The 121896-nt window shown below is 50.0% G+C and overlaps 1 protein-coding gene across 2 annotated transcripts; it reads right to left on the bottom strand.

Annotated features, from left to right (window-relative positions):
• Window positions 1-277: 277 nt before the first annotated feature.
• LOC310918999 (opioid-binding protein/cell adhesion molecule homolog) lies at window positions 278-104959 on the bottom strand (the record flags this gene model as incomplete). Of its 2 annotated transcripts, none has more annotated exons than XM_083878095.1 (7): window positions 103768-104959; window positions 20314-20546; window positions 11030-11155; window positions 10608-10754; window positions 10388-10508; window positions 9847-9998; window positions 278-378 (listed from the first exon to the last, which is right to left on the bottom strand). In XM_083878095.1, exons 1-7 carry the CDS (start codon window positions 103932-103934, stop codon window positions 278-280), a joined length of 1047 nt encoding a protein of 348 aa, XP_083734221.1. In that variant the 5' UTR covers window positions 103935-104959. The 2 variants fall into 2 exon arrangements, with proteins under 2 accessions (XP_083734221.1, XP_083734222.1); XM_083878096.1 differs by having other exon boundaries at window positions 10608-10742.
• Window positions 104960-121896: the final 16937 nt, after the last annotated feature.

Genomic DNA, 121896 nt, shown 5'->3' with positions numbered 1-121896 from the left:
CTCCGTGCCCCCAGCGCTGGCCATGGGGCAGCCACACCCCCGGGGCCATGGTGGCGGGTGACAGTCTGGTGGCACGTGGTGGGGTCTGTACAGCGGAACCGGCGGCGAGAACGATCCCGGCACGTGGGAGACGGGGCCATCCTCGGACGCTCGGCGCCGCCGCCCGTCCTCCGGTGCATCGCCCGTCCCGTGGAGAGGAGTCCCCGGGCGGCGCGGCGGCCGAGCCCACGGCAGGGGAGAGGTGCGGCGAGGCCTCCCGGGACCCTCCGCTCCCTTATCAAAAGTCGAGGAGGAGGCGAGCCAGGAGGGTGGCCCAGAGGCAGAGGCCGGCAGCCACCCGGGACGCGGCGTTGCCACCGTCGTGCACCGCTCCAGGCCCTGTGTGGAGGAGAGAAGAGAAAAAGACAAAGGACAGCATTAGGGCCAGCGCTGCAATGATGAAATAGAGTGAAAGGAACCCACCTCCCCTACAGTTCTCCTTCACATCCCACCCCTAAGATGACCGAGGTGTTGTGTTCCCCCTTGGAGGGGTGGTGGATTTGTCCATCATTTGGAGAGGAGGAGGTGAGGAGAGCTTGAGGAACACTTAAGGGAGGCACAGTCCTTGTCTGAGGAGGAGGATGCCCTGGGCAGGTGTCAGTCCAGCCCCACCATGCTGGGAGGTTGCCTTCCTTGGAGAGTCCTGATGCAAACAACCATAGTGCTCCAGGGTGGCACAGCTCGTGGCTGGTAACGAAGGATTGTCCACTCAGGAAATGGAATTGTCCAGGTGAGGATTCTCAGGTATGAAGGAGCATTCTGGAGTTGCTGAGGGGTTCTTGGAAGGCATGTCAAGCAGGGAGGAGGCTGGTCATCTAAGCACACCGCTGGAGTGGAGATTGTTGCTTTTTTGTGTGTTAGGGCTGTTATTTGGGCCACAGGGCACACAGTGGGCCAGTCAGGATGGGATGAGACAGCTGGACAGAGTGAGGGAAACAGAGGAAGCCACCACACACTCTACCACAGGGCTATGGGTCAGTCTGCATTCCCTCTGGCCATGCAAAGGCATTGGGGAAGTCACAGGTCTGAGTCCCAGTACTGGCATTCTGAAAGGGAAAAAATACAGAAATAAGTGCTCAGCTGTCTTAGCATCAAAACTCAGGGCATGGATGAAGTGTGAAGTTAATGGGATTCTTATGCATTTGTGAATATGCTCTCAGGCCTCCAGTCACCTGGAATGGGTCCATCACAGGATCCCAGAATGGTTTAGTTGGGAAGGGATCTTAAAAACCATCTTGTTCCACCCCCTGCCATGGGCCAGGAACTCTTCCATTATCTCTGTTTGCTCCAAGCCCCATCCAGCCTGGCCTTGGACACTTCCAGGGATGGAGCAGCCCCAGCTTCTCTGGGCAGCCTGTGCCGGGGCCTCACCACTCTAAAAGTGAAGAATATTTTTCCCAGTATCTGATCTAAACTCATCCTCTTTCAGTTTAAATCCATTCCCCCTTGTCGAGGCCCTTATCAAAAGTGCTTCCCCAGCTCCCCTGTAGCCCCTTCCAACCCAAATCATTCTGTGATTCTATGAAATCATATCCAGTTACAATAATTTCCTCAGGATGGTGTTATTCCTTGTCTTTTTATCTACTGATTTTTTGTGAACATTCATCTTAATTCAGGAAGAGGCAGAGGAGAGTCTGAGATGTTAAATCCAAGCACTTGCCAGAAGGTGAAGGAAATGATGGGAAGATTGAGTGATGAGCAAGAAGCTGTGTCATGCCCATGCTCAAACAAAATTGATTATAAGAGCACATGATCATCTAAGGGGGAGTAGAACTGCTATGTCATAATCAGACATTTCCTTGCTGAATAGACCTTGTGATATGAAAGGTGGAAACCCACATTTGTTAGGGGCAGGTAGAGCCTTTGCAGGCAGAATGGAAAGGGCTTCTTAGCTTGGTTTCTCTCACACCTGTTTCTGCTCCTTCTTCTTTTGTTCTGACCCCTCAAACCAATGGCAGCAGCTCAGCACATCAGCCAAAACCATAACAATAGTGAAAATGTCTGCAGATTTAATACTGAATGCTGATTAGCCTTAAACTTTTATGTATTTACACCTGCCCAAACACTGCTAAATCAGTGCCTTTCTCTAGTACCTCTATAGATGTGGATTTTAATGTGTGACTAATTCTTATCACTATTTTCTAGTTCACAGTTCTGCACTGGTTATTGGCTTTGATTTAATGACACTTTTAGAAATTTCATAATCTATCCTAAAGCAATTGCATTGTGGTTGAGTTGGAGAGCTCCCAAATAGATAAGTCACCTAATGCAGAGAGGAAATAAAACTAAAAATGCTGGGTCATTACTAGAACAAAACAAATATTTTCTCTTAAATTTGTTCTTTTCTGTGGAAGAATGCATTCTGGTATCAGACAGCTTGGGCTTGTAAAGATTGTAAAGATACTCTACAGAGGAGACAAGAATAAAGATACAGGGACAGAATAAAGTAGTAATTAGATACGATCATGAAATCAGGGCAGATGGCTCATTTCATCACAGGCTGCCTGTGACTCCTGGGTGTTCTCTGAACTGTCACTCCCTATGGGAAAAAGACAGCTCCCGTCAGGGCAGGGAGAGAACTCCACGAGGCTCCCCAGCCCTCCCAGCAAATATTTTTGCTTTGCTCAAATCCCAGTGCCTGGCATTGAGGTGTGAGTGCACCTGGACTTTGGCTGCCCCTACTCAGCTTATTTATTACTGCAGTTATTTATTATTGCTTGCTTTTGGTTTTCTTCCTCTTGATTTATTTTGTGTCCACTTTTCTGGCAATTTTCTTCCTTTCCTGGCTGTTTCTTTCCTTCTCCGTGAGGCAACCTTAGATTTTTTGAGACCTTGATTTGAGTACAGATGGCAAGGTTGGGATTTTGTTTCTCTCCTAAGATCTTGAATACAAAGGTCAGAAGGAATCAGTGTGTCTGCAGTGAATGGGTTTTCTTAGCCTGTGTTGGAGTTACTCTCAACTCCAGTGTGAGCCATGGGAATAGCACAAATGCTTACAGAGCTAAGCAGTCTCTTCACATGTACCAAAAAATAGCTTTTCCTTTCTTTTCCTGCCAGGAGGAAAGTCCCATGCCTTCCACTTCCCTCCTCCCAATTTGTTGCACAATTGACCTTTCTCCAGGTGAGATACAGACAAGTGGAGATGAAGAATTTAGAATGTGTCTCTTGCTGCTGTCCATTTCCAGGACTCAGGAGAAATGGGAAGGGAATGTGCCCATGCTCAGGGTGCTGCTGGAGCCTCTCTTTCCAAGGGGGCTCAGGAAAAGGCAACAGTTCCTCTCTGCTTCTCATGGTCTGCAACAGCAGCTAATGAGGGAAAGTCTGTCCAATTCTTCATGTCTGAGGAAGTCTTGGGGACCTGCTGGGGGGAAGTCTGTCCAGTGACTCATGTCTGAGAGCAGAGGCATCTAGAGTAATTCTTGGCAACCTCTCCAGGATGAGATTTTTCTTGATATTTTCCCTTAGGTAACTGCACGGTCCTTCAAGGCCTGTCCCTGCTCATTGAAGGGAGGTTGGACTAAATGACCTTTAAAAAATCCCTTCCAACTCAAATTGTGATTCTAAGAAGGCTCCAACAGGGATGTTCACCCCAGTGACTGAACAGCAGCCCAGCACAGAGCAAGGAAGAAAAAGTGGTGGGTTTTTGCAGACTAAAAGGAGACACAAGTTGAGCAAGATTTAAGGCCTGCCACAAACACAGACCCTGGAACACCATGGTGATTTGAGCAGTGACTGTAGGTAAGCATTTTATAGCATAGTATAATATATAGTTTATTTATAGCATCTAATGGCAAAGTCAGCAATTGGCATTTCAGGAAATAGTTAAGGGAAAACACAGAGTAAGTACCAAACACAGGAAGACAACTGCACATGTGAAATATAGGGACCAAGTGGAAATAAAAGTGTCAAAGAGCAAAAATCCCACATATATAGGAGGTAGAGAAGATAATAGGTGAAGGCAAAGTAATCCCACAGGATAAGAAGGAAGTTGTCCCTCATCCCTTCACTGGAAGATGGAGAAGAAGAGAACACTGATAAATACTGAGGAAAAAGAAGATATCCCATTTCAGCTCTGGCTTCATTCACCAAAATATGAAGGAAGCTGTTCCCCCTCACCTCCAAAGCTGCCCAAACCACAGTGCCATGGCACAACCTCTGCCCCCCATAAAAGTGCTCCTGTTTGAGACTCACAACTAATTTAGCCAAGTTTATTAAAGCCTAATTATTTATCTGTGTGCTGCTGATGATTAAAGCCTTACCCTGAGTGATGTGTCATGTTAATGATTGTCTAATAAAGCCTGGTCTAAGGTTTCAACCTGTGTTGGTGTCTTTGAAACATTTCACCAGATCTGCAGCTGCAGAAGGTAAAGGTCAGGATGGACAGAGGGACACAGAGATCCAGGGGTCCCAGCCAGAAGACATGGAGCTGGAGAGTTTTACTCAATCTTCTCCTGTTAAAACTGTGTGCAGGAGGAGCTGACGTGCAGACAGGCCAAGAGGGGCAGGTGTCACAGGACATGGGTGGGATGGAATTTGGAGGCACAGCCGGGACAGGGGACAGAGGGAAAGGCCATGGAACCAGTCATGAACAACTCATGGTGACAAGGAAACTTGGAAGTCACCAGGCCAGCTGGGGTGAGGGTGGGACTGACACAACACTGGCACCATGGCAGGCAGGTGTGGCACAGCGATGGCACACGGGGGTTCCTTGGTGTGAAATGGAACTGAAGGAGCCATGATGGGGACACAAACTCAGGGTCAAGCTCTGATGTCACTGCCTGGAGTTGGTGACTTCAAATACTGGAACAAGAGAGATGGTTGAACTCACTGGAGCCCAGCGTGGTACCCAGAGATGGAACGTGACATCAAATCATCCCATGTTAATTGGCTGATCCCAAATAATCCCAGTGACCTAAAGTAACCCCAAAGTGCTCCGTAGAGTGAGTTTGACCTCTAGTAACCCCAGTGACCTATAGTAACCCCAGAATCAACTGGTTGATCTCAAGTAACCCCCAATGACCTATAGTAGCCCCAAATATGAACTGGTTGACCTCAAATAATGACCTCAAGTAACCTCAAAGTGCTCTGCACAGAACAAGTATGACCTATAGTAACCCCAATGACCTATAGTAACCCCAAAATAAACTGGTTGACCTCAGGTAACCCCCAATGACCTCTAGTAACCCCAAATAATAACTACTTGACCTCAAGTAACCTCAAAGTCCTCTGCAAATTTGACCCCTAAGTAATCCCAATGATCTTCAGTAGTCCCAAATGATTGAGCCAAAGTAACCCAATGTTCTAAAACAATCATAAAGTACTCTATGGAAAGTGAGCTTGTCCCAGGTAACCCCAAATGCTAATTAGTTGACCAAATAATCCAAATTAACCCCAAGAGTTTGTCCTTTCCAGCTCTCTTGGAGCCCCTTTAGGCACTGCAAGGGACTCTAAAGTCTCCCCAGGGCTTTCTCTCCTCCAGGTGAACACTCCCAGCTCTCCCAGCCTGGCTCCAGAGGAAAGCTGTCATTTCCTGAGGGGTGTTTGGAGCAGAAGATGCTGGGGGGATGGATGGCTCAGCCCAGAGTCATGAAGCCCCCAGCACCAGCCACCTGCCCAGCTCCCACCCAGAACATCTACACAGCATAATCCACTCAATTACAGCAAAAAAATAATTTTATTGTTGCCTAGAGAGAATGGATATCTTTGTAATTCCCCACCCCAGAGTGTTCTGCCCCCTGCACTGCTCCCAGCCAGGCTGGCTGTGGCACCATGGCACAGCAGTGTGTGACCACCAACTAGTTCCTGAGCTGTCCACCAGCAGATTCCTGAAGCAAAATAAAGCTGAGAATTGCAATTCTCCAGACTCTTTGGCAGCAACTTCAGAGCTTACAAATCTCAGACTTTTTGTGGGGTATTAATAATGGCAGGTGGCAACTTGAAGAATGATGAAATGAGGTGTGAGCTGCTCCCTTGACCTGAAAAATCAGTGCTGGTGGCAGACACAAAAGAGCATTTAGACAGACTGACCTGCCCTTCGAAGTTCCTGTAATGCACAAAAATAGATGTGGGGTAATTACTTTTTCTCCTGTGCAAAAGACCTGGCTCAGATTTATACTCCCTGAATACCACACTGCCTCCTTCTCCTCTCCTTACTAATTTCCATTCCTAATATCGCCTAGGTTTGTCAGATTACTGGTTTGTGTGCACAAATAAACACAGAAAATCACTGCAATCACAGACACTCCACAGCAATAGGTAAACAGGGCAAAGATGCTATTTCTTACCTTTTTTTTTGCATATGTTTTGCATTGATTCTCTTTTCTGCAAAATTCAAATATTTGTAGTGAGGCCCTGGGAACTCAGGTTGCCCAGAGAAGCTGTGACTGCCCCTGGATCTCTGGAAATGTCCAAGAGCAGGTTGGACATTTGGGCTTGGAGCACCCTGGGGGTGGAACTGGATGAGCTTTAAGGTCCCTTCCAGCCCAAACCATTCTGTGATTCTATGAGTTGTGTTTTAAGTGTTTTAAGTCAAGCAGTCTTTAAATATTGAATCAGAGCTCTTATTCTTAAAGACATAATTGCTTTCCCTTGCTTTTATGTATTTAGTCTGAAGCTGCTGATTCTTAAGAGAGTGCACAATAAAGCATGAAAAGATTTTTATCTCTCCATAGAATAATTGGTTTAAATCACATCTAACACTTGGTGTTTTAACTTATATTCAGTTAACTCACCCAATCATCAATCACAAAGATTATATATTAGAAATGAGACCCTGAACGTTGGAAAAATGCAGATGGCATCTTTTGTAAAACATCTACATCTCTCTTTATTCCAACAGCTCTTCAATGGAAAGGGCCAATAAAAGGTCCCAGAGCTCCCAGTTTGGAATGGGGGCTTGGGGGAATTTCCCTTGGTGACTGAGGGGCATGCTGCACTAGAAAGAGATGTAAAAATCCAGGTTTGGGTGAGTTTGCCCCCCTATCTCCATATAAAAATGTGTGTATATAAATAGCAAGTACAAAATGCAACATGCTCATCAAAAAGTGAACTCAGACATTACATTTTTAAATAAAAGAATTAGCAGATTTCCAACCACTTGTGCTCCTCTCCCCTTTGGCAAGGGCTGATAGAGACTGTCCAAGAAACACCACGCACATACCCAAATAGAAGCTCTCCACAGAGCCCATCTTTTCCACCCTCCCCTGTGTTTCCAAGAAGCTGCAGTTTTGACTGACAAGCTGTTGAATTTCACAACATGTTCACAAAATGAAAAAAGCGCAATCCTCGAGGAGGGATGGAATCCCACCTGCTTATATTCCTTTTTGAGCTCACTCCATGGCCTGCTCCTCACTGCTCCAGAGTGTTTCACTCAATGCACACTTGAAAGATGGGAGAGGTGGAAACAGAATATGAATGTTTGCCTTTTTTCTCCATTAAAAGTTATGAAATTAAAATAGCTTTAGGTATCCCTGAGTGTTCACATAGCAATATCCAAAGGATGTGCCAATATCCTTTCAAAGACAAATTTAAGCTTCAGTGTTGGTGCAGGTAAATAACCCCACAAAAACAAACGAAACATTTTAAGTTTCAACTTTTCCTTCCTAAGGCTTTTTCTTGCTGTCTCATGAGTAAATATTTTCCTAGTCTTTTTTATATAAAACAAAGATTAGAGGAATATTAGTATTCCACTGAACAGACCATTACTAGCAGGAGTTGCTACAAGAGAGTTTGTTAAACTCAGCCACAGGATTGGGCTCCTACATCTCACTTTTTATGGATGATTTTTAATATCCCAGTCTTGTCATCAATAGAATCACCTCTAATGTACTTCACTTCAGCCTGCTGGATGTGTGTGGAGGATTAATTTATTAAAACAAGGTGAAATTTTGTTTTCTCTGCATGTTGGCATCAATTAATAACCGGTGTGAGAGGATTGCTGTGCTGCCACGGGAGGAGTGTGTAAAGAGCAACACTAACTGCTGAGAGAAGGAAAAATACCTGAAAACAGATGCTGTCAAATGAAAGATAACCACGAGATAGTTTGGAACAAACCCAAAAATCCCTAATCCAGTCTCCTTCTGAGGAGAGGGAGTTACCTGCACTGCAACTTATTCTTTAGTTTGGTTTCAAGTCATGGAAAAAAAGAGACTTAGGTGATATCATTTTGTCTCACATCAGAGAAAGAGCAAGTGCAAGAGTGCCAGCAGGACAAGAAAACAGAAACAAAAATGGATATTGGGAAAACTAGATTGGAAATTTAATGTACTTATTTATGTGCTAAATATCATAAATACAGTATTTACTAGAGAGACTCATAGAATCATCAAGGTTGGAAGAGACCTTTAAAAGCATCAAATCCAACCATCAATTCAGCACTGCCACTGTAACTCCTAAACCCCTAAACCTTATATATATATATAAAATATTTCATATATCTTGTAAGTTCTATATTGCATATAAAAACTAATAATGTATACTATATATTCTATAACTTACATACCATGAGTATAATACATAATATATAATAAAGAATAATATGCTTATATAATAATAATATATATGTCAACAAGACACTATTATTAAATAGAATGTATTAATATTTGTTTTCATATCTATATATTTGTGTTATTGATATTATTAATAATCTATACTACCTTATATTTGTATTATATTACATTATATATAGTCTGTTGTACTGTACTGCATTATACTGGATATTGGGGAAAATTTCTTCACCAAAAATGTAAAAACACAAGAGAATAGACCAGAACAGTGGAGAGGGGACAGAACCCAGAGCTTTGACTCAAAGAGAAGAAATCAGGCCAGGACAGAGGAGAACTGGTTAGAATAGAAAGGTCTGGACCAGCCCCTACCCAAACACCACAGACTGGCACTCACCACTACAAAACACAACCCTACAAAACACAACAGGACACAGTGGAGCAGAAAACACCCGAATGGGCCAGCCAGCCCCACAACCAAAGCCAAAGATGTGCCCTTCCCACCATCAAAAATCACCCCCAGACCCCACCACAGTGCAAAGCTTGGCTCCCACTGTCCCCCCTGATGCTGCCAAAGCCCAAGCTGGTGTGGAAACTTCTCCCTCTCAACATCTCCTTGAGCCTGCTACCTGACTTCCATCCTGTCCCTGCTGCTGGAGCCCTGCTGGGGGAAGGCAGGTTCCTGCTGTCCCCCCTTGGATTGTGACAACCCTCTTGGCTTGTCAGGATGCCAAAGGGACATGCCACAGGTGCACACAGCCTTCCTCAGTGACAGCTGTCCCCGATGACACCATTCCTCAAATACCTTCCTGCCCTTGGCCACCTGAATCACCCAGGCTGACATCACCCATCCTGCTACTTCCAGCACAACGTGATCCCTGCTGACAATCCTGGAAAGGAAAAATCCCCACTCTGCACCCGGAGCGCGTTCTCACCTGTGCCAGGCTCCCTCCTCACCCCTGTACTCCACAACACCAGGGCTCAGCTGAGTGCTGGCCAGTGTCAGGCTGATACAGATCTCCTCCTCTCAGCATCCTCTGGCAGCACCTCACTGCTTGGGGTTTGTGCTGTTTGGCACCTCGATGGACCAGGAACACCAAATACAGCCAGCTCCGCTCCATCCCTGCATAAATCCAGCCTCCTTCTCTTCATCCTCCTTCTCTTCATTGTGCTCTTCAAACTCCTCTTCATCCTCCTCCTCCTCCTCCTCTTCTTCATCCTCCTCCTCTCCAAATGCCTCCTCGTCACTCTCCTTCTCTTATTCCTCCACGTCACCTCACCTTACCGTGAAAAACCCAGCACCTACCATAGAGGATGATGCTGGCATTGGTGTTGCCCAGCTTGTTGGTGGCCACGCACGTGTAGTTGCCGTAGTCCTTCTCTGAGACGTTGAAGAAGGTCAGTGTGGACAGGCGGCCCTTGCTCTCGATCCTCACACCCTCCAGCCCGTTTGCTAACCTGCACAGAAAAGAGGATAGCAGTGCTGGGAGAATGGGGATGGGGCTCTGGGATGGATCTTGCCCCTCCCTGGGCAGCCCTTTGCTTCCCACCAGCCAAAATCACTATACACTCACACATTCCCTGACTGCACTTGTGCAACCCTGGTTTTTAAGATAAACCCTCCATCCCACTGTCCATCCCATAACCCAGCCTGACCCATATGTACCATAGCCACCATGCTGGGAGAAACAATTCTGTGATTTCCTCAGTGGAGCACCCACCAAAATGAGTTGATTCCAGCCTTTTTCCACACGATGCCCTCGGGCACTGTCACCCCTCTCTACCTCCTCACCTTGTCACCTCAAGACTGTGACTGTCCCCCCATCCTCCACTGCCTCTGCCCTCACCTGGTGTCCTCCTTGAACCACTGAAACTCCGCCACGGGGACGGCCGAAGCCTCGCACTGCAGGATGCCCTTCTGGCCCACCGAGGCACCCGTGTTCTTGGCGTTGGAGATGTACGGAGGGTCTGCAGAGAAAAGGAGACATGCCAGTGTGACATGGTGCTGTGTCACACTGTGTCACACCTATACCCATCTCTCACCATTCCCCTGTGCCCTGCACTCACAGTTGACAGTAACTTTGACTTTCCGCACGTCCGGGACGGCCACGTCGTTGACGGCGCTGCATTCGTACTCCCCGGACTGGTCCCGTGTGATGCCGGTGATCTCCAGGTACTCGTCCTCACTCACAAAGGTCTGCCCTGGGGGATGTACTGAACGTGTGGCACCGTCATCCATGGACACCAACACCATGAAATTCCCTGTGCCCCTGCCCCAACACCCCCCGCCTGAGCATCTCCTTCATCCAGGAAGCGTTTGACAAACATCCTCAGCCCCATCCCAGGCCACACCAAAATGTCAGCACCTCTGGTTGCGAGTCACCTTAATGCCACCCTGACTGCCTCTATGGGGACAACCATGCATCCCATAGAGGCCAAGATGAGCCCTCCTCAGACCCAGGAAGTCCATCCACCAAGCAAGGGCTCACCTTTCCCGGAGAGGTGCCGCCACGTGACGGTGGGCTCCGGTCTCCCAAAGGCCAGGCACATGAGGGTCACGCTGCTGCCCTCGTTCACGGTGATGTCCGATGAGATGTTGACAATCTGAGGGGGCACTGCAAGACATAGAGGCCACCAAAGACACCATCAACACACCAGCTTGCCAGGCACAGCTGGGAGGCGCCAGCCATGAGGCCTGTCCTGGTGGCCACTCCATTGTCCAGTCAGCAATTCCATGGCTCCAAACCAGTATCTTGGACTGGAGCCAAGCATGGATCTGGGGTGTGGAGGGGTCCACTCACTGTGCCAGCCCCCCCACTCCATGGCTGAGACCCCGATAACCAGCTCTCGTTATGGCCTGTGACAAGACTCATATTTTAGCATATTTATTAAAGCTGTTTAAATTACTGAGCGTCTGCTCCTTCAATACTGGCCAGGGTGATTTATATTACTCTATCCCCAGATACTCTATCTAATAAATAACTTGGCAATCTCCGTACCCATAAATATCCCTGGCCATGGCAAAAAGCAATTAAAGCTCGCTCGCCGATGCTGCTTCCTGGTGCTCTGGGCTGTCGGACACAACCCCCTAAAGGGTCTGTTCCCCCGGGACTAAATGAGGCCATATTTAACAATCCACTCCAAATGAAACAGCATACCTAAATGCCAGAAAGGATGCCCTGTGCCCCATCCTAAGCACACAACATGCTGAGAGCCCAGGGCAAGTGGCATCAGGTGCCCAACCCTTGCACCCAGGGCTTTTCTGCAGTGCTGGGATTCCAGGATAATCACCTGAAAACCAAAGTGGCCAACGCCAGCACTGCCTGCAAGGGAAATTGGTGTTGCCTGGCTCTCCTCACACCCCCAGGGAAGCTCTCCTCACACTCCCAGGGAGGTTCTCCTCTCTCCTGGCGCAGCAGAGGCGGCACAGCAGGATGAGCCATGGCAAAGACGTGGCGTGGGCTCTGCAGCCCTATGGGTTCTGCAAAGCAGTAAATTTCCCAGCAACTTGACACATTAATATAGAAGTACAGTCTGTTATAGCAGAGGGAGATTGTCTGAGTCCTTCAGGGGAAAGCAGCAATCCAAAAATGAAAAGTGTGTGCCGGCAACTGCTGGAAAATGTAGTTAACGCTCGGAGCAGAACCGGCCAACTCCGACAGCGCAGCCACAATGAGCTCTGGGAAGGCTGCAAATGGCCCTTCCTCACTCAGACAAGATGACACTAATCCATATTACCAGCATCCTTGCACCTCTCCCCTCCAGTAACAGCACCTTAAACTGGTACCAGGAACATCTGAAAACTACAAGAACATCCAGGGTAAGGCTTCCCACAACTGAGCATTTTTCATCTGCTCCTGAGCCTGCAAACCAGACCTCCTTGTGAGCAGTTTTGGTCCAAGATGACATCATCATCATTAGGGGACCATGCTGAGACCTTGGGATGTCACTCCTGCTCCAGACAGCACTTGTCTCTTCCTTGTGTGCTTTTGCCTGCAGATGCTGGACTAGAGCGATGGTGTGTGATGCAGAGCATCAGCAAAATCATGGTCATTGTTCTATCTTTGCCCTCCCAGCCACCTCCAGTTCAAGGCTGGCATCCCTTTCCTGCCCCCTGAGTCCCAAACCACAAGTACAAAATGAGATGCAGAAACTGCTGCTCTGGGCACAGATGTGAGCCTGTCCCCCTCCTGGGCACAGAAATACTTTCATTCCTGTGGAAAAAATTACCACTACCCATAACCACTACAGTCCCAGTGCTGCCATTCAGAAAACCCCAAGCCACACAAACCCACACGTCAGCCTGAGTGCCCTTCCCCTAGCAAAGGATGCTGACACAGACATGCCAGCAGGTCTCACAGTGGGGAACTGCATTTCCTGAACATCCAGAGGCCAGGGAAGCACAGCTGTGCTTCCACTGCCTGCCCTAATCCAATCAGGAATGTCCCTGTGAGCCAGCAGGGACATACAGTGGAGGGACACCCAGGGACAGCACAGGGACCTCACTGGGCAGCTCAATACTCATGACTGAGATCATTGTCTATGAGGTTACCAGGACTTGGAGAAGGACATTGAAGGACCTTGATTACATTTTTATAGATCTCACTGACTGGGCTGTCAAGGATGGTGTCTCAAGGACGCCCTGGTTTGCCATGGGAGGATTTAATCCTGTGGAAGGAGTGGGTGAAAATTTGGGCCACTTGGGGATGCAGGCAGGGTGAGTTTGGTGTCAAATGTGACTGTGTGGATAAAATCAGCCTGCAGCCACACCTTGCCAATGCCATGAGACATGGATGGCCAAGGTATGGCTGCCCTGACAAGCACATCCCACTGAAGCTGCCTGGTTTCAAGGTGGTTACAGCTCGGGATCAGTGCTGGGCATGGAGTCCAAAGGCTCTCTCATGCCCTATAGATCCCTCCTAGTCTCCTCCCAGGTCAGGCAGCCCTACCAATTCCTTGCAGTCCTCCAGCATGACTATGGGTGCTGTTCCTAGTCCTTTACCTGCTCACAGCATCCTTTCCCTGAATTACCTTTTCTTCCCTATATTTCCCTCCCTCTGCCTTACGCAGCTGAAGTGAGAAAAATAGCACAGAACACCATCTCTATCCCCTTTTATGCACAGTCCTCCCTCACAGAAGTTTACAACTACAAGCAAATTGAATAAAGAATAAATCCCGAGGAGGCGATGAGCGGCACGGTCTCACCGGAGCGACGAGCGGCACACAGAGGGTTTCGTCAGCCCCGCGTAATATTAATCACAGGGAAGTTAATGCATAAGGTTTGGTAAGCCAAAAAATACATTTACACTGTAATTTCTTGTTTGTTGGGAAAGCCGGTGAGAGAAATTGAATGTGAAAGCGATGCCACTAAATTCAATAACAATAAGCCCGTGATTTATCCCCTTCCTTTACCACTCGAGACCTGCGCCGCCTGATGTGCTGATCCACACTCTCTGTGGGGCCCAGGTGTGTGCCAGTGTCTGCCACCATCCGTGGGGACTGTGAAGTACCATCACCTCCAAGACTGGGCCCTGTGGGTCTGGCCACGGGATCACACCTTGGTGACACTGCCATGTCCTGTGATGCTACAAACAATACTCAGGATATCTGTGAGACTTTCCCCAGTGTGTCCCATCCCACCATCCTCTCCGGACACCAGTGATGGCTTTGCACTTGCTGTCCCATCTGGGGGTCAAAAGCAATGGGAAAGCTCAGACCAAGCATGAGGAGGGATGGTCAGGGACAGCAGGAACGCCTTGTCCCTGCTAAACCGTGCGGGGAAGGGCTGCGTGATCAGCGGCTGCACATGACGGTGACGCACAGGACCGTGTGCAGGCTGACTCATCCCCGGCCGCTCCGGAGCGCTGATCCCTACCGGAGCCACTCGCCACCGCCGCCGTGGCCCTGGATTATTTTTAGCAGCCAGATCATTACTGCTGCACGCCTCGGAGCGGAGAGCCTGCATGAGCACAGTGGCTGACACATGCAACTGATGTCCCTCCTCCACATCATTAGCTCCTAATCCATTAAAAGAGGTCTCTTCCTACACTGATGATAAGGGGAGATGGCAGATGGATAACTATGGGCTCTTCAAACCGCCAGGCAACAGCCACTTGTCCACCTCTACTTGGGGTTCAGGTCCCCACACGGGCAGCAGAGAAGGACATCTCATCCTCGGAGCTCTGCAGCCCCCGTGGATACTGTCACACCTACAGCACACTGTGCTTCTGCCCTGGCACCTCACTTTCAATGCCCTCTCACACACCTCATATTTTGGGGAGATGCAGCATTCATGCAGCTCTCTCACCTCTCCAGCTGCAGTGTCCAGCTGTGTCCTGTGACAGGCAATGCTGTCACCAGCAGGGAGAGTGACTGTCACCCTAGCAGGGGAGAGATGCCTGCAGGAGATGATGCTGCCTCCCTTCCCAGCACCTCAGCTGCCTATAGCCCCAGGCATCTCCAGCTCTGCACAAACCTCCCCAGCACAGGCAGGATGGGGCTGTCAGAGGTGTCACTGTGCAAGGTCTCATTAGCGTACAGAAAGTCAGTACAAAGGAGGCAAATATGCTGAAAGCTCACATTTTGCCTGTGCTTTCCATCTCCTCCACTGATGAGAAGCACAGTGGGGTGGCACCAGGGCCTCCTCCAGTCCCTGTGAGTCTGCTGAAGGCATCAGCAAGATGAGACCTTTCCTAGAAAAAGCTCCTGCTTGGGGCTGATGCCCTTAAATGGGGCACCTGAGAGCCAGCTCCTGGCTGGCAGATGGAAATGGATGCTTTCCCTCTCTCCAACTCATCATTTTTGGGGTGCAGGAGATACCTGTGAGGACACATAGAGTAACCCTGTGCAAATGCACCTCAGTGTTCCCACGGGGAAGTGACTGGGGCAAGGAGGGGGCACAGAGGATTTTAATAACATGTTGCTTCTCGGCAGCGATGATGATCATCTCTGATCGAACCATTCTGGTGACAGCCCAGTCTGAGAGGCTCATCAGAGCTGATTTTATTGAGATAATGGATTAAGCACTTCTAACAGCTACAGTTTGGTCAACAAAATTATTTTCTCAAATTTCCCTGACAGGCAAGCTGCGTGTCATGCCCTCACTTTTTCTACAGGCGCTCCACTTTGGTAATATCTTCCTTTTCCCTTCGCTTGAGGTCTTGAACACCCTCTTTTCAAAGCCTTCCCCCTGTAAAACACTCTCTGTGGGATCATTTTACAGGAAGGAACGTGGCAATAATGAAATGCAGGCACTGAGCACCCTTTGCCGGGTGGAGTCGCCCGGCTGCTCACAGTGCATCCTTTTTCTCCAAGTTTTCACGTTGAGACAGGGAAAGCAATAAAACCGAAACTCACAGTGTTATACCTACTGTGTAACCACCTGTCAGTAAATTTATGAACAATTAGGCAGTGAGAGTGCTTCCCAGGGAGCTATTTGTGCGCGAGCTAAAACGTTCTTTCTGTTCGGAAATATAATGGGGAAACAACTTCACCAGCTCTCCCTCCTCTTCCCCAGTTTTGTTTTTTTGCAGTAATTAATCCTCTGTTGCTGCCGGTCCCTGTGGCACATCTGATGGCTCCTTTTCACCTGTTCCAGGCAGCTTTGAGATTGGGAGCCCAAGGATGCTGCAGGGTGCACCCCATCCTGTCACTTTCCTGTTCTCCCCTCCGGATTTTGGGTTAGCACATCGTGGCAGGGATAGTGGCTGTTCCTGTCTGGGAAGTGTGTGCTGTTTTGTGCCTGCCAGTCTGACTCTTCCTCCTTCCAGACCTTCCCCCTCTCCCTGCCTTCACTCCTTCATTACTCTTTCATTTCTCCCCTTTGCTGCCTCCTGCCCTTTTGATGTTCCTGTGCTTTTCTGTGTGTGCACATTTCCTTCTCTTTTCCCTTTGTTCTAGGGTCTCTGGGCTTTTCTTCTCATCCTTTATTTTTGTTCCCCCCCCTACTGCCCCCTCATAGTTGCTTTCTTCTCCAAACTTTGCTATTCCTTCCGTATTTTCTCTGGGCCGCTTTGTTGAATTCACTGCCACACTGCTCCTGCATCACCATCATTTGGCCATTTTCACTCTCTTGCCCATCCTCTGCTTCCTCAGGGAGGAAAGATGGCTGAGATATGGCCTAACTGCAACTTTTCATTCCACCTTTCCCCTATGGAGAAAAAATATCTCAATGGGGGTGGCTTGGTCAGGGAGGTGGCCCTTTGAATGCCTTAATGAGCCAGCTGTTATCACGAGGGAAAAATAGAAGACTCAGTTTGGTTTTTAAACACCCATGGAGAAGGTACATCTGCATTGCTGCTGCTTTGAGAGGTGGAAAATGAGACACAGGAGCTCCAGGAGAGCATCCCTAAGTGCATTTGGATAACACACCACACAACCACACCCTGTAAACGGAGGCCATGGCCCTTCCAAACCTGTCCTGGTTCCCAAGGAGAGGAAAGCAGCAAACACCAAGATGGGAAATGGATTGTGCCACCCAGAAACAAGAGAAACAGTGCTGGGAGAGGCTTCAGTATGGTCAGAAGGATTAAGACAGTACAGGGAAGAATTCTCTAAATGAATTGGAAACAGAGGACACCTGAGAAATACCAAAGACCATGGTTAGGAAGGGATGGCCAGTACCAACATTCACCACCAAAATCTCCACCAAGAGGGATCCCAAGCTCACAGCCTCCATCAAAACACTGACCCTGAGCTCCACGTTTGGGACTGAAGTACACCCTGAAGCAGCCCAAGCCATGAAGGCAGAGCTGTGTCGTGCCTGTGGTCTGCCACACTCCTCACACCAAAACCATCCTGCAGCACGATGCCATAAAGGTGTGCCAGCTCCTCCTTTCAAGCCCGCACCTCCCTGGAGCTCTCCCTCTCCCCCTTTTTGAGAGGTGGCCTTTGTAGTGCTCACCCCAGAGGCAGGAGGGCTCACCAAGGTCCTCCCCACCTCAACTCCACTCCAGCCTTTATGACAAAAGGAGGATGGGGTGGCTCATCTTCCACTGTGAGCTTAAATGCCTGTTCTCTCTGCATCCCAAACTCTCCCCAGAACACGCAGTGTGCCATAAGCACCACGTATGTCTCTGAAAGCATCCATCCCTTCGTCACTAGGCAGCTCCTGACAAAAAGAGGAAAAAGGGAGATGAAAAAAACCCTCTGGCTTCCTGCCATCTATGCTCTTATAAACCCTGTTAACGGCTGTTGCAATGAACCAATGCAAGAGACATATTAATAGTGCTACTAAGAGACACATTTACTGTTGACGGCGATTCCCTGGCAGATTTATTGCTGGGTTGCTGGGAGGGAAGGCTGGGCCCCTCAGTAGCACAATTAAAACCCAATTGAACACAGGCACAAAGAATCAATACTCTCTCCGGCCAACTTTTAGTTTTTCAAAATACAAATAGAAATTAATTGACCTGAATATAGTTGCTAACTGGTCATTACTGCTTGTTTGCCATCCTGCTGGCACAGTGAGGGCAACAAACAGAGGACAGACCTAAACCTCAATTTTGAGGCCAAAAACAGGGCTTTGCTCCCATCCCTGTAAAGTGTGTGCTCTGCTTGCAGTAACAGCCAGGAGCAAATCCATCTTTGGAAAATCACTCCTTTCCTCTCAGCACTGAGCAAAGGACTGTGTGCTGTTCACCCTCACAGAAAGCACAATTTACCCACCAAGGAACTGCAGTGGAGCTGAATGATAGAATGGCTTGGATTAGAAGTGACCTTAAAGATCATCTCATTCCATCCCCCTACCATGGGCAGGGACAACTTCCACTATCCCAGGTTGCTCCAACCTGTGTCTGACCCGACCTTGAACACTTCCAGGGATCCAGGGGCAGCCACAGATTCTCTGGGAAACCTGTGCCAGGACCTCACCACCCTCACAGGAAGGAATTTCTTCTTTACATCAAGCCTAAATTTCCTCTCTTTCAGTTTGAACCTATTATTCCTTTTAACTACAATTCCTGATGAGGAGTGCCTATTGACTTCCTTCAGATACTGGATGGCTGCTATGGCATATCCACACAAACTTCTCATCCTCAGGCTGAGCTGGGAACAGAGCACAGGAGGATTTGCCTCTCTCATCACCACCGTCAAAGGCACCTACAGATGGCTTTTCTCAGCTGGGCAAACCATGTGGTTTGAGCTTAACATATTGAAAGGGAAGTACAGACACTGCTCAGCATGGACCACTTGACCTGCGCCTGCACCCCCAGTTCCTCACACGCTTCCCTCCAGCTGTGCAGAAGTGACACTGCTGAGAACCACAGTCATCGCTGCGGTGGGAGCAATTCAACAGGACTTGCTCACACCAGGAAAAAAAAACTTTCCTCGGCACAGTTAGGAATGCATCACCACCTGACTGTCACTCTGGACACAAATTCTCTCTCACCTTCACCTGCCCATGCCTGGAAAGTGCCTGCATCACCCTGAAAAAGGGGTGAGGGCAGCGGGGGCTGAGCATCGCCGCCAGTTCACCTGATTTCATTAGGTGCAAAGCACTCGGATACTTCACCGGTGTTGACTGGATGGATTAGCACGATTAGAGAGCAGACAGGATAAACAGATTAAACCTCACAGATGGACAGCTTGCACACAACTCAAAAAGGAAGGGAGAGACAGCTCTGAACAAGGGGATGGAGGGATGCTTCCAGTGGATCTCCACTCCTCTCTGCCCGAGGTGAGCATCCCCCCTTCTTCACCACAGCCTGGTGCACACAGTCTGGGGTTTCCCAACACACTCCCACAACCACCAGGCAGGAAAAGCTGTTGGATAGGTGGCCATAATCAACCCCTGCCTCTAGCCAATGAGAAGGGTACATAAATACATACATAACTCTGTTGGGGGCTTCTCAGAGACCTGTCGAGCCTGAGAAAGTTTTCAGATTTGCTCATTGCAAAATCAATACCCATCAGCTGTTTGAAATTAAAGGAAAGATTAGGTCCTGGTTTTATACACGCTTTATTGTATTCTGAGAGCTTTCTACTCAGCCAAATAAATCTTCTTTAAGAGGATTAGGAAACTTTCATTATCTTTATCTAACCTGAACTAACACTAACTCTGAAAAATTAATCTAGAGACCGGACAAAAGCCAGTAGCTGGTGCAAAGCCGCAAGAATCCAGAGGCAGCATCCATCAGAGTGGTAGTGGTCCCTCTGATCTGCCAGCACTTGGATCCCCCCATCAGAACAGCCTCAGGACTCTGCTTTGCACCCCAACAGCATCTGCTATATTGATACGCTTGCCTATGAATCCTTATACCAAGAGCTCTTCATGGCCCCACAGTGACTTCAACCTCCCTCCCAAAACCACGGAGGCTTGGGCTGTTGGGATCTGCTTCTCCTCTGTGCCTGGTAACATGTTGCTTTTGGTTCTCCTGAAGCATCTTCAAACGTGTGCTTGAGCACCTTGCTAATAAATCTCTGATGGAGAAAGCTCAGCAACATGGTTCCAAGAGTGGAGACAGGTGAAATTCACAGCAAGGCACAGGCAAAGGTGGAATAAAGAAGAGCTCAGCAGCCCCACTGCCAGTTCTCAGGTGTCCTCTGCCCCACATGATGAATGTACAACACAGCAAGGCTGAGACAGTGCACGTTCATCTCCTCCTTGGCATGGCATGCACTTGTCCACACCACTACTCCCATGCCATGCAATCTCTGAAACAACTAATGCTCCCTCCAACCCCACCAACCAAGAGGGCCTCCAAACCCTTCCCCAATCCAGGCAGCCTTCCAGATCAAACCATGCTGCAACAGCATGAGGCATGTTCAGACCTACCTTGCACGATGAGATGGACGCGTGAGGTCTTGGGGTGATTGTCTGTCTGCACGGAGCAGGTGTAGGGGCCCTCATCGTATATGTCCACGTTGTGTATCTTGATGCTGTACTGGGTCTTGGTGTTGGACAGGATGACCACACGGTTGTCTATAGACCACTTGTCATTGCCGGCATAGAGGATGGTGCTGCGGTTCAGCCACGCTACCCGCGTCACCCGGTCATCCACAGTACACCTGCAGGGGACACACAGAGAGAGGGTCACACACCCGGAATGGGACAAACAGAGCATCCCAGGTCCCAGAAAGGGGTGGGGGCAGGATGGGAATGTGGCTCCCACAGCAGGAGATGCTGCATTGCTGTGGCTGTGCTCCCTGTTTCCACATCCCCCCATCGTGTGGGTTCGGCAGAAATAAAACATCCCTTTTTCTTTTACAGGCAACTGGGGAACCACAGACAAAATTCCCATTGTTTGACCTCTGCAAACCAGGCAGACCATCTCTATCCCCCTTCTCGCCCAGCTCCACAGCCCCCCTTGCCTTCGCTGTGCACTGAGAATTCCAGATGAAGCTGTAAAATGTGTTGACAGTTCAGCTTGTCGGCACAGCCCTCGAGCCATCCCCGGGGTGATAAACACCCCTACTGCTGGGGACAGGGGCCACGGCACATGCACAGGGAGAGGGGAAGAACAGAAACAGCTGGAGATGGCCATGCTAGCGCACAGGGAAGGGAAGGGAACATTTGGATAAGCAGCTGTAAATCCTACAAGTGCCTTGAAAACACAGCGCGGTCATTTCCATTATTTATTTCCTGCCTGGCTCCCACCCTCCCTGCTCTGAGACGTGCAGGAGCTCAGCAGCTCCAGTCCACGGCAGTGAGTTACACTTGGCAAAGAATGGGATGGGGGGGGAAGGGAATTAAAATGTTCCTGGAAAACATGGCTTTTTCATGTTCTTTGATAGATTCTTCTCCGTCTATTTACTTATGGCCTTCTCTGCTGCCGCTGTGGTATCTGCAGCAAAAGCACTGAGCGTTTGGTTAAATTAAGAGCCCAGCATCTCTTGGGAGCTTCCCCTTTGTCACCTGAGGACCAGGCAAGGGACACTTTCTCTCGGCATAAAAAAACCCCCAGGAAAATCAAGCTAGATGTGAGCTAATGCTGGCAGTGGCAGACCTGCCACAGCTTTGTGCAGCCAGGATCGTAGGAAAAGGCACCTACAGTCAATCACGAAACTCATGCAAGTCCCTCTCCACAAGTCTGTAAATTCAGAGAGGGGCTGGGAGGCTGTTCCTGTCCTCGTCCCCATTGCATCTCCTCTCCTTCCCAAGCTCTGGGGGTGTTATATGCCTCCCCTGCTGAGATTGCGGAGCGTCACCTCGATCGAGATTATTAATCGGGCGCAGGGACGGGGCGATACTTGGCATGTTTGAGGGTCCCCCCGGGTGCTCAGTTCAGAGGAACGAGCCATATATTCTCCTGCAAACAAGTAATTTTCCCCTTGCAGGAGCTGTACGTCTCTGCCAGCCACATCACGTAGGGACGGCGGGGAAGACGGATGGCCCTCCACTCCTGCCGTGGCACCGCCAGCACAAGGGGAGCCTGCCTGGTGTCAGACATGCCCCGGCGCCAGCCTGGCTCTGCCGGACCACGGCAGCCTTGTGCCGGCACACGGCATTGTCCTTGTCGGGAAGCCGAGCCTTTTCTTCCTTCAAATTAACTGGGGGAGAGCTAAGCACAGCCGAGTTAAGTTCGGCCCTGGGGGATTCCAGTCTAGTGGACTATTACTGCTGTCTCACTTCATTATAATGAATAATAAAGAGATACTTACACACGGCTTCTGTAAATTATTCATTGCGTGCACTGAAAAATCAGGGCAGCAATATGTAAAACAGACAACTCGCATGTCTGCGCTCATATAAATATCCAGACTACAGCCCTGCGAGGTACTCTCGGGTCCCCTCATTAGGGGTGAAGCACAAGGACTCGGGTTTGAAGTGACAGGGATGAGACGCTCGTGCCGGCGCTGAGTGCGTTCGACTGTCGCTGCCCAGCTTCGGCTGGCGCATATGGGATGTGCTTCCCGAGGAGATCTGGGGCTGCTCCAGGACACCTGAGATCGGGGGTGGTTCATTCTGCATTCACAGCTCATGTTTACATCTCAGAGCTGTACCCATGCAGCACCCAGGGATGACCCAGGTGGACACTCTCACAGGAGGGAGGGCGAGGACAGCATCACCCTCCCTTGTCTGTGGTACTTGTGACTGGTACTGCCCTCAAAACCACTTGGAATGAGCAGGCAGCAGCAACTCAGAGACCTCTGTAACAAACCCATGCCAAGAGCAAGGAGGCAAAGGCTCCTGCTTCCCATCCCTCCATCCCACTCTTCAGTCATTGCCACTCAACAGCTAATTTAGGACCAAGTCCCTCTGGCTTTGTACAGCATCATGCTCCTCTCCACCAGAGCTCAGACTGTCCCCTGCAGCTACAGATGACCAGGCAAACCACCCTCCTTCAAAACAACAGCCCTCCTGCGCCTCCTGGGAATATGTCAGAACAACCACCAGCAGAAATTCCACATCCATCAGCTGGCACAGAGCACATGGCATTCTCAGCTGACCTCACCTTCCCACCACCAGTTTCTCTGTGCCCTGGCAACTGGCACTACAAAGAATGCTGACGGATACCCTGGCACAAGGAGCACCTCATCAGCTTCTTTGCCTGTCTGGGAAAGTGATCTCCATTAGCTGCTAAGCTGATGGCACTCGCTTGTCTGCTGAGCAGTCTTTGCTCCCCATTTCCAATTGACCAGGATTATGATAATGTCTCCAGTAAGCAAACAGGTAAAGAGACTTCTGCAAAGTGTTTAGATAAAGCAGACAAGCTCTGACAAAGCTGGATAATAAAGCAGGCCAGGAGGTTTTCCCTTGAAGGGATCTAATTAAAACCAAATACAAACCCCCATTAACAGTTTCCTGAAGGCACCGTATCCCTCTCCAGAAACTGCCTTACGAGTCCAGAAGGGACAAAAGACAATAAGGAGCCTGTCACATGAGAGGGAAATAAACTTATCCTGGCTCTGCAGTTCACCTGGAGAAAGCCCATCAGCAAGGCAGGGGTAATATCCCAGGAATGATATTGACAGCCCCCAGAATACATCCCAGCTCCCCCATGCATCCCTTCTTTGTGCAACGTGACCCATCCCATCAGCTCCTCCATCTCTGCATCCCACTTACACCCTCATTGCCCTCGAGCAGAGACTTTACACCATCTGCAACCCTTCAGCTGCCTCCAACCACTGCTGCTCTCCTCCAGAGTGGCTGGGGAGCTTTGGACGCCGGGCTTTGCTGGAGCTCCGGCCCCCACAGCGCTCACAATGATACATGTGGGCTCTCGAAGGCTTTACCTCCTGAGACCCACATTGATCCCCTCACTCTGCGGGAGGACAGGAGCTGCTGCAGGGATCCCAGTGCTCCACCAGAGACGAGGGCGATGAACCTGAATGCGGCAGCGTGAGAAGATGCATGAGGGTGGGAGCTGGGGGCACCGGCGCTGTGCTGCTTCCCCTCTAATTGCCCCCATTCCTCATTCTTAAATGCTAATTTTGAAGTTTGCCGTGGAATTATTTCACTTAGTGTCAACAATACAGATAGCTCCGCTGACGTGCTCTTTGTGTTTGGTGGCACACAGCACCCGTCTCCCTCCTCCTGCACCTATTAGGAGAGACCCCACATCGCTCCCACAGCAGGCTCCTTCCCAGCCCCATCAATGACACTGACAGTGCCTCTCCTATGTGTGGGTTGAGCCATAACACCCTCCACCATCATTCCCTGCCTTCCCCAGCCACATCACGGACCTTTCCTGCACTGCTGACTTGGCTGAGCACGAGGGAGAAGCCTGGGGCTGTCCTCAATGCCTCCCCCACGGTGAGGGAAATACTGTGCCCAGGGTCACCACAAGTTTTCTGGCAGTAGTTCGGAGGAAGAAACAGCGCACAAAGAGTTGAAAGCATACAGGAATTCCTGCAAAACCCTCTGCATGGGTGCAAAATATTCTGAGGAATGGGATGCATGGGACCCCAAAATGCTGATGCATATCCTAAGAAATGTTTGTTATTGAAGAGACAAGACCACGGTCCCTGTCTGTGCCAAGAGGCTGGGAGGATGGATCAACCCAAATTTCTTGTCCAAACCTGTCTAGACATGTGGTGGGATTTTTGGGGTTGTCCAGTGCAGAGCGAGGACATGGACTTAATGATCCTTGCACATCCCTTCCAGCCAAGGATATTTGATGATTCCAGGATTCAAACATCTCCTGTTTCCTTGTTCAAACCAACAGTGCTCTACTTTTAAACTCCTCTATGGCCCTTCAACCCCAAACTGCTTCTCTCTCCTGTAGGTAACGTGTCTCGTCAGGATGACAAATGGAGATGCCAAAACCAGTTGCAAACTTGCCGGCTGACCCAGTTTTCAGCGGCTAAAATAGCTCACCCAGATCGGGAGTGAAGCCCCTCGACAGTGACCAGGTGACGCTTCACCCTGGGAAGCCTCCAACCAAAAATACCTGTTGGGGCTGAACAAACACCCTTGTCTTTGAGGAAAAATTGTTAATTACATTTGCCAAGGGCTCCTAATGGGATTTCTCCTGCACTTCCAATATTCGCCCCAGCTACACAGTTAAGGGGCACCGGATGTTTTTTATTCTAGGTGGCTGGAGCAAAGGCAGAGGAGATTTATTTGTAATCATCGGAAATAAACACATTTCCTCAGAAGTAAACACAAAAGAACAGAACCTGGCTGTGCTCCCACTTCGTTCAAGATGCAAATGAGAAGCAGGCCATCCAAACACAGCGGCTCCTCTAATCCTCTCCCAACAATGCAACCCGCCCGCATTATCTGCAGGGACAATGGCATCTGCGCCGCTCACACGGCAGCTCCCGAGGGCAGGGCTGCACCATCCAACCCTCCGTCACTGCCATCCATGCTGTTTATTCTGGGGGTGGAGGGCACTAGGCATTTTGGTTTTAATCATGGTCCTGTCCACTGGTACTCTGTCTCCTATGCAAGGCACCCTCTCTCCCATCCACCCTGGGGGCTGGATGTGAAGTGCACAGCTCTGCACCATCCCAGCACCCTGAGAACAGAGGGCACAGCTCCACACCATCCCAGCACCCTGAGAACAGAGAGCACAGCTCCACACCATCCCCACACCACCCCATCACCCCAATAACAGAGAACTCAGCTCCACATCACCCCAGCACCCCGCAGACAGAGGGCACTAGGGATGCACCATCTGGCATCACCCAGCACTACCACCTCCCATCCAGCCTTCACCAACCCCTCAGCATGTCCCAATCCATCACCACACCCATACCTTCTGTGGGAAAACAAGGAGCATGGGATGTACAAGAGCTTGGCCAGCCCAAACAGTTCTCCTTTTCTCCATAACATTCCTCCCTCCCCACCGTACACCACTCAGCCACTGCCTCCCGCAAAGCCACACACTAACTGGCTCTCACTCTGCAAGTTTAATTAATTGCCTGGCCCCACTGCTACTGCTCTGATTCCCCAAGTGCTCCCAGTGCTGTTCAAACACACTCCAGGCCACTGGAAAACCTGTTCCCTGCCAACATCCCCCTGCCTGGAGCCCTCCAAGGGCTATGGGACCCTTCTGTCCTCTCCAGAGGCTCGGGGTTTGCCAGGGAGGTTTTGTCCCTGGTGGTTCCCCTGTGGTGGCAGTTTGCCCACCAGCAGGCACCAGAATAGAAGCTGCTCCCCGTGAAAAATCAAAGCCCAAATTGATACATTAGCGACTGCTAAATATAAAATATCCATCTGCAAAGATAATAAGCCTGTGAGGGCAGAGGCTGTCGAGTTGCTCCATTTCAGATAGTTTAATGGTGTTTTGGTCCATGACTGCAGCTCCCAGACATTAGAATGATAACAAGATGATGAGGAGGGCGGGAGCCGTCTGTGAGAGGCATCAGAAGTCAAGACAATGCTCACTATGCAGTCCCTGAGGGGTCCATGTAACACAAAACACTGGCTGCTCTGCATCCAGCATTCACAGGGCTTTGGGTGGCCTCTGTGACAACCCAGAGCATGCAAAGGCTGGTGCTGGGTCACTGACAAGCTTGTGCTGACATTATTCAGGGAGGGGGTCTGAGCCCCCTGGGGTCAGGGGTGGACCTGTGTACCATTGCAGGTGGCACAGAGTGATGCTGAAGCTGATACAGGCAGAGTTGTGCTGCAGGTGGCTTAAAAAGCAATCGTAGCTTGAAGAAGGGATGCCCAGTGAGGTGAGCTGCTGCATGGTGCCCCCACTGGCAGATCACATCTTCTCCCCAAAGCCATTCACGGGATTTTCTGAATTAATGCTCCACATCGAGCAAATACAGAAACAGCCAGCTCTGTTAAAGCGAGCCAGGCTTTCCCTCCAGTTTGTAAAGCCCTTCTTTCACTCCTCATTGCTTTTACTCCCAGCTTGCGGGGACACACCTCACCCTGACAACATCATTGGCAAGGGGAAGGGGGGCTGGATGAAGTCAGGTGCTCAGGTACAATTCTCCCAGCTCCCACCTGGCTTTTCCTTGTTTCTGACACAACAATGCATCAATATCCGTGTCCATATGCCGGGATGCTCCCCCCGCGTGGTAGGGAAGGTCGGAAGGCATTAGCCTAAGCCCCAACAGCCAACAGCTGTTATTAGCTCAGGAGAAATCTTCATAAGGAAATATGAGGTGGCAGCAAAAGAAATAAAACGGAAGGCCTTTGGATAGAGCAGATCAATGGGAATGTTTATAGAGCAGGTGGCACGTAAATGCTTCCATCAGAGTCAGTCGATGCTGGTGGCCACACCTCATCTCCCAAAGACAGAGATGAAAATGAAGGCACTGAGCAGGGGCAGCCAGGCCAGGAAAACCACAGAAATTGGAAGAAGTACAGAGAAGCATCTTTCCTTGCCCAAAATGGTAGCTGAATGATTGCACTTTCTCCCTAACACAGCCAAGCATTGATTTTAAACTTCTCCATGGTCACTCGGCCATCCTGTGGTTTGAAGAAGGCTGGGACATCTTCCCAGCTCCTCTCCAAAAAGACAGTCACCATCCAGCAACATTTACCACCAAGGCATTGCTACCTGTACCAGGAAACCCAAATTCCCCTGTCCTTACACCAAGCCCCACCCTGCATCCCCACAGGGAAAATCCCAATGAGAGATACCTGCCAATGCTATCAGCACCCTTCAAGGGTGCTGATTAAGGGACACAATCTGGAGAGTTCCCTGCTCTGTGCCGGCATGGCAGAGCCCCCTGCTCAATCAGCGCCTGCACCCTGCCTAAATCAGTGCTAATCTCACACAATACAGCACCTGCAAATGGCTGATTTCCAGTGTTCTTCAATCAAAAGCAGCGAAGAAAACACGAGTTCATTGCTAGCAGAGCTGAGCAGTTGAGAACCTCAAGTCCTCCATGCCTGCACTGGGGTTGTAGGGTTGGACTTTTTCCTTGCTATTGTGCTTTTTTTTTTTTTTTTTTTTTTTTTTTGCCAGGCTTTTTCATTCATCTGCCCAGGTAGGGGGAGAGAAGAATAACTTTGGCTGTCACAGCTGGACATGCAGTTAAGTGACGGTAATTAGCACGTGGTAGCACGAGACTCTGACCACTCTGACTCAGCCATCCTGATGGGACTGGTGGCCATCTCCATGTCAGCTGGATAAGGGGGACACTTTCAACCCAGGAGGATGTGGCTGTGGCACCAGCAGCATGCCACAGCTGCAAAAGAAGAAAGAATGCTGATAAATCCTGGACCAAGGCACATCCACGAAAGGAGCTGGAGCAAAACCATTGGACACTTGTCCCTCCATTGCAAGGAGGGGAAATTGGTATGAAGACACCCCAGTGCAGGACAGGGTGGCCATGCAGTGAGGGGGTGGCATTGTCACCCCAAAAGGGATTCCTGGGGGAAACAGAAGCATGTAAGGACCTTTAATAGGAAAAGCATCCATGTCCCCATAACGTGTGGGCCTCAGGCTCTCAGTTGGTCTATCTGGCCACACCACCCTCCCCAAGAGTCAGGCAGAAAGAAAACCTCTTCTCACATCCTGCCGTTGATTACCAGCAAAAATATATTTGTCATGAGATGCCCACCGCTATCTCTGTGACTCTTAAGGGTAATGGAGAGGTTTCAGTCTTTGGAGGATAAGTCTCAAGCTCTTGGCTGCTTGCCCGGGAGGATTATTTTACATCAGGTTGAGTTCTGTAGTAATTATCTTCAAAACAGCTGGACTGCTGGATAAACTCACTGTATCTTAATGCACAATACGGGAGCAAATGCAGGGAATTAAACTGCAATTCCAGACAGATCGACGGAAAAACCTCTCACAGGTGTTTCAGAGGCCGAGGCTCAGGGCTCCTCACACGAAAGGGGTGGAGAGGCATTTGCTCATTTGAAATCAATTCCAACTTCCCCAGAGACAGAACGGAGGGGGGAGGAGATGCCAGATGAAGATGTTTTACTCTCAAGCTTTCAGCAAAGGAAAAAAGCACTGTTTACCTGACCCTCATGGCTGGAAAATGAAGTAGTATTTGATCCAGGCTGGACAGCTTGATGTTCTACGCAACCCCGAGACTTCCATAAAAGCTCCAGCACTCCAAGGTCTTGGCTCCACACTGCGCCATTCACTGTAGTGCCAGTGGGCAGGGAAAGCCAAGGGGCAAATCAGCTCACTCCATCCACACCCCTCACACCTGGAAGTCACTCCCAGTGCCCACTGTATCCCATCCCAAGAGGATGAAGGGGCTGAAAGATGGACAAACCAACTCCCAGACTGGCCCACTATGACTTAAAAGGAAAAAAAGCAGGTACCTTCATGACTGTGCTGCCACAAGACTTAGGTGCAAAATCCTTCAGACGGAGTTAATAACCCCTAAAAAGAGGGAAATCCTGCTGCTGGAGAGTGAAACTGTATTTCATGGCGAACACCATAAAGCGCTCCTGCCAAACGCAAGATCTGTAAATGACCTGGGTGAGCCATCAGCTCAGGAATATAATTGCCAATTTGCAGGAATTTCACCAGCAATTAGGCAAAATACAATAACCCACCAGAGGAAATCCTTTGCTCGCTGCTCCCGTGCCTCTCTGACCCATCTGATTTCCACCCGCCGCTGCTCTGCCGGGATGAGGGTTGGATGCTGCAGGCACTAAGGAGCCAGGTGACAGCTCTGTGAAGATGAAGAAGTCATCTCCAGTGCCAGATAAAGAAGTCGTCATCAGTGTGAGATGACAACAGACGCTCCTGGGCACCAGCCAGATGAAGACCTCTCCTGCTGGAACCCTCTCTCTGAGCTTCCCTGAGAACCAGGAGCCTGATCTCGGTAACCCCAGGGGCCGAACAACTGCATGCAATTAGGGGGTTTATTTGTTTGAGTTGCACGTGAATATCCCAAATTACATTATCAGATCATAGTCCTGCTTCTGATTTATTCCTTCTTTGTTCTTCAAGTCTTCGTACATCTAAGCAATTAACCTCTCAAAGAGCTGGAGAACACATAATTATCCTCATTTGTCTAAACGTCACCAAGATGGCTGCCTTTCAATTAACCTTCTGGGAATGGAGGGAAGTTGGAGTGATACAGTGATCATTTCCAACTTCAGCCCAGGCTACTGCTTTTTTTTTCCCCTTAAAGTAATTTAATTGAAATATTCAGATGATAAAATATAGTCAGATAACTGTTACTGCAGGTAACGGGATCAAGAGGGGGCTTGCAATCGAAAAAGAAGTCAAACGTGGTACAGTAATATTATATCAATACGTGGCACTTCCATCTAAAAATATCAAAGCACTTTGTGCTTATTAATGAAGGGAGAATTTCACACTCCCCTGCCAGGCTGAGACTTACGTCACTTCAATATGTCACTGCTATCAATAGGGAAACTGAGGCAGGGGATGTGCTGTGGCACCCGGAGTTTACAGAGTCAATCCCTGTGGAGCCATGAGCTTCCCAAGAGCATCTCTCATGAACCCCTCTCCTAGTCTACAAGTTGGCTCCTTCATGAAGTCATCACGGGAGATGTGGTGGTGGCTGAGCTGCTTTTGCTTTTATTTATTTTAATAATAATAACCCCCTGTTCTGCTGAGCCAGTGTCTGCCACGCCAGCGAGCAAGAGAGCCGTTCCCGCCCATCGCCTCACTAATAAATATGCATTGTTCCCGCCGGGAAGTGCCAGGTCAAGCTTTGCACCAGCACGAAGCACGACACCAGCACCGTCTGGCACGGGAGAGCAATATTTATACACACCCCCGCTCATAAATACACAGGCAAAATAAACAAGCCAGCTCTGAAGTTCAGCGCATCTCCTCCCTGACAAGCGTGGCTCCTCAATTCCCCACGGTGCCACGGCTCTGCTCCCGGTGTGAAATTGAGCTCTCCAAAAAGCAATTTGGGCTCCGGCACCGCTCCAAGTCCTTTTTAGTGCCTCCTGCCCCAGCAGCACCGAGGTGGCTGGGAGAGGACCAGCTCTCACCCTCCCTGCTCATGCAGAGTGTTGGGAGAGGCTGGACAGAGCTCCCACAAGAAGGGAAACCAAGGCACGGTGATGCACAAGACTCATCCCCTTCATCCTTCCCTCCCAACCTCACATGTGGATCGGTGTTTCAGCACCAGGCAGCCACTCTGCTGACCCGTGCAGGCAAACGGGGAGGAAAGAACATGAGAACACAAGAGGGTCCCCACTGGGGACACCACAAACCCGCGTCTCTCCCGGTGCATTCATCCGGAGAGGCGAGGCGAGGGTAACACAATAGCCACCGAGTTTATTCTCAGCACAGGCTGGCGGCGACATAATTAAAATGCAGGTCGGAGTCAAGGAACCCTCCGATAAATCTTTGCTTTTGGCTCTTGGGCTTGACAGGAAGCCTATACCTGGTGCGGAGAGTACAGACTGAGGGGGAGGCACGGATAAAGGCTCTGCTTTATGGACGGCCATTTTAATGTTTCGTTTGAGTAATGGGCCTTGCAAATTAGCACCCCAGCGGCCTGAAATACATATTTTTCCAAGGACATGCAGGCTCCTGATCCGACAGGTGATGTGGGCAAACAAGCCCCGAGGGCAGCCGCGATCTCAGCTCTTTGTGGCTGCAGTCATATTCTATCCCAGCCGGGATGATGAAGAAGAAAACAGAGAGCTTGGAGGGGGAATCCGGAGGCTGGGGGAGGAAATGGAGCAGAAAATGACCCTGTGCGAGACCAGCGAGGGGCTGATGAGCGGTGGCAGTGGCAGGGAGTGCCTGGCAGCCTCTGGAGGGAACTGATGCTGCACTGGCACAGCGTGGTTCCTCTCTCCCTCGAGGAAAACTGACGAGACACTCCAGGGCACGTCTGTGGCACACGCCTCTCCTTGCACAATCAAAACTATGGATCTCCAGCTCTTGATGCAGCTTGTGTGAACATCTGGTTCTGGGCTGAATATTCAGGAAGGCTGGAGGTGCTGCAATCACACTGGGGAGAAGGGAGTTGTGGGGAAATCAAGCTGACAGCCACTGGACTGCCCAGTGGGGCTCCAGCTTCCCCAATGCAAACATGGCCGGAAAGATGGAACATCCCTGCAATAACTGGGAGAGGAGAGTCAGGAGAGCAATGGAGAAATATGTGCAGCTGAACACGAGGGGGAGCTCAGGCCAGAGCGTGCAGGGCAGCACAGAGCAGGAAGCAGAGCCTACAGCTCATTCTCTCTCTCCATCCCTCCTTTTCTCCTCTCCTTCATCTATCCATCCCACCCTACCATGTACATAATCTGCTGACTGTCACCTTCCCACACCAGCATGGGATGTTCTGCAGTTCTATCAAACTTCCAGAGGAAGAAGCTGGTCGAGCACCCAGGGGATGTGCCTGAGCTGCCCCAGACTGGTGTAACTCTGCACAGCAAGGGGGGAACCCCTCACACGGAGCTGGACATGTGGATGGGCACGCATCCAAATCAGAGCTGAAAATGGGCCTCCAAATTGTTCTGAACCTCAAAAGAGGAGATGGATGTCTGGAATTCTCCTCCCTGTCCACACAGTCTCCTGCAAGAGGCACGGGCTGACCTCCCTGCCAACACACATCTGTCTGCCTCTGGATTTCACTGCACAGACCATAGAGGATGGGTGGACAGGATGAAAGCAAGCTCAGAGCCCGGAGCAGCAGTTTTCATTTTACTTGCAGGATCATCAGCTTAGATCAAAAGTGTCCAAAAAGGGCTTGGGAGCAAGATGAGCTGGTGACCAAGACATGAACTTTGCCAAAGACCTCTGCATAGCATCACAGTGTGTCACAGAACTGGAGATGGACTCCTTCCTGACCGACTCCATGCCCAGGGCACAACTTGCCGCGTCTCCTGGACGACTCCAGCACAGGGAAGTTGTACTCTGCGAGCACGCAGCTCTGCCTGCCGCTGCCACTCGCCCTGCCAAGTTTCAGTCATCCAGGATGTAATTTGGAGAGACAGCTCTGAACTCCACGGGAGAGGCAGGAGTTTCAGTACAGTGTATCCAGCACTCCCGAGGCGCTCTGGAGCCGCGGCACGGAGCCTGCGTGCCAGCCACTGCTGCGTGCTTCCCCAACCAGGGAGATGCTCCGGGGCAAAGGGGAAGGAGAGGCCTTTCAGAGGAACCACACATTCCAAGATGCTGCTGTTTCATGCACCAGCATCTCCTCCAGGAGGTTTGACTCACTGAGGGAAGCGTGAATTTCCACCTTCCTCCAAAGGTGCAGGGCTGAGCTCTCAGGAATTCCAACCACCCAGAGCCAGTGCATTTCATTTATAGCCACAAGGAATGGCCAGAGCCACCATCAGTAAATCCATGGTCTTGTTGCTACTCTAAGGACGTGCTGAGAGCTGTTCCAAGAAATCCCTGCATCTTTAATACCCGGAATGCCAAAAAAAAAGGGACATGGTGATGCCAGCTATTTCTGCCACCCACTCGTGTGCACCTACAGAGCTGGGAGACAGAGGACTGGGCCAAGGCACACGGAAATCATTTTCTGCTGGCAAAGCTGCCGACTCAAGGAGAAACATAAAACCCTCGATGAAGGGCTTGTCTAGTTTATTATAACATCGGCTTTAATTTATGCGCCTGCCTTTTATGATTGTTCTCTATCGCTGTTCCTGGGGCTTATTTATAGAGGGCCATTAGCACAGAGAGCAGGCCCTGATGAGGGAGCATTTGCAGTCTGCCGGGGGACCAGGATATAAACTGAGCTGAGGAGGAGGCAGTGAGCTCTCGCATGGGGCTGCCGGAGTCCTCTCTCTGAAAGCTGAGAAGGATAATTTGATCTCAGAGAGTGATACAACTTCATTTCACGTGGCTCTCTCTGGGCAGGCTGCAGCCTCCTTCACATGCACTTCGCTGAATTCCCTAGTCCCAAACAAACTCGGCAGTGAGAGGAGGGGAAGAAGAGAGCTTTGGATCCAACTGTCCACACCAAGCACAAAGACAGGGAAAAGCCTCTCAAGGGTGTGAAGGATGCTGAGGTGAGGAGAGGGAATCATAGAATGGTTTGCGTTGGAAGGGATTTAAAGATCATCTCATTCCAACTCCATGCCATGAGCAGGGACACCTTCCACTATTCCAGGTTGCTCCAAGCCCTGTCAAATCTTGCTTTGGACACTTCCAAAGATCCAGGGGCAGCCAAAGCTTTTCTGGGCACCCTGTGCCAGGCCCTCCCCATCCTCACGGGAGGAATTCCTTCCTAACATCCCATCTAACCCTGTCCTCTGTCGGCTTATAGTCATTCCCTCTTGTTCCATCACTACAACACCCTTATAAAAAGCCCCTCTCCAACAAGGGACCCCTCCCCAACTGCACAGTGTCCACGCAGCTCATCCCAGGATGCTGACACTGGCACTTATCCCTGCCCAGGCATCCCAGCCCTGCGCCCATCTCATCTCCTTCCACCTAAAAGCAAAACACTTTGAAAGCTGCGCAAACACCCCGCGGTGCACAAACGAACTTCGCAAATTATTCCTATTTACAAACATCGCTCTCCAATCTCCAACACAACTCAGACAGGCAATCTTATGCTGGCAATTAAAACCGCAGGCACCGAAATGATGGGTTAATTAAAGGTCCAACCCACCCCCCAAAACACAGCAATGTGCAGGGGAAAATGCATCGGTTCAAACCCCAGCGAAGCGGGTAGGTGGGTCTGTTGGCAGAGCGAGGCGATGTAAAATGAATTTGTATGATCAAAACCTTCCCGTACAGTTCGCAGGTAATTTGCGACGAGAACAAAAGCTTTAAATTCATCTACTAAATTATTCACTACAAATCGTCCTCTCGGCTCCCGCGCTTGTGTCCTTCAAGCTGTTCTAGGTGGTGATTACGTCCCCTCGGTGCACGGGGAGGCCTCGGGGAAGCGGCTGCAGGAAAGACGGAGCCGCCGATCCGACACTGGCAGTTTGATTTACAGAGAGAACTGGGGAGAGGAGACAGCAGCCCTCAGGAAAAAAGAAACTTCAAGCTCTAACCATCCCATCAAGGGGCTTTCTGCCTTCTTTATGTGGCGGATTTTTTTTTTTTTTTTTTGCTCTCTTTCGTTTTCCGCAACAAGCTCCCGCTGCAGGCACAATAGATGATGCTAAATTATTTTGGAATATGCTGAGAATGCCCTGCTTGGCCAAGCGAAGCCTCATAAATCATTCCTCTTCTTCCACTCCCTTTCCTATTCCTGATCTCTCTTTCAGGCAGTACAATGCCAGCTTGCTGGGGAGCCCATTGCCCTGGCACCGTGGGCACTGCTGAGAGCGACCAGAGCCATTCCTGCTGTCGAGGGGATGAGACCACGAGACTGGGACAGACTGAAGCCACTCAAGCTGCTCAGGTCTCTACACACCAGAAATTGGTTCTGGATTCTACCTGGGTGCAAGGCAGCCCCACAGCAGCCCGTAGTGGTCACAATTCCATGTACTGCTGGAAAGGGATGGGAAAAGCTGTTGCATTTATGTGTCAGATGTTTAAACATCACTCCTGATTGAGGTGGTGATTAGGACTGAGTTCCTCTCTTGGCACTAGCACAGGTCCCCCCCAAAGCAGGGGAGATGGTGGTGAAGGACCTGGCAGGGCAGTGTGCCACCAGAGGTCTGGAGAAGAGGGATAAAAGGAAAGCTGGGGAAAGGAAAGTCCTGCAGGGAAGAGATGTGGAACTCATTCAGCATTTGTGCTGTAGCTGGAGTGGCTGTATGGCCTGGGGCTGTCAGCCTGGCTCCTTGCACCACTACTCAAATCACACTTTTCACTAAAAACCCCAGAGCAGAGATACCATAGTCAAAGGCAGAGGCCCCTCCAGCTGGATCTGATGGGAGGAAAAGCACTTTGGATGAGGAACCAGAGTGTGGCAAAAGCACAGTCATTTTCTAATACCTGAACTGACATTTTCCGAGTCCCTCACACTCAGCTGTGACACTGACAATGTCATAATAGGGATATGAGTGCTGTGCATCTCCGTGCTGGCCTGGTACCCATCACTCAGGAATGATGGAGAGGCGGCAGGCTTGGGAAGCTGCTGACAAAAGGAGCAGTGAGCAGTTCTGTTTGCAGCCCTGGGCAAGGAATACATTCCGTTCCTTCCCCAGCTCAGAAAAAGGTGGATTTCCATCTTTCCAAGGCTTGGCTGTGAGCTGGCCTGGGAGGACTCAGCCAGGCATTTTGGAGGATGAAGCAGAGTCCCCTGAGGTCACCCCAGGGAGGAGGGAGCTCTGTTATCCATCAGCGTTTGGTGCACCCAAAGCTGCAGGATGAGGCTCAGGGTACCAGAGGCAGAGCTGGGGTCCCCCAGCCCTCAGCATCACCCCATCACTCCTTCCCACACACAGACACGAGTGGGATTCAGCTTGGGTTGTTGTTTAATCACTGCCCTTCTGCCCTCCCCAGGAGAACACCACAAACCCCAAATGCAGTAAGAGCCTCAGCAGCCACCCCTGCCTCTCCAGAGCCTGAGCTTTATGACTCTGCAGCCACGCTGTGTTTCACACAGACCAGATGTGACACTCATCCTGAACAGCCAAATTTCAGGCCCCTTGGTTATTCCTTAGATGGAGCTGCTATTTTAGACATGACAGACGCAAAACAAAAACAAAACCTAAAGCAGAAGCAGAGGGGAAAAAGCCCTCTGAGCATCACAGTGGTGACAAAAATCCATAGTGAGGCATTTGTCTTTGGTTTTTAACCCAGAGGAAGGTGAAAAAGCCAAGTGGAGCTGCAAACATGCAGGGATCATGTGTCCCAGCAGCCCTGTGGGGCCGGATGGGAGCTGCTGGTGAGCAGGGAGATGCCAAAACTCTGCCAACAGTGGAACCAGAATTGGGGATGACCCTTTGGACAAAAGGATTCACTCACTGGACTTGTGCATCATCACCTCTCCCATGCCAGCCCCTTTTCTGGCAAAACCAGACAGCCACAAGCACATGGCTTCCCCCCAGTGCTTTCCCCAGCATGTTTGGATCACCCAGCTGCAATTCCCACCTTTTCCATCAGGACCTCTGCTGGAGTTCAAATCTCTTCTAGGCAGACCACCCATAGCAACAAGGCCCAAGGTACCCAATATTTCATCCCCAGTATCCCAGAAGGGCCGAGGAACATGTGGACGCGCTCCATAAAGCCACCATTAGAGATCCCCTGATGGAGATGAATTATAATTTGCAAATGATTAAAACACAATTAACGGTGGTAGGGAGGTACTCGAGGCTCTGCAAAGGAGCTGTACAAATGAGGAGTTATCAGGACCTTCGGTGTCCTAAGCACCTGTCAATTCTTGGTTGAAACAAGTGCATTAGCCTCGTCCAATATCCATCTAACCTTTCCACTCTCCCTTGCTCTGTTTCCCTGGCAACCAGTTAAAAGTGCTGGAAAAAGGCACAGCTGCTTTCAGAAAAAAGAAAAGGAAGAGGAAAAAAAAAAGGCAGTGTGTTCTTTTAAAGCACGTGTGCTCGTCACTCTTTCCCCCTCTCTCTCTGTCTCTCCTTTAAGTGTCTGTGTTTTTCCTGCCCTGCTCAGCTCCAACTCTGAGCCCTCAGCACGAGCTGCCACACTCAGAGGGCAATAAGCAGGGTGGGGATGGCTCTGCCATCCTGCTCTCCCTGGGGATGGCCAAATGAACCACGAGACACTGCAGAAAACCACCTGGGACTGCAGAGAAATGGAGGGGAGCCAACCCAGGAGTAGGCTCTTTGTGGGGAGCTGCTGAAAGGGGGGATGCTGTCCCAAACCAGCCCATTCCTGGGGCAGGGGAGCTCAGTGTGCCCCCCTGGTGTGCTCCCAGCCAGGCACGTCACAGCAGAGCCACACACGACCTGCACAGCTCTCCGGAGTGCTACAAGCTGAACACTCCTTATTTCACGGTGCTCCCTGTCAGTCTCTGAGCAAAACAGCAGTTTAACAAAGATCAAGACTCGAGGCTGTCACTAAACCCTGCTCTGCCGCCTGCTAAACAGGGTTATTTTTCCTTTCCTGCCTTTTCTCCCTGCTCCTGCCTGCCTGGGCAGAGCCACGCTGATGAGTGTGGCATTTGTCCTGACACCTTTGGGAACTCAGCTCCAAAGGGTAGAAGGAAATAGCAATGAGAGCAGCCGTCACAACAGCTGGGGCGGGGAGGATGGTGCTCAAAGCCTGTCATTGCCACGCTCTCCTGTCTCCACAATCACATGCCAGAGAGGAGCTGGAAACACATCCTCCTCCCCAGGGGCAGCCCAGCACCCAGAGCAGCCTGCTCTGGATGAGGAGAATGGGGGGAAGAGGGAAAGGTTTTCCAGGTGTATCAGGAGCTGTCACAAAGGATGGAGCTGGGAATGGAGTCAGGGGTGAAGAGCAGTGAAGGTGGGATGGGGGTCACTCAGCACCTGCTGATGAATCCTGCAGTTCTTCATGCACTGTTCCGGCAGGGAAGGTACAACATCGAAGCTGTTCCATCCTGGAAAGCACTGGGAATTTCTAGGGAAGGAGCCTTGTGGTGTTACGTTAGCAGGACCATGAATTTTCCTCCACACCAGAGAGGCTCCAGGGGAACAAAGCCCCCGGGATGGCTCCATAGGCAATCAAGCCTCATTACTCTGCTGCTCAGTGAACAGCTTCATCCACTCATGGATTTGCTGCTCCATGTCCCAGCCTGGCTACTGACACACACAGGAATTGCTGATAGCCCTGTATCCTTTATCCTGTCCCTCCCCAGCACCTCCAGGAGCAGGGGCTGATGATCACCCCCACAGAACCACCCCTCTTACACAGGGGACAAGGAGCAGAAAGGGGTGGCGGCAGCGTGGGGAAGAGCTTGATTGTGTTAATTAATTGCCTGGTTTGAAGAGCCACTGCCACTTTGCACTCAGCATCTTGAACAGAGGGAGGGGGGAAAGAAACAACCCATTAAACAACACACATGGGGGAAAGAAACCAAAACAGAGGAAAAAAATCACCCTAATCTAATGTTTTGCAAACACTGGGCACCCAAACAGCTGATCTTTGTCAGGAACCTTAGTTCCAAGAACCACTTAGAGGCTTTCATCAACACATTATAATATTAATCAAGACTCATAATGCAGAGTGATTTGCATGCCAACAAATATATTTACACTGTAAATTGTTTGTTGAGAAGCCTCAGAGAAATATGCAATTCGCTGCTATTGAACTTGGGTAGCAGGGAAAAAAAAATAAAAGTACCAAATCCCTGTGGAGTTGGCTCCTTCTGGTTTTGGCAACACAACTCATTAACATGCACTCGCACTTCCACGTGGGTTTTGCTCGCAGCCCTTTAGCTGGATCACAGCAGTTGGAGGTTGAAAAGCTCAACGAGGTCCTCACAGTTAAATCCAGGTCACTGTCTTCTCCACAGAGGAGACACAGCCTCTGGTAAACTTGTGCAGCAAGAGCTAAGGAGTCAAAGCACAACAACTGTCACCCATGGGTGACTCTGACTCTCAGAGTGACCCCCAGGCTATTTATGCAGTTGTGAAAGCCAAAGTGACCCCAGAGAAGTCTTGCTCTCATGGAAGGGAGGATGGACAAGCACAGGGAGCTGAGAGGCTGGAGAGGCAGTGGCAGAGCTCCCAGTGCCCACAGCCCCAGCTCAAGTCAGCCAAAATGCCTGAGGAGGATTGGATTTGATCTTAGAGGTCTTTTCCAACCATAACGACTCCATGATTCCACAATGTCCTGCTGCAGAGGACCATGGCAGCATGGCAGGATGTGACTGCTCATTCCTGGGACCTGCCACATGAACAGTGCTCAGAGAGACAGCCCAATCCAGATCCCAGCATTCAGGGGTTTGACCCACCCTGACAAGCCCTCACAGACTCCAGGGCACTGTGTGGAGAGGCCAAGAGGAGCAGTTATCCTTATTATCTGCACAGGTTCACAACACAACCCGCATCTACAGCACGGAGGGAGAGGACAAGATGGGAAGCAACACCACTGGGAGGTCTTCTCCAACCTAAATGATTCCATGACTCCAAGAGCTGTCAAATGGTTCACACACTGATGCCACGTTTCTCACCCCAAGAGATCTTCCCCTCCTTTCTCTCCCACTGTTTTCCCCCCCTGCACCCCTGCTCTTCCCACTGCGGTGCCCAGGTCCTGCCGTGTCTCCGTGCCGGGTGTAAATGAGCACCTGCTGTGCTTCCCATCCCAGCCCTCCCCTCCCTGCCTGCCCGGGGCTCTGGGGCTGGAAAGGATGATTAGCAAAGGTGTTAGAGGAGAATTAAACGGAGTATTCTGTGGTGCCTCTCTAAGCTGCTGAAGAGCGGATTAGCGGGAGGCATTGATCTCCTGGTTCAGAGACCTTCTAAAGAGCAAGGCAGAAAAATAATGGGAGGGAGAAGGGGGGAAGCTAATTAACACTTCCAGGGTAGCGAGCCCTCCATGTGGAGCTGGTATTAACAGGCTGGATAGAAGATGCCCTGGTCAGAGTGAGCTGTGTTTGTTCATCCAGTGGGTTTCCTTCTGTGGTGACTGGGAAGGAGCTGGGAGACAGGACCAGCACTAGGAAAAGGAGATCACAGAATCCCAGAAAACACAGAAATCACAGAATCCCAGAATGGTTTGGGCTGGAAATGACCTCAAAGCTCATCTCATTCCAACCTCCCTGTTGTGAGCAGGGACACCTTTCTCCAGACCAGCTTGCTCAGAGCTCAATGCAACCCAGCCTTGAACAGTTCTGGGTATGGGGCATCCACAAATTCTCTGGGCAACCTGATGACCCAGAGCAGCAGAGAACCCTGTCTCAGGTCACTGCTGTCCCCATGGAGTTGGGACAGGACCAAAAGCTGCTCTCAAACATAAACCTCTGGCCACAGCTGCTGCCTTTGCATCAGCTTTTTATGGGAAGTCTGAAGCTGAAGGTGCACTCCTGCATCCCGGCTAGTTATCCTACCCCCCAGTCAGCAGCTATTTTGGGATGACGCCACACTGCTGCTCCCAAACCCACCATGCCACCCCCGTGATGAGCAGGGAAATGTTCTGAAAGCCCAGGAAGCATTTCAGCCGAGCAGCGAAAATCACGGGAATAAACTTTGCGGGTCCGTCAGGTGGTTTGATCTGTTTGCATTTAATACTCACCTTCTCTACGTGAGTGCAGTGCAAGTCCCTAATCCCTGCTCAGTAATTACCAACATTAGAGGACCAGAGCTCAGTCCTACCCATCCGTGCTTGCTAATGCCTGCACAAGCATTTCCCTAACCCTCGCCGTGCCACGACATTAAGGACAAGCAGATGCCTTCAAGCTCTCCGTTCACAATGATTGCCCTACAAAAACATCAGGGAAGGAGAGAGAGCTTGGTTGGGGGTGAAGGGGCATTTTATTTGATAAAATCATAAAGAGCACTGCATCCTGCAGAGGAAGAATCTCCGAGACATAAATGTCAGGTTTATGAACAATTGAGCTGCTCCGTGCTCGCCCAAAATTGCTCTTTAAGGTCAGGGCTGTAAATGTTCCCTCGGGAAATGGACTGCGGGACAGGAGCCGAGCAGGGAATGGGGGCTGTCCTGTCATCAAAGTGGGGCAGAGACACAGCACCAGGGCGAGGAGCCACAGCCCTGAGGTGTGGCTGCCCACACGATCCCAGACACCCACGCAAGCTGCCTTTTTGGGAAAAGCTTTGGGAACAGGAGCATCGCTGCCTCCAGCCCACTGCCTGCCAAGCCCTGTGCTGACACTCCAAGGAAGCATTGACTCCCTCTCAGAAATGCAGATTTATCTGTGCAGCCACAGCACTTGGATTGGTTGTGCCAAGATGCTGCACTTCACCTTGGAATTAAACTGAAGGGACACAGACAGATCCTCTTCCCTGACTGTGCTCCCTCCATGGAAATGAGTGTTATTTTAGCAGAATTTGGTAAAGGAAGGCTCTGAGTCCGCAGGGGAACCAAGAAAAAGCCCCAGACTATTTGAGAAGGCAACAAGCTGAGCACGCTCCAGATGCTTCTAAATCTCAAGGAAAGACCAACCAGATGTGGCTTATCCAGCTTAGCAGTTGGATAACTGCTGGCTGAGGGCTGGCTGAGGGCCGAGGGGGCTGGAGGCAGTGGAGGGGTGAGCCATCAGTGACACCAAGAGGCCACTTCACACTGATCCAGGGATGAGAAATGCTGGCAGGAGCACTAAACGCTCCAGCACATCCTTGGATGCCAAAAGGGCTCACACAGGACACCCAATTTCACAGCTGCACACGCAGGGTCTCCTGGCTTTCCCTAAATCAGGCAGGGTGACAGAAGACTGAGCCTGGAGCCACATATCCCAGGATTCTTCTGCTCCTCCTGCCTGCCCACCAGGGAGGACACCCATGAGAGGACACACAGGGCTCTGGAAAGGAGCTCAGGGGATAAATCAGAGCATGATGGAGCTGGGGAACTCCTCTCACAAAGGTTACAGCAAACAGCCTTGAGAGGAAGCAGGAAGGGTGAACTAACACAAGGTGTTTTGTATTCCTTTGGGTTGTTACGACGGGACCTTGATGGGCCATATGGTCTTGTCTTGACCCTTAAATCATCTTATGCCCTTCTAACAGCAGCCATCGCTGTTGCTGGCTTCCATTCCTTGTTATTCTTGGCACTGGGAGGCCGGGAACACGAGGCAGCTCAAGCCCTTAATGAGATGCATCAGATGGAGACCATCTGGAAGGAGCATCCAACTTTAACCTTGAGGGCTACTTGGAAAAAGGACCTTCAGCCAGCAAAAGTCGCCTTCCCACCGACAAACAGCCCTCTCTTGACTGCTCCTCACAACATTCTGAGATCCTGGGAGCCGTCAGCCTCCAAAGAGCTCAGCACTGAGCCTCCTGCACTTGGTGCCCACAAGTTGGGCTGTCCATCTGCTCCCTGCCAAGGCACCGTGTGCTGGTGGGGTGGGAGAGCGGCCGAACGGGGCAGGAAAGCGGCTCCAGGCGCTTGGGGGAAAAGGGGCAGCCGACAGCCAGGTGGGGCACGGCCGGAATAAATCAATTATCCAACGTTTATCATCTGGAAAGGCAGGAGGAGGCTCGGAGGAAACTCCAGCTCCGGTTGGGAAGCTGCAGGGGATGGCTCTATCCGCCGGCGTTTTGGATTTTCCTCGCCGTTCCCCTCGCCCTGTGCTCCCAATCTTCATTTGCTAACAGACAACCCTTTGCATTTCCTGATTCACATCTACTTAAGGGCCCCTGACAGATAATGCAGACAAATCTTGCCTGGCCATCCGGAAGGAGATCAACTTTGCCATTAGCAGAAAAAACCCCGCATTTTCTAAACAACTCAAGAGGCTTCTGCCTTTGTTTCCATTTCATTAGAAAAGAAGTCCACAAAAATGGGGGAAAACAACCTTTATAACTCAAGTTTCTGTGATGAGACCCTCCTCCAGGTGGATCAAAAACATTTCCCATCAATGTGGACTTGCTTCTGGGGTGAAAAAGCTGGAGGGATTTGCACAGTAGCCTTAGGACCCCAATTTCATGGAGCAAAGTCCCAAAACACCTCTAAGCCTACACTGAAAGCCAGGAAAATCTGTTACTTCAACCATTCGTTGAAGTGCTTCGCTCAATTGTGCCTTTGTTCTTTCCATTTTTTTAATTAAGATTGAAAGGCCGAGGCTGTAAAACGAGGCATCGGGAAGCTGCAGCAAGGGAACAGGGAAAGTTCATTTGAATGGAAATTGAGAAGCCAAATCCTTGGAAAGGCTTTCAAAAGCCACCTAAAACGACTTCCTTTGTTCTCTGGCAGGTTAAACACCTCATTGGAACTGGGATATCTGTCTTGAAATGCCTCTGCACATCTCCCCAGAGGCTGCTCTCCATAGCTTGGCTGCACACGGATGGGCTTTTTAGGAAAGAGCTTTTGCCAGGGCCAAACAGGAGTGGGATGCAAGAGGAGAGCAGGAGGGAGAGATGTACTCTGCTGCCTCTCTAAAATCCAGGGCTTCTCTGACAAAGAACCCTCCAACAGCCCAAGTACATCCCCACAGCCTGACCCAGACACTGCTTGAGATTATTTGAGACGGATCAGGCAAATCGTTTCATATCAAACATCCCCCTGAGACACACTGGAGAAAAAGATTCATTAACGAAAAAAAAAATCCAAACGAGCAGCACTTAGAGAGGCTGGGATGGAAATAGCAACCTCAAAGGGCTTTGAGAGGGCAAGATTTCCTTCACATGGAGGATGACCCGAGGGGACAGCTGAGCTGTGCCAGCTGCACAGGCAGCTCTGCCCATGGCAAACATTATCAGCTCCATGCTGAAGGATTTATTCCCAGCCACAGACTTCTGCTGTCCAGCCCGGCTGGCTGGCATGAATCATCCACGCACCCAACCTTAATTTAGCATCCATCCATCCATCCATTTCACCCAAGTGGGTGCCAGTGGATGGACGCCCCAGGGCAGGATCAGGCCCATGGGATGCACATCTCTAGGAGAAACCCAGCAGAGAAGATCCTGAGAGGTAACACTCCACAGATGCTTCTCACAACAGCTACAAAACTTCAATTCTCCAGTCAGGGCTGGGCAGCAAACAACACCAGGGTGCTCTCAGACGACTTTCCTCCCACCCCTGGGGCTCACACAATTTTCATTTCCTATTTCTCCCCTATATAAATCTCTCAGGTGCTGTGCCCAACAACTCCCATTGACTTCTTGGGGAAGGAAAAGTGTCTCTCTGTACAAGCATCCATCTCATATCTGTCCACTAAAGATGATTTAAACCTTTTTTCAACATGCCTGGTGCTGGTCTGGACCTCAGAAAAGGCACACCATGGACAGGTGGAAGGGAAGCAATTTTGGCAGGATAGGCTGACACCACTCATTAAGAGAAGAGCTAATTGGTGTGGTGGAGGGAAGAGACAGCATGAAAGAGACAACTTTGGAGCAAACCCCCAACTCCTGATCCAGCATCTCCCCTGACAAAACCACCTCTTGGTGCTCTCCAGGCCAAGAAGGGTTGTGAAGCTCCTCACACCTGCCCTCCGACCCAACAAATCCTCCTGGAGCAGCACAAAGGAGCTGGGATCCCTCAGTCTTTTCCACTTGTCTTTCTCCTCTTGCTGTCAGCATCCTCATCCCTTCAGTGGGATGAAGGTGCCTCCGCCAGGCACGGGATGAGGTGCTGATAACAGGGAGCCACACAGGGAGCGTGCGAGCCACCCCGCTGTGTTATTAATACATGAACTTTGCCACCGCCCTCCCACGCTGCCTGCTGATTTTTATACCATATTGCATAATTAATCTGTCAACATTCTGTGACGAGGTATAAATATTAATAATACGATCACACAGTTGGCTGTTCCTTTTAAAATTCAAACTTGGCGAAGATAAATCGCGCACTTAATCTTAGCAAGCTTTGAAGAGTGTATTAAAAAGGGAGAAAAAAATAATAAGGGAGGGGGGAAAAAAAAAAAGGATACATTTGATTTTGCAACAGGATTGCCTGATTTTACCTGGCTTTATTTTTCCCTTTCTCTCTGCCTCTCCCCTTTCTGCATATGTGAGGGTGATAGTAGCATTTTCTCAAATATTTGGGTGCAAGTACCAAAATGAGGTGGTGAGGGGAACCCACACACAAGCTGTGCCCACGTCAGAGGGTTTTTTCCTAGGTTAGGTCTTCCTACACACATTCAGCTGGGAAAAAGAAAACAGGAATGGCTTTAAAAATGCCATCAAGCACTTTTTGAAGGGTAAGGAATAGGGTAAGGAACCTCACAGAGTTCTGAGCTGCTTTTAGTGCCACCCCAAAGAGCTGGACATTAGGGCAGTGGTTCCCAGTTGAGCCAACAGGAATGGAAAGTTTAAAGCATCATCAACTTCACAAATGCTTTTAAAAACACAACTCAAGAGGCCCCAGTGCTGCTCAGCACTGCAGAAAGTGACTGCCTTGCAGACATGAGCTGTCCAAGGCAGCACACAGAGTTTCTGAGCTCTTTGCCACACGAACAATCCTCCCAGACCCTTCCCTTGACAGAGGATGCTCAGGCTGAGGAAAGCCTGTGGCACAGTTTGCAGCTGAGATCTCTGAGCATCTCCGTGACTCCTCAGACCCGTCTCTGAAAAACTCCACTAAGTCTTTGCAGAAGCAACTTTCCTGTTTGCTCTGGGCTCCAACACCTCAGTAACGCTCTCTGCCTTCCCTGCTCCAGCCCTGCTATCCCAAGACTTCAACACCCTGTACTTTCCACATATTGCTCATCTCCTGTTGAGATGTTGCCTCTTCCCGTGATTGCTCTGCCTCCCAAGACAAAAAAAAAGCTCTCTGCTCATGATGTAACACCTCGTGAACCATGGGAATTCAGCCTTTTCCATGCCCATTGACTCCCAGCTCATGTGCTCTTTCTAATCCTGCTTTTGTTTCTGAAAGAGGAAGACGGGGAGGGAAAAAAATCATCACACCACCCGCCTCTCTAGTACAAATAAGGCACAGTGATGGCAAACTCTTCCCTCAATACTCCAGTCACTTTGTTTTACAGAGTACTAAAATGAAAGGGATACTTTAGATTAAAAGATTTGTTTAATGGTCTGATTAATTCATTCCAAACAGACAGAGACTGTTCTGAGGATCTCTGTTAGCTCTTAACCTTTCCAGCTTGGGGTTTTTTTGTGTATAAGCGATGTGTTTTAATTTAATATTCCGCGCCTGCTGCGCTCTCTCTGGGCTGGATCACATGGCTTTTCTTCTGCACATGGAGAAGGGACCAAACACTTCTTAAAATATACAGAGAGGAGCTGGTAAACAAGGAGGGCAAAAGTGGGAGGGCTCACCTGGCGGCCCACACACGCCACAGGCAATTACCCCATTCACCCTGGTTCAGTTCACAAAATTAATTAGCACTGAACGCTGCTGGTCCATATTATTTCTGAGCTAATGAGCAGGAGAAGCTGCAAATCCAAAGGCAAGCACACCAGGTGGCCAGAGGCAAGTTTCCATCCCTCAGGAAGGGAGAGAATCCCACCTCGTTATCCCAACAAAAAGCTTTGCAAAGCTGGGAGTGGAGCTGGGAAATTGAGTGTGAAGGTTTTGGGAAGGAGAGCTCGCCCAAAGGATGGCAAGGTATGAGGGGAAACTGTTCCTTGGTTTTTGGAGACTTGGACCAAAGAACAAGGGGGCTGGGCTGTGCCCTGTGCCCTGCCCTCATGGGCTCTGTAGGGCAGCTACACCTGCACCCTGCAGGTCCCTGGCCACCACAGTGTCCATGTGCCCTCAGTGCATGCAGGACAACATGGCCATGAGTATTCATCACTTACACACAGTGTTCTGCACCTTCTAATGCCCCTGGAGCCTTCTGCTCCTCCCAGGAGACGTGAGGAATGGCCATCATCAGACATGGGCACAGCCTGTGACAAGACAGATGGGCTGTAGGATTGGCACAGGGGTTAGAGGTGACAGAGTGTCAGCTCCCAGCTGGCCAAGGCCATCTCTCCAATGGCTGTCACTGTCATGCTGGAATTCAGGAGGTCTATCATGTTTTACCTGCCTCCTGCAGGATTTAAGCTGTTTCCCTTTGTCCTCTCTAGTTGTGAAGACAGATTCACCCCCCAATTGAAACACAGCACCACTTTGCCAGGGGCAGCAGGGACAGTGACAAACAGGTGCAGGAAGCTCTCCCACCAAACCCCAGACCAAACACTGCACTTTATCCTCACTGCCACCACCACTCGTGTCCCTGGCTGAGTACACACAGTGTGGCATCAACCCTGAGCAAAGACAAGCTCAGCAAAATGAGGGGGAGATGATCCCCAGGCACTGCTCGGGGATCAGGCTGGGAGAAGTGGAAGCAGAGTTTGGTTTCTGCCTGACGTGCTATCAGTTACATGGGATCACAGCCCTGCTCTCGCCTCCCCTCAGCCCGTCCTCTACAGCTGCAGAGAAATAACACTGCTCGCTTCAAGTGAGGCAGAAAGTTCAGCGCTGGCATCTGCTAAGAGTACTCCAGTCTAGTGCTCATCTCTCACGCAAGCCTCCAACCACTGCTGCTCCCTGATCGCCCCCTCCTCCCAGAGGACTTGAGCAGGTTAGGAGAGGCTCCGTCAATGTAAACAGGATGATTTTGGGTTGCATGGACAACCTCCAAGCCAGCAGGTCACGAGTGCCCCTCTTTCAGCCCAGGCTCAGAGCTCCCATGAACACAATGTTATTTCCATGTTCAGCCTCCTGTGTGTTCAGCCTCTCAGTTAATTTTGTCTGACTGATCTCTGTTTGCCTGTGTTACTGACAACATATCCCCCCACAATACCAATTCCAACAACCACAAATGAAACAAAACCCAAAAAAATCAGCTGCCCAGCCAGAACATCGTTTTACTTTATTCGCCTGTTTATTATTTTTCACCCCATATGCTCACAATTATTCTTGTTTCCATTTTGCTGCTTAACAAGCAGAGGGGAGGGGGAAATCACATTCTCGAGTTTTTTCCCTCTATCCGCCTTTCCCCCTTTTTTTAGCACAGAACAGATGTTTCCCACGTCAGTGTCTCTCTTGACAAAGGCAGTCTTTTTCTGGTGGGAAAAAAGATACTCCAAAGGAAATTTTCCTCCCAAAGCTCTACTCCCAAATTTTTTCAGGTTTCCCAGGGCTCTTCCTGTGTCTCCAGCTAGAGCACAAGACTGAGCACATCCTCTGGGTTATCCCAGCACACCAGACTGCCTGGAGCAGTCACCCAACCTTGCTCATGATCTTCAAGGCAGCTTATACAAAAATAGCACAATAACGGAAACCGCCGCTAATGGGAATAAATAACTTTCATTAACGTCAACTGCAACTGTCCCATGAGGGAAAAGGAGTCCAGAATTAAAGGTATTTAATTAAAGATGTTTCAGAAATTTAGGTTTGATAGATGGGAAAAAATTCTTTACATCGAGGGTGGGGAGGCCCTGGCACGGGTTTCCCAGAGAAGCTGTGGCTGCCCCTGGATCCCTGGAAATGTCCAAGGCCAAGCTGGATGGGGCTGGGAGCAACCTGGGATAGTGGAAGGTGTCCCTGTCCATGGAAGGGGGTGGAATTAAATGTGATTTAAACTCCCTTTCAACTCAAACCATTCTGACTCTATAATGTGGTGTTAGCACTGTAGGAGGAACTCACTCACCTAAAACCCAATATGGATTATAAAACCATAAAACCACATCTAGACTGCAGTGAGGGCACCAAGCAGCACCAACAGCCTTGACACAGGGCAAAGAGAAAGGAGGTCCCCTCAGATGCCTTCAAAGAGGCATCACAGTCAAAACAGTTCAATCTCAGGGCTTGGTGCCAGGACCTCTGGCTATTTTTTGGCTCCTTGTTATCTATGGTTCTTGTTTTCTGACTGTGCCTCAGTTGATGTGTATGAAAAATGGGGATGATAATGGCCAGCTAACAGTGGCAATCTTTGAAATACTGGCTCTGCTAAAACAGATGAGCTGTCTCAGCTTACAGAAGCGACCCTGCGAGCATCACCAGGGATGGAGTTCTCTTTTCCTAGCGTGAACAATAAATCACCAGCTCATCTCTGCTCTGGGATAGTCAGGGAATCGGGGTAGTGGTCAACAATTTGCTTTGGCAAATCCCCCCACGAGCATCAGCTACTGAATATTGCAGCACTGGCAGAGGGAGGAGAGGACCAGGGCTCACTCTGACTCTTCCTCCAGCTCCCCTTTGTGAAGAAAACCATGTGCTTGAAGAGAAAAGCAAATAAACCTCTTGCTGCAGAAAAAGGCCAGAGAAGTACAACCTGTGTGTGTGTGGAGGCTTCAAAGCTCCCATCTGTTCTTGCTTGAGCCAGTGGCACAAACTGGCTTCACAAGTGTGGAAATATGGCCAGGGCTGAAGGGAGTTTACAAGAAGAATGGAGTGACTTTTACAAGAGCATGGAGTGACAGGACAAAGGGAAACAGCTTCACACTGACAAAGAGTAGGTTTAGATTAGATATAGGGGAAAAAAATTCTTCCCTCTGAGGATGGTGAGGCCCTAGCACAGGTTGCCCAGAGAAGTTATGGATGTGCCATCCCTGGAACTGTTCAAGGCCAGGTGGGATATGGCTTGCAGCAACCTGGGATGGAGGAAGATGTCCCTGCCCATTGCAGGGGGTTGGAACTTGATCTTTAGTATCCTTTCCAATCCAGGCTATTCTATGATTTTATGACTCCATATTTGGCCAAGAGACCCAGACACGAAACTCCAGGAGCATTTTCATGCATGGAGCAAACCCCATGCCCAGAGTCCCCAGAACACTCCCACCCCATGCCCAAATCCCAGAGCTTTGGAGCTGCACCTCCTCCGGAACTGCCGCGATCGCAGCTGGCACCAGCCCCTTCCCCAGGACGAGATAATGTGCATTATTTGCTAAAATAAGTTTGACATTAATGAGCAGGAGTCTCAGTGGCAAAGGCTCACACTGTGCAGCAGATGTGATGCGGGCTTACAGCTCCTTCCCTCCCTGCCGGGTGGATGGGAGGAAGAGCTGGAGTCACGGAGTTGGTGTAACGCGGCCAAGAAGACTGCGTCAAGAGGGACTGTCACCACCAGTGCCAAGACAAGACGTCCTCCCAGCAGCAGCCTGGATGCTTTTTAAAGAGGCAGGCTGGGAAAGAGACAGATGTCACCCTGATAGACAGGGCAAAGGCAGGGGATGGCTGGCACTGGGGCTCCACTCCCCAGGAAATGCCAACGTGGGACACGGTCATTTGACTTCCTCCAGAAAGTGGGCAGTGAGTGATCGAAGCATTCGTCTGAAAGCGCTTGTTCCCTCCAGAACATCAGCTTCAGATTCAAGCCAGGCAGCTCAATTCCTCATCTTCTGTGCTCAATAAACCCTGGTCCATAAAATTTATTGCCTGCTTCTAGATGACAACTGCAGGGAAAAAAAAAACCCATGCTGTAGTCGTGTCTCGTGTAGACAGCCTTTACAGATGGCATCACCACAGCTGATTTACGTGAGACAAGAGGCAGGCCAGACCTGAGTCCTAGGAAAAAATCCCATACCTGGTCAGCAACAAACACCTTCTCCTTGGCCCCATCCTCTCTGAGCAGTGCCCCATTCCACAGGACAGCCACAGCATCCTGGAGAAAGCTCCAGTGCATCCAGGGACTTGGGAGAACCAGAGCTCACTCACAGCCACCTGCATCAGCGTGTGCATCACTATGGAACACACATCCTCCTGCCCCTGTGTGGGAAATGTACAGAGCACACTGACAGAAGGCACAGGGAAGACAGACATGGCAGGAGAGCTCTCTCTGAGTCCAGAAATGTTGCAGTAGGACCTGCTGCTCCCCTTCCTACACTGACTCTGACAAGGAGTTCAGTCCTCATGCATTACATGCTTCAAAATCCAAGAGTGGCTGGTCAGCCCCAGGGAAGTGCATGCTCTCTCCACAGCTCAGGAAGGCAAGTACGAGACAGAATAAAACCAAGCATCCACTGACCCTGAGAAAAGGGCAAGGACTTGAGTTAACCAGAGTATCTGTGCTACAGAACAAGGCTTGGACAGGTCTGGAGTGCCTGGGAGAGGAGCAGGGAGTAAAACCATAAGGGTTGGGGAAGGTCAGCACTGAAGGATGCAGGACTGATATCCTGGGAGACACAGTCCCTTGGCTCTCATCCCCACCAAACTCGCTGCAGCCATGGAAGTCAGGGTTGTGTGAGCAGAGCAACATCTCTGCCATGCTCTGCCCTCCTGTGAAAGCTTCACTGACAACAGGGGAGAGACACCGCAGCAGCAAAGTTCAGAGAGGGTGAGGACGCAAACCACACAGCATCTGTGTATGAACGCAAAGCAGTCTCCATGAGGCTGGGTGGAAGTCAGGGTGGGAGTGACCTGCTGAATCCTCCTCCATGCCACAGGGGCTGAGGGGCTGTTAGAGTGAGGAGACAGCAGGAGGATGGGGAAAAAAATGGGAAAAAAAAAAAAAAGCGCCATGGTGAATGGAGTGGAAAGATTTCTGAAGGAGCCACGTTTGTCACAATAAAGTGAGTGAAAGGCAGTGCAGGCGCTTCCCTGCCTGTCAAGTGTGTTTGTCTCTAGTCCTGGGAATTTTCATTATTCATTATTCGCCTGGCATGGATAGCAACAGGAGCATGAGGTTCTGTCTAATCCCCACCTGATAATGCATTTCTGATAAGCGTGACGGAGCTGACGCCACTGACCAGATTCACATTTCCAGCGGATAAAATGCCATTTACAGTTGGTAGGCGCTGAAAATTCAGATTGGGGAGATAAAGGGAGGTGTGGGCAATGGGCCCCAAGGGCATGAGGGATGAGCAGTGATGTGGGCCTGGGGACAGAGGTGACATCCGCACTGCTGCCTTGCCATCTGTGGCAAAGATGAATGCAAGTATTTAATATTATAGATGTCCCAGGTGAGGACAAATCAACACAGGAAGAGTTTTGGGTAGACTTGTCTCATCCAACCTGATTCTTCCCTCTATAATACAGAATTTAAGAAAGCAGAGGCCAAAATTAACCCCCTAGAGACACAATTCAGAGCTCCAGAAATGCACAGTGCTTGAAGAGACAGCTAATTCAGCGCTGCCTGGGGTCCATGTCCACCAGCAATTATCATGCCTCAGATCAACCTCATTGACTCCAATCCTACCACAGTACAAAGCTACAGCAATGGGCCATTAATATTTATCAGGCTTCATACTAGGAAAAATGGCTTGTATGATACGTTCTGTGTAATTTATGTCATGTATTTTAACAGTGGGTCATGGCAGAAGCCAGATAACAATAACCTTGTCAACCAGCAGGATTTATAGCCTGGTTAAAATACATAGAAAGGTACCTGTATTATTGCAACCATAAGTATTTCAAGTGTGAACACTCTAAAGAAGAGGGATATTGGGAGAGGGGATATTGCCAGAAGGCAAAAACTGCAGCTATTTGTGTGAGAGAGAGAATTCAGGTCAACTACATATATGAAAAAGCTCTCGATGCCAAGATCTGCAGGGCAGCACTACCATCTCCCAGGAGGAAGGAGGAGATGCTCTGTTGTTTTCAACATTTGAAAGTGGACTTGATGGAGAACTAAATATTACATATGGTGGAGAGGAGCTCACACACTAGCACGGGGAGAGACTAAAATACAGCCTGCTGAGAAAAGTGGCAATGGGGAGACGGCACAGCCTTTCCATCCTATTCCACAATGAATCTCCCCACACATATCCAGAGCTGAAGCTGCTGATTTGGGGTGACACAGACAAGTCTGCAATGCTTTCTGTTCCTGGCAGCCATGCAGAGTCAGCCAGGAAGGAGGGAACAGAGCCTCCCCAAACTGCTGTGTGATGAGTGGTGTTATTGCCATCCAAGCACTGGTTCTGCAACCCCTCAAGAGGCAAGGAGGCTGCATGGATATGAACAAGGACAGTATTTCACCTGGAAAAGCCCAGCTTGACTTTTAGATCCCAGCCTGAGCCAGTAGAAAATCTTTTTCTCCTCATTAGGAGTCAAGAGGCAAATCCACCAAGGCTCCGAGAGGGATTGCACGTGGATATTGGACTCACTGTCCCTGGCAGATGGGGAACACGCCCAGAGAGCCCCAGACTGAATTGCTGCTCTTGGTCACAGCACCATGGCGTGTCCAAACATCTCAACCTGGAGCCAAGAGATGCACACAGATTTACCCTCACCCAGGCTCTAGCCTTCCTGTGCCTATCCCCTAATGACCTCCAGGATCAAATGCCAAGGAGCAGGTTCTCCAGGAAAAGGGGAGATGAGGAGCAGCTGGTCCCAGAAGACAAGAGCATCCCCACAGTCTCGGCAGCAAGAGAGGCTCAGCGAAACTCCCTCCACACAGAGATCATAACTTTGCAACAGCAGCTCTTTAACAGCTTCCCTCACTAACAAGCTGCTCTTGTTTTCATGTTTTGGAATGGCTTAATCCTGTATATGATAACATCCCCAACAAGCGAGTGCATTAAACTGTGACAGCTTTTCACTGACCTAAGCAATTGCATTGTGAAAACGCCATTAGCGTCTCTCTCTTCTTCATCTAATCCCCCCTTCCCCCCCTCTGCCTCTTCCCAGGCCAGTAAGAGCTATGCTCAACACCACTATTAAATTACCCTTAGAAATACGCTCCTCAAAGAAAATCAATGCACATGTGTTTTAACACTTGTCACAAATAGATCAGCCGGGCAATCAAACATACATCATTCCACCCAAGGTTTAAATAAATACCAGGGCCACGTGTTGATGGTGCATTCCCACGGCTGGAGCACCTCTGGGCTGCTGCCATGCCTGATACTGGGCCTAAATCTCCTCTAACAGGGGTGCTGCCCTCACTGTGGCACTACTGAAAAGGCAGAAGGTGGAAGAATCGAGCCCCATCACACCAAAGCTCATTGCACCTGTTTTTCCAGCAATCCTCGCATACCTCCAGTGAAATTTGGGAGAGTGGAACAGGCAGCGCAGCCCATGGCAGCATCAGGCTGTGCAGGAGCTGCTGCACAAGCTCACTTGGCTTGTTTTTCAAACCCTTCTGCTCATTCCCTTCCTGCCACTATTATTTACTGCTCTGGGTGCCAGTGCAGTTGCCAGATTGTCCCCAAGCCTGTCTGTAAAGAGCCATGGCTGATGGTTTGTATGGGGAACATGCACACAGGTCTAAAGTGCCTGATAAATAGATCGTGAGCCTTGAAATCTGTTCCCACTGTGAAGATGTTTGCTGCAACTATTTTTACTTCAATATCATTTTCTCAATTTTTTTTTTAGAAACCATCCTTCCTCTTTTTTTCCTTGGTCAAATCGGGACAGAGAGGGATTTCTTGCCGACTAATTAAAGCCCCACATGTTAATGAACTCCCAACACTTTACTGCCTCAGAGTGTCTGCAGCCCCACAGGAAATTAATAAGAGCTTTAATCACAAAGAGACTTGAAAGGTCAGTGCCTGCTATGGGTCTCCAAACACAGAAGGCAAAGGAATCATATCATATTTTTAAAACACCCCGCTGAGAAGCCACGGGGCTGAGGCCAGAGGCAAAATAACAGGCAGAAAATGAGTGGTACAGGGCTGGGAAAAAGCAGGACAGGAGAGGCTGTAATCACACGCTCTCCCTTTGTCTTCTGTTTAATCTGCCCTACCTTTGTTATTCCTTTTTCTCTCAGAGCAAGGCCAAATTGCACGTGATCGATCTGCCTGAGAGTAACCCTTTACCAGCCTACCTGATGGCTCATCTCCTGACCTTCCCCTCCATCCTCCTGCTAAACGAGCTCTTCCTAGTTCTCCTTTCCTCATTACCAGTGTGCATCTTCCTAAAGCTCCTTTCAAGATATTAAGAGGTACATGGAAAAATTGATATTGTAAGTAGATGTTCCAGATGGACCAATTACTGAATTAATCCATAATACCCACCTGGCTCCAGCAGCCAGTTATTTACAGCAGGCACCAAGGCACACACATAATCTATTCACTCCTCAGTGCGATATCAAAGAGCAGCATTATGAGCACCAGCTCCACAAGCTATTTTTAGTCCAACCCCAGTGAAATTTCAGTGCTTGAAGGACTCCAGCTCAAGGAGCATCTCCAAGTGGAGGAATGAACTCGGAAGAACTGCTTGAAGTGGGTGTTTTTGGAGCCAGAGAGCACAGCCCCATCAGAAAAAAGACTGGGGTGATGATTTCAGGTGGCTGTTCCTGGGACAAACCTCAGCCTTTCGTGGTTTTTAATATCCAGTCCAGCAGCAGCAACTCTAGGACCATTGGGAGAAACACAGCTCTGACTTCAGGCCTGGTCTGGCCACCCCAAGCTGCCCATGGCACAAAAACCACCAGACCAATACTCAGTGCCCAAGTCAGGAAAGTCTCAACTGTCCCAACCTGGGCAGCCAAACCAAGCTGAAGACCCTTGGCTGCTGTGAGGACCCTCAAAGCTTTGCATCTACACATCCTCTGTGCTTTTCTAAGCCCCTCAAGAGGCTTTGTCAGCTCTTCACTCTCCTCATGCTCTCCCCAATTTTTCTGACCTCTGAACCCACAACGATGTGATTTCCTACCTGATGGACTCTAAAAGCTTCAGCTCCTCTAATCACAGATCAATGGCCTATTCCGTGGAGAGAAAAACCATCCTTGGTGGCATTTATCAACCCTGCAAAGTTCTGCTGTTCTCCTTTCTCTCCTCTGCCTCTTTAACCCCTTGTCACCCACAGTCTCCTGCTGGATGCCCTCGGGACAGGCTGAGGAAGGAAGCAATTCCCCCAGGATGTACAAGCAGCTGCTCCCAGCACCCTCAGCAGGGCATTTCCTGCAGAAATCTCTGGTCCTGTCTTTAAATTAAGCCATTTACCCCTTATCTCCCCCAGTCTCCTCAACATGGTTGTAATCCCAGTAGCAAGAAGGAACAAGGCCAGAAATGAATCCAAGCAGAAACCAAACTTCCCTGCAAGCTGGAAGGAAGTGCTACAGCAGCAGGAGATTTGGCCACCAAAAGCAAGCATCCAGACCTAAGAGGCAAGTCTGGCTCAGCCACAAAGTGAGCTCCTGCAGGGCTCATACCCAAAAGCAAGGGATCAGACCTAACACATTGCTGCTCCAGCCCAACTCCAGAGCGCATTCAAAGACTTCTGTGCTCCAGAGGCCTTTCAGTTTTTAGGTTTACAAAGCTAAATCCCAAGTGGGAATGAGCCCCCAGCGCTACCACTGAGGCTCAAATAAAGACTTGGCAATGCACGGCCCAGGAGAAAACCCAACGTTCCAACGGCATCAGAGACATTTCAGGCACCCTCCTGCTTGCAGGCTCACAGCAAGTGTTTCTTCCCTCGAGTTCAAAGTCTTTTCCCTTCGGGCAAGTTATAATTGAGCACCGTGACGCTCCCCACACGGCCGCTCTAGGACGAGACCCATCATCGCTCCCGTTTCTCTCCGGCAATTCCTCGATCTCAATTTGACTTACGGTTCCTCGTCCCCTCTAGGGATTTGGCCCCATCTACAGAGATAATTGGAAACACACCCTCTGCATTCTCCTCCTGTCAGGAGCCAGCTGTCTGAGGCTTTGAAGGCAATCTCCCTGTTTTCCTTTCCCTGCTCCCCATGAAAGCATCTGCTGAGATCCTGGGGAGCGGGAGGAGACAGCCCCTCTCTTTCCACAAATATCTCATCCTCTGCAGGCCAGCCACAGCTTTCTCCCTTAATTTTCAGCCAGATTTCATCTGACAGCACTTTAGGAAGCGATAGGAGAAATCACCATCGGAGCAATAATATGATTACAGTCCCTCAGCAGCCATAGCTGAGGCTGCAATAACTGCAGAGGCTTTGGCCTCACCTCAACCCATCCTGCTCTGAGCACCCCAATCCCCACTCCCACTATTTTTTTATTATATTTGATTATCTGGCTGCACCAGAGAGAGGGGGAAAAGCATGCAAACTCATGGGAGATGCAGAGAGCAAACTTTCCTGGTGAGAGACTCAGTCCTCCCACCACATCCCTGAGATAGGGAATGTCTTCCCTTTCCCGCTGCACTGACGTTGGCTTTCTGAACAACTGGGATATATATATATATATATATATATATATATATATATACACACACACACACACAGAGACAAATATATATATATATATATATATATATATAAGAACAACCCACTTAATGAGCTCTGATACCCTCTTTGTAAAGAGTGGGAAATTATCTGCAAGTCTAGGAATATCTTCATTAAAAATGCATTTAGCTGTGGAGCGCTCAGAAAAGAGAGACCTGTAATACATGAAAGATTAGCCCCAGATTGCTGATTGGGCTCTTTCACATCGTTATGGTAATTAGACTCACACAGCCTGTTGTGCTGACTCCGACACTTTGCCGGGTTTGCCTTTGTCTGGGATTTAAGGTGGATTTTCCCCCATTCCTCAGCCCTTCTCCCTCCTCTCCAGTTCCTCTGTCTCGGCCCCTGGCCAAGGAGCGGGCACTACCTCGGCTCATCATTATGAGCCAAATGCTGGGATCTGATTCACCCTGCTCCCAGCTGCCTCAGCCAACCCCAGCCCTGCCTCGCAAGAGGAGGGAGAAATTAATGGTAATTATGAGGTGTGAGTGGATATTACAGCTCTCAATCTGATTGCCACCGAAACAAAATAAAAATACAATTTAATCAGCCGATTATTAAAGCAAGAAATAAACAAAAGGCAATGCGCCTTCGTCCCTCCCAACTCTCTTCCCTGTCTGTGCACTCTCACTCCAGCTGGGGTTGTCTTTGCCCCATCTGTATGATTGGAAAGGGAAATCCATCTCAGCCCACCCAGCCCGTGGAGCTGAAGCAAAGAGTTGTACTTCAGACGAGGAGTGAGGGAAGGAAAGTGCTCAGAAGGTTTCCGAGGAGGAGCACATCTAATGATTGCAGTTTCCAACAAGTCTCCGGGCTCACCCCTTCTTGTGAAGTGCTGCTCCTCTTTCCTGAGCTGCTGAACTCCCTTGGTGCATCACAAGGCTGCAGACCCCCTCTGAGCCAGGTGGGCAAGGCATGAAGCTGCCAGTGAGCCACTTGCTTAACCCAGACAAGGAGAAAGGGCCATTCCATGGCATAGAACCTGCACACAGGCAAGTTGGGAATGTGCTGTAATTGCTGCTTGGGCACCACTGCCGCTTCTGCCCCTGAGCTACAGCAAACAGCAAAACAACCTCCCCCAGGGGCCTGAACTTGGGATCCACACCCTACAAAGTCCTTCACTGCTCCCCACTGCCTGAGAATTAGCCAAGACCTATAAAAATCCCAAGCAGGAGGTCAGCAGCCCTTGGACAGCAAATATTTCCAAAACCCCTTCTTGCCACCAGCTGCTGAAGTGCCTCTGGGACAGAGAGTGATTTGAGATGCAATGGTCAAATCCAGCCAGTCCAAAAAGTGGGGAGTACAACCACCTATGAGCTCACCTCATCTCATCAAACAAACAACAGGGCACTACTTTCTCCCTCCTGAAATCAGTCTGGGATTCTGCACTGTCGCTATCCCAGATGATAAGGCTCCTCTGGTGACCCTGAACCAGTGCCAGCCCATATCATCACTCACTAATCCCAGCCACGAAGGCCTCTAACCCCTCTGCTCACCCTCTTATCTCTGGGCCCCCTATCTGCCCACCTTTGGTTTCAGCTGGCGTTTGTCTAATCCGGCTCCGAGCCCAGGGGATCTCACGGAGCCATTGGCCTTGTATTAACCTTATGGCACTGGGGCAGGCTTGGAGACTTTCCAAATGTGATCTGAGTGTCTGACTCAGGATAATAATAGACAGGAACGATCGTAAATTAATCTTGTCGTCCATCTCTCCTTCCTCATACATGTATTAATGTGTTTCTATAGCCCCTCCGCATCCTCCCTCCAGTCCATTCATCCATCTATCCCTGGCATGTCCTTTAATTACCAACCCATTAGGCTTCCTCTTTTCTGGCTCCACATTTGATCCCCTCTCTGACTGCGCTGGGGAATATGTTTTAACCCTGCAACAGACTGTGGGGGAAGATTTGGGGCAAGTTTCTTGCAACAGGGGGATGCTGAGCTCTGTGCTCCCCAGGAGGGTCTCAAGAAATTCCTTCCTGGAAGCAAAAGAGCTTCTGGTTCAGTGGAGGAAGCTGTAAGATGGACACCTACCCCAGGGCACACAGTTCAGGTGCCAACGTGCTCCAAACCACCACTGGGCATGGGAAAAAGTCAAGGCACATCTCCCATAAGGACTTCAGCTTTGGAAACCCACCCTGCTCCTCCTCATCCCATCCCCTTCAAATCCTTCTGCAAAAGTCCCACTTCTCCAAGTCCTTGCAAAAAAGTGAACAGGGAGGATGCAATGAAGGCTGCTGCCTTTGCTTACAGAGAGGGGTCAGGGCAACACCAGAGGGGTTAGATTAGATATTAGAAAAAAATTCTTCATCTAAAGGGATGTCAAGCCCTGGCACAGGCTGCCCATGGCAGTTGTGGAGTCACCATCCCCATAAGGACTTAAAAGATGTGGAGATGTGGCATTTAGGGACATGGGTTAATGGTGGGCTTAGCAGTCCTGAGCTAACAGTTGGACTCAATGGCCTTGAAAGATTATTTTCAACCTAAATCAATTGTCTGACTCCATCCCCACATGGTTTCAGGGAACCATGGTGGGTGCTGACACAGCCTTTGCCTTTGGAGCAAGCAGATGGAAGTTCCTGCAGCTCCCAGCCCCGGGAGCTAGCGTTCATGTCCAAAAAGCACAGCAGAGGCTCTCTGTGAACAACACCACCACCACAAATAAACCCAAGCACCAGCAGGATGACAGCTGTAATGAACCAGTGCATACGTCCCACTCGGAGGTTTCGGAGAGGCTGTTCAGCTGCTGATGACGGATGACATTTGGATTTCAGCGAGACAGTTTGCACAGGAAGGCTGCAGAGCAGCCAGCTTGGAGACACCTCTCTGCTTCCCCCAGTAATTGCTTAATAAGCACTGTATCCCTGCAGCCTCCGTCACTGTGCCCACATCTGGCAGGGAGGGACAGCATCACACTGGGAAGCCACCACTTACAGATTGTCCCAGACTCCACCACGGAGCAGCACCAGCTGTCCCCATCCCGTCCCCAGCACTGATTTTCTCTTAGAGCCTCCAGTCATGAGACACACTGATCTCCCCATCCCCTCCCAGCGCTTTCCAAAGCTTGCACCAGACTGCTGCTCCCAAATATCTAACCTTGATCTTCCTTACTGCAAATTAATCTGATTCCTTCCTGTTCTGTCTAGCAGTGGACACGGAGAGCAATCGATCGGTCTCTTTTCTATAACAACTTCTGACATATTGGAAAAAAAACGAGATCGCATCTCCCTCTCTTCCTCCGGGTCCCACAGGCGGCACTCGGAGGTTTTCCAGGAGCTCTGCTTGGTTCCACAAACACCCAGCCCTGCCCCACAGAGAGGAGCTGATCTGCTGATCTGCCTCTTTTCCCTTTACACAAGGGGCTCAAGCCTCCAAGCCTGAAGGACACAGAGTGGGGAGATACAGGAACTAATGGCTTTAAACTGAAAGACGGAAGGTTCAGATTAGTTACTAAGAAGAAATTTTTCCCTGTGAGAGTGGTGAAGCCCTGGTAGAGGTTTCCCCATCCCTGGAAGTGTTCAAGGCCAGGTTAGATGGAGCTTGGAGCACCCTGGGATAGTGGAAGGTGCCCCTGCCCATGGCAGGGGGTGAAAGAAAATGATCCACAAAATCCCATCTAATACAAACCATTGTATGATTCTGTAATATCCAACAGATCAAGCAGTCATTTCTAGCTTGGGCAATAGAAAACCTCCAAAAAGCAGCATCCAGCCTGTCTCCCTGCATGCACACACACCTGCATCGCCTTCCAGCCCTGCATTTCTCCCATGGAGTGCCCTGTGAGTGGATGCCCAAGTACCACCTGCCCAGGAGGGTCTGTGACAGAGCTGGTTCCATCCCAGGGTCTGTGTGCCATCTGTGTGGGCACACCGAGCACCACCACAGCATTTTGGGGCATCAAAACAACAGAGAGCAGCTTAGTCAAGAGCTCTGCTATTTATACCTGAGGGCCTGATGAGCACCAGCAACAAGGGAGACACAAAGGCGAGCGGCGGGAGCTTGATTACCAATGGGTATTTTTAGAGCAAGCAGGGGGTGCAGGAGAATTCTCTGCTCCCAAGGCTGAGGGTTTTCATTCCCCCTTTTTGATCCCAAATGGCAGCACCGCTGCTGCTCCCCAGAATTCGACCCCTGCCTGCCAACTCACTCGTGCTCCCAACTGCAAATGGGTAAATCACTGCAATTACACTCAAAAAGTCACATCCCCGACCTTCCTTTCTCCCGCCTCTCTGCACACATGCCCCAATCCCAGAAAACAAAGTAATGAGTGGCAATTGAAATGCTTACACAGTTAATGAGCCCACATCTCACCCCAGTGGGTGCTGCTCCTTTGCCTGGCAGCCAGAGCTGGGTGCGTGCGTGGGAGCCCAGCAAGGAACCATCTCCAGTCAAAGGGGAGGCAGCAGCTTTTCCAACTCCCAGGTGAGGCCAGGACCCACCGGGGGTGACTCACAGGCAGGCAGGAGCTGCTGTGTGCTGGCACATTAACACAGCTGTGTCAGCTTCCAGGTGAATCAGCCTTGCTTCATCAGACACATCAACAGACTCAGCACTGCCATCCCCTCTCCTGTTCAGACTTATTTTAATTGCAAGATGCAAATAGCATTCTCCTTTCATTTTCCTACCCACGTCCATCTAGAAATATCTCTCAGATCGTCTACTTTTGCGTTCATGACTATTTTAGCACTCCTTTCTTCTCTTTCCCACTTTGCCCTGATCCAAGTTTGTAGCAGGGGCCAGGGAATCCAGAATGAGAAGGGTCTGGGTCTCTGCAGCCACTTTTTCAAAGACCAGAGGGCCTAAAAGCTGGGCCCTTTCTGACTAAGACCTCAAAAACTGCTTCTCCAATGATGCCAGCATTCCATCTTCATCATATGCACGACCCACGGGATGTGTGCCAGCATTCCTGGAGTTTCAGAGCTTCCCCTGAACACCTCATTCCCATATTAAAGATGCTGGACACCCAGTAGTTTCTACCTGTATGGAAAAATACCAGCACAGCACCTCTGGAAACCAGGCTGTGCCTCCAAGGACCTGTGCTGGGTACAGGCACAGAGCAGCTAAGGAGAAAATAACTTCACAGTGACTAACCAGCCACTTCAAAACCTTCCCAAAGGGGTTCCTGTTTCTCAGCCACTCTAGGGAGGGTGTCTGCCAGCTCACAGCTCCCCTTGAAGCCATCAGCTCTTCCCGACTCCCCTTGGATACGCAAGAGCCATTTCAGCCTTGTCCTTGGACACCTCTTACACGCGGCAAATTAATACCGGCAATCAATCATTAATCAGAGCTCTCCTCCAGCTACCAGGGAAGGGAGCTTGAAGCAGGCCAGGCTCTGCTCCCATTTATGTCAGACAAATGCAAGCCCGTGGAGCAACTCCAGATCTACACAGTGCAACAGACAGCAGAACAGGGCTGGGCACTCAATCACCGGCGCCGGGAGCCAAGCAGAGCAGTCAGTGGCCCAGCAGCTGGGCCAGGCTTCAGCAGCTCCAGCAAGGCTATTAGCGAGGAGAAAAGGGAAGAAAAAGTACCCCGGTGGTTATTCACCCGCCCGGCCTCGCTAAGAGAATGTAATCATTAGATACGGCTTTTCCCATTATAGCTCGTTAATGACTTGCCATTGTCCTCCAACATGTGAGGAGGGAAGCATGGAGGACAGGATAGACCTGATTGCTGAGGTGTCCTGCACCCGCCACAGTTGTAATTAAAAGCTGCTATTGCCCATTTCTTATTAGGGCAGGCTGGCAATTAAACCTGCTCTGCCAAGAATTGTGTCTTCCCTTATATATACACACACACATACGTATAGGAATATAGGTAAATTCTAAATGCAATTATTTGCAAAATAAGAAATGACCTCATTCTGCAGGCGTTTCAAAAGAACTCCCATCATTCCAGACCGTATAAATATTTTTAATATCTTTAGCAGGGCCATCCAGCCTGTCCAACTGCTGCAGGGCTATTTCTTCCGTGCTTCAAGCCACCCATGCCCACCCTGTGAAATACGGGAGCTGTAATCCACGCGCCCAAGCGAGGCTCCTAACCCGCTTATTTTAATTATCTGTGACACCAGCCCTAGATGTGCACTATGAAACTCATGATCTCGTGATTTCCAGCATCTCTCTTCAGGGACCACGCCACACGTTACTGCCACAGCCCTGCTCTGCTCGTGCTGGGGGGACAGCAGTGGCTTTTTTATTTGTAGCTACTGTAAAAACCATGCGGCAACCACCTGGAAAAAGGGCAGAACAGCAACTCGGGGGAGATTTGGGAGCCAACAGGTCTCCTAGAAGGATGCAACCTGCTGGGGAATGCAGGAGGAATGACCAGCAAGGCTCTGCTCTGACCGCAGAGCAAACACCAGGTCGGTGGTGCACACTCACCTAGTTGAGCCTTGCACATCTCCAGAGAGTCAGCAGGGTTTCTTTTATTTTTCCATGGGATGAAAAGCTCCAGCAGCACCAACACAGCGTGTAGCCCCCCTGCCTTAGGTCCCTGCAGACTCCTGGAAGCAGCCTGCCATGGCTGCCTTTAATAACTTTGCAATCAGGTTTAAATTGCCACTGCAAAAGGTTTATAAAAGTTTGTGTTGCCTGCTAATTAAATCCATACAAATGCCGGCTTGGCATTAATTTACTGTAAAATTAGTGTGAGGCTACAGTGGGTTATTTTCAAGAAACTTGTCCACGCTGAACTACCACTGAGGAGCAGCTGACCTTGGGAATTATCTCCCCAAAGCCTCCCTGCCACAGATCAGACACAGCTTTTCTTCCAGGCGCCACATGCAAATATTGTTGCTTTTCAATTATTTGCTGACTGATCCAGCGGCTGGGAGACAGCAGCTAATTAAAATCTAATTGAAATAAAATAATTTCCAATTCTGCTGCCTTTCATTGCCTCTTGAAGCAAAGGTTCCTTGTCACATGGACTGGCTGTTCTCGGTCCCATTTTGTCCCTTAGCTTTGCACACAGCCCATGTGCCACCCTGCTCTCTGCTGGGGTGTTTCCAGATGTGGGGCCAGGATATATTCCCATGGAGTGAAGTAGGGACATGGGGGAATAAGGAAAATCTTGAAATAAATAGGGAGCAAAGTGAGGAAAAAGAAGATGGCAAGGGGAGGTATGGAGCAGGCAGGGGAAGGGGAAGAGAGGACACAGCCAGGGAAGAAGGAGCAAGCTGTGGCCATATGGATGCCCAAGGCCAGGCTGTATGGGACTCGGAGCAACCTGGTCTAGTGGCAGGTGTCCCTGCTCACAGCAGGGGGGTTGGAACAAGATGAATTTCAAGGCCGTTTCCAAGCAAAGCCACTCTGGAATTCCATGATCAGTGAGAATCTCTTCTCCCAGAGCAGCACCCAGCCAGCACCTGGACCAAGCCACATGTGAGCACAGAGGATAAATCTACCCTCAGTCCACTCTGGAGGCACAGCCCCACTGTTGGCCCTTGATCTGAGTCCATGGGGAGGATGGAGCAGGAATGAGCATGACGGCAATGCCAACACAGCTTCATCCTACAAGGCTGAGCTGAGGGAGCCCCTCCAGCCACACAGCAGTGGGGGCCAGGAGCAAACTGGCTGCACAACCACCTCTATTTCACCCTTAGAAGTGAGGGAAAAAAATCCTCTGCATAATTCAAGCAGAGGTGGCAGAAATGGCTTCCTGATATAGCTGCGCCTCAGCCACCGAATATAGAACTGGACACACTGTATAAAACCCAATTACTACTGTGAAAACCTCTCTCAGACATACACACTTGAGACTGTATTAACTCCAGAAACACACTATATCTTGTCATGCCAATAAAGTTCTTGACACTGAAATTGAGAGGAGGGAGAGCATCTATATGTACATGGGGACTATGGAGAGAGAGCCACAGAAAGCCAAGGATACAGCAGCAGCAGTTGATTATAACAAACCAGTTCAATTTGCCTGATACGGTTGCCCTAGTATTTTTTTTTTTCTTTCTCCTTTTTTTCTCACCGCCTTTACAGCTCAGCAGGAGAAATCATAGTAATAATTAAAAAAATCCAACCAGAGTTATAAATAAAACGAGACAAAGAAAGAAAGGAAGAGGCACACGCAGTGTTTAGAGGCAGCGGAGCTGCCATGCCAAGGACTTTGGAGAGAATTCCTCCTGCGTGCCCTCCCAGCTGTCCTGCTTTATCCCTTTGTGGCCAGATTGGATGCTGTATCCCCAGTTGGTCACTCAGCACTGCGGCCAGGACCAGCAGCACAGGAGCTGCATCACATCCCACGGTGATGCTGAAAGTGCAGGATGGGGAGGTGCCATGGCCAGTCCCCCATTTTTGAGGTGATGGGGAGGCTCTGTTCTCAATGGAAGGAAAGCTGCCAACCTTGCCCTCCCTCCCATTGTGTGCCTTCATTTCCTGCATCCTCCTCCTCCTCCTCAGCAGCACATCAGGAGCACAGCTCCCTCAGAGACACCCACCACAAGTCCCTCTCCCTGGAAGTTCTGCTCACAGCTGGCTCCCACCTGGAGCACAAGGATAACCAAATCTGCTGCTCCTCAGGTTTCATTCCAGTGAAACCTTCTTCATTATTAATCCTCGGAAGAGGTTGCGGAGGATCACGCTGATCAAATGATATCTGCCTTAGCAGAAACACAGCACAACTGTCACTACATTACACAGCTCTTTCTCCCTCTCAGTATTCACAGGAGCTTAAGGGCTAAACAAACTTCATTTGAGGAGGGAAGAGAGAGTGGAAATCTTCTGCCTCCACCACATGGAATGGGCTGTGGGAAATGGCAGCAATGTCTGGCAGTTTGGGTTTGGGGAAAGCATCCCAGGTCGGGATATTTGGGAGGCAGAGGCACCAGCCAGGAGGGAGGACCTGTCCCTGCTCCTGCTCCTGGTGGGCAAAAATCCACAGCAGCATCCTGTCCTCCTTCCAGCTACAGAGACAGAGGAAACTCCTGGAAAACAAATTTCCCTATCCAAGCTCCTCCACAGTCATGGGAAGAGATGCTGCAGGAGAGGATGAGGGACTGTGGATATTGCCACTGCTGTGTTTCTGCAAGGGATGCACAGCACTGGGGGAGGAGTTCACAGCTGTCTCCAGATGTGGGGAGACCAAAAAATCAACTCGCTTTTGGTCTCATTCATTCCCATACAGTCTTTTTTTTTAGCACTAATCCATGTGCCCCAAACTGAAGGAATCTGGAGAGAAGAATGCCACCCTTGCATTGCTGAGTGGCATTTGAGACAAGTCTGAATGTTCCTTGTCAAACCAGTCCATGATCAAATGGGAAGCAAAGGGCAAGGAGGGAGGAGGATAGCACAGGGCTGAACGCCTTGCATAGAAACTTCAGTAGCAGGTTTAATTTGAAAAAAAAAGAAAAATCAGGGGGTGGGACATAAGGATTTGCACTGGGACAAGAAGAGGCCCTTCTCTGCCCCTTGGAACACTGGCAAAATACTTCCCATCCCCTCATGCTCTTGGGGAAAGATGATGGTTCTTCATATTAATGATAAGTGTCAGCGTATCAATTTCAGCCTCTGTGCGAGTTGAGATGAAACATGTGCCAAGGTCAGGGCTGGAAGGCTTAAGTGTATCTATTGTCATCCACATAATAGCACAAGGATTCATTTCTATCATTTTTATCTCCCTTCTTTTTTAATAATCCTATAGCGAGGATATAATTCTCTATTAATACATTATAGAAGAAGCTTAATGGAAAAAAGCAGGGTGCTGCCTTTTTTTTCCCCCGACTTACAAGCAGTGCATACAGACAGGCGGGGTCTGAGGTTGCCCGTTCTCTTATTTTCTGAACAGAAGAAATGTTTTCACTACTTGACTTGCCTCTTCCTTTTTCCCATTACCTCAGACAAAACAAGAATACAGAGCTGGGCCTCCTGGGGCGGCTCATTAGAGGTTCCCCCAAACTGGAGGTTTTTTGAGCCATTATTTCACGGCGCAGGGTTTAACAAGGACATTCCTCTCACGAGCTTTTCTCCAAAATAAGAATTCCAAAAGGAGGTGACAACACGATCCACCACAGAAAGTGGGGTTTCAAACAGCCAGAGCTACCCCTCAGCCTCCAAAGAGATCATGTCTCAAACAACAAAATCCTAACAAGTTCTCCAGATGTCCTCTGAGCCTCCCAGAAAAGAGAAGACAGACATATCTTGAATTTTTAATGTGAAAACACTCCGAAAAGTAAGAAAGCAAACAAAGAGGAACAAAACCAAACAAAAATGAAGCTTTTTAGCCCTTCTATATATGTAAATCTCATCTCACTGATTCCAACATCTGTTTTTTCCTATTTTTTTTTTTCTCAGCATAGCTACGTAAGAGAAACCACAGCAAACAACTCCAGAGCTGGAGCTACCAGGTCTGCTTTGGAAGAGGAAAAGCTTGTCCCTCATCCATGCCACACCCACCATCACACACAGACACCAGCACACCAACAAAGCCCTGTGAGCCCAATTTTTGGGAAGGTGAGCCCGGATTTTGCCTGGACAAGCCAAGTGCTGTCTGTGGCCAACATGATGTGCCATGGCCCACGCTGCCTCCCTGGTGTCAACTCATCCATTTCACTGTGCTCAAAAAGGAGCTTTGAACCACCACCTTAATTAATCTTATGGCATCTGGAGACGCAAGTGTAGCAACACAGAAGAGCCAACTACTGCTGGACGAGTAAAAAGCACTTTCCAGTGCTGTTTGTTCCCCCCAGCACAGCAGAGGAGCAGCCCACACGCATGGCGAGGTGTCAGCTGGACCTGTCATCTCCAGCTGGGAGCCCAGCTTCCCGTCACTCACTGCCATCGAGCTGCCTGTCACCTGCCAGTCCCATCACATCCAGCCCTAAAATGCCACATTGTTCTAACCCAGCGCTGGCGGCCAGAAATGCCTCGGGGAGGAGGTGGGAAGGGGATAATGGAGCAATGAGGGACCAAGACAATGACTGCAACACCCTTGCATGATACTGAGCCTAAAGTGGGGGAGTGTTGTCCCACATCCATCTCCACACCACAAAGCATTTCTTACACTCTTATAGGAGGCAGCAGGGACATCCACCTCCTCTCCATGAAAACTCCCTTCCACAGGGGGTTTCTCCTGTGACTCATCCTCCACTCCAGTGGAAAAGCCTAGTGGCTATATATTCCCACCAACACAGCTCTTACTCCTCATTTAAAATATGATGATCAGGGTAAACGGCTTCCAATTCCCTGACATTGAAAGCCCAGAGCAAAGAGATAAACGTTAACATTTCCAGAAAGCTGTAGAGATAGAGAAATTACGGCTGGCTCCTCTGTGGCTCCAAAGACCTGGCTGAACTCCTTCTGGGGCCTCCTGCTATTCCCAGCAGAGATCAACACAAGAGCTGGATGAGGCCCAGAGGTCCATGCTCTCAGCTCATTTATTAAGAAGCCAAGGGTATCCAGAAAGCCAATAATTTTAGCGTAGTCTAAAGAAAAAATAATAATAATAAAAGCAAAATCACCCTTCTATTCATAGCACAGCTTCGGAGGATCCGAGTTGTAATTCTGAGTGAAGGCATCCTTGGACGACAGCCCCTGGATCCCTGCTGTGCACAGCAGGGATGAGGCTCAGGAGAGAAACAGAATTCAACCTCTGCCCAAGCCACAGGCTGAATCCAAATGCCAAAACATCCCAGGGTTCACAAGCAGGGGTACGGTGAACACAGGCACATCTAAAATGCTTTTAATCTTTGCTCCCGAAAGAGCAGCCGCCTCCCGTGGGATTTCTGCGGGAAAAGAAAGAGCTGCAGGTGTTCAAGGGGGGAAAAAATAAGAGAGGGGTGTTAAAATAAAATATTTCCCCATCTTTGAAAACAAAGTTTTGGGCAAAAGCCTGTCCTGGAGCTGGTGCTTGGCCGTGGCTGGGTGGGGGCCAGCACTCGCTGGCTCCCTGGAAAGGGACATTGATCTCATCGTCGCATTAAACACCAAACCAGTGCTCACCGTGTTGAATTAGTGCCGGTAGATTTCTCTGCCTAGAACATGTTAGAAATCACAGTTGGGTTACAAGAATCAATTAGGGCCAGATGGGGGGTGTGAAGAAGTCAAACAATTTGCCTTATTGCAGGATTCAGCACTCCGGCAAAGGGTTCTTTACATTTTCATTTAGATTTAAAAATCACTCGAGTGCACCCTCTGTATAATTCAATCGAGGAACAGAAACTACCAAGCGGGTAAGAGATATAATGTTCTTCTCCAGAAGATAAAAGTGGGGGAAAAAAAAAAGAAGAGAGGATTAGAGCACGGATCCTCAGCAGGGGGAATTCTGTGTGGAGATAGAGAAGTTGATTCAGCATCACCATAATCCAGAGAAGTTAAGAGCACATCCTCTCCCATCATCCCTGGCTCCATTTGACCATTGGTGGGAATTCAAGCTCAGCATTTTGTTTAATGAATCAGAGAATCATGGAATAATGGTTTGGGTTGGAAGGGCCTTGAAGATAATATAGTTCCAACCCCCTGACATGGGCTGGGACACCTTTCACTAGATCAGTGTGCTCAGAGCTCCATCCAACACAGTCTTGGACACTTCCAGGGATCCAGAGGCAGCCACAGCTTCTCTGGGAGTCTCTGAGACCTGGTGTGCCAGGGCCTCACCACCCTCACAGCCAAGAATTTCTTCCCAATATTCAGTCTAAACCTACTCTCAGTGTGAAGCCATTGTCCCTCATCCTGTCGCTCCAGACCCTTGTAAAGAGTATTTCTCCATCTTTCTTATCAGCTCCCTTCAGGTATAAAAAGCTGCAAGTAGGTCACCCTGAAGCCTTTCCTTTTCCAGGATGAACAATCCTAGTATTTTCAGCCTTTCAAACTCGATGATTTTAGAGTTTTTTCCCAACCCAAATGATTTTATAAATTAGCAGGACAAAGCATAGGGAGGCTGCTGTTGGTCACCAGCAGGATGGGAAGCCAGTCACCTTCCCATCGATGGGACATGGACCTGCATAGATGGACAGCCCAGCAGAGCCAGGAGCAAGTAATGAAACCTGGCCAAGGTTAGTCAGGGGAAAAAACTCCTCGCTAATATGCAGCACACCTCCACCACCGCAATAAAGACAAGATTGAATTGCAGAACGTGGCTGCAGGTCTTGTTTCTATACATTTCAATGTTGTGCTCCAACAGGTCGGAATATTGTTAACAATTCCGTCTGCAGAGGAGACATTGCTGAGCTGGGTAAAACATGTGGCAAATTTCTTTCTGGGCTCATCTTGGATCAGGTGAAGGCGTTTGATTATAGAGGCTCAGGGGTTATTTGCATTATGGGATTCCCAACACTCCTCCCAAAATGGTTCGGAGCATTATGTAAATCAGCCAGAGGGGAAGCTTTTGACAAATGTCTCAGCTGATGGAACAACTTTAATCTCAAACCTGGCTACTTTTCCAATTACCTTGTAGTCTTTTGCCAACAACAGCTCCATAAGGGAAATCCAGCCTTTACGGGGGATCCCTGAGCTGCTATGTTTGAAGAAGGAAAAGGTCAAAGGTCCTCTTCAATTTTCCATCTGTGTGCATGGGCTAATGTGATGTGCTTCCCTCAGACAGGAGGAAAGGTTAAACGGAGCCCTGTCAGACAGGAAAGCCGCAAGGCTAAAAGCTGAGATCTGCAAAGGAATCTGAGAGCCAAAGCCCACTGAAAGTCAAAGGACCATGAACATCTAAGCACACAAGGCTGTTCTGAACCATCTAAATGGAAATAAGTCCAGGTGCTTTCATGCCTGGGCTTGTCTGCTCCAAAGAAGCACCAAAGGCAGAGGGAGATGTGATGGGTCTGTCCTGCCCTCCATATGATGCAAGGCTGGCAGGGATCAGGAGGGGGAACTCCAGCATTGATGGGAAGGAAAGGGATGAAAAGAGGGGCAGAGAAAGGAAGCTCCATGCCTCAGACAGCTGCCCTTTTCCAGAGCTTGAATCTGCATCCACCCAGCATCACCAGAGATGTTCAACTCCATTCCATTTTTACTTCTGCCTTTCTTCACCTTTTCCACCCACCAGACAAGACTGCAACTGAAGCACAACCATTTTTCCATGAGAAGTCCCTTTCTTGGTCATGGACAACTCTTTCTGGGCAGAAGTGAATCCTTTAGCACAAAATCCCAGAACAAATCACAGTGTTTTAAGGAAGAGGAACATCATCTGGAGACTCCTCTCTGGCTGATTTTTAAGTACAACTTCATTTCTGTTCTGTGTTGACAGTTGCTGAGCAGCTCCTGAGCTCCCTGCATTGGAACATCCATTCCTCCCCCTTCGGATACACCTTGATTAATTTTGCTTCATTTATTATTTAAGCCTGGTATCTTCATGTAAAATATTGAAGACCTGACTCATTCTTTATTATTAAGCCCTGCCACGCACCCTTAGGAGGCTCTGAGGTCTCCACAGCCTTCAATCTGCTAGAAGAGAACAAACTCATCTCAATCCCTCAGTAAATATGAGGGATTGCTGGAGGGATGCTGTCAGCATCCTGCTCCCTCTTACCTCGGCTGCCGCGCCGCCTTGCCACGGAAAACACTCTGAAAGGCTAATTCACTCTCCAACATCTGCACGGCTCATTTCCTGCTCTCCCCTCTCCCTCTCTGTTCCTCTGCAGCTGGCATTGAAGTTGGTTGGCTCCCAGTAATCCCCGTTTGTGGATATAAATGGAGCGAGCTGGGAGCCGCGACTACGGCCAATTAGACACCAAGGGCGGCTCTGCCGGCAAGGCCGCGAGGGAAATCCCGCTGGCCCAAAGACAACCAGGGGGATGCCGTGGACACAAAGCACCTCAGATTGGTAGTGGGGCATCATACAGATTTTTTTCCCCCACCAGAATCCCATCTGAGTCCCATCTGGTTTTCTAACCTTCCTTTCTTTTCCATCACAGACACATTTTGGAGGCAAATGTAGCAACAGCCGAGCATTCAGAAGCTGAACATGGAAGAAACCTGGCTTCCCACCAATGCCACTCTCAGCTTGCATTCTGGATGCAGAAGGATGACAGCCAGTGGTCACTCCTCTCTCCAAGGAAGCCATTCCCAAGTTTCCATCCTGACTATCAGAGCTCACCAGCTTAAAAAGCTGGGCAATCAAACGTGTCTGGTGGTGGCTTAGGAGGAATTTACATCTGAATTTCACAGCTTGGTTCCAACTCTGTAATAGGCTGAATGGGAAAAGAAAATGTAGTGAATGCTTCCCTCCTTTGAGTGTGGATCTACACCTCGAAATGAAACTCCATGGCTAAAATTCGTCCCTACTTCAAAGGCACCTGTGTAATTCAAAGGCAATAAACCCAGGAAGGGGAAAGAATAAAAATATTTCAATGGCAAAAGACAAGGCTTCACATTTCTACGGCTCTCAGAGTACTTTGAAACGTAACAGAGCGCACAGCCAACTGCAGGTCACAAGAGAAGTCAAGTTCACACCTTGAAATCAAGCCCAGCTGATGGAAAGCGAATTTTGGAGCGATAAAAGACTACTGGTGGTGCAAACTCCAGGTGAGCACCTTGCGTTGAGCACTCAGGGTAGCGCTGAGCTCAGCTAAATGCCGCAGTCTGGAAGTCTCATACCTTGTGCAGGTTCACCTTCAAAGCTGTTCAAAGAATGGTGGCCAACCCCAATCAGAGAGCTCTGGAGGTTGGAAAAGACTTCTCAGCTCATCGAGTCTCATCGTTAACCACCACAGGTTTGGACTGGGAGGACAATGAAGCACTCTTTAGGGATAGTTTAAGAAGACTCAAGCTGCACCAGGGAAGGGTCAGGTTGGACATCTGGAGGAATTTCTTCCTTGGAAAGGTTTTAAAACATTGGAAGGGGCTTCACAGGGAGGTGGTGGAGTCACCATTCCTGGAGGTGTCCAAGGAACGCCTGGGCTTGGCACTCAGTGCTCTGAGTCTGGGTGACAAGGTGGGAATCAGTCACAGATTGGACTCAATGATCTTGGAGGACTTTTCCAACCTGAATTTTGTGCTTCTTAAAATCAATACCCTTTAAGCAGCTTTTTAGGGTGCACTGAACTGCTCTCTTGACTGACCCAACGGCCACCAAGATGTTCAACAGCTCCCACTGCAATTTCAGCCAACAAGCAGGAGGTCTTTGCCTCTCGCGCTCACACACAGCTCCGCTGACAAGTTCACACCAAATCCGACAAGGAGCAAATTACACATCTGTAAATATCAAAGGCAGGTTGTTTTGTGAGAAGTTCAGCATCATGAGTTTGGGTTTTCTTTTTTTCTTCCATCTCCCCCCCCCGCCTTTTTAAGCTTTGTCAATACCAACTGTGTTTTTCTTCCTAGAAACTGTATAATGATGAGAGAGGCTGTTTATTTTTCTCCTTAAAGGGATGAAGTATTTTTCACCGTTATTTTACATGTCTGTAAAAACGATTTACGGGATTCGGCAGATGGGTTACACGATGCCCTTTCCCTGCTCAAGGGAAGGGGAAAAAAGGTCACTCCAGGGTGAGATTTCAAGAGCTTCTTTGCTTCTCAAAGGCTTTTATATGAACACCATTCCCCTGCTCTTCTGGCCAGGGAAGAGAGAATGGGATTGTAAACACTGATCAGCATGGGCTCATCTCAAGAAAAAAGACCATGCAAGACAAATATAATTGCATTTGTTAAGGGACTAAAGCAGAAACATAGAAGGAAGACAGTGGATGTGCTTGGCTTCAGTGCCAGCTAATCCTCTGGAATGGAGCATGTGCAGCTCCAGCATGGGGAAGGGGGCAGGAACAAATCCCTGTCATGCCTCTTTGGCGTGTGGTTACAACCAAAAACCACTGGGCATAACGGGACACACGCACTCCCTAGGCAAGTCAGATTGGATCTCACAAGCGCAGTGTTTTCAGGGATAGAAAGGCAGCCAAGCTCCAGAGAGCATCAAAACGAAGCAACAAGCTCATGATAAGAGAAACAGGAATTTTTTTACTGGGTAATGAGCAGGAAGGGTGGAAGATACTCATGTGAGGATCCACAGCTGATCCCCGGAACCGAGGAGTGTTTCTGTACCGGTATTTACCACTCTTCCTCCACCACCTTTGCTTCTCCTCCCGCCCACTCCAAATGAAACCAGCACATCTTATCAGCCACATAAGCCAGAGACAGCTGGAAGGAATAGATTTCCTCCCTTCTTTCTCTCTCCTTTTTTTTTTTTTGGATTTATGACAGAGAGCTGCAAACCAAGAGCCTCTATTCCTGGAAGAGCGAGTGCTGGCTGGGAAGCCCTGCGGCTGGCAGATGCACGAGGCAATTAACCCCTGTGCAAGCAGGAAGGGATGGAGATTTGCCTGCAAAACACATGGCAAAGGACAGAGGAACTGATGTCCCTGCACCCCCTGCTCACAGCCATGGGGCACAGCTGGACAGGGGACATCACCTCCCCAGGTGACAACTCTGTAGGAGCTGCCTTATGAGCTGGGGCTTGGATCACCCAAAGATATTTAGGCAGGCAAATATCTTGCAGGTCCTGAGCCCCTTGGAGCCTTCTCATGCCTCAATCCACACTCCTGTACCACGGAACCGAAGCCCCACAGCACCTAGCAAGATCAGCCGCTAATTAAATCGTTCCCACGACAGCTTGCAAGTTAGTTATGGCTCATTATCCTCACTTAACCGACTGGAGAAACTGAGGAAGGAGAGAGATTAAAGGATTTGCTAAATCTCCGGCAGCAGTCAGTGGCAGAGGCAAACCCCGAGCTCATAAACATTATAAATCCCCCACCCCAGGGCTCCCAACCCCCTCCATCCTTCCACTCGCTGTTTTTACTACAAACTTTTGCTTATTAAGTACTGAGTGTATGCAAGAAGCAAAGCCTGGGGAGCACCTTGCTCGAGAGCTCATGTCTGCAGGGCAGGTATGAAAGGTAGAGAATGCTGAAAGCCAAAAAGACCCTCAAACATCTCCAAAAACACAACCTGCAGGGGAGCTCACCCAGCCCACCCGCAGCACTTGACTGTGATTCTGAAAACAAACCCAGTGCCCTTTTAGTGCCCTCCCAGCTGCTGGCAGCATCTCGGAGGCACAAATACCAACCCAAATTTTCTCCAAGTGAGCCAATAAATCAGTTGTGGGAAGAGATGGAGGAGCGGAGGGCCCCCAGGAGAGGCTGCAAAGCCTGGCGGCGATGGAGAGGATGCTGAGAGAGGAGGAGGGCTTGGGAGAGAGAAGCAGAGATGAATTTAAAGGGAATAAAGGAGATAGGGAGAGCGGAGGAAGGGAAAGGAGCTTTAGAATAAAGGAAGAGATTGACAGAGCAAAACAAAGATGGAGGAGAGGCACAGAAAGGAGAAAGAAGGAGACAAAAATAAAGGAGAAAAGCAGGAGGAGGAGGTGGTGGGGGAAGAGGGGAGGTGGCGAGACAGGGAGAATTAAAACAGTAACAGCAATTTAGCAGCCGACTTTTATCTTCAAGTTTAACGGGAGAAACCAATCCACTGCAAGGAAGGTGGGTTCTGTCTCTGGCTGTCGCTGCAGCACGACCACCGAGGAAGGGAAGAGCAGAATTGGGTCCTTCCCCTCCTACCAGCAGCACTGCTGTTCATTAAAGATGGGATATTGCCTGCTCCCCCCCTCCCTGCTCCCCTGCTGCACTGGATTATATCCTCATTACCCCCTCAACGACAGTTTGCCAATCATAATTTGGTTGTTATTATTCTTGATGACGAACTCTGGCAGCTCCAGTTCCCTTGAGAGAAAATTCCTGCCTCCTGTATCCTGCCCTGCATAGGGAAGTTTTTTGGTTTTGATTTTGATTATTTGTGGGTTTTTTTGGGTTTTTTTTTCTCCCCAGGGATTAAAAAAATTCAAGTGCAGAGTTTTTTTTTTTTAACTCAGCTTATCTCTTTCCTTGTGTTCTGTTTGTTATTTCACTGCAGATGGGCTTGGTTTAGAAACAAACAGCATTGGCTGTTACACCAGTAACTTCCACCTCCCCAAGGAGAAGAGAAACCTGGCAGAGCAGGTGGGAAGTTGGGATGTGGGGCTGCACAGCCCCGGTCTGGGGAGCAGCTCTGAACCTCCAGCCACCCCACACTCTGCACATCACACCCTGAAGACTGTAAGTTGTGCAGCCAGAAAAACAAAGCAGAAAAATTTGGTCTGAGACTCCCTTTACCCCTCTGGTTTTATCCAGTAAGAGAAACCTCAGCTTGTCCTGGAGAGCCCATCTGCTGAAAAATGGGGGTCCTGAAAAACCCAGTTTAGGAACCCGAGGAAGCAAAAGCTCACGGAGATGTCCTGAAAGGGACTAAATGAAATATTCATTCCCAGGTCTGCTGGGACTCACACATTGTTGCTGACCTGCACACATTTGGGGCTCCAGTGGGATGCTGATGCACATGCTTTGGGGCTCACAGTGGGATATTGACCCACACAGAGACCCAGCAGAGAGGTTCTGGGGGATTTCAGCCCCGGGGGCAGGAGCACACCACTGTGAGCTCTGCCCAGACTGAAACCAGAGGTATTTATGGGGTACCAGCACTGCCAGGATCACAGACAGCCCAACTGCCAGAGAGCTCCCCTGGACAGAGACATGGATTCACAGGAAGACATGAAAGCACCAGGACAAACAACCCAAACAAGATCAGTATGTCCCAAAAAGAGCTTCTTTCCCATCATCTTTAGGCCCGTGGCTCTCTCTCCCTAAGGCAGCCTCTCACCACAGGCACAGAGCAGCGATTTGAGGGCAGACACTGCATCTTTCACTTGTCCTCCCCAGTATCTCAACAAGGCTGACGAGCAAAACCACAATGCAAAAAGATCCCTCTGGAGATGGGAAATCGGGGTCATCCAGTTTGTCTCCGTAACAGTATCAGGCAGGGGCTGGAAGCGCCGCTCCTCAGAGCTTCACCTTGCAAATAAATAGCTCTGAATTGCAGCCAGAAGCAACGGGATCTTTCAAAGACATTATCTGGGAGCAGTCAGTGGAATGCACCTAAAGTCTCATTAATCATCCCGCCGCTTACAGTACTTCTTAATGGCTTTTATGGTTTATCCTTTGAACGCCAACAAAGAGTGTGATTTCTCCTGGCTTATTCTATTAAACAGAAATCAATATCTAACACAAATGTGCCGACGGTGGGAGATTTGGAACGGCCGAGGAGGCACCTGTCGGGCCTCTTCTCCTCACCTCTGATGTAGGCAGCGGGCTCTCTGAGGGGCAGGGGTTTGCTAAGCTCTGCTCCTTGCTTTGCAAAGCCAGGCCTAAGCAGGAGAGAGGCTGGGAGCTCACACAGGGGCTCTGAAACACATTCAGTGACAACTTCTTTTTCCTGGCGCTCAAAACTTCGGAGGCGAATGCTGCGAGCGTGCAGGAGAGAGAGAATAGAAAAGAGAGAGAGGCAGAAGCGGGATAGGGTGGTTTTCATCTCCTTTCTATGAGAGCTCTTGTGAATTTGAGTGATGCATATGAGGCAGCTGAATCAACACTAAGCACAGGTATAAATAAGCTTCTGGGAACAACGGGCTCGGGAGCTGAAGCTCGTTATTAATTTTTGCAGCATGAGAGGCAGGCAAGAAGAAGAGGCTTTGGGTCTTTCGCTCCCTCTTGCACCCCTGGAAATGGGACCAGAGGGTGAAAAAACAGGAAAAAGAGGGAATTTGCTGTGCTGAATTAGTTGAAAATGTGTGCAGCTTTAGGACAGCTTCATCATCAAGGCTTTCCAGCCCAGCTCATGTCTAAATGGGGATCCCTGGACCACACCAGGGGCCAGGAGCGAGAGCAGCCACCAAAGTGATTCAGCCCTGGGGTTCAACCTGCATCACACAGGGATGGCTCCTACACTTGCAGAAACAGGACCCAAAACAACTACAAAAAGCAGCATTAACCACCTCAGAAACCAATTCCAAGATCCTAATAGGAAATGAAATTTGTGTTTGTTAAAAACCACTTAGAAGCTTTGGAGCCTTCTCTTTATGCTCCTCTCAGAAACACACTGTTAAGTAATTAGCAATTTGCCAGGTTTAAACAGTTACAAAAATCCTCCCTGAAAACACCAGAGGCAAATCACATCACTCCAGAAATGAGCTCTTTTCTCCAGAGCCCTCAGTGGTACCAACCACCTCATTCCAGAGAAGGAGCAGGGCAGAGCCCACCCCATTTCTGCCTCAATGCACTCCCAGTGTCCCAGAGCACGTGGGAATTACAGACCATGAGTGGGTTTAAGTTTGTTTGGTGCCACAGACATCTCAAGATCTCTATCCTGGCACATCCCAGTCCAACCCATCCATTCACTGATGTGATCAGGAGAAAGAGGATTCTGAGTCCAGAAGCATCTCAGAGGCCCCAAGTGCACCTTCCTTGCTGCCTTCCTGAGGGTCTAGCAACACCCAGCTCCAAGCACTTCCCCACCCCACAGATGCCAGAAAAAGGATCCAGAGGAGATGAGAGATGGAGGGGGTGAAACTGGGGAAGGAGCCAGCCCAGACAGCCCACACATCAGTGCTGATGGCACCTCCTGCAGCACCCTACAGGATTATTTAGCACGGCTGATTGCACTCGCTTCCCTCTTCAGAAAGTTTCTCTTCGTGGAGGAAAAAAAAGAACGAATCCCCGAATAGTTGGGGATGCTCGAGGCACTTAACTACACTTAGCAACCCTGAGCCTGCCAGAAACATCCTTGTGCAAGTGATGATTCCAGAATTAACTCCCAGATCTTGGCGTGCTTGGAAAAAAAAAAAAAAAAAAAGGAGAGAAGCAGGCAAAGCCCCTTCAATGGCAGCTCTTGATTCGGGTTCAGCACCGGTTCACACTCAGCTCTTATCCCACCAAACACTGCCTGGATGGGGAACAGCATTTGACCTGCTGGGCAGCACCTTTACCTGCCAAAAACAGATGGAATTTTGGTGGTTTGGGTGAACATCCCAGCCCAGGCTCCAGGTGCAGCTGCTGGCTGGGTTTGTGATACGGAATTCAAGAGGAATCACACAGCAGTGCAAAGATGCAGGTAAAGAATCAGCAGGTTAAACGTGTGTGGGAACATCTCTGGATTGGGTTGGGAAGGAGCTGCTCCACACTAGCTTCTTGGAAGGAGAGAGGAATCACCGGCTCCTCTGCCTCCTAAAGAATTAAAGGAGGCAATGAAAGAAAATGCCATTTCTCTGGCAATGCAACAAAAGGTCATTATTTTTTTATCTCTTTCCCAGGGAAGGGCACCACCAGTTTACATAATTTAAGCTGTTTGGGATTGTCCTTACACCTGCCTGGACCCTTTTAATTATTTATTTCCTTGGCTCATGCTCCTCCAGCCTGAACATGACCACAAGCACCAGAACCCTCCCAGAGCCACTCCTACTCCTGCCACCCCAACTCAAGAGGCAGAGCCCGCAGCCAAAGCAAACAGCTCCAACATCTCTGCTCTGAACTGAACCGGGAGTTAATAATTTAAAGCTTTACGGGTCCTTTTTTTTGGTTGCGTGGTAAATTATTCACCGATTTCCCCCTGCTAACAGCACCCCCGCCCACGGCGCGCGCGGAGCAGGTGCACCCACACAAAGAGAGATGCTCTTTACAACTTCGGAGATGCTCTATCATGTCAAAGAGAAGGGATGAAAGGCAGAGGGAGGACGCCAGCCTCAAAAAAATCACATCCTCCGCTGTTGCTCTCGAATAGATAAACGCTCCAGGAGAGTTTCGCGGGGCATGTGATGATAGGAGACGTTTTTGTGATACACAGGTGTGAAAAAGGGAGACAGGCGGGAGAATAAAACCTGATAACACTTCACTCAAGGCAGCAGCAGCAAAGGCAGGTGCTTTTTATTCCCCAGCTGCATGAAGCAAGGGGAGCAGAAGGGAAGCGGGGAGCAGCCGAGCCAGCTCAGATCCCAGGCAGGATCTCACCCTGGATGTGAGAACCTCCCGCAGCGAGGCAGCTCTGTTCTCCCTCCACGCAGGTATTGCACTCCCAGCAGCTCAGCTCGTGGGTTTCCAGGCTTGGGTGCACAGAGCCTGCCTGCTCCTGACAGCCTCCCAAGGGTTCCCTGGAAGCAGCCGGGTTCATTTGCATCGCCAAACATGAATCTAACTTCTTTGCAGAGAGACTGAAAGTGGAAGATGGTCAGAGACAAGTTTGCTGGAGGAAACATGGAAAAAAGCCCAACTGCTAGAGGAGGTTCTGCCTGATGAGCTGAGGGCAAACTCTGTCCCTCGAGCCCAGCCTTAACTAAACCAGAGCAGTGCAGTACACAGGGAAATCCCAAAGGATGTGAAAATTAGAGGGAATATTATTATTTTTAACTCCAAGACTAGGAGTAACAACTTTTAGGGCTTATCTGGGAACCACCTATGCATGCACACACCTACACACAGGTGTATCTGCAGGAACCACTTCCCAAAACACCTGCATCTTTGTTTCCGTATCATGCTGTGTCCTTAATTTCTCTATATCCTACACTTTCTCAATAATCAGCATCTTTTGCCCTGATTTTGAACTCCTCAGGGTCCCTTTCATCTGAAGGAACCTGTCTAAAGGAGGATTCCTCCAGTGACCTGCTAACACGGAGCCTGGGGGCTCCTTCTGCTGGTCACATCCCACCGGGAGATCCTTGGAATGGTCTGGGAAGGGCAGCAACAATGACAACACAACACCAGGGTCCCATGGGGCTTTTCAGACACCCCCGGAGGACAGAGCATTGCTCCATTCCCCACTCCTGCAGCTCCCAGGAAAATGTTCTCCAGCTCTGCTGTGAGAAGGACGGTGCTCACGGGTGAGGTGACACAAGTGGGATTTATCACCCGACACACTGGGAAGAAAAGCCAGTCCAAACTCAGCTGAGCACAGAGGTTTTGCCTCAGCCTGGGCTTGCGAGGGACACGACCTTTCTGAAAACTCTGTTATTTATTTTGATAATCCTTTTGTTGGGATAAACGCTTTGCTCTTGCCACAGCCTCAAGGTCACGGGAGTTAATGAGGAGAGGAGAAAGGCCAAGTGAATGGGATCTGTCCTTTGCAACCGAAGGCGTTGGTGAATGAGAGGTGAAATGAGGGGGCTGAACTCCTTCTCCTCTGCTTTTCACTCGAAAAAAGCCAACAACAGCAACACAGCTGCAAAGTAAGTCTCTCTTTCTATCCTTTCCTTATTCTTTTATTCCCATTACTGCCCTCATTGCTCTTCCCTAGGTGGTACCACCACCTCCATACTCCTCCTCACAAGCTGCACCCTGATGGGAAGAGAGGTTCATATCCATGCCCTGGACCCTCACACAAACACCCTCAATGCAGCAGTGTCCTGCCCCCTCCAAGGACCCCACATCGTTTTACAAACCCTAACACTGAAGTGGCCTTAGAGCAGAGCAAAGGGGTGGAAGGGAATCTGCCAACCCCTCCCTGCTTGGATACAGCCATTTTGGTGCAGAGATCTGCAAGAAGAATATTAAGCTTGGTCTGAATGCAGCAGCCTCGCTCAAGATTTATGAAGGATGAAGGAAGGAAGATTCTGAGGCAAAGCATCATCTCAAAAATAACTGCCGAGTCCTAGCGGGTATAAAAGATCTGTCCATAAACCAGTTTGTCATCACCAGTCAATAAAAATTCAAGCAATGGGAGGAGGAGAAGGAGGTGATAGCTGAGGTCTCTCTCCTGCCATGCTGCCCCAGCTTGATCCCAGCTGGGTCACCTGCACACACTGAGGTGTGCAAAGGCAAGGACATCCTCAGCCCCCTGCCCCAGAGTCTCAGGGTGGGCACAGTTACACCCATCCAGGGCACAGAGCAGGGGTCTGATGGCTGGGCAGGACCAGGGCAGCAGGACCAGAACAAGAAGGAATGGCCTCACATTCCAGTAGAGGAGGTGTATTCCTAATTGGATATTAGGAATGAGTTCTTCATGGAAAGGGTTTTCAAGCACTGGCACAGGGCAGTGGTGGGATTTAAAAGATGTGTAGATGTGGCCCTTGGGGACATGGGTTAGTGGTGGGTTTGGCAGAGCTGGGGAATGATTGAACTTGATGATTTTAGAGGAATTTTCCAACAGAAATGTTTCTGTTCTTTAACGGAGAAGGATGGAGCCACACCCACAAAACCCATCTGGGGCACGGTGTCAGCACCAAACCCAAGAGCCGGTACCTCTCAGAGGTCCAGGAGGACCCTGTTTCTCTCTGCCACCTGCTGATACCACTCCAGCCACCTTCTGCGACACAGAGAGGAGGATCTGGTGCCAACTCAGAGGATCCATCCAGGGCAAAGCCTCCTGGCCACAGGCTGTATCCAGGCAGAGCTGCCCAAGGCATGGGAAGAGGCTCTTCAATGAGCTGCACCAAGCCGAAGGCAGTTGGCAAGCAGAGCAATCAACTGCCGTGATAAAATCTGTCTTTAAAGGAGCTTGGTGCCTTTTCTTTCTTTCCTGAGGATTTTTTTCTTTTTTTTTAATGCTGCCTGATACAAAGAAAAACACCCCAGCTGGTAAAAGATGAAGGAAACTTCTCTCATCACCTTTCCCATTGCAGGCAGCTCAGACACTCTGAGACACTTCTGGTACCTGCCAGCCCTGGGATCCTTCACATCTGATTTCCCCGTGCCGCACCTTCAAAGCCGGGACATCCCCGGGAGGTGGGGCCGGATCAGCCGCCAAGGGCTGACGGCAGCAGAAAGGGAAGCGCCAGAGCTGGGAGGGATCTGTCAGAGCTCTCTCCAGGCTCTCATCCAGCTGGGGCAGGCCTGTTGCTTTGCTGAAATTCTCCAGTGCTCTATCAAGTCAAGTTTTAAATAGCTCAGGTGATGGAGAGGACTGGGGAGGATTCAAGTTCTCTCCAACGGGAGGATTTCTTCCTCTGCAAAATAATTTATTCCCTAAGGGAACATGTCATGCTAGCTTTTGCCCACTTCAGCCTCTCTTCAGCTTCCAACCTGACGGATTGTGTCCCTCTACCCCAAACTCCCCCTAATATCTCTTGGCAAACTCCTTTGCCCATCAAGGCATGGGGACAACCCCAGTGCTACCAAGCCAGTCAGAGCCAGCACACACGGAGAAGCAGGAGCAGCACCAACATGGGGAGAAAAACCCCTTTTCTACCAATCCCCAGCCATAAATTCAATTATTTGGGTGCTTCTCTGTTGGAACAGAAAGAAACATACAACCGAGGTTGATTTAGAACCACGTGTGACCAAGCACACCAGCCATGTGTGTCCTTGCTTCTTCTCCATCTCACCAGGTTTTTCATTCCCTGAACCTTGTGGCTGAAGAAAAAAAAAAAAAATTTAAAAAAAAGCACCTCACCATCCCTTCTCATTACTAATCATTCCCAGCAGCCTCCCAGGAAGCACTCTGGGGCCACTTGACCATTAACAGGGCACTAAATGCAAGGCGGAGGAGGATGTATTAATATCTAATAAGAGTGATAGATGATCTGAGCCGCTCGGGCACTCCGGCTCAGGTACTCATGGCAGGTACTGGAGCTAATTTAAAATAATAATAATAATAACAACAACAATAATGGCAGCAGCAGCAGCAGCAGCAGCTGCCTTCATTTTCCAAGTCAATTGATTCCTCAGCAGGAATGCCATCTTGACAGATTTATTTTGATCGAATTGTCTAATTGAATACAGTTCTTGTTTCCCTTCACTTTGTGACCTTTCACGCCTGCGAAATAAATGCGATTTGGAGAATTATTCCTCAGCATCAAACTCAGCTCCTCCAGGGCTGGGGTGCCTGCCTCGTGTCACCAGTCTTGTCAACAGAACACTATCAAAGGATGCCAATGCAAAGGGGGTGCCCAGGCTTGGGCGCTCTGCCAGTATTTCATTTCCACTTCCACTGTAAAAAATGTTTAATTAAAAAAAGAACAACAACTATAGGAGGTTTGCAAGAAGCACAATCAAACGTCCTGGCTGTTTGGGCAGATTTTATTTTCTGCCTATTCCTGTCCCCGGTATTTACTATACCACAGCTTCTTCCAGTTTAATGAGAGAAGATTTGCTCCCAGTCCTACGATGCTGCTGGAATAAGATGTACCAAACTCTTCCCTTCATCCAGCAGAGACATGGGCTCCAACCCCCACCAGCCATTCATCCAACTTCACCTCCTCCCCAGGCCCTCCCAGCTCCCGCCTGGGATGCTCTGATGTGCCAGATACGAGACGATGCTTCCCATAAATTTCACAAGAACGAGTATCAAAGATTAAAAATAACTAAGCCACGTCCCTCACAGACAAACGCGCTGTCTGCGCGCCAAGAGAGGTCCTGGTGAGAAGAGTTGCAGCTGAATCTTTTATAATAATATCAATCAATATTAAAAATGAATGGCCTGCTCAATTTTTAAAGCATCTTAAATTAATCTTTAAACACAACTATTTTGCTTAAACCAAAGGCTTTTGGTAGCCTGAGAATGGTATTTCCATCTGCTCCCTCGGGCTCGTGCCAGGTAGCTGGAAGAGGTCTAATAAATAAGCAAATAATATACATCCAGCATAATTCCCTCGAACCTCAAAAGGGGGAAAATGCAGAATTTACCATTAAATTCATTATTGACTTAGCTGCAAAAAAACATCTTTATCGGTGCATTATAATAGGCCCTGTCGAGATTATTAAACCTGCTAAATCCACTGGGTTTAGACTGGATAACAAACCTGGCTGCTACCCCTGGAGATCAGGATGGTGCAGGACCACAGAGCCACTTAGGCTGGAAAAGACCTCTCAGACTGAGTCCAGCCTGTGACTGATCCCCACCTTGTCACCCAGCCCAGAGCACTCAGTGCCCCTCCAGTGTTTCCTTGAACACCTCCAAGGGTGGGGACTCCACCACCTCCCTGAGCAGCCCATTCCAATGCCTAACAACCCTTTCCATGAAAAAAATCCTTCTGATGCCCAATCTGAACCTCCTCTGGTGCAACTGAGGCTGAAAAAGAGAGGAGTGAGGGCACAGGGAAGGCATGGGACTACAGAGCAGCCCATTCCAATGCCTAACAACCCTTTCTGTGAAAAAAATCCTTCTGATGTCCACTCTGAACGTCCTATGGTGCAATTGAGGCTGAAAAAGAGAGGCATGGGGGCATGGGATTAGAGTCAAGTTGGGTTGAACCCATTTAATCCCCTCCAACAAACACCTTCACCTAAACAAATCAAAATTTGGACATTACTCCCATGCTCCAGGGGCTGCCCCAGAATCTCAAGAGCTTTTCCCAGGACAGGAAAAGCCACTCAGGCAGGCAGGGAGCTCCCCAGTGCCAGTGTTTTTTTAATATATTCAGGAGAATGTGGCATTTCTGATGGCAAGACTTCTGCCTCGCTTGCCGTTTAATGTTAAGAGGCTTGTACAGTCAGCAGCGTTTAAAGAGTAATGACTGTTTTCATGGTAAATGCTCTGTTAAATAACCCAGGATTATTGTGTTGTGTTATTGCATATATAAAATGGCATTTAAAAAAAAAATAATAATTGTTTTAGAACTAATTGATGTTTTTAACCGGCTCCGTGCGTGGAATTTTTATTTGGCGGAGGGTTGGGCTGCTGTCAGGAAGAGGCAAAAAAGGCAGGGAGGCTTTGACCTGCCAAACTCACCCTGTCTGGGCTTTGTATGGTTCAGGTGCTGCTTGTGGTGGAGCAACAGGAGAAGGTTCGAGCTCTCTGCTCTAAAATGTAAAATTCAGCCACAGGCAGGCACCTCTGCAGCCCAAACCTGAGTGTTCACCCACGGCTGGAGCATCCCTTGGTCATGGAGACACCAGAGATGCACCGTGCCAGCAGCACCCCGGCCTCCAGTCTGCCAATCTCCCTCTCTCAAGCCCCCAGCTTTGGTCGGGTGTCCATGTAGTGACACTTCAGAGCCATCCCAGTCTCGCTGGGGGGTGACACATCCCCCTCCCCTGTTCCCCAGTGTTATTTCTGCAGACAGCAAGGGAGAACCGCCCTAATGCTCAGGCTGATGAATCACTGGTGAGCAATTCTGCTGCGGGAGTTTAACTCTGATCATTCCAGAAGGGATTAGGATGGCTCAAGTCCTTCCCCACACCCACCTCTGGCAGGGGCATTGTCCTCACCACATCCTCAGCAAAGCCATCACTGTGTTTTCTCTCAACACACGGCGATTTTGGCACCTACCACAGCCTCGCCCTGCTCAGCTGAGCACGAACATTCAGTGACCGAGTGGCTGAGAGCCCAAACCCCCTTTACACCCCTCGGAGTCCATGGGTGTTTCAGTCCTCAATCCAAGGGTGGGGAAGTGCTCCTGCCTCTCCAACCTGGAGCCTTTGAGCTCCTCTGGGAGCAGCTGCCTCTCTGACCCCTGACTGGAGACTCACAGGACACTGGAGCAGTCAGAAGGACTGGCAGATCCTGAAGCTTTGGAGAGGCAGTGACTTTGGGGATGTGCAGTTAATTACAGCAGCTCTTGGAGTGGCTGGAAGGGAGAGCAGGGCCATCAGAACCCACAGTTAAAAGCCTCAACCATCTCCTAAGATCCCCGAGTCCACACATGAGCCCGGTGCCGGCGCACTCAGATCACAGGGTGAGAGCAGGGGGTGACACACACACCTCCCAAAGAGACCCGGGGTGTCACTGAGTGTCATCCCTTGCAATCTGGCAGTTCATTAACTCAGAAGAGTGCCCATCATCTCTCCTCCTCTGTACCAGAGCACCACGAACCACCTCACAACAGCTTATAACAAACCAGAGACCCGTAGTGCAGAGGCCAAAAGCCACCAGCTCTGAATCATCACAGGGAAGGAGGGATGAAAGGCACCATCGTGCCCCAGACCCTTGGAGCAGCAGGGAGCGGGTAAAAGGAAAATGTTTAAATGAAGCACACGATGAGGTTTGCAGACGGGCAGGGAGGAAAGCTCCACACTCCTCCAGCATGGGAAGGATGGCATAAAAATAATTGGGCTGAAAAATCTAAGGGAAGACTACCCCAGAGCAGGAGAGTTCAAGACCATGAGCTTGCTGGTTTGAAGTTGTTCCTCTTCTTCAGAAGTCACTCCCAGGTCTGTCTTTGCTGAGCCATCTGTCTCACACCAGCGCTCAGGGTGGATCCTATGGACAGTCCCAGACCTGGCATCCTCAGGGCTGAACAAACTCACCCATTGCTGCCCCGTAATAAGAGTTGCCACCTTAAGCTACAGCTTTTCCCAGCCCCCAAAGACAAGCTTGATCTGATCTGGGAGACCACATCTTGCTTTAGGAATCATGGAAAGGTGACAGGAGTCATCTCCTTTCTTAGCATCACCCCATGCTCTGCTCACGGCCTGTGATGCTACAGCAGCTGCACAGCCCAGGAGGTGCTGGTTAAATGCAGCTCTGTGTGCTCTAACAGTGCCAATAATATCGCTGCCTGCACACACAGACTCTATAAAACAAGATACAGACGTGAGAACCTGAGGGCAAAACAGTCTCACCATCATTCTCTCCCAACCCCACCCTCTGCAAAACCCAGAGAAGCCTATCCCTCAGACATGACAACTCCTCAGTTCATTCTTCCCTTCTTCAGAGGGAGCCTTTTCCATGTCCTGGGGCTCTGTCTGAGCCCTCTCCCTCCCTTGGAGGCACCTGGATCCCAGAAGGACACTGCCCTAATGGGTTACATCTCATTACCGCGACCGCAATGTCAAACCACGTCTCCCTCTCCCTTCAGCATCTGTCTCCACGGTATCCAAGTGCCTCAGATGAGTAGAAAAGTCCCTTTGTGTGTTTTCCCAACCCTTGGCTGTACAAGTACCGTTTAATCAAGCTCAGTAATGAAGGCAGAAATGAGCCAGAACAGGCTGTGCTGCCACAGGCAGGATCAGCAGAGACTTTGAATCAGAGGTGGGGGCCAACCCTGCTGCCCGCAGGTGACAAAGGGGACAGGAGCAGCAATGGGGTCAGGCACCTCTGTGGTGCTCCAAAGGATCCAAGCAGCCTCAAAGTACCAAACAGCCCATGGGCACGTCAGCTATAACACAAGTGCATGTGGTAAATCCCAAAGCTGTCCCCACACATTAACACTGTGGGACACTTAATTCTCCAAGGTTCCCAGGCTCAAGATTAACCCTCCACAAAAGCAACAGTCACCTCAGGATCCCGAAAATATATTTAGGGCATAAAGTCTGTGCTTTGGAGAGTACTCCTGCCTGGCACTGCAAGCCCAGCTGCTGCTGCCAGCTCCCAGGCTCACTTCTGAACGTGGTGCCTGCTCTCCGGGCTTGGCTTTCTCCCTCTCTCCAGGATCCTCCTCGCATGGATGCTGTCACCATGTGCTTTAATTAGCACTTCCCTCCAGCCTGGCCAACTCCTGCTTCCAGCATTTGTAAGATGACTTCCCCATCTGTAAATCAGGCGGCAGAAGACATCTCTCCCTCCCACAGCATCCCTGACATGAGTTCTGCCCTGCTGAGCATCCATGGGATGCTTTGAGGGGAGTCACACACCTGATGGAAGGTGCTTGGGACACAAGACACAGCTTTCTTAAAACCAACTTCTTTGGGCCAGAGCTCTCTCCACGTCTGGTGTCACACTGTCAACTCTCACCACTTCTTGCTTTTCCCTCTCTGCTCAAATCTGCCAGTCCTGGAAATGGGATTGCATGAAGGTCTCGCCTTGCACAGAGCTGAAGTGCGTGTGTGGAGCGGTAGGAACACAATTAAAAGTTTGCAACCACGATCTGAGATCATCTTAGAAAAGCCACAAAGCAAATAAAAGTCACTTCAAAACACAGAATCCCAGAATGATTTGGGTTGGGAAGGAGCCTTAAAGCTCATCTTGTTCCAAGCCCTGCCATGGGCAACGTACCTTCCACTATCCTGAGTTGCTCAAATAATCTATAATTTAACTAATCAAAATACGTGGGTTTTGTTCCCCCCCTGATGCTCTGGACTTTGCCCCTCCTCTTCAGAGTGATCAACCATTACTATCACTACCAGGGAATTACTGTTTCCCCCTAATGAAGAGGAAGGAGAAGCATGTTTACAGCCTGTGCTACACAGGTGCACAGGACTCCAAATAACTTTTATTTCTTGGAAGAGCACGTTCATGATCCTGTTGTTGCCATAAAACTCCCTACAAGCTGTTCTGGGCAGGGACTATCTCTGTGCTATACAGTCACACAGTGCCTGTCCCAGCCTCCAGGCCCTACTACAATATAAATAATCCCTCACTCAGCAATACAATGAAACGCTTGCATGGTATTTAAAATTATTTAAAATTCATACCTACATTGGGAAATTATTCAGTAAACTCTAATTACTTATCAAAAGCAACGATGACGGTTTTAAGGAGAAGGAGTGCCCATAAATACAGAGCCATAAATAAGCTGCTTCTCGGTAGCACAAATTAATTTGTATTTAATTGCTAGAAATTGCTATCAATTACTAAACATTCCTTGCAGAATAGGCAAATTCTTTTAAGAACAATTTCAATTGCTAATTGATGGTCTCTTTCTTTAAAAAAATTTCCTCTTTCTCATCCCTGCTTCTGCCAAGTGTAGGCGACCTCCCAGCCAGTGAGGTTCTGAACTTTTGGGGGACAGAGAGAGACCTGTGAGGAGCCAAGGAGCTGCTCAGGCTTCAGGAGGTTTTACCACCTGTAAAACCCTGAAGAGACAGAAAAAACAGTGCTGAGAAACATCCCTGACATAGTAAGGAGAATGATTCCTTGCGAAGGATTGAAAGGAGGGAACTGCGAGCTGAAGTTACACATCCATCACACATCCAGGGAGAGAAACACCTCCTGGGGACTGTGAATCTCCCCTGAATGCCACAGCAAAGCCTCGGCAGATGCTGAGGGAGGCTCTCTGTGCTCCACTGCTCCTCTCCAGAGCCAGACCCTGCCCTCAGTTGGGGGCTGCAGGAGGGATGGCACGAGCCGAGCCGCACGCCTGGCTGCCACTTCCCGCCTCTCCGCGCCGAACAGCCCCGCTACCGCTCCTGACTCATTTTCTGGTGTTTTCTGCTTTGCTGTTGGCATAACATCCCATCAGCACAGTTAATTACATCCACGCTGAGTGTGAAGGACAGGCTGAGTCTCGCAAGGAGCCGGCGGCTGTGCAATCCTTCCCGCTGCTCTCGCCAAACAGCTTCCATGGATGCTGACAAACTGCGGCGCGGGGCTGCCACGTGCGAGACGGTGGCTCCCGAGGGAGCTCCTCCTTGCAACACCAGGATTCGGGATTGCTCTTGTCCTCACACCCCTCCGAATTCCCCCAGTGTCCCTGCTGTGAGCTCAGATTTGTGGCTGCAAACGTCTTGCGTTGGGGATGTCTCATCGCTGGAAGTGTCCAAGGCCAGGCTGGAGCAAATTGGGATAGTGGATGGTGTCCCTGCCCATGGGACATGAAACGAGCTTTAAAGTCCCTTACAACCCAATTCTGGAGCTCTCTGATCTCCCTGACCCTCATTGCCCAAACAGAGGCTGCACAGACTCCCAAAAAAGTTTGCTGGAAGCAAACAAAATGCAGAAGAAACATCTTCCCATGGCAGCCGATCTACCCTTTGTCTGCAGAGAAACCCCTGGCACCAAAAGCCCTGTTCCCACCCAAACCCACCCTGCTGGTGGAGACACTTGTACATCCATGGGTGAGGAGCAGAGGAGGGTGCTGGGAAGAGCTGCTCATGCCTACAGCTCGATTAAAGAGAGACACAGGGTCTCCAGGACTGTCAATCCAACATCCAGGCACCGCTCCATCACCGTCCCCCCAGGAGCGGGCTGACAGTCACAGGGAGCCATGTGCCAGCCATGACAAGCAAAGCAAGTGACACACACATCTCCTGCTTACAATAACAGCCCTTCCGTGTCTAATCCATCATATTCGATGCAGATCTCTTACCCTGAAGTGTTGTCAATGAGGATTTAATTTAGTGCTAATTAGACAAATATTGCATGTTGAACAGCCATTGATTATTAAGAGACAGGGAGCGTGGCTCGGCTCAGCAGTGTGCACGGACACGCTGGATTATATCCGGGATGAGGCTGGTAAATGTCTTGCTGTTTCTAATCATCAGATAGTAATTAACGTCCAATAACTTGTAACCTGGTTTATCATTATAGATTTAGGAAGGCAGTAATAGTACTGTATGCTAATTAAATATCAATTGATTATTTAAGGCATATAAAGATTTAGCAGCAAGGTAATAGATATACACAGTTGTTAAAGTTTAATATCCATCACACAACAATTCCCTTGTTCTATTAAGTTAGTGTTTAATGAGAAAGAGTTGTTGTTACTGTAGGAAAGTTTATGATGGGAAGGTCCAAAATGTTTGTCAGCATGCAAAGTTCAGAGTCTCTCAAAGGAACAAAAAGTCAGGAAATTTGGAGCCTCAGGTGAAGTGAGGTCAAGCAAGAGGTGGTGGCAGAGCCCAGGGCACTCCTAAATCTCCTATATGACACTTTACACCTCAGCTTTCCCCTCCATGCAACCCCCATCCAAAAAGAAAGACAAGTTGTCAAATCCCTGCTGGAATAAAACTTTCAAACCCCAGCCCAGAACCTTCTGGAATTCCACTAGCCCATGGATCAGCTTCATCCAACTGGAAGACATGCACAAGAAGCTGAAGTTTGGAGCAAACTTTCCTAAATAATAATGGAAAAAAAAAATCAATAGAGCCCTGCCACCCCCTCTCCCACAGCACCTGCCCCCAGAGCTGCCTCTCCTCCCCAGGGTGGGGTCTGACCCCATGCCCAGCACCAGTGATTTGGGAGGGTTGGGAAGACTGAGCTCCTCCCCACATGAGAGATAAAACCAGAGATGAGAGACAGAAGCTGGGATCTGAAAGGGAAAAGATAAATGGCTTCTAAAGGGAAATAACCTGCTGGACTCCATGGGTTTGGCAGCACCCTGCTAAGTGCAGCATCAGTCTTAAAAACCGCTGCAAGCTCAGCAATTGGAGGAGAAAGCACAGGATTCAGCAAGTGAGGCTGAGCAGATGTCAGGGTTTCTTCCCCAGAGGGAGCCCAAGGCCCAGGACCATCTGGTTTTGGCCACCCTGGATGGTTCCCAGCTCGGGGAGGTGGGCTAGGAGAGAGATGGAGCAGGGAGAACACCTTTCAGTGCACGGAGCTGTTTCCTGCAGATGGGTTGGCCCCATCACTGATTTACCAGGCAATAAAAGCAAAATCAAGGAAAATGCCTCAAGTGCACTCCTGAGAGTGTCCAACCTCAGTTATTGAGTCTGGGCAAGCCCCAGCTGCCTCTTAAAATCCTTTCTTGTACACAATGGGTCGGACGTGACTGGGGAAGGGGTCCAGAGATGGCTGGCTCTGTGATGGGTGCTGGAGCATGACACCCACAGCAAGGAGAGGAGGAAAAGTGCTGCTGCTCAGGAACGCCACAGAAAAAGGGCAGCAGGAGGCAGCAGATTGAGGCCAGCACCCATCCTGGAGCGGGCCGGAAAACCCCATTGAATGGAAGGAAAATCAATGTGCTCCATCATGGACCTTCCCACTTGGGGCACCATGGGATGGGGTCTAGAATGGGACATCAGCAACTGCACATCTCCACTTCAGAAACCTCCAGAGTCCTTGGTGGCATCCCAAAATGCCAGTCCTGCAGCATAATGGTACTGTGAACAGGCACACTCCTGCACAGGCAGATGCAGGACATAAAGTCAGCTCCCCAAGCTCTCTGTGCCATCCAGCAGGACGTTACCAGCTAGTCTACCCTGAAAATACTGCAAAAGTTGCTTTTCCTACCAGTTGGGAATAGATTTTAGACTGGGCTGGGCCTCAGAAGAAGGGAAGAACCTTAGAACTCCCAGCCTGCTTCCTTACAGCCATCCCAGACAGCAATTCCCACCTCAGGTTTCCCACTCACTCACAGGGCAGCAGCTCCAGCCTTGCCTGGGTCACCATTGAGGCACCTCCTGTTCCCCCCCACCCACCAGGCTCTTTACTCCATGGTACAGACGAGATTCGATTTGTCTGACACAATTTCTCCTTGACAAATCTCTGCTGGCTGTGGCACAGCTTCTTGTCTGTTCTAGCTGATCACAAATAATTTTGCTTGTTTGCTCCAGAGCTTTGCCAGGATGGAAGCTGAGCGATTCCTACAATAGTTTCTCTCCCTTTTCTATACCAACCACTATATTTGCCCTTCCCCAAGAGTCTGGACCATTCCCTACCCTCTGGGTTGAGCAGCAGCTGTCCTGACATCACCCCAGCCACTTCCCTGGAGAGCCAAGCAGGAACAGCATCAGCCCAGGTGATTTAAACCAGAACTCCAGCAAGAGAGCTGAGCAAAAGCCGAGAGAAACCCCTCTTAAATAGTTTTGCAGTGGAGTTTACCAGAGCTGCAGCAGGCAACAAAGAAACGCCAAGAGCAATGAGACGAGGCGGGCGAGGCGTCGTAGCAGATAAAGGATTCTTCAGGTATGAGACAAAACCAGCTTTGGAAACCTCACAGAAGTGAGTTTAAAGTCTCCAGAGGATATCAATTGAGAGTCTGTCACTTGGTGTCAGGATAACTTTCTGGACAGCTCTCGGAGCTTGTTAAGCTCTCACTTGGGCTGCATTTGAGCTCTGGTGGCAGCGCTGTCTGCGAGCACCAGTGCTGAAACCAGAGATGAAAAAGATCTGCTGAGTTCATGTAGCTTTTCCATTATCCCTCCAAAATTCGCCACCATGACCTGCAACACCCTACTGGTGTCAGGCTCCCTACAGGGAGCTCAAACAGTGTTTCTCCAAGACACGCTCCCTCAAGGAGGGGATGTCTCTAAGCAGGAGCAACACGGTGAAATTGGGCTCCTCTCACCCCAAAACAGGGGCTGGGGTGTGCAGGAGGGATTTGTGGGCACAGGGAAATGCAGGATGAGATGCAGCAGCCCGTGTAAAGCAGGTGGCCAAACCAGACGGTCGTAACACTGTCTCAGCATCACAATCTATGGCTCTGGGTAGGAAATAGCCGCTTCCCCCACAGCAATCATTTCATCAAAAACCCTGCAAGACTCCTGCTGTTCCCACTAGCCCTGGATCCCTAACTTTAATTAAGTCCAAAGAGCCTTCCCGCAAGAACAAGGGAGGAAAGGGTGACTCAGACAGCGATGGGACCAGTCAGTGCAATTATCATACAGTTAAGAATATTAATTAAAACCAGCCCTCCCCCCAGTCAAAAAAAAAAAAAAAAAAAAAAAAAGAAAAAAAAAAAAAAAAAAAAGGCAAACTAATCAATTCTACTTAAAGGAATATACGGGGATGAGGGGAAGGAGCAGGGAGGGTGACGGAGACAGAGGTGGGACGCGCTGTGAATGTTAAGAGCTTCCCACCGTGGCCGCTGCCGCAGTCAGCCCCAGGCCTGGCTGCTGCCAACAGTTACTCCGAGTCTCCTCAGAAACGGGCTCAATCTCTCCTTCTATACCTGCTGCCGCATCAGAGCAACTCCTGTGATCACACAAAGCACTTTAAATCTCGGCTTTAACTGCCTTGATTGAATTAAATGCAACACCACGGCAAAGCGGGCTCTTCATTTCAGGTAGGAGCATGGAGCCCCTGCTCTCCCGCTAACGGCGCTCTCCCTCTCTGGAAATGATGAGTTGCTCATGGGTTATGCTCTTTAAGAAAGGGGAAAAAAAAAACCCTCATCTGATGAAGTGGGTTATAAAATTGGTGGTGGTAATAAACGGAGAGCAAGGAGCCTGATGCAAAGCCTGCAGAGAAGGCAGAACCTGCTGTAGGGACACAATATCTGAACCATGATTAATACATGACCATGGGTGACAGCTCAGGAGCAGCACAGGTGCCACCTGCCACACGGGGGACAACAACAGCAGAGGGAAGTCACCCAGACACCAGAGAGAGGGTGTCAGGGGAGGATGATGGGTGACTGGCTCTCAAGTGTTGAAGCTGAGGGTGTGGAGGTGCCTGGTTGGCACCTTCGGCTCAAGCGCCTGCAGCCCGTCAGTGGAGATGTTTCCAGCACTGCAGCTGGGATAAAACCCAGCCAAGGTTTCCAGGCAGGATCAACCCACTGGGATGGCCAACCATGGCCTGCCAGTGATGCCCCCACAGAAACCCCAATGAGCAGCGTGCAGAGAAAGCTGTGACTCAGTAGCATTCTGCCACATCAGCCTCTTTGACTGCAGGCACCACATGGGACATGCCACAGGCTCGAGGGACAAGGCCAAGCAGTGATATGATGAAATGGGAACAGCCTTGCAGTGACTCCTGATCCTCCAACAAAGCTCCTGTCCCATGAGTGAGAGCTGCAGGAAGAGGCATCTCAGGTTCCTGGGTTTAGGAGAGGGAAGGGATGAGACACTGCAGGAAAGGACTCTGAGTGGAGAACAACTGCTGAGAGCACAACTCTGGCACTCCCAGCTCCTGCCTGAAACTCTCCAGGCTGTGTCACTCCAAGCCAGACCTGCAGGGACCAGCACCACCACGGACTTATCACAGAGGGCGGAGAGGAGCTCAGCTCCCTCCTCTCCTTCCATGTTCATCCTCCTTTCCTGGTACTCTCCTCTCAGTGGAACAGGGATAAAGAGGAGCACTCTCCTGTGGCTCCGACGAGCCCCGACACAGAGCAGGATCTGTCACAAGAAGGTGCCCTGGGAGCATAAACCATTTCTCTTTATCAGCCTCTATTATTATCACATTAATGGAACCTTCACTGGAAGGATGGATGCTCAAGTGCCCAGGAAGCACTCCTGGCTCTTTCCTGCCCCTCCACGGGAGCAGGGCACTCTGCCGACAAATCCCCAGGAGAATTACGGCCAGGTTCCGGGCACAGACACGACTATCGGCTCCTTTTTATGAGCCTTCATTGTTATTACCACCTATTTCTTTTTACATTCCTGCCAAAATACCAAACATTAATCTCCCTCGCTCCCTGCAGGCAAAACATGGGTAATTGGATTTATATGGGTTAGAAATTTGTTAGATTTTTATATAAATAAATATATATATATACACACACATGCACACACACGGGGAAAATATAAAAAAATCCAGTGAGGGGATGCACTATCCCATTGGAACTTGGGTACCAACTGGCTGAAACCAAGCCCCCCACATTTCTGTGCTGGCTGGCAGGCTTTAATTTAGGGTCTCATCCCTCAATGATGAACTTCACACACTGAGAGTTACCAGTCACGGATTTTTCTTTGGTGCACCGTTTGCAATGCCCTGGTTTTACCTTTACCCACTCCCTTCTTCCACCTAACATTTTTATTTCCCCCTTCCCAACTTTTCTTTCTTCTCTTCCACTTTCTCCCTTCTGGAGTCCCATTCCTCTTCTCTCCAGCTCCAGCCTGGAGGCGGCACCACACACAAACCTTGGCACACCAAGAGGAGAAAAAGCAAGATGTGTGACATGTCCTCAAGTGTCCCCACTCTGAACCCACCAGCAGTGGAGATGGCACAAAGTACCTCATCAGCATCAGCACAATTTGCTGATCTTTTACAGGATGAGAAAAAATGTCTTAAATTTACAGCTAACACCACAACAGATGTTGTTCTCATTATCTTCCCCCTCCGCAGAGAAACAGACTTGGAGACCCATTTGTATCCCAAGGAACAAGTCCGTCAAGTGAGCATAGTCATGGAAACAACTCATTTTAAGCAAATCTTGGGAAATATTCATAGGAAAACAGAAATATAAAATGTGAGTGTTTTGCACTTGAAGGGTTCTGCCAGGAAAGACAAGACCTACATATCAAATCCAACCTGCAGTAAACAACCCATTACAGGTTAAAAATTGTTGACAGGGGCTGTGGGGAAATTATTTTTCTCATTAAAAAATAAAATAAATAAATAAATAAGGAAGAAAAAAAACCAGCACATCCTAACCCTCAAAGGCTGCTCACAAGGACAGAGGAAGAAGTGATAGTCACCGAATCAGATATTTCTTATGAACTGTCTGCTAGGCTGCAGTATCTAAAGATTATCACTTAAAACAATATGTCCAGCTGTTGTAAAAAGCATCTGTGGTTTAGGGCTGAGGAATGCAAGGAGGAGGCAAACTGTGAGAGCAGTCAAGGGAACAGAGAAACTCTTTGGAAAGCAGGAATGTGAAAGACAGCTACTGTGCCCCCGTTTCGTTTTGCAGCGTTAACACCTAATCCTGTTCCAGAAACAAAGCCCTGAGCTCCTGGAGGAGTGTGCGTGATCCAGGGGAAGGACAGCTATTACCAGGGAGTTTATTATCCTTGCAAAAAGATCTCTGTACCCTATAGCGCCAGGATTACCAACAGTTCAGTCTCATCCCCGGGAGGTAAATATCACCACTTGGAACTATTTCTGCTAAGTGGAGCTTAAAAACTTCGTGTGGGGGTTGGGAGTTTTTTTTTTCCTAGACAAGAGGACCTTCCCAGGGCGGTCCTGGCCCTGGGAGTGTGACAGTGAGGGTCCCCTCCTCCCTCTGCAGAGCCCCACCAGCTCTCTGTGCTCTCCAAACCAGCATTTTCTGCAGCAAACCCTCAGTGTTGTGGTTCCAGCCTGTGTCAGCAGGATTCCCCAGCTCTCTGACACTGAATCCAGCCCTCCACCCACGTAAAACCTGCCTGGTGCTGGCTCAGCAGGAGAGGGGTTGGCACAGGCAGCAGCCCAAGCCTTGCTGGCTGAAGGTGAATTCCCCAAAGCCAGCCTTGAATCTCCTCAGAGCCAGACTCGAATCTTCCCCTTGCACAGCAGGACTTGGAGCAGGGACAACTGGTGTTGGGGACAACTAAATGCAGGGAACACCAACCTCAGGGATAACCAACTGCAGGGACAATGAACCACAGGGAACACCAACCTCAGGGACAATGAACCACAGGGAACACCAACCTCAGGGACAACCAGCCTAGGACCAATCAGCCTCAAGGACAATGAACCACAAGGAACACCGGCATCAGTGACAGTTACCCTGGAACACCCAATCTCAGGAACAATCAGCTACAAGAAGAGCAAACTGCAGGGAGCACCATTCTCAGGGAAAAATCAACACAGGAACAACCAATCTTAGGGACAATGAACCACAAGGAACTGGTGTTCCTCGTGAGGAACAACCAACGACAACCAACCTTAGGGACAATGAACCACAGGGAACACCAGCCTCTGGGACAACCAGCCCAGGACCAACCAACATCAGTGATAACCAACCTTAGCGATAATGAAACAAGAGGAACACCAGCCCACAACCAACCAACATCAGTGATAAACAGCCCCTCACTGCACAACCCAAGAAGTGACCTCACACAAACCAGGCAGCCCCGACAGGAGCTGGAGACCAACATTCACCCCACAGGGAAGGACACCAGTACTTAACCCTCTTTCTACATCCTTCCATAATACCAACAAGGACAAGGTTTGATTTATTGATTGATTTGGTTTGTTGATGCCAACAAAGACAACAACATGGCGGGGGTTGTGAGGCTGCTCCAGCCCCACCAAGGTGGGAAGGGGCACGGCCAGGGCCATTGGGTACCACCTCCATGGGCTCAGCATTTGCATTTTGGCAGCATCATTGGTGCAGCAGGCTGGGGAGGAAGGAGCCCTCCTGCAACCCCCTGACCTTTCTCCAACCACCCTTCCAGCGGCTGCAATATTCAGTGAAATTAGCGGGCACTGTAATTACAACTATCAGGAGCAGATAAGACAAGTTAAATACCAGCTACCTAGGGAGAAATTATTATGCCAGCCAGGAGGATCCAAATGCCAGAATCCGTGGCTGTAATTTCCCTGAGTCGCCAATTACAGCTCTGCCATGCAGAGAGCTCTACCTTGGAAACGGCAGGTATATATTTAGCTGCTCCAGAAAACTTTTTGGGCAGGAGTGGAGAGAGGGGGGGGAAGGAAGGGGCAGCAATGGAGCAAGTCCTCACTAATCTGCTCTGCGCTAATCCCCACGCTTTTAGCATTTTCACACAAAGAGCAATGACTCTCTTCCCCGCTCCCCAGCAAGGATTTAACAGCAGAGACGTGGCTGCATTAACGTTTCTTTTCTCTGCCTGGTCCGTGGCTGCTGTTGCAGGGCGGCAGGTGAGTGTCACAACCCCCATTAACAGGTAGGTACACGGAATATCAGCGGTTTGACTGAAAAAGAGGCAAAATAATAATAAAAAAAAAGATTTCCTGACTTCCCAGACCTATGCCTGGAGACTGTGGTCCTGCTCCTGCTGGTTGTATTTTACTGAGGTCTCGTCGTAGGTTATTACACCAAAAGAAAAAAAAAATAAAAAAAGAAGAAGAATCAAAGCGGCATTGTCAGAAATAATTAAAACTATAATTGCAAAAATAAATGGAGGAACAGCATCTCATGATGTTTTATTCGGGCTTTTTATTTTTAATTGGAATTGTTCTCACACTCGCTAATTGACGGAATACAGCCAGGCACGGAGTCTCGGATGCGAAGGAGCAAAGCCATCCTGACTTCTGGGTCTCCTTCATGGACAGGCAGGGGGAGAGGCCGTGGGTTCACCAGAAGCAGAACAAGCCCAGGGGATTTGACTCGAAAAATTGCCCTTATATATAGAGATAAAGCAGCTCTGTATTATTTAGTTTGGAAAAAAGCATAATAATACCTGCCTTAGCATCACCTATGAGTATTCCTCTAATCATCACTGATAAGCCACTGCTCTTGGGTCATTTTACAGATGGGGAAACTGAAGATGAGAGCAACAGAGGGGCCTCCTTAAATCCTGGTGTCCCTGTGGTGACAGCCACAGAGAAAACTCAGCACACTCCATCTCCCAGATAATCCCTCCAACCTCTAAAGCACACTCTCTCTCTTAAAAAAAACCCCAACAATATTTCTTAAATACAGATAAAACTATAAAGCCTTGAAATTTTGAGCAGCTGGTGGTTTATGTCTTTATGAACTGTACTGATGGCTGCTGTAAAGGTCGGTTTGCCAGCGGCACAGCGGGACGATCCCGTTCCCATCCCCATTTTAACACCGTGGGAATATTGGCCACAGTTTCCCCTTCATGGAGATGCTTCCACCACTGGGATAAAACCCAAACAAGGTTTCCAGGCAGGACCAACCCATTGGGATTGGCCAACCCTGGCCTGCCAGTGATGCCACCACAGCAACCCTAAAACACACATCCAACAAGCAGCATGTGGAGAAAGCCAAGACTCAATGGCATTCTTCCCAAATGCAGGAACTTAATCCTTGTTTCCACATCAAATCCCAGCTGGGAGATTAAAAAGTGACCATCTCCAACATCCCTGGTGGTTCCCAGTGTGCTCCTTGTTCCATTTCATGCCCCAAACTGGTGGATAACGTGAGTTACTCCTGATATCTCAACACCTGAGTTTTGCGTTCCTGATTCAGGGAAGAGGCAGTTTGGTTTTATTTTTAACAGTACACAGAATTTCCATGCTGCCTTTAGTTCCCGGGAGAGGAAAGGTGCCTGAGTATTATGGGAACTGTTTGTTCTTACAATAAAAAGGAGTGAATTACCAACAATCTCTGTTAAAAACAGAAATTATTTGTTGCTGATCTAAGATGACCTGCAAGTTGCCTGTAGGTGGAGCCTGAGTTTCTGCAAGGATTATGCTGAGCCTCCCTCGGAAAAAGGGTGGAGAGCTGGAAATGGAAGAGCCCAAAATCCAATACAGGAAACCCACAAGCAGCCTGAAAAGCCTCCAGGTTTCCTCCACCACTTTCACGCAGGTCTGCTCGCTCTCCGAGCTCCTTTCTGCAGTTCAAGGGGTCGTTAAAGGGCTGATCTTGGAAAGCAAAGAGCTTCCACCAACCCCGCAGGAGCCAGGGAGATGTGCAGGCTCAGCCCGTCTCATGACCAGGATGAGGGAAAGGACCTGGCCATCCAGACCTGGCAGGACTGGGGCTAATTCTGCAGGAGCTACTCACTGGAAATACAGCTCTCAGCTTTTCCAAGCTCAACTCCTTGGTCTGAGCCCCAAGAAAAGCACCATTTGTGGGGAGGACAGCAGAGGACACCACCACCTCCTCCTGTGGGTGCACAGGAGAAAACACCATTTAGCAATAACACCACTCACTGGGAAAGACTTCCCAGGGCACTTTTCCCTGCCTGGCTCTTCATAGGAAAGCACAACCTGCAGATAAACACCAGCCCCATCCTCAAGGTGCTCCACCTTTGTCCTCCTGCCTTCAACCCCTCACTGATGCCACCTCTTGGGCTTGGTGTCTGCAATTCCCTGCCCATCTCCAGATCCCAAGGGAAGATGGAAAACTCCTTGCCACCCAGAGGCTGCAGAGAGACAGCAGCAGGGAAACGGGAAGGGAAGGGAAGGGAAGGGAAGGGAAGGGAAGGGAAGGGAAGGGAAGGGAAGGGAAGGGAAGGGAAGGGAAGGGAAGGGAAGGGAAGGGAAGGGAAGGGAAGGGAAGGGAAGGGAAGGGAAGGGAAGGGAAGGGAAGGGAAGGGAAGGGAAGGGAAGGGAAGGGAAGGGAAGGGAAGGGAAGGGAAGGGAAGGGAAGGGAAGGGAAGGGAAGGGAAGGGAAGGGAAGGGAAGGGCCACTGGGAAACAGCAGTGCAAGAAAAGATGGAGCAGACTGGGAGCAAATGGGAGCTGGAGGCAGAAACCTGCCTGCTGGCCTTGAGGAGAAGAAGGGAGGGGGTAAGAGCATGGAAAAGATGCACTGGAGAGCCTGGGCATGAGCAGATTCCAAGGGGGGAAATGGGTAAAACCAGGTGCTTTTGGGGCAGGGGCTTCCCATAAGTGTCAGCATTTGGGGGATGCAGAGTTTCTTATGGGAAGGCTGAAATCTCCCACCATCACTCCAGGGCTGCTTCACAAACATCCCCTCCTGCAAACAGCACAGAAAAGGGGACAGAAGCTTAGACATAAATAAATAAATAGGGAAAAAATAATAATTAAAAAAAGAAAATAAAAATAAGAGGCGGGGCGGGGGGGGGGGGGGGGGGGAGGAAAATAAAAAGGAAAAAATAAAAAAAAAAAGGAAAAAGGAGATCCAAGTCAGCCCTCTGCTGGCAGCAGGCTCGGCTGGACTTGCAGGGGCTCCCCAGGGAGCAGGCACAGGCACCCATCCTGCTCTGGCCGCCACCAGCATCGCCCCCGAGAGCCCCAGAGCCCCACAGTTCACCGCGGAGACAAATTCCGACAGCGAGGAAAAGAGTGCCAGGGCCAAAGGCACCTCTCCGGGGGATTGTCCTTCTTTAAACTGCCTTGCTCACACAGCTCAGGTTAATCATCATTGCAGTTCAATTAGGAAGAGCACAAGGAGACAGAGCCCTCTGCTCTCCAGCTGTGCCACATCCCCCGGGCGCACTGAGCGATGACAAGCGTGTCCCAGCGGGTCCCCGGCAGGGACCAAAGAAAAGGGACAGCACCCCGAAGTCTGGGCAGTGGCCGTGACGGGAAGAGGGCAGAAAGGCAATTCTGGAACCCACAGAGCCTCCAGCCAGAGCCTGATTCCCATAACCACCAAACACTTCTCCCTACAAAACCCACCCCAGGCACGGAAAACCTGCCCGGCCCAGGTGAGCACAGCACCCTCTGCTCCAGCAGCACCATCTCCACAGCCCCGAGCCTCGGCTGTTCTCACAGAGCACGACAGGCTCTGCCTGTGCCATCCCCACGCCTGGCCTTGGGAAGAGCAGCTGCTCTGTGCTGCAGCCCTGCTCCTCCTGGTCTGAGCCAGGGGCCAGCCAGCCCCGGCTGAGGGGCACACGCTGCTCGCTGGTGCAGAAAAACAGACAAACTCCTCCGGGCTCTCCTGCCCCAGCTGCTTCTCCAAGTCCCATATGAGGCTTGGATTAACCATCTCTGGTCCTGCTGGGGCTGCCCGGAACGCGCACAGCACGACCCAAAACCCGAGCCACGCTCTGCCTGCACACTGCCCTCCAAAAACCAGGCTGGGCTGGTCCCTGCTGGGCTGGCCCCGCTGCTGCAATGCCCGTGGAGCTGGAGGGTTCCTGCGCTACCTGGGCAATGAATGCACCGCGTACACCTGTAACTCACTGAGGGAAGGGAAGGGATGCTCGGGCTGTGCTGCGCGGCACAGGAGTGACCCATCTGCATCCCAGCGTTTCTCCTACAGCAAACAGCGTTAAGGGAAAGCATCCATCAGAATTCATAAGATGCACCCCTGGAGTAAAAGATTGATTTGATATTAACGGGTTCGTGCGGAGACTATAAAGTGATGGAGGCAATCGCTGACACCTCGGAGGCACCGCAGCCGCGGAAAGCTGCTGGCAGCGCAGCCCAGCCCGGTGCCTGGAGCACGGAGCCCTCTCCCCTCCCGCGCGGGCACAACTTTGGGAGTGTCAGGCAGCGCTAACTCACTGTCTGCCACCCAAACCCCGGTGTCGGCTCCTCGCCGGGCGCCCGCAGCCCGAAATCACCGGCACATCCATCCCCTCCAAAACCGCTCCGACAGCGTGACTCCACCGCCATGGGGACAAGGTGCCATCCAGAGCATCCCCTGCGCGATGGGGACAAGCTGCCATCCACAGTGTCCCCACCGCCATGGGGACAAGGTGCCATCCACAGTGTCCCCATCGCCATGGGGACAAGGTGCCATCCACAGTGTCCCCTGAGCCATGGGATCAAACCCCTGGGACACCTGCAAAGTCTCCAGCTGGTCCCAGGACCAGAGGGCACAGAGCATCCCCCAAAAGCCACCAGGCGAGCAGGACCCCCCGACCCCCGCCAGGCTCCATCGCAGCTGCTCCTACCTGAGCGTGGCGCTCTCCCCTTGCCGCACTGTCACGTTGTCCATGGCTTTGGGGAAGGTGGCATCTCCGCTGCGCACGGGCACTCCTGCGGGCACAAGGAAGAGCAGCCTGAGACAGAGGACGACCAGGCACCTCCAGGGCAGGGCCAAGCACCCACCGACCCCCATCCTGGGCAGCGGGGACTTTTCCGACAGGCAAAAAACACACCCGACAAGGCGAAAAGGGGGAAAGGGGCGGGTGGAGAGGAGGGATGGGGGGGAGCAAAACCACCGGGGCGAGCGCTGCGGAGCTCCACGGAGATCAGGAGAGCCCCCGGCAAGGCTGGCTGCGAGCGCTGAGCCTGCCGAGCGGCATCGGAGGGAGTCCCGCTGTCCTCGGGCGAGGGAGGAGGACGGGAGGGCCGGGGGGAGGAGGAGGAAGAGGAGGAGGAGAAGGTGCGGAGCACGAGATGAAGGTCACAGATGTGTGGCTGCTGGAGACGCTACTTTCAGCTGCAGCTGGGCAGGCGCTGCGGAGATCTGGCATCAAAAGTTTATAACCCACGGAGGAAACGTGAGTGTCTGTGAAAGGAAGGGGAGGGCGGCATCGGCACCGGGGGGAGGCACAGCGGGCCGGGGCTGGGCTGTTCTCCGGCTCTTCAGCTTTTGTTTAAATCACAGAGGGAAAGGAAAAATTAAAAAAAAAAAAAAAAAATACAAAAAAAAAAAATTAAAAATCCCAACAAAGCTCCCCAAAATCCCGGTTCTGTCGCAAGATCGAAACTTCCCCGCGGAGCTGCAGGCGATGTCCCCGGAGGATCCCGGAGCCCCTGGCTGGGCTCAGCGGCGGGCGGGGGGGGCGCGGGGGGGCGGCGGCAGCGCCCCGGGCCCGGCCGGCAGCATCCCCGGGGTTGTCATGGCAGCGGCTCCAGCGCTGCCCGAGCCTCGGCTCCCGCACGGCCCGAGCCCCGCACACGGGCGGGAGGGCGGCAGCGGGGCGGGATGCGCAGGAGGACACGCACATTAACCCCCGCCGCGCCGCGCTCCCGCACAGACACCGGGGCTGCCACCAGCCGAGGGACCGCCCCCCCCCAACCCTTCACCCGCCTCAGCCCCGCTGCAGAGGGGGCTTTTCTCGCACCACGCACCCCCCGAGCCTTCCCCAGGGCCCCTCAAGAGCAGCGCATCCTCGCCCACCCAGCGTGTTTCCCTGCATCCACTTGTTGATGCACATCCCTGTGGGGGACGGGCTCCACTTTTCTCTCCCTGTGAGAAACAGGGTCCTGTCCCCACATCTTTGCTCCATGAGTGGTGTAAGGCAGCTCCAAACCTTCTGCCTGTCCTGTCCCTGCTCCCCAACACTGAGATCCCTGATTTCCACCCTGCCACTCACATCAGAGCATCAACAATAAATTTCAATAAATTTCCTCCTTTGGAGACACCCACAGACCACAATTTATCTCCTCAAAGAGCAACTGAGGGCACCAAGACCTTGGGGCCGTGCAGACACATCTGTGTGTGCCCAGAGGAGGAAACTAATCTCACACTGCCAGTGTTCCTCACACAGTTCCTCACTCCCAAACCAGGCTGGACCTTGGCTGTGTGGCTTCCTCCAAAGGATATCTGCCTCCTCTACTGATGCCTTCCAGGGAACTTGCACCTTCTAGGGGGAAAATAACCACCAGAAAAGGAGTTTTAGGTAATTCAGGACCCTGAGGTCATCCAGAGATCAAAGCACAGATGTTAGAACTGATAAAGGGTTTTTTCAAGGGGTTTTCAGTGATCCCAAGCTCAATTTTCAGCAGAGCAGGTCCTTTGCATGTGGCAGTGGCACTCAGTGACCCTGAACACCCACCAGCCATGGCCTGGCACTGCAGAGATGTGTGTTGGCACCCGGCACCACCTCCAGCACCAGAGGGATGCTGAGTGCAGCGTGGATAAATAGGACAAGCCTGGGAGCCCAGGGAGGCATGAAGAAAAGCAGGGCTGAGTTCTCCATCAGAGAGCTCTCCAGCTGCTGAAAAGTTGGCTTAACCCTGAACGTGCAGGTTGGCTGCTCCCATGCCTGGGATTCTTTGTGAGGGGTGGGAGGATGGGAGAGGAAGGACACTCTGTCTCCTTCCTGAGCTGCTCCACTCTGGCACAGAGGAGCCGTGTCTGCTGGGAGGGAGGGAGCAGCAGGAGCCCCCAGCAGTGAGACCAGAGGTGCTGCTGAGTCTCCACCAGGGGACAAGGATGCTGCAGGCACCACAAGCTCTGCTGGGTAAAATGGTGTTTACCCCTTGGGATAGAAGCTGTAGATGTAGAGTGCATGGAGCACAAAGCCTGACAGAGCCAGAGCAGTCCAGGAGAGGGAAGATTTATAGGGGAAAAAAGCCTGTCTGCCTCACAAAGAGACTCTGAGGAGGCTGGAGAGCCATGGATCCAAAGGCAGGGAATAAATGGACAGACAGAGAACTAAACTGGCTGCTACAGACAGGTAAGAGGACATGGGGCACCAGGGAGGGAGGGGAGAGAGAGAGGGATGGAAAATTAATTTGATTCATATTTATGTATCTGGGTAGGGACCCAACAGCCTGGAGTGGCTGTGCAGGAGACATGGCTCAACCACGCTCATCCCAGAGGCCACTTTGGGCACCCAGCAGTGCTGCAGGCAGCCAGAGCAGCCTCTCCTGGCTTGGTGTTCTGGGCCACCCCATCACAAACATGTCCCAGTCCCTCTGCTGGGGTTAACGGTGCCTCCCCAGTGCCTGCACTGCCATCAAATGGAGTGAGTGAGACGGGACGTGGGAGAGAAAAGGGCAAAGGGAAAAAAAAATACTTGAAATCCAGGAGGCTGCAAAAATTTGCATGAAGCACAAAGTCAGCAGACACAGAGGCAGAGGCACTTTTGCACCGAGACAGTTGCAGACCTGAGGTTGTACCGGGTGGCTCCAGTTCAGGTCCGTGGCTAAAAATATCGCCTGGCTGAGAGGGGCTGGAGGCTGGCACAGGCCCTGGGGGCACCAGGCATATGGCAGTGGCGGATCCTGCTCCTCACGGTGACGTTAACGAGCCCTGACCTTCTCTCATCATCCCAGAGGCTCAGAAAGAAACCGAGCTGGCAAGGACGAGTCCCTGCCCCTCCCCGGCTCTCGCCACCCAGACGATTGTCAATCTCGGCTTTTATTAGTGGTGCAGTTTGGCCTCCCTCTCCCTCCGAGATTTCTCCCTCGTTGCTCTAATCAGGAGCCTGCAAATGTCAGGAGTACAGGCCCGGAAATAATTAGTGAGGGACCAGAGCTTGGGGGCTATGAGAGGCAGCTCAGCCACAGCTCTGCCCCAGCATCATACTGGGAACCAGCCTGCAGCCACTGGGACCCATGGATGGCCACCCTGGGCTTCATTCCCCAGCCTCATTCCTGATTCCAGATTATTTCTCTTTTCTCCACACAGCTCAGGGCACAGAGAAATGCTCACTGAGCAGCAGGGAGCGAGTCCAGCTCTCCTGGGGTCAGTGCAGGACTGAGGGATGGAGTGACTGCAGTACCACTGGGATGCTGCACACTTTGCCAGCAAGTGCCACCTCCTCCTTTGGGACACTGCCTCTCCCAAAAGAGATCCAAGGATGATTTCTCACTCCTTTTAAACCTGCCTGGGTAGGGGAATGCTAGGAAACATGGACACAGCTGCACCACTGATGTGCTTCACCCAAGGAGCTTTTCCCTCAACGGGCACAACAAACCATGTGCTTGTCACAGTCCTCAGCAGGCAAAGAAAATTGAATCTTAAGGCAAAGATAACAAGAAAAAAAATATTTTTTTTTATTTTTTCCCTTTCTCTGGGATGAATTTTGCTGTCTCTCAGCTGTTTAACCTTGTTCAAAACAGAAGGGGTTAATGCTGCACCCAGGAAAGCAAAAACCCGGCAGAGCTGCAGGGAAGAGCAGCCCTTGGAGGCCTTGTGCTTGTTTAATCAAAGAGCAATCTTTGCTCCCAGGGATTCGCCCTCCAGCACCGGTGGAAGTGGAAGTTCTCCAGATCTCCCTCTGGAAACCCCAGACAAGCTTTTTTTGACAACAACAGCTCCTCTCTGGTCCCCAGCTGGCAGACAGCCCCTGGCACTTTTTTCCCAAAGCTGAGTTCTTTTAAGGCATCTCTCTCCTGGGGCAGGGGGAATCCTGGGCATCTTGGCCACCCCACCTGGCCAGGGCATGTGTGACACCTCCGTGGTGAGTGTGGAGCTGTGTCTCCATACCCTGCACCATCCAGATGGTGTCTGGGCTCGGGGCTATAAGATTTTTTACTAATTTCTTTCCACACTATTATCTCCTCCTCCCTTTCCTCCCACCTCCTCTTTCTCTCCCTCCTTCTCTCCATCTGTCCCTACCCCTTTTCTTCTCCACCTTTCTCTTGCACACTTGCAGCTGCTAATTTTTCCCTGGCACATTTGGCAATCCATCCCGACACCTCTTCCCCCACACCCTCTCCACCCCACTTCGTGCTTTTCCCATTTGCTGCCGAATATTCTCATTTCTTCACACAAAAGAGATGGCACGAGCAAAGGCGGGAGGAATATCCACCCTCCCCATGCAGGGAGAATCACATCTCACTGCCCTGGGATAAAACTGAGCACCCACCAGCTTGTGGGAGGGGGTACAAAGGAAAACTTCACTCCTTTTTCCAGGTGGAAAGCCTTAGGAATGGGATTCCCAGCTGCACTGACCACTGCCAGGCCACTGCCACACACACACCTCCCCCTCTCTCACCTCGGCCTCTTCCCAGCAGAATTTATTCATCCCACTTAATTTTTCCAGTTGTTTTATCTCGTTTTATCTTCACACTAAATCAGGCTCTCTCTGCAAACGGAACTTTTATTTTCCATGCTGTTACATTTAATGCGTTTTATTGCATGAATTTAGCAAAAGGAAAAAAAAATCCAAAAAACAAAAAACAACCCGCTAAGGTAATTGTGAGGAAAAAAAATGTGGCTCGTTCTTCACATTGATCGTGGTGCTTGAGTTCCAAGGGCAGAAAATCCAGACTGGAGGCTCAAGCTCCTCAATTAAACCTGGCTCAGGGCTGGTTTAGCAGTCAGTGCCCCTCCAACACCATCCTTGTGCCCTAAATTCACACACAAATCCTTCCCTCTTCCATAAAATCCCCCCAAGGCCAGGCTGGAGTCAGGATTACAGCGTGGGAAGGCAGGTCGTGGTTGAGCAGGACCCACAGCACGGGGATCCCTGGGGATTTTAATGGGATTACTCCACACTTAATGCTCAGCCACAATCCCCGGATGAACCCTGGCATATGGCACCTTTAAAGCGTGTGTAAACCTGACAAGTGAAATCCAAAACCGAGGCAGCTCCACAGACACCCACCTGGAGCAGTTAAGGCAGCCTCGTTCTCACACCAAATATTAATTATAATAAAAACCACCAGCTCTGAGAACACCCACTGCTGCTCAAGCAAAGCTCGGAGGGGCTGGGACACCCAGGGGCAGCAGAACCGTCACAACATCACCCTAAAAGCTTGAAAAAAACATGGGTTTAAATTTCCTGCAGCATTTCTGACAGCCATCCAGGATGGTTTAGGGTTTTTTTTAATTTTTTTTTTCCTAAGGAAAACAAAATGTGAAGATTTTCTCTGCAATGCCAAGATTATTTTTTTCCTTGCCATTTCTGATGGTATTTAGTGCATTTGGGCAAATTTTCAGCTCCTGTGTGGTCCCTTTCCCTGAAAACCCAGCTCTAGAGGGAAGGCATGGGGGGGCCATTACAGAAATGTGACATTTTGCTTCAATGCCAAAACATTTCCATATCAAAACAGCCAAAGTTCAGGCTGCTTCACCAAGGACATTGTCTTGGAAAATAAACGAAACCAAACCCAAGAGCACAACAAAAACCCCATCACAGTGCACAGTCTCTGCCACAGAGATGCTTCCAGGAGCCTTGTCCCAAATTTCCCACATCCCTGGGAAGCAGAGAGTGACAGGACAAGGGGGAATGACTTTGACCTGACAGAGGGCAGGTTTAAATTGGATATTAGGAAGAAATTCCTCACTGTGAGGGTGAGAGGCACTGGCCTCTTCCAGAGAAGATGTGGGTGGCCCATCTCCATAAGGGACCTTAAAGAACATCCAGTCCCTCTCCTACCATGGGACACCTTCCACTATCTCAGGTTGCTCCAAGCCCAATCCAGCCTGGCCTTGGACACCCCCAGGGATCCAGGGGCAGCCACAGCTTCTTGGGACTGCCTGTATTTAACAGGTTTTTTATCATTAGTACCTGGTGACCTCTCCCTGGGACAAGGTGTGGAGGCATAATCACGTTCCCAAATTAGTCCAGGAGTAGGAGAAACACCAGAAAAGGGGATCTGGACCACAGATGCTGAGCCTGGGCATGAAATATGCTTTTGAACCCTACCAGCCATCACAGACTGGAAATGGAAAGCAGGATCTGGGATCCAGCCCTGCATCCACCACAGTCTCACCCCAGCCATGGATACACAGGGAGGGTGTTGGAGCCCTCAGCCTCCCCCTCCAGCCCAGTGGAGCAGAAATTCTTCTCTCCTCTCCCGGGAACATTACAAGGCTCATTTCATAGATGCTCACAAAGTGTTTTGTGAGCTCTGCGCTGAACCAATAAAAGAACAAATAAATAGATATCACATTGCCCTGTTTTTCCTGTTTCTAAACACGAAGCCATCGCGTAGCCTCGGGGCTTATTTACAAAATACAGACATGCAGGAATGATCAGAGAGCAGCTGTGCCACCTACACTCCGTGCTGGAAGAGGGAAACACCACGCTCTGGGCTGTCCTGGGAGGCTCCAAATGGCATCCCCAGCACAGGTGAGAGAAAGGAAAATCCCATCTTCTCATCCTCCTCACTGTGTGCTGCTCTTTTTCACTCCTGGAGGCACCAGAGCCTCTCTGCTCATGGAGCTGGCTGGGCTAGCACCACCAACCACAGGACCAGGTGTCCTTCCAGCAAATCCATCCCTGTGTGATGCACTGGTGAGGGACTGCACACCCCGGAGCCCTGCTCAGACTCAGGGCAGCGGGATTTGCCTGCCCAAACCACATCTTTTATATCAGCAGAGCAGCCAAACCACCAAGACTTCAAGACAAAGAGGGAGGGAAGAGAAGAACATGCCTGACAGATTCCACAGAGATAAAGGGTGTCTTGAAAACTTGTATTCCCCTGAAGTGCAGAACTTGTGTTCCTCTGCCCACCATGTGCCCTAATCCTCTCCAACATGGTCCTCTCAGCTTGGGCAAGACAATCCCACATGTCCCCGTGGTTCTCACCACCACCCAGGGCAGCCCTGCCCTGCCACTCGTTTTTAATACTGCCCAGAGAAGCTGGAGGTGCTCCAGGCCAGGTTGGATGGGGCTTGGAGCACCCTGGGATAGTGGAAGGTGTCCCTGCCCTTGGTGTGGGCTGGAACTGGATTATCTTGAGAGTCCCTTCCAACCCAAACCCTTCTGGGATTTTCACACCTGGACACAAACACCTCCAAACCAACCAACACAAACCAGCCTCCAGAACATCTCACTGCTGGGGCAGCTCCTGGGAGCTCCCAGATCCTGCCTGTGCTGCTGCTGGAAGGGGCAGAGGCAGGAGGGCTGGGAGCAGAAGGGAGCTGGGTGGGGTCCCTGCAGAACTGGGGAGGAAATTGCCCTGTTCCCAGCCCTCCACACTCTCCTTTGTCTCCAGGCGCTGCCAGGCAGGTTTGGCAATCGTGTTATGCAGGTAAAGGTCTGAACACTTGTTCTCAGCCTGTCTGAACTACCCAGGCTGCTCATGCTGCAGGTCCCAGGAGAAATAAAAATTCTCAGTATTTTCAGTCTTCCCTTCTGTGGCCAGTGCAGGTGATGTTTTTTCACCTTTGAAATTCCTTCTTCTGAGGGCTGAAGTGAGGGGGAGAAAACCATTAGGTGAGGGAAGGCTCTTGGCTCCTGCAGGCTTTGGAAAACTTCCCTGGGAGTTTGATGGGAGCTGTGGGTAAATGCTGGTGCAGGTCTCTGCTCTCAGAGGCAGCAGAGCTGCTCCCTGCATGTCTCTCTGCTGATTTATTCCCAGTGGTACCGGGCACAATGAGATAAATATGCAAGTGGCACAGCCAGGGTGTGGATGGGAACATCTCCATCTTCCCAGGTCAGCTTCAATTCATCTGTTTCCGTCAGCCTGGCCTCAGCCATTCACTTCTGACTCCAACCCAATTCTCTTCAAAGCCCAGGCTCTGCCTGAGTGCTGGGATTAAAATCTAGATTTGCAGCAAACAAAACCAAGAGTGTTTTATGAGGAAGAGTAACCTTGGGGGAGGGTTTGACTGCGGTTTCAAAGGCTGAGCAAGGTTTCTGTGCACAGCTCTGACTGAGTTCTGCTTGCTGTCAGCAATCCCTGCTATCTCCAGGCTGCTGACAGCCCGACAATCCCCGATACCGCAGGAAGGAAACAACCTGCAAGCTGCAAAGCCACTATCCTGTTTTGCAGAGAGAATGACAAGGGAGGAAAAGACAAAGGAGCCCAAATACCTCTGGGGAAATGAGACAGCTGCCCACAGCTATCCTGGAAGCCCCAGGTTCCTCCAAAGCATTGTCCCCCATGGATATAAAGCTTGGAGCAGCCGAGGTCATCACCAGGAGCTGCTGCTCCACCAACAACCACCCCTCAGGCTCCTTTTTCCTTTAAACCCCCTTTAACCCCACCAATTCAAACAAGGACACAGCGCTTCAAAATCACCACTGCTCCCAAAACAGCAGCCACTGAGTCCAAATTGATCTTCCCAGGCTGGACAAGGTGGTGCAGGACGCCAGGATCACCTGGCCACCCCCAGGGAAGAGCATGAGAGAGCAGGACGAGCCAGAGACCTCCATCCCTGCATCTCCTTCCTCTCCTTATTATTAAAGCCAGCGTTTGTCATATTAAGCAGCTGTTCTAACATAAAGCAAAAACTGTCAAGAAAAATATGAGTGTTGCAGATGGGCGGCATTTTCCTCCTAACTGCTTTATTTTTATTTATTTGTGGTTGCCTTTTCTTTTTTTTTTTCCTTTTCCCTTCCCATCTCCTTCACCCTTTACAACTACCCCTGCTATTGCAGCTGCCTCTGTGAGCCACCATCCTGATAAGCAGCCGCTCACTCGCTTCTTCTGGTTTTCGCAGGCTCTTCTGTTCATTGTTGTTTCTCTGTCGCTACAAATTGGCACTTCTAAAGAGATTTCCAGGCCAAGTATTAACCCCCTCCGGAGCCCAGGCACATAAACACACACGTTATTTGTCAAAGGAGAGGAAGGCAGTCGAGCTGCAGGGAAATTTAAGTGACTTGTCTGAAAGAGCAGCGAGGAGCTGCGAAGGCAGAGGAGCTGACAGACGTTTCTTACTGCCACAGGACCTGCTCCCTTCCTTCCAGCCAAGCCCCAGAAATCCTCCCTCTGCCCCATAAATCAGCAAACTCAGCTCCCTCTCTGAACAAGAAACAGGACCCAGGAGTCCTGACATCACACAACACAAAATCAGGTTTCCTCTCATTGCAAATTCCGGTCGAAACTCCTTTTAGAAAAAAAAAGTTTTATAGAGGTTTTTATTTATTGTCAACTCCTGGATGATAAAATGAGGCTGCTACAAGCCCTATTTATTTCCCACCCTCGCAGGAAATGGAGGGGCTGAGATGTGAAACAAATCCAGGGCTCCAGCACTGACCCTGGGCTCGTGCTGGTTCGCAGAGCGCCGGGTGATTATTTTATAATAGCTGATAGCATCTGTGATTTAATGCAGCTGTTAGAAATTAGCAAGGACTCCATCGAAAGCATCCCAGTCACTCACGATAACAGGCTAATAAATCATTCCCCCAGTGCTCCGTGGCATTTATGGTTCTATTTTAGAGATGCAAAGCGTAGATCCGGCTGCTCTCCTGGATTTATTTTTATTTATACTTTTAATAATGCAATTAAATAAATAAATTTAGGATGTTGTGACTCTGTTGCCAAAAATGGCACCGATGAGAACTTCCCCTGCATGACTTCCCTTCGTTATTTTCTCCCCACTAGCCAATTAAAGGGAAAACAAATGGCCCCAAAGCTGCTCCAAGATATTGTTTCCAATGCACTGGGTGAAAAATCTCACACCACAGAAATCCAGGGGAGGCAGGAAGGGAGATAGGGGAGGAGAAGGAAAAGCTGGGCTGGCTGTCACTCTCCTCTCCATCCAGATTTCTCCTTATCACCCTTCAATCCTGAATATCCAGAGGCTACATTTCATGGATACCTGCAGGAATGCACTCACAGCCTTCCCTCAGCCAGCAAACCCAGCTTTATTAATTCCTTATGTGTGATAATCTGGAGCATTCCTGATGCTCCTAAGTAAGCAGAAAAGCAGCAGATTCCCTGTATCTCCCTACTGTGATCTGGGTGCTTAAAACCTTTCCCTGGAGTGGGATGTCTGATCCCAGAGCAGGAGGAGGCTGTTCCGAGGCTGCCTGGCCAGCCTGGCTCTCCACTGAGCTGCTTCAGGACGGAGCACACCCTGCCCTGTCTGCAGCCTCCCAGTCAAACCAAGGGAACTGCATTTGCTGCTGGGGATGGTGTGTCTGGCTCAGCCTTCCTGCTCCCCAGGGAATGGCCAAGGCAGGTGGGAGCAGCCTCACAGAGAGGGAGCTCGTTGCTCTGAGGAGAGCCCCAAATCCTTCCTTTTCCCTTTGTTTGCACCTTGCAGCAACACATTTTGGGAGGCTCTAGTGTCCCAAATGGCTCCAAAAACTTCACAAAGGTGCACCAAGGAGCAAAGCACCCATCACTCTGCTCACCATCCTCTGGGATCCTCCTGCCTCTGCCTTGGCACACTCGTTTTTCCACCTGCCAGAAACCCACAGGCATCAGCCTTCAAATGTCTCACTGATGGGGCTGGAGCTGAGCAGAGCCAAGTGGGGTCTTTAGAATTGGGAATTCAAATTCAGAATTGGGAGGAAAACCCTGCCATTCCCCAGGCTTGCCTGCCAGGGAGAGGTCAGGATGCATCTCTCCTGCTCTTCCCTCTAAATGAACTCCCTGAATTCAGCATGTCCTGGAATCCAACACACCATCCATGGACAGCTTCAGGGTCACAGATCCTTTCAAAGAGCTTCTCTGACAGGGTTCACCAGGCTGGCTTTGCTCAGCCACTTTAGAGAGAGACAGGGAAAACCTTGGGAGCAAAATTTGGACTGGAAGTGCCTTCACTGACTCCCAAGGGAGGCTCATGTTGGCTGACATTCTGAGCTTTTGTGGAGGGTTTCTTTTTACCTTTCTACAACCCCCTGAAAGGTGGCTGTGCTCAGCTGGGGTTGGTCTCTCTCTCCAGGCAGCAACCGACAGAATGAGAGGACAGAGCCTCAAGCTGTGCCAAGGGAAATACAGGCTGGGTATCAAGAAAAAGTTTTTTAGAGAAAGGGTGATAAAGTACTGGAATGTTCTGCCTGAGGAGGTGGTGGATTCACCATCTCTGGATGTATTTAAGGAAAGACTGGATGTGGCACTTGGTGCCAGGGTTTAATTGAGGTTAGGGTTGGGTTGGACTTGATGATCCTGGAGGTCTCTTCCACCCTGGTGATTGATTCTGATTCTGATTCTGATTCTGATTCTGATTCTGATTCTGATTCTGATTCTGATTCTGATTCACTCTCTCCCAAGAGAGGCTCACTCACATTTTGAGCTTTTGTAGAGGGTTTCTTTTTAAACCCCTTAAAACAAGCCTTGCCGTGTATTCCCCCACAGGGCCAGTGAGCCTGACAGACACACAGACATCCTCGGTGCTTCTCAAGGTCAGCTTCACCCCTGGGAGGTTTCCATCACTTGGAGACCTGATCCATCCTGAATCCTGTGTGGACAACCCTGACCCAAGGTGGGGAGCAAACACCCCAGTGCCTCACCTCAACATTACCAACCTCCTTCCTTAAATCCCACCAAAATATTAAAATGAGACTGCTCTTTCTCCTTCACCTGAGAGTATTTTCAGTTAATAAGGAGAAGGAACCAATTTATTTCTCAGTCACGCACTAAACTCTGGTGTTAGCAAGTTTAGGGTAAGCCAACACCCAATAAAGTCTGCACAGACTTCGCTGGAGCTGAAGCAGATCTCTGCTGGGTCCATTTAAAATGCTCTAAGCATTTCCATCATATCCTTACTTTTAAGTAGAGTTACAGTCAGAGAAATTACTCTGCATACATGACCCCAGAGGTTTCATATTTCTTCTCCTGCGGTGACAGTTCCCAACCAGATCTGCTTAATTTACAAGTTGGGAGATAGGGTTCCTTTCCCCCCCTCCTTAAAACTGCCAGCCCTGCAAATTCCTCCGGAATGGAAATAATTGCCTCCCCTCACCAGCTCTGCCATTGGAGTGCAGGATATACAGCCCAGGGCATGGCTCCCGAGTGGATGGGACAGGGAATCCCATCCCAGTCCCCATCCTGGCTCTTGCTGACCATGAACAACCCAAAACTTGGGGAACATGAGGATCCCCAGCACTAAGATGCTGAAGATGGAGATCCTTGGAGCTGCAGGAACCTCCATGCCTGGCTGTGAGTCTCCTTTAATTATAGAAACTGATTTTTTTTGCAATTACCATTTAATATAATGCAATCTCTCATTAAAGCAAAGGGTTCAACTGCTCTGATCTTTTCCCATTTAATAAAGACAGCAGGAGAAGGCTCTGGGAATTGGCACCACCCACCAGACTGGCATCCACAGCTCAGAGTGCCGGCGCAGTGGGGTCAGCCAGGAGAGCTGTTCCTGGCGTGTTCCCAGCTCCCTGCAGAGTCAAAACAAGCAGAGCTGCTCCCCAGTGCTCTGAGCAGGGAGATCAGAGGTGTCCTGAGGAGGAAAGGGCAGGGAGCACCTCCTGGGAGCTCCATGGTGCTCTGAGCTCCTTCTCTTTGCTTTCTCTGTAAGTTTTTTTAGGGTTTGCACATCTCCTGTGGATGGAGGAGCCACAAGTCCATCAGATTGTCTGGGATTTTTCCTGCCCTTCCTGACAGCCTGCTGCCATCCTCAGAGTGCAGCCACATCCCCAGACTGACACTGAAGCTCTTGGATGTCTCTCCCAACCCATGAAGGGTTTTTATCCTGCAAAACCCCATTAATGCCTTTCTAAAAGAATCAAGCCTAGACAGGCATTCCCATGGGTCCAGCCAGGCCTCATCCCCACATCCAGCATCCGAAGAAAAACTCTTGTTGCCTTTTTCAGAAGACATTTGGTACAATTATTCCCTCCTTTACCCCAAATCCTCCTTTAGCATGCAAGAAAATGAAGCAGCCTTGATCTCCACAGAAAGAAGAGGGTTTCAGAAAGCACTTGTAGCAAGACTTTAATAATAAAAATTCTAATTAAATTTTTACATGTTTAAATACATTTGTCATGTATTTTCATTAATAGCATTCTGTGCTGTCTTTAATTTGATAATCTCCTCACCCTGTGCAAATAACCTCCTCCAAATCCTGCGGCACATCTGGCACACCAACAGCACAGGGAGCTGGAAAATATTCCCGAGGGTACACAGCACATGGGGGGGCAGAGATCCATAGTGCCCTGCTGGGATCAACATGAATGGCAATGGGAAACACAACAGAGGGAGCAGTCTGGAAATGTGCACCTGTAGGAGCATCCGTGGAGGGCGGGGAGAAGGAACTCTGCAGAGCTGAGATATTCTAGAAACATGTGGTTTATTGCAAGGGTTGTGGGTAAAAAGGGCTTTTCCTTCAGCCACCAGCCTTGGCCCTTTGTGAGGTTGAAGCCCTCATCCTTGTCCCATCAGCAGTCCTCAGAAAACATCCTATTTTTGAAACCGTTGGCATGCTAAAGACAAGTCCCTCAACTTCTCAAAGCCTCAAGGATTTGCTGAGCTTCAGCTCCTCTCCCTAATGTGGAAGATAAATGTGGGAAACAAGAAATGACCTCAAATATGCCTCAATTGATTCTGACTCCTGTGATTCCATCTTTAGAGGGGGCAAAAAACCAGCAGACTGATGCCAGCTGCTTGTTGATTGCTGCCTGGAGCAGCCTGGTGTTTAGTAGTAGCTGGGCAGAGCTCTTCTGCAGTTATGTATTTATTTTATGAATATTATTATTATTATTTTTAACCGTGGAATCATTTTATTAATATTAATAAACCCGCAGAAAGTGCTAATTTCCTCCATCATTCTCCTAATTACCTCTATTGAATTGTGAGGATCATCTGCATGAATAATGATTCCCCGTGCATTTGCTTCACTGTTCAGCAAAGGAATCGGCAAGAGCCGGATCCTGCACCCACAGATGGCAGGGAAGGAGCTTTGGAACCACCACCAGATGCCTCCTGCAGTAACTCATGGCCTCTCCTCAGCTTCAAAATCCTGGCTGGGCCACCAGAGTCATTCTGCATGAACACAAGGTGTATCCCTGGTTCCATGCCTGAAATTATTTTCTGAAATGATTTTCCGAAATTATTTTCCCAGGGAATTTTCTGTAAACAGGAGAAATGTTTCTGTAACTGTAACTTTGTTATTCATTCCTTTTCCTAGGAGGGACTTCTCCTTGCTGTCCCTCTGGTCTGACCAATGTGAGTGAAGAGGTTTCGCCTTTGTTTCAACAATCAAATTGGTCTGTGTAGAATAGTATAAAAGGGAGACACATCCCAAAAATAAAGGAGTAATTTTCAGCCTTCTGAAGCTCAGAGTCTGTAGTTGTGGTGTAAAACAGCATCACACAAGGAATGGGACAGGTCTGCCAAGGGGAGGTGACCCTCCTGTGCTACTTCTCAGGACACAAGGGGTCTCTCTGCTCCTCTGGAGCTCCAACACTTTCCCAAGTCCTTTCAAACAAAGATCACATGGAGAGTCTGTGACTCTGTTTGATCCTCCTGGCCACTCCAGAGCCAATGGCAGTTTTCCCATGGCTCTGGATGAGGCAGAATCTCAGCCTGGGTTTTGGTCCCAAGAGCAAGGACCCAGCACACTGTGGCTGCCCCATCCCTGGAAATGTCCAAGGCCAGGTTGGACAGGGCTTGGAGCAACCTGGGGTAGTGGAAGGTGTCCCTGCCCATGGCAGGGGGTGGAATGGGATGTTTTTTACAGAAACACCAAATCACAGAATTAACTACGATGGAAAAGACCTTTGAGATCATCAAGTCCAACCTACGACCCAGCACCATCTTATCAACTTTGAGGTCCCTCCCAACCCAAACCATCCACCAACCATTATCTCTCTTAATCACACACAGGGACTGGAACCAGAAGGTCCCAGATCAGGTGGAGGAGGTGATGCCAGGGACAACTCTTCCCAAAGCAGGGTATGCACGACAGTCTTCCCAGGAAAGACTGAGAACAGAAAAGCCTTCCATTTATTTCTTTTCTGGCTGCTGATGCCAAGATACTTTTCCTTTCCAAGTCATCTATGAGCTCCTGAAACCACAGCATGGGAACGTTTTCCAGCTCCAGAAACACCCCAAGTGCTGCTGCTCAGCACGAAACCAAGGGAAGATGCATCAGTGTCACCTCCACGGCTCCTCCAGGGTCCCTGCTGTGCTGGCTTTGCAAGATGAGCCGCAAGAAAAGGGACACCAGTGCATTTCTGCAGCGTGTGACTCCAGCCCAGCCTGGCAGTGACAGCTGCACAACCCCCTCGGGCTTGCTGGGGGACCATAAGTCTTTAAAATATGTATGATGTTCTTGGATGGGCTCCATTCCCTGCAGCTCCCCCACGCCAGCAGGGCTGCGGGATGCGCAGGGACGCCAGCACATGGCACTGTGACACCACATCCCCATGATAGGATGGACCCCAGGCAGGACCTGGCATCCTCTGCCACCACTGCTGCCTGCTGCAGGACATCTGGCTAGGGAGAAAATTCCGAGCACGAAGGAGAGCTCCATAACCATCCCTGCTTTTTTTTTTTTTTTTTTTTTTTTTTTTTTTCTTCTTTTTTGTTTTCATGGAAAAGCAGCTCTGACCAGCTGCTTGTTCGGGCAGAGGGAAAAGCTGGGATATTTCTGAGTCCCCCAGCCTGTTTCACTAACTGTGAGCACACTCAGCTCCTGTGACACCCTTCAACCATGTCCCCATGCTGCAAGGTGGCCACGGGCTGCCCTTCTGCCTCCACAAAGTTCCCTTTGGAAAAGGAATAGGACACATATCCATGTTTTCCTGGTGGGGGAGGGAGGGTTGGTTAGTGAGGCTCTCATTTCACAGGAGAGGCTGCCCAGATCCTATTTGTATTCATTTTCATGAAATCCCCATAAAAGTCACTAATAGAACACAATCTGCTAATTAAATTTCACGCAGGAAGGCATTTTCACCTTAGATTAGCAGTGTCCTTGCACATTTTTTGCTACTAATGTACTAATAACATCTTATTTATCTTATAAATGAATTCCGTTAGACTTATCATTAAACTTGAGATATTAACGTGCTCAAATGAACTCAACGTGAAAGGAGGGGGGGAGTGTGATAATTCCAAAGGGATGGAAAACACAAATCCATTTTCCTTCTATTTTGCAGCTGAGAAAGTAAGGCAGTGGGGCTGGCAGCTTTGGGGAGCAATGTCCTGACTTTAATTGCTGCAGAGGTGTGAGGGAGGGTGGGGAGCTCTCCACAGATCCTGCTGCCAGGGATGTTCTATCCAAGCAAAGGACACACCCAGAGCTTCCGCATCTCCAGGTTCTCTTTGTGGGAAGGTCTGTGTTGAGTGATTTCACACCACAGGAGAGAACTGAGGTGCATCTCAACCCAGCAGACCTTACCTACAGACCTCCACCCCAGCTCAGGTCTTCCACTTCCCAAAGAACCTCACTCTGGTCACAGATGTCCCATCCAGGTGTGCACCTGTTTCCCACCTCGGGGCTTGGCTTTAAAATATTTGTGGGAAGGTCTCTATTGAGTGGTTTCACACCACAGGAGAGAACTGAGGTGCATCTCAACCCAGCGGACCTTACCTACAGACCTCCACCCCAGCTCAGGGCTCCCACTTCCCAAGGAATCTCACTCTGGCCACAGATGTCCCGTCCGGGTGTGCAGAGAGGCACCTGTTTCCCATCCCAGAGCTTGGCTTTAAAATATTTGTGGGAAGCAGGAAGGAGGTGGGGGAGAGGCGTTCTTGATCATGAATCTTGGCAGGATACGGCTGCTTCCCCACACTGGCTGGGAGATGGATAACGGGGAGGAGGCCAAGCTGCAGTGTTTCAATCCAGATCTGCTTCCTGAGAATCCCTCCCCTTCCAGAACTGGATTTTCTGAATGCACATCCTCCAATCTCCAAGGAACACATCCCTGTCCTGCTGAACACCAGGCAAGGGTGCAGTGCCAACCACCAACACCTCAGCTGTGCCTCAAGGAAAGGGGATACGTGTTTTTTTTATCCATCTTTTCATTCCGCTGAGGCTTTTCATCCCAAATCAAGGTTTAGCCTTTATGTAGATGGGATCAAATCCCACCCCGGCTGAGCCAAACAAGAGCAGTGACTGATTCCTCCCCTTCGTACGTGGCTCTACAGTGTTTAATAACCAACTTCGCCCAAGAAAACAACATCCAACCTGCGATATTCTGACAGCAGCGTTTTCTCCCCCTTTCTGAAGATCCACGACTTTCCCACTTGTAATTGGATGAGGCAACATTGACATCCAGTGGCCGATGAGATTAATCGCAGCGAAGCCGGAGTGAATTCCCGGGGGATGGAGCGAGCGCTGGGCAAGAGCTGGTGGTGCTGCCTGAGCCGCGACAGGCAGGGAACAGCAGCATCCCACTGCCAGGGCCACCAAACCACACAGACCAGCGGGATGGGCATTCCGGGCTGTTATTCCAAAATTTTCCTCCGCGCTGGATGGGGGCTGTCGTCCCTGCATTTCTTGGTTTCAAGTGTTTGAGTCTTTGCAGCACCATTCTCATGCTGCTTCATGTAAACAATATTGTATTCTTAGAATTTATCTGTATGTTTTGCATTCTTGTTCTCTGAGAGAGAATGTGACTGATGGTCATATTGACCAATGGAGTCAGGAGGTTGTGACCTCCTTGGGCCAATCTTGGCCCTCTGTACAAAATGTATATAAGCCTTTGGAGTCAAATAATAAAAGAGCATTCCATGATTCACCAAGCTGCTGCCTGCCGTCCTCTGTGAGGTCTGCTCCCACGTCACAAAGTGTTGCCCCTCTAAAAGCACGGGGTAACAGG

This window comes from Zosterops lateralis, assembly GCF_965231275.1.
Source record: "Zosterops lateralis genome assembly, chromosome: 25".
In the NCBI taxonomy this organism is placed as follows: Eukaryota; Metazoa; Chordata; class Aves; order Passeriformes; family Zosteropidae; genus Zosterops; species Zosterops lateralis.
This window is presented reverse-complemented; position numbering and strand designations above follow the sequence as displayed.